General features: G+C 45.2%; 2 protein-coding genes and 1 long non-coding RNA gene across 6 annotated transcripts; 2 read left to right on the top strand and 1 right to left on the bottom strand.

The window, feature by feature from the left end:
* Positions 1 to 22,703: 22,703 nt before the first annotated feature.
* On the top strand, positions 22,704 to 27,355 carry LOC138267940 (transcription factor HES-7.1-like). The gene is made up of 3 exons (XM_069217217.1): positions 22,704 to 22,975; positions 23,226 to 23,321; positions 25,773 to 27,355. Exons 1-3 carry the CDS (start codon positions 22,931 to 22,933, stop codon positions 26,301 to 26,303), a joined length of 672 nt encoding a protein of 223 aa, XP_069073318.1. The 5' UTR covers positions 22,704 to 22,930; the 3' UTR covers positions 26,304 to 27,355.
* A 7,624-nt stretch (positions 27,356 to 34,979) lies between these two features.
* Positions 34,980 to 38,925, bottom strand: LOC138267844 (uncharacterized). Its single transcript, XR_011199878.1, has 2 exons — positions 38,112 to 38,925; positions 34,980 to 35,097 (listed from the first exon to the last, which is right to left on the bottom strand). It is a non-coding gene; the product is annotated as an uncharacterized lncRNA (long non-coding RNA).
* Positions 38,926 to 38,992: 67 nt separating this feature from the next.
* Positions 38,993 to 97,412, top strand: LOC138267843 (transcription factor HES-7.1-like). 4 transcript variants are annotated; one of them, XM_069217065.1, is made up of 5 exons: positions 38,993 to 39,541; positions 59,143 to 59,210; positions 59,353 to 59,381; positions 91,373 to 91,468; positions 95,848 to 97,412. In XM_069217065.1, exons 4-5 carry the CDS (start codon positions 91,385 to 91,387, stop codon positions 96,376 to 96,378), a joined length of 615 nt encoding a protein of 204 aa, XP_069073166.1. In that variant the 5' UTR covers positions 38,993 to 39,541; positions 59,143 to 59,210; positions 59,353 to 59,381; positions 91,373 to 91,384; the 3' UTR covers positions 96,379 to 97,412. The 4 variants fall into 4 exon arrangements, with proteins under 4 accessions (XP_069073166.1, XP_069073165.1, XP_069073167.1 ...); XM_069217064.1 differs by lacking the exon at positions 59,353 to 59,381; XM_069217066.1 differs by lacking the exons at positions 59,143 to 59,210; positions 59,353 to 59,381.
* Positions 97,413 to 111,450: the final 14,038 nt, after the last annotated feature.

The raw sequence follows: 111,450 nt of genomic DNA, 5'->3' as shown, positions 1-111,450 counted from the left end.
CTTCGGAGCTTCTAGTGCAGAGAGGAGGCAGACTACCCCCACAGCATGCACCACCAGGAAAACAGTCGAGAAGGCGGCAGGATCAGCGTTATAGAGTTGCAGTAGTCGTCTTTGCTACTATGTTGCAGGTTTGCAGGCTTCCAGCGCGGTCAGCAGTCGATTCCTTGGCAGAAGGTGAAGAGAGAGATGCAGAGGAACTCGGATGAGCTCTTGCATTCGTTATCTAAAGTTTCCCCAGAAACAGAGACCCTAAATAGCCAGAAAAGAGGGTTTGGCTACCTAGGAGAGAGGATAGGCTAGCAACACCTGAAGGAGCCTATCACAAGGAGTCTCTGACGTCACCTGGTGGCACTGGCCACTCAGAGCAGTCCAGTGTGCCAGCAGCACCTCTGTTTCCAAGATGGCAGAGGTCTGGAGCACACTGGAGGAGCTCTGGACACCTCCCAGGGGAGGTGCAGGTCAGGGGAGTGGTCACTCCCCTTTTCTTTGTCCAGTTTCGCGCCAGAGCAGGGGCTAAGGGGTCCCTGAACCGGTGTAGACTGGCTTATGCAGAATTGGGCACATCTGTGCCCAAGAAAGCATTTCCAGAGGCTGGGGGAGGCTACTCCTCCCCTGCCTTCACACCATTTTCCAAAGGGAAAGGGTGTCACACCCTCTCTCAGAGGAAGTTCTTTGTTCTGCCATCCTGGGCCAGGCCTGGCTGGACCCCAGGAGGGCAGATGCCTGTCTGAGGGGTTGGCAGCAGCATCAGCTGCAGTGAAACCCCAGGAAGGGCAGTTTGGCAGTACCAGGGTCTGTGCTACAGACCACTGGGATCATGGGATTGTGCCAACTATGCCAGGATGGTATAGAGGGGGCAATTCCATGATCATAGACATGTTACATGGCCATATTCGGAGTTACCATTGTGAAGCTACATATAGGTAGTGACCTATATGTAGTGCACGCGTGTAATGGTGTCCCCGCACTCACAAAGTTCAGGGAATTGGCTCTGAACAATGTGGGGGCACCTTGGCTAGTGCCAGGGTGCCCTCACACTAAGTAACTTTGCACCTAACCTTTACCAGGTAAAGGTTAGACATATAGGTGACTTATAAGTTACTTAAGTGCAGTGTAAAATGGCTGTGAAATAACGTGTGCGTTATTTCACTCAGGCTGCAGTGGCAGGCCTGTGTAAGAATTGTCAGAGCTCCCTATGGGTGGCAAAAGAAATGCTGCAGCCCATAGGGATCTCCTGGAACCCCAATACCCTGGGTACCTCAGTACCATATACTAGGGAATTATAAGGGTGTTCCAGTAAGCCAATGTAAATTGGTAAAATTGGTCACTAGCCTGTTAGTGACAATTTGAAAGGAATGAGAGAGCATAACCACTGAGGTTCTGGTTAGCAGAGCCTCAGTGAGACAGTTAGGCACTACACAGGGAACACACACATATAGGCCACAAACTTATGAGCACTGGGGTCCTGACTAGCAGGGTCCCAGTGACACATAACAAACATACTGAAAACATAGGGTTTTCACTATGAGCACTGGGCCCTGGCTACCAGGATCCCAGTGAGACAGTGAAAACACCCTGGCATACACTCACAAACAGGCCAAAAGTGGGGGTAACAAGGCTAGAAAGAGGCTACTTTCTCACACCTGGTGAGACAAAAGTCTTTAGAGAAGGGAATTTCTCTGCTCAATTTGTCTGCCCTGACATTCAATTTCCCTTGAATATAATTTGCTCTCAGCCTCGGTAGGTTGTCCTGTGCCCACAGAAAGATCTGATCGAAGATTCTTGACAATGCTGGAGACCATGTGCCCCTGTTAATTGAGGTAGGACCTGGCCATGCTATCTGTTCATACCAGACTGCTCTTGCCCACCAAAAGGGAGGCAATGGCAAAAGGAGGAGGAAGGACATTTCCTCAGTATGCCAAGCCTTCGCTGTTGTCTTTATCTCTTCATAAGAGTGCCTGAACTACTGTTCAGGCACTGGAAGGAGGTAAATCATTTCAATATTCCTAGGTTTTTCCAAAAGATGTATGATCTAATGCAGGTGAGGAGGTATTTTTATCCAAAATAAGGGTGGGTTCCATCCTGGCGCTTTCAGTTGGCCGGGTGGCAATTAACCCAGAGGATTGCTTACCTGCTGATGTTATGGATTGTAAAATTGACAGTGCTGTCAAGAAGTCTTTTGCTGCCAGTACTGACAGTTACTTTTTTGGGGGTCATTCTGACCCCCGCGGGCGGCGGGAGCCGCCCGCCTGGAGGGAGCCGCCATATGGCTGCTCCGCAGTCGAAAGACCGCGGAGGCCATTCTGGCTTTCCCGCTGGGCTGGCGGGCGACCTCCAGAAGGCCGCCCGCCAGCCCAGCGGGAAACCCCTCCCCACGAGGAAGCCGGCTCCAAATGGAGCCGGCGGAGTGGGTATGTGCGACGGGTGCAGTGGCACCCATCGCGTATTTCAGTGTCTGCAACGCAGACACTGAAATACAAAGTGGGGCCCTCTTACGGGGGCCCCACAACACCCCATACCGCCATCCTGTTCCTGGCGGGCGACCCGCCAGGAACAGGATGGCGGTATGAGGTGTCAGAATCCCCATGGCGGCGCAGCAAGCTGCGCCGCCATGGAGGATCCTGCAGGACAGCGGAAAACCGGCGGGAGACCGCCGGTTTTCCTGTTCTGACCGCGGCTGAACCACCGCGGTCAGAATGTCCTGAGGAGCACCGCCAGCCTGTTGGCGGTGCTCCCGCATCCCCGGCCCCGGCGGTCCTTGACCGCCGGGGTCGGAATGACCCCCTTTGTGTCTCTTTCCACTGCCATCCAGTAGAATGTGGATAGGTCTGACCTTCTGCTTAAGATGGAGCAGGAGGCGAAACTGTTGGCTGATGGTTCTTCAGATATAAATAGGCCCTCAGCGGTGGCTTCTGGGACTTTCATTTTGGCATGATGGTGTTTATGGATGCAGGACTGGAAACCTGATTATGTGGAGAAAGCTTTTCTTCTTAAAATTCCCTTCAAGGGTAAAACGCTTCTTGGACATCAGTTGGATGCTACCATTATGAAGTCTTTTAAAGATAGGAAGCATACTTTTTCCCATAAGGATGCAGCCTCTAAATCCTATAAATCCTGGAACAGGGAATCTCTGGATTTTCTAGAAAGGATTTGAAGGGTTATTCTTCCAGAAGAAGGAGATTTCAGCCTAGGAAGCCCTCCAAAACCCAGGACTCTGGTAAGCAGGCAGGAGCAGGTGAAATCATTCTTTACAAGTCTCTCATTCTGGATGGGGGTTGCACAGTTGGAGTAAGGTTGCTGCAACAATTTTCCAGGATTCGATCAGAGCTCAGTGGGTACTCAGTCTACTCACGAGAGGCTATGTGATTGAGTTTCTCCAAAAACAAAACCTCTAAATTCAGGAACTATCCCTGCGTTTTTTCTCAGTAAAGGATAGGGTAAAGAGAGAAACTTTGTGGTCCAACATTATAGTCCTTTTGAAAAAGAGGGCAATAGTGGTGGTTCCTGCATGGGGCAGTGGCAAGGGAGTATACTCTATTCTGTTTCTGGTGCAGAAGGCAAATAGAGAGTACAGGCTAGTTCTAGACCTAAGATGGGAGAACCAATGGGTGAAAGACCATCCATTTCAAAATGCTCTCCTTGTAGCAAGTTATTTATTTAGAGTCAGAAGACAACTTCCCATCCATTGTTAATCTTCAGGATGCCTATTTTCATGTCCCCAATTGCAGGTGCTAGCAAAGATTTCTGTGGTTTGCAGTAGGGCTGTTGTACTTCCATTTTTGGGTGCTGCCTTTTGGGTTTAAAGTCAGCACAAGGGTCTTTAAAGTCCTGGGTATGCTGGTGGGATTACTGCGTGAAGAGGGCATTTCACTCTTTTTATATCTGGACGCCTCTCTGGTGTTTTTTCCTCCCTGGAAACCACAGTGGCTCATGTCACAAGAGTACTTTTGGTGCTGGAAAATTTTGGGCTTATGGTGAATCAAAAGAATTCTCATCTGATGCTTGATCAACTCCAGACTTTCATTAGGTTTCTAACTAGCATAGGGTTGCTTCGCTGACAGAGAAAAGGATCGAAATGATTCATTCACATTTGTCGGAATTGATAGTGTTGGACAATCCAACAGCAGCAACCTGGATGCAAGTGCAGGGCGATCTTGCAGTGACCATTTTTCTGATGTCTTGGGCCAGGTTTCATCTGACCAGGGTAGTGAGAGACATTCTAGCTCATTAGTCCCTGGTATCTCAGGATATGACCTTAAGTGTCCCTATGACACCTGTCACAAGAGAGGAGCTTACTTGGTGGATGCTGCCACCTCTCATACAGGTTTCTGCCCTCCTGTTGCTTGAGCAGCTCAAGCTCAGGAAGGCAGAACAAAGGATATCCTTTGGGAGAGGGGTGTTACACCCTCTCCCTTTGAAAATAGGTGTTACAGGCTTGTGAGGGGTAGCCTCCCTAAGCCACTGGAAATGCTTTGAAGGGCACATTTGGTGCGCTCCTCGCATAATCCAGTGTACACCGGTTCAGGAACCCCCAGTCCCTGCTCTGGTGCGAAACTGGACAAAGGAAAGGGGAGTGACCACTGCCCTGATCATCACCACCCCAGGGGTGGTGCTCAGAGCTCCTCCAGAGGGTCCCTGGGTTTTGCCACCTTGGATTCACGGTTGGCAGGGAACTATCTGAGTGGCCAGTGCAGGAGGGTGACGTCAGATCCCCCTCCTGATAGGTGTTCACTCAGCTAGGTGATCAATCCCCCTTTCAAGGCAATTTAGGGTCTCTCTCTCTTGGGTGGCTCCTCAGATTCGGTTTGCCTGACTCCAGCAGGATTCTTCTGAACCCTCCACTTTGACTTCTGACTGAAGAAACTTCATCTGGATGCTCCAGGACCCGACAAGCTGCAACAAAGAAGCAAGACGCTGCCTGCAACATTGTATCCACGGCTCCTTCCAGCAACTGCAACATTTCCCCTGTCATGCATCCTCTGAGAACAGCCCATCTTCAGCCTGCACAAGAAAGAATGAGGAATCTACCTTGGAGTGAAGGAGTCACTCCCCTGCATATGCAGGCACCAACTGCAACAACAACTGGCTGCATGGGTCCCCTCTCCTGCTGAGCTGCTGGATCCTGCAACACGGGTGGTGGACTGAAGTGGTCCTGATGGTCCTCTCTTCCAACTGTCCAACTTGGGTGGAGGTAAGCCCTTGCTTGCCCAAGCAGGACAGGTCCCCCATGCACTGTGTCATTTGCAGCTGCCAAGGCTTGTTGACATCTTTTCCAAAGGATCTTCAGGCATCTTGAAGCTCCGGCTCCCAGCATTCCATCCTGCGATGCACAGCTCCTTGAGTGGTTCTCCGGCGGTGTGGGACCCCTTACGTAGTGCTGCATGGGCTGTTTCTTCGACTTCTGTGTCCCCATCCTGTGGGTGCTGCCTGTGCATCTGCAGGCTCTCTGTGTCACTGAGGACCCCCTCTGCCCACCCCTCTTGGGTAGAGTCCACCTGGCCCTTCCTGGTCCCTGGCAGCACCACTTTCCGCCAATCCCGAGTTTTGCATGTGGCAAGGCTTGTTGGTGGAATCCGAAGACGCAAAACTGACTGCAATCCTCCTTTTACCGTAGGACATCACCTCCATCCTCCAGAAACTCTACTCCGTCTTCTTGGGTGCAGTGCTCACTCTCTTTCAGCACAGTAAACTCATCTCTTGCACCTTCAGTCTGGTGGGTAGGGGCTCCTGCCCTTCCTGGACTCTGCTGTGCTTGTTGGAATTGGTCCCCTTCTTCCACAGGTCTTCTTGTCCAGGAATCCACTGTTGGTGTCTTGCAGTCTCTTCTGGGCTTTGCAATATTCTTCTAAGTGGGTGTTCTGGGGAATTTACAGTGATTTACTCCTGCTTTTCTGGTCAATGGCGGGTGTTGTGGTACTTACCTTTGGGCTTTCCTAGTACTCCCAGCTCCACTCTACACATTCCACTTACCTAGGTGGGGGACTGACTCTCACATTAAACTTTTTTAGTATATTGTTTGTGCTCCCCCTAGGTTAATTATTCTCTATTATGATTTTCACAGATTGCACTGTTTTCTAACTGTTTTTTATGACTATTTCTGCATATTAGTGTATATACTTTTTGTAATACTTACCACCTAAGGGAGTATAGCCTCTATAGTATTTTGGTATTTGTGTCACCACAATAAAGTATTTTTATTTTTCTAACACTGAGTATTTAATTTCATGTGTGTAAGTACTGTGTGTGAATACAGTGGTATTGCATGAGCTTTACATGTCTCCTAGATAAGCCTTGGCTGCTCATCCACAGCTACCTCTAGAGAGCCTGGCTTCTAGACACTGACTAAACTATACTAATAAGGGATACCTGGACCTGGTATAAGGTGTATGTACCTTGGGTAGCCACCATACACCTGACCAGCCTCCTACAGAGATCCATCACTATTAGTTGTGAGGAGATAACATCTCAGGACGTACATAGTCAAGAACCAAGTTATTTGATCATTACATAGGAAACAATTTGATTGATACACATTAAATCAAGACATTGAGGGGGTCATTCCGACCCCGGCGGGCGGCGGGCGCCGCCCGCTGGGCGGAGACCGCCAGAAGACCGCACCGCGGTCAAATGACCTCGGCGGTCATTCTGACTTTCCCGCTGGGCGGGCGGGCGACTGCCAAAAGGCCGCCCGCCCAGCGGGAAGGCCCCAGCAACGATGAAGCCGGCTCCGAATGGAGCCGGCGGAGTTGCTGGTGTGCGATGGGTGCAGTGGCACCCGTCGCGATTTTCAGTGTCTGCTAGGCAGACACTGAAAATCATTATGGGGCCCTGTTAGGGGGCCCCTGCACTGCCCATGCCTGTGGCATGGGCAGTGCAGGGGCCCCCAGGGGCCCCACGACACCCGTTTCCGCCATCCTGTTCCTGGCGGTTTTTACCGCCAGGACCAGGATGGCGGGAAGGGGGTCGGAATCCCCATGGCGGTGCTGCGAGCAGCGCCCCCATGGAGGATTCTTTGGGGCAGGGGTAAACCGGCGGGAAACCGCTGGTTGCCCTTTTCTGACCGCGGCTTTACCGCCGCGGTCAGAATTGCCCATGAAGCACCGCCAGCCTGTTGGCGGTGCTTCCGCAGCACTCTGCCCTGGCGGTTTTCAACCGCCAGGGTCAGAATGACCGCCTGAATCACTTAATCAGAATAATTTACAAATGTACAATAATTATATGAGTCATGGTTGCCCACCAGTGAAGCTCCTTCAAAGACATCTAATCTGGGGGCCCTCTTAACCACATCGCAGGGTCTTTACCCATCCTTTTCAGGATAACAAACATACCTACTCCTCCATACCTGGGATACATGGGACAACTGGTGATCTGAACCCTACGGACAACCATGCCTTAGTCAGTCATAAAGAGGGATCCTCCTGGTAGCCTTTGGGTGATGCCAGAAGAGAGTCCACAAATTACTGATTGCCCTGGGCAGACAAATGCATCCTGTCAACATGATATAGAAAATTATTGATTACCCTGGGCAGACAAATGTATCCTGTCAACATGAAAATAGGTCCCTTATCGACAGCCGAAGGAGGACTATTTTAGCATTGAGGTGTCTAGTATGGATGTTCAGATGCCTAGCCAACTCATTAAGGCCTTTCACTGGAGAAACCACCTTCCATACCCTCCTCTGTATGATATGTGACCAATCTATGTTTGTGCCGGGAAATCTCTATGATAGCCCTGAAATCTCAATCATGAGAAGCTCAAATACTCTCTTCCAACACAAGACAAGTCAGATTCTTTTCCCTGACATGTAAGCTTCTGAGTGCAGGTGAATGAAGCCCCCTGAATGCTGTCCTCTGTGCCAGTTGCCAGAAGCCATCGAGTCAATGCCCTCTTGCACCATCCCAGTGCATGTGTATCCCTGCTTCGGCAGCCTACATTTGGTTGTCACCATCACTGAATGTAGCTTTATACAAAGCTTGGTTCCATGGAGCCTGCCTCTCAGCTGACTCCATGTCTCTCTGACTTTCCGTGAGCTGGAGCAACCTTGCCTAACTGAAGGAGTTTTACACGGCCATGTGCCTCATTTTTGGATCAACGCCAGCCATACTAACTCAACCTTCCCTGGCACTGATTCCAATGTTGATGCTCTCCAAGCAGCCAGCGCTCACTGGTGGCGCTGTCCCCAATGTGATCCCTGACATGGAGCCAGAGGTGTGCCGCACCATGCCGCATATGACCACATCAGAAACCTTGCCTCCTAGTTCGGAGCCTGAGCCCCATTCTCTTGGACTAGGCCTCTGTAAGGAATGGCAGGGTTGGACCATGCAGAATACCAGCCTACAGTGAAGACCCAACTATGGACTGGTGTAAGAATCTGGTTGAAGCCAGTGGACTGGATACTTCTCCAGATACTGGTCTGCTTTTTCCCTACTGTGGCTATAGAGGAGAGAGCTTCAAATGCGATGGTGGTGCGAAGGGCGGCTGAGGTCCTTGACTTTCAGTTGCCCTCTGTGGCAGTCAAAACTAACATCTTGACAGAGGTGTTGCAACCTGTAATTTCTGGGTCAGAACCCCTTCACCAATTCAATGATGCCCTTACTGATGTCCTGTTAGGGACTTGGTCCAAACCCAACACAGGAGCTCCTGTGAATAGGACGATCACCAGCAGCCACCGCCACGCTGCAGGAGACCCAAACTTCCTCACCCAACACCCTATCCCGGACAGCTTGGTGGTCCAAGCCTCAATATCGAAAGGCACATTCCCTATGGCCTCTCTGCTCCTCTTCCCCCCCCCCACTAAATAGGAAATCCAAAAGGCTTTAATCTTTGGGGAAGAAGTTGTTTTCTTCTGCCAACCTTGCTTTGCGGTCTGCTAACACTGTATGTCTTTTGTCCCGTTACTTCCGTACTCTGTGAAACACGGTTGCACTAATGCGCCACACGTCCCTAAGGAGGCCCTGAATGACTTTCCCAGGCTGTTGCCGATGGGAGAAATGCGGCAAAGTTCACAATATGATGTGGACTCGACATGGCTGCCTCACTGGGCAGAACAGTTTCATTGATGGTGGCCCTGAGGCACCACACCTGATTGAGGATGTCTGGCATTTTGGAAGATGTCTAAGCTTCCCTTCTGGTACCCGTCGCTTCGGAGACCAGGCATATTCAGCGTTGGAGTGATTTAAGGACTCACCTGCTACATCCAAGTCCTTGAGGGCCTCTCAGCAGCCCTCTGTTGTCCCTTCTCTGTGATGAAGTCGCAGCCTTGGTCAAGGTAGCTCTCGAGAGGGTTCCAGTGCCAGAGGTAGGTTGTGGTTGCTATTCCCACTACTTTCTGGTTCCCAAAAAGTGCAAGGGACTTAGCCTTATTTTAGTTCTCTGAACCCTCACCCTCTTCCTCAAGAATGAGAAGTTCAAAATACTCATGTTGGCTGAGGTTTTGTCTGCCCGGGACCCAGGAGAATGGACGGTGGCATTGGACTTGCAGGACACATATTTTCACATTCTCATCCTGCCTGCCCACAGACGTTACCTGCGGTTTATGGTAAGCCATGAGCACTTTCAGTTCACCATGCTTCCCTTTGGCCTTACCAGAGCTCCTTGGGTGTTCCTCAAGGTGATGGCAGTGGTTGGAGCTTATCTGTGGAAAGCCGGGGTGCTAGTCTTCCCCTATCTCGATGATTGGCTGTTAAAGGCGAGCTGTCCCAGAGTGTCATCACCTACCTCCAGACTACAGTGGACCTTCTGCATTTACTAGGGTTCACTATCAACTGGCCGAAGTCACAACTGTCTCCCACTCAGACGCTCCCTTTCATTAAAGCTGTTCTGGACACAGTGCAGTTTCGGGAACATCCTCCTGAAGGGCAGGTCCAGGATATTCAGGCTTTGATACCAATGTTTCAGCCTCTATCTTGGATTTCAGTGAGGCTGACTCTGAGACTGCTGGGCCTCATGACCTTCTGAACCCTGCTAATGACACATGCCCACTGGCATCTATGGGTTCTGCAGTGGGACCTGAAGTTCTAGTGTGTGCAGCATTGGGGGAATCAGTGAGACTGACTCTGAGGCTGCTGGGCCGCATGACCTCCTGAACCCTGCTAGTGACACATGCCCACTGGCATATGTGGGTTCTGCAGTTGTACCTGAAGTTCTAGTGGGCGCAGCATCTGGGGAATCTCTCCGATATGGTTCAGATCTCAAAGGGAACTGCAAAAGGCATGCAGTGGTGGCTAGAGGACCACGATTGGGTCAGAGGCAGACCTCTCTCTTTTCCCCAACCAGATCTCACAGTAGTGACAGATGCGTCACACCTGGGATGGGGCAGACATCTGGGAGAGGTGATGATCAGAGGACGCTGGTCTCCAGTGGAAGCAGGATTCCACATCAACATGATGGAGCTCTGAGTGATCTGATTGGCATTGAAAGACTTTCTACCCTCCATTAAGAGAAGGCTAGTGCAGGTGTTCACGGACAATACTATCCCCATGTGATACTGCAACAAAGAGAGCAGGGGGGATCGTGGATCCTTTGCCGAGAGGCCCTGTGTATCTAGACTTGGCTGGAACAACAGGGCTTTTTCTGTGGTGGTTCAACAAGTCAGGCTCTCTGATGGGTAGGGCAGATGAACTCAGCTGTCGAGGCCTACCAGATCACGAATGGCATCTTCAACCAGAGGTAGTACAATTTCTCTTTCAGCAGGGGGGAAAGCCTTGGTTATTCTGCTTGCTACTGCCAAGAACGCACAATGTCAACAGTCCAACAACCTAGGCCGGCACAAACAGTCTCCTCCCCCCCCCCTCCTATAGTTGGTTTAGTCACCATTGGGGCCCCTATTCCTGCATCAGCTGCACCCTCTGTGGACAATCATGTGCCTCGCCCAGTGGGGTTGACGTCTATCCCAGGTTCGGCAGTAGGGATGGAAGCTATGCAGGCTGACATACGGTGATCTTTAGCGGTATTGGCAGCACCCACCAAGGAGTTACCCGCTCAGGCATCCCCCACTATTCAGGGGGTGGCACCAGGGGCGGACACAACCTCAGAGCAGGGGCAGGCGGCAATTGCCCTCCCAGGGGCATCTCAAGACCCAACAACCCAAGTCTTTCTGACGGTGTCACAGATGTTAGCCAATATAACTGTGTCAACCTCAACTCCACCCCCCACGACCCCATGGGCTAGTAATTCATTGCAGAATATGGTACAAGAATTTAAGCGCCAGGTCGAGGCATTGGCGACAGCGCGTAATGTTCCTTCGTTACAGGTGACGACCTCAAGCCCCTGTGTCAGCCAGGCACTGGGCTTGCTGTCTCAGAATCCTCCAGTGGAAAAAGAGCATGGTAAGGTTATCGAACAGGGCGTTAGCGCCATAAAAACACAGGTTTTGGCTGAGGGGACAGGATTGGACACATTGCTATCTAGGCCAGGGAAGTTAGCTGCACATGTGGCTTCTGAAATTAAAGAAAAAATATGGAAAGGGGAATTTGTGGATATTTTCAGCCTGGTTAGGGCTAAGAGAAGGGATGTAGAACCAAAAGATAAAGATTCAAAAGCCTCATCATTTAGTGATAAGAAGCCAAAGCTTGAAGAGAATATTACGAATTGGTTATTCGGTTTTAATGTGTTTATGTCAGTCATGCTAGAAAAGAAGCCTGAAATTGGTATGGCTATGATATGCTATGCGAACAAAATACTAAAAGCCCACCATATGTATGGTGGGAACGCTTGGCTAGAATATGACAGGGATTTCAGGTGGGCAAAGGTGGAGGACCCAGCGATCGGGTGGGACCAGACTGAAGTAATGTTTGGTTAGACTGCGTGAATAACAAGTTACCTAGTAAGCAGCCCTTTCGAGCACAATATTCAAATGACAAAAAAGGCTCTTGTTGGGCGTTCAACAGGAAGGTATGTTCCCGCCCCCCAGGGACGTGCAAATTTAGGCACTCCTGTTCATTTTGTGGGCATCCTTCCCACCCCAAATTTAAATGCCTTAAGAAATCAAGGGACAAAGTTAAGGAGGGGAGTAAGCCCAGTGTCTAGTTCCTCCTTGTCTTCTCCCATTCATTTAGATGCTCTTATCCCTTGGTTGAAGGTTTACCCAGTTAAAGCTTCAGCTGAACTGCTGATTAAAGGTTTTTCTCAGGGCTTTAGAATTCCCGCCACCAGTGTCCCCCCTTTAGGTCATTGCAGAAATCTTCTGTCTGCCGTGAGGAACCCCGGTGTAGTTGCTAGAAAAATTGGTAAGGAATGCACACTAGGGAGACTGGCAGGCCCTTTCCCTTCCCCCCCTACAAATGATTTTGTCTGTTCCCCCTTAGGGGTAGTACCCAAAAAAGATCCTGGTCAGTTCAGGTTGATCCATAACCTCTCAGCTCCTCGGGGTGCATCAGTAAATGAGGCTATAGACCCGACCCTCTGTTCAGTTCGCTATGCTACCGTCGACCAGGCTCTGGAGAAGCTGAGGGTTCTGGGGCGCAGTACGCCGCTAGCAAAAACAGATATTGAGGCAGCTTTCTGGCTTCTGGCAGTCCACCCTGAAGATTACCATCTCTTGGGATTCCAATTTAACAGGGACTATTTTTATGATAAGTGTATGCCCATGGGGTGCAGTGTGTCCTGCAGTTATTTCGAGCAGTTTAGTTCTGCCTTACAGTGGATATTCACCAGGCGTACCGGTCATGTAAATGTGATCCATTACTTGGATGATTTTCTAGTCTTGGGACCCCCTCGGTCTAAAAAATGCCTATGGGCCCTGCAGTCCCTAAAAACCATGTTCAGTGAATTTGGGGTCCCAATAGCACAGGATAAAACAGAAGGCCCCTCCACTTGCATCACATTACTGGGCATTGAGATTGACACTGAAGTGGGGGAGTGTCGCCTTCCTCTAGATAAGCTTCAGGCTTTTAAGGGCTCCATCAGAGCTGTCCTGTCCCATAATAAAGTCACCCTTCACCAATTGCAGGTTCTGGTAGGACAATTGAATTTCGCCCTGAGGATCATTCCCATGGACCGACCTTTATCCAGATCCATAGCTAGGTCCATGGCGGGTTTGACCGAGAAACACTACCACACCAGACTGTCTGCTGAAGTAAAGGAAGATTTGAGGGTCTGGGATGCTTTCCTACAAGACTTCAATGGGGCGGTAATCTGGCCTCATCTCCCAGTAGATAGCCCCTCCTTCGGCCTATTCACGGACGCTGCAGGCAGCATGGGGTTTGGGGCTATCGTAGGTTCCGCCTGGTGCAGGGCTGATTGGCCATCAGAATGGGTTAACTTAGGACTCACCAAAAATATTGCATTTTTAGAACTATTTCCCATCATTGTCGCGGTATCTGTCTGGGACGACATATTAAAAGACAAGTCTGTAGTATTTTGGTCAGACAACATGGCAGTCATGGAGTCGATCAATAGACAAAAAGCTAGTTGCAGATGGGTACTTAGATTACTTAAGCATTTGGTGTTACAGTGTTTGAAACTCAACATCACATTCCGAGCAAAACATGTTCCAGGGGTACATAACAATGCGGCTGATGCCTTGTCTCGATCATTAATACAGGATTTTCAGAGGTTCCACCCACAGGCGTCGGAGAGGATGACAGTGTTTCCAACATCACTGTGGAGGATTGGTGTTCCGCACTATCAGCCCTAGTAGTGTCATCATTGGCGACACGCACAAGGGGGGCATACGAAAGGGCCTTCTTGCATTATAGACTGTTTTTGAAATCCTTGAACACCTTAGATTGGTTTTCATCCGAAGCAATCTGTGCCTTTTTGCAACATTTAAAGAGCAATGGTAAACCAGTGTCTTGCGCCAAAGCCAACTTGTCAGCCATTTGTTTTTTCGCCAAGCTAAGGGGACAAGACTCTAAACTCAATGCCTTTGTTATTAAGCAGGCGCTAGTGGGGTGGTCTAGACTGGACGCTCCCAGGTCAGACTCCAGGCGGCCCATAACCCCTCAATTATTAGAAAATTGCTGGGCTCAGTCACCTTAGTTACATCTTCACCTTTTGAGGCTACCTTATTCACAGCTGCCTTTTCAGTGGCTTTTTATGGGGCCTTCCGCATTGGGGAAATGATAGGTACTTCCAAGAACGACCACGCAGGGGTCTCCAGTGGCCCGATGTGATAATCGATAAAAACTCTACCATCATACAGCTGCGTAAGTCCAAAACTGATCAGTTAGGCAAAGGTGCGAGGATTGCGCTCCGGGCAGCGCATCGGTCAATTATCTGTCCTATGGCCAATCTAGCTGCTTACTTAAAGGTGCGCCCTATAGAGAAATCCACTGCGCTATTCATACATGCAAATGGGGACTGTCTGTCGCGCAACCAATTTGCAGAGGTGCTGAAGATTACACTAATGGCAGCGGGCTTAGAACCTCGGGGTTACTCTCCCCATTCATTCAGGATTGGCGCGGCTATCTTGGCAGCAGGGGCAGGCTTGCCCATCTCAGAGGTGAAAGCCATTGGAAGATGGGCATCCAACTGTTACAAACATTATGTTAGGCCAGAACTGGTCTAATCAGTGGTTATCTGTGATGTCTTCAAATTCATTATCATTTCTCACGCATTTTTCCCTTTATTACAGTAGATGGCTCCTCGTGTGGTTTGGGTATTGGGGCATTCATTCGTTCGTCGGGCGGCATACCGGTTGCAGCAGCTCCGTAAACCGAATCCGCGGGCAAGCTTAGACGTGGCCTTCAGGTGGTGCGGGGTTGGCGGCAAAGGAATTAAACAGCTGCAGCAGCTGGTAGATCTGGCTCGTGGATGTGCAGGGCTCCCAGTCCCCGGACCTCATCATCATTCACCTTGGAGGCACCTACCTGGTACACTTAGGACGGAAGGCCCTCAGGGAGGCCATATTTCTAGAAATTACGAAGCTAGCTAAACAATTCCCTAACGCAGCCATCGCCTGGTCCCACATGGTGCCACGGAAAAAATGGGGCCCAGGAATAAAACCAAGGACAATCAATGTGTCAGTTAGGAGACTTAACGTGGAGATGGCAAAACTATGCCCTGGTCCGGGCCGTTTGTGGAACATCCCTCATAGACAATTAAAAGGACCGGAAATGTTTCACAGGGACTTGGTTCACTTGTCTGACGCCGGTACTGACTAATTCATGGCTGATATGTGGTTCTTCGCTAAGTGTTTGTTTTCTGGTGGTGAGGGCGAAGGACATTTGGGGCCCTGGTCCCCCTTGTGGCGGAAGAAGAGAGACTAAAGTAACCGGAAGCAACAGAGGGGACCCTAAGGGTGGGGCCCCGGTATAAAAACAGAGATAGGATCCTGAAGTCCTGGACCAACCTGCGGATGGACACACCAGATTGGTGGTAGGGAGCCCAGTTCACTGGGGTGGTCACGGGGCTCATGCCCTGGGCAGCCCCGGTACACCCATTGGCTGATTGGTGTTTGGAGAGGGGGCGGAACCCTGAGCATGGGGGCAATGAACAGAGGAAGCAGGGGTACCTCCCCCCCTAGCGATACAGGTGACGACCAGTCCCTGTGTGGTCCAAAGGAGGTTCAGGACAGGAAGGGATCCTGTCAAAAATAATTTATGATTACAATTGAAAAAAGTATCTATAACAGTATATATTAATTGTGGAGTTGCAGTGAAATGTTTAATAGAGTAATTTGCATAAGATGATTTTCATAAATTGATTATTGGTATTTGATTTTAATGAAAGTATATATAAAATAAATACTTCTTCCAACGAAATAAATTGTCTTTTCGGTTGGTGTATCACCGGTGTTGGAGTAAGGGCCTGCTGGCGGCTTCCGAGTCCTATTAACTTTGAGTGGATGCTGTGGTGTTTTGAAAAAACAAATGTCCCTTATTATTTCGCTAGCTTGAGGGCCATTTCTGAATGAAATCCATATTAGATTTTTGGGCTTCCCAAAGTGTTATTTTTCATTTTACATGGAGGAAGGCATAGGCGTGACCAGACTGAGACGCCTAGAACTGAGGGGGCCTCCGCCTAGGAGACTTGTGTGGTCTGAGTCTGATCAGCCTGGGAAATGACGGAGTCCTGAAAACCTGTGGTATTGTTAATGTGATTCTGTTCCTCACTAAATACCATGTCGATGGTCCTCCATGCCTTTTCCAATGCCTCTGCTTCCTCTCCCCGGGAACTACGCGACGCGGATGCACTGGCACCTTTGTTAGTGCGCCACTTAAATTGCCATAACATTGAAGCCAAGATATGAAGTAGTGACCTAATGACTTCAGGTTCCTAAGTACCTTCTTCCACTTCACCGAGGGTCCTATTGGAGGAGGCTCCAGTAACATCAAGAGCTGGCAAAGTTTTCCCAGAACAAATAATCATGCCTCCCATGCCCACAAAAAGACTCAATTGTCCAAGTTGATAGCACCGCAGTTGTGACCCCGGGAAGAATTCCTTCCAAGCCACTGCCCCTACTCCCAAAGAGGCATTGGCTCGCGCCACCCCTCAACCTCCTCATCTCCTCTCCTTAGAGGGCCTTCAAAAGTACAGAGGGGCCGGGGCCGAGCTGGAAGGCAAACCACGAGCTCACATTGTGTTTATTGCACGGGAGGTATTGGATTGTCGCTGACCTGAAGTCTCTGTGTTACAACCATGTTAAAAGGAATGCTGTGTGTTGGGTTTAGTGCAAAAAGTATTTTAAAATGTGTGTTACAAATGAAATACGAGCTGCGATTGTGCTATCTCTACCCAAACAAAGAATGTGGTTGCAGGTTGTCATCTAATGGGCCATTGTCTGCTGGGTTTCACTCGTGGTTGCGTGAAAGGCAGGGGTGTGTGTCCTTTCATACGCGATCGGTTTTGTGGCCACCTCGTGTGCTCCAGGTGTTACTGTTGGTTTAATTCAGCTGTCACAGCATCAGCTCTGCTCGTGCTGTGACGTCTGCTGCATGCTTACATCATTAGGTTCTCTGCAGCAGCACGTTCTGTTTATTTTCAATAGCGTGTGTTGTCTCTGATGAGAGTCTTGTGAGTTTCAGTTTGTTTCCTGGTTGTTGAAGCTGATGGCTCGTGTGCAGGCAACATGTTGTATTTTGAATGGCACAACCGGTTTTGAAAATGTAAGTGTGACATCGGTTGGCCAGTTTTCTCCTTGTTACCTGTGCTCATGTCATGCTGGTTGTGAGCTCCTATTTTGAGGCAAATTAAAGAACTTCTTCACAGGAATCCTGCTTGGCCAGCCTCAATTTATTTCTATTTCAAGGCGCTTGCAACATTTGGCGACGAGTTTTCTTAATTTTTTCGGTTTGCCTTAAGTTTATTGGAGCTCACAACTGCATCGTTCCTTGTTCTAAGTATTAATGAACGGAATCGTTTTTTGAGGACACATCGTTGTTTGCTGAGTTGCAGTTGGTTTTGTTCCTGCTGTTGACTTTCAGAACAGCCTGTCGTGTGAAATCCGGGAGTTCTCTGCAACAAACTGAAGTCTGTTTACCTTTCAACATTTCTTGGATGGTTCCTGGTGTTTCCTACTGGATTGCTCTGTTTGCTGTTTTCTCGTGGCTGTGAAGTGACACCTGAATGGAACATTCTTCTTATCAGCCCTTGAACCTTTCTGTGTTGTCCATGCAGTGTTAATTCTTTCACTGACAAGCATCATTGAAGCACAACTCATTTCTGGTCTGTTGGATCTTCAGGAAAGGACTCTTTATTCCAGTGTTAATTACAGCTTCAAGATTCAACACAGTGATGAGCACAGCATCCTGTTGGTAACTGTTTATGTGCTTGCACCATGGTGACAGGCACACCTTTAGCAACTTCAAGTTTTAAAAGACTTCTATATCAGTAGTGTTATATTCAGTGCCATGAAATTTGGTTTGTCTTTAATTTAGTCATTTTAGTTTTACAATGTTTGCAATTTAAAATTATCACAGAGTGGCTATTTGTTGGGTCTTAAAGGGAACGAAAAATAGAATTTCTAGCTAGAATGTCTTATGAATCTGTTTCTAACTTGGCTACTATTGCTCCATTCCTACAATGTCCTGGTAAACCTCATGTTAAATGGCCTATTTGGTTACGTTCATTTGAGAACTATCTAGTTGCTGTAGGTGCTGATGGTTTTCCACCTAAGCGTAAAGCTGCCATTTTATTTAGTCACCTGGGGCAAGAAGGCCAACAATTGTTTGATAATTTACCCAAAGTTATTCCATCTGAAGAAGCGGGTGGTGATTGGAATGAATTTGCAGAAGCTATTGCACGTCTCCAACGTAAATTTTGCGAAGAACCAAGTGTCTTGTTAGAAAGGTTTAATTTTTTGTTTTTTAAAAACAGGCAGCAGATGAGTCTGTGGAGGATTTTATTTCAGTGTTGAGATCTTTAGCTGTCACATGCAATTTTGGGTCTGCATTAGATACGTATTTGCGTGATCAATTTGTTTACAGTTGCTATTCCAAGAAGATTCAAGAGAGATTATTAAGTTGCAGGGATCCTTCATTAAGTGAGGTGCTGATGTTAGCTAAAAGTATTGAACGCTCTATTGTTTCAACTCAGGTAATAACTCAAGAATATACCAAATCATCTTCAGTGCTGGTAAATTCAGTTTATGAAGGAGAGCATGTGGATTATGTTGGTCTCAAGGGAAGGAATGTTAAGCCTTTTGTTAAAAAAACGAATCAATATTGTTTTAGATGTGGTTCTAAATCACATTTGAGCAATTTTGCGCAATGTCCTGCTATAGGTAAACGCTGCACTAACTGCAAAAAGGTAGGACATTTTTACAGTGTTTGTAAAAGCAGTAAAAATGTAAAAGTACATAGCATTGAAGTAACAGAAGACGAGGATTTACTGAGTTTATCTAATATGGTTCTGAACTTAGATACTGGCACTTGTAAAAGTGAAGTAATCAAAGACCCTGTTTGCCAAGTACTTTTAGGCAATATGATTTCTATCAATATGACATGTGATTCGGGGGCACCCATCACAATAATTTCAGACGCTTTGTTTAACTCTCATTGGAAAGGTAAAGTGATATTAAGTAAACCAGATGTACACCCTAAAGCTTATGGGGATCAAGATATTGATCTGTTGGGGTATTTTGAAGAACAAATCACTTGTTTGGGAAACAGTATTTGTACTAAAGTGTATGTGGCTATTAAAGGAAGGAATATTGTAGGTTGGCGGGATTTAGCCAAGTTAGGCCTCATGCTTGTGCCTGGAGCAGATTTGCCTGTGAGGATATGTAACCGGCGGCGTAGAAAGGCCCAGTAGTGTCCGCGTGCGTAGCTCAGAACCTTGCGGCAAAGCTTTAGGACATTTGGGAGCAGGTGCCGGTTTACAAGCACCGATACAGCACCTCCTGAGCCCCTCCCTGCTGTGGGTGTATGCAGCACCAGGGCATTGAGTTAAATAACGTGGCAGCGCGTGACATTGTAAGACCCTGAACACCGACACTCGCCGGGTAGAGTGAAGCATGCCGGGAACAGCACAGCGCAGCTCCGAGCTACCGACCTAGGGACTGGAGGGGGCGGCAAGAGAGGGAGGTTGAGTGGGGGAGGGGAGCGAGAAAGGGACACCAAAAAAAATAAAGAAACGGGATACTATAACAGATGAAGTAAGAGTTAATGAAACAACGAAGAAGCTTGTGAAGAACGATGGAGGTACTTTGGGATCTAGAGTACCTCACTCAGTCCCACTGACTGCTCTGTCACAGCTGAGTTTGGCACACGTGTAACATACAACATTTCAGGGTCCATTCTTAAAGGGCGGGGTACCCGCCTTACCCCAAACAGGCACTTCCTCCCTACCCCCAACAAGAAGAAGTGCGGGCGACACGAGCCGAAAAGTGTGACTTTCTTCGCTCCCACCGTGCAGGTGGAGGTGGGGGAGTAGGGGTGGGTAGTGGAGAGGGGTGCATTACAAAAGACATGACACGTGCAGAAATCAAATGTACCCGCAAAGGTGGGGACCAGTGCTCAACTTTGTAAATAAAAACGTGTCGGTTCTCATCTAAGCTCTCATCTAAAGCACGCGGCTGCTGCAATTAAATATGCGAACAGGGAACACTGAGGCAGCATATTCCTAACGCCATCTTGGGCCTCTTTAATCCATTTACAGCCACTCCCTATCCCTTCAGCTCACTCTTGCATCTTTCTGCTCTCTCCCTTTGTGACGCTTTTCCGTTTTTCTCTTCCTTCGTCTTTCCCTCGTTTTTCTCTTCCTCCGACTTTTGCTCACAGTAAATGCTTTGGACAGAAAAATAAGTGCTGGTCCTCAAAAATAGGTGCCGGTGCCCCGTATCGGAAAACACCAGCTTAAATTAAGCACTGGTTGGGACCCGTACAAGTGTCACGAGCCTGCCCGAAACACCACCACATCAGAAACACATTCCCTTCATTGTATCAACCATGTCCACATTACACATTCCTACCGATTACACACGCCGCTCTCTGTACCTCACTCATACCCTACCTACATGTGTGTCAGGGGTGACCATCTCATCCCCACAGTGCTGACTGTATCACTTTTGCATCTTTTCTTCACACAAATATCCCTCCACTAAAATTGTAATGCTTGAGGTATTGGGGAGCGCCCCCGCCCGCCCGTTACCAACCTTCCTTCAGCACTAGCATTTCCGCCATTAAATGTGTCATGAGTATCATCTGGGAGACCGAACTAACCTACAACATGCAGACCTAGCTGCCTCTACCACGGTCCACGAAGCCATATCTGCGCCACACACATTCCGTGCTTTCAACGTGCCATGGACGCATCATCTGTGAGACCCTCTTCGCATTAAGGCCCATATTTATACTTTTTGACGCTAAACTGCGCTAACGCAGTTTAGCGTCAAAATATTTAGCGCCGTCTAACGCCATTCTGAAGCGCCATGCGGGCGCCGTATTTATGGAATGGCGTTAGCCGGCGCTAGCAGACCGGCGCTGCCTGGTGTGCGTGGAAAAAAACCACGTACACCAGGCAACGCCGGCGTAGGGGGAAAATGGCGTTAGGGCGTCTTAAAATGGGGCAAGTCAGGTTGAGGCAAAAAAATCGCCTCAACCCGATTTGCGCCATTATTTTCGGCGCCCAGACGCCATTTAAATGACTCCTGTCTTAGTAAAGACAGGAGTCATGCCCCCTTGCCCAATGGCCATGCCCAGGGGACTTATGTCCCCTAGGCATGGTCATTGGGCATAGTGGCATGTATGGGGGCACAAATAAGGCCCCCCTATGCCACCAAAAAAAATTAAAAAATATAAAAATGTATACTTACCTGAACTTACCTGAATGTCCCTGGGGTGGGTCCCTCCATCCTTGGGTGTCCTCCTGGGGTGGGCAGGGGTGGCAGGGGGGGTACCTGGGGGCAGGGGAGGGCACCTGTGGGCTCATTTTAAGCCCACAGGCCCCTTAACGCCTACCCTGACCCAGGTGTTAAAAAGTGGCGCAAATGCGGGGTTTTTTTGACCCGCCAACTCCCGGGCGTGATTTTTGCCCGGGAGTATAAATACGACGCATTGGCGTCGCCGTCATTTTTTTAGACGGGAACGCCTTCCTTGCATCTCATTAACGCAAGGAAGGTGTTTACGCAAAAAAGTGACGCTATTTGCCCATACTTTGGCGCTAGACGCGTCTAACGCCAAAGTATAAATATGGCGTTCGTTTTGCGCCGAATTTGCGTCGAAAAAAACGACGCTAATTCGGCGCTAAATGTACATGTCTGCGTTACATGTCTAATTCTGTGCAGCATGGCGGATTATCTACACGCCTCCGACCTCTGAACTCTAAAGAGGCATCTATCCCTCGCTCAATTCTCTGCACCACACAGCTCCTTTGCCGTAAGATATTTTCACCGCCGTGCCACGGGCGCCACTTTCCACCACATAGGCCTATCTGAACTTCACGGGCTTTGCAATACCCCCGTGTAAAGCCTGACTGCGCCACCCCGAACTCTTCACTATGGCGCCCTCGCTCACAGCAAACGACCTGAGAACTACACATGCTTTGCCCAAGACATGATCAGCTCCTCTGCACTACAAAGACCGCTTTGTAGCACACGATGAACCGCTCCACACCAGACAGCGCCGTCAGAATGACATAAAGGCCCGTATTTATACTTTTTTTAGCGCCGCATTTGCGTCGTTTTTTGACGCAAAAACGGCGCAAACTTGCAAAATACCATTGTATTTTGTAGGTTTGCGCCGTTAGCCGTCAAAAAGCGGCGCAAATGCGGCGCTAAAAAAAGTATAAATACGGGCCAAAACGCGCAACCAGACGGCCTTCTCTGCGCAAAGAACCATCAGCAACACGTTGCATTCGGGAGTAAGGCCTTTGCAAAAGTAGGACAATCAATAGCAAATTAAATTTTAATGATGTTTGCTGACTATGATTACTTTTATAAACTCCCTTAGACATAAAATGATTTTTTATCAATCAACAAATGTGGTATATACGTCAGGAACGACTCCCTAACCCGGTTTATTCATGCCTAACCTGATCTAAAAATATTTGTTATATGCACTGAAGTTGCAATACTTTGAAGCGTTCAGTGACACAGAAGCAACACAACAGTGTAAAACCGATTCGCGCTGTTTTACGCATCAGATGTACGTTTCATTAGCAAGGACTGGCTCGTGTTCCTCGTCACCAGGAAGAATATCTGATCCTTCTTCTATTTATTAAAACAATGTGTTTTTATTGGTCGCGTTGTGCCATCCTCCCTTCTGGAGTGGGGTGATCTCTACCTGCGGGCGCATTTGCCTGGGATAAAAGGGTGGGTGGGGGAGGCGCAGCTTCCCTTTGGTGTCCGGCTTTACAGGGGGTGATTGCTGGCACACTCGCGGCGGCATCTCTAAAGGCAGGGAGACAAAGGGCGGGTGTGACAAGGTGTGAACGGCCTGTGCCCTCCTCCCCGGCTCCCATAAAGCCGGCGTCCCCCTGAGACCCTCAGACACATTCACTCTTCCTGCCTCTACGGAACTGCCTCCTGACCTCGCTCCCACGCGCAGCCATGAAGAAGTCATCCCCCGAGAGAGCCTTCAAGGGCATGAGAAAGGTACATGTCCGAGCAGGCTCTAGTCCTGGGGTCTCTCGCCCCAGCTCCCTTGGAGATCCTTAGGGTTCATTGCCTCCAAGTTCCCTGTATCTCGGGCCCTTAGGGAGGGAACGGTCACTGGCACCCGCTGTCGCGGTATATTGTACTGTACTGTACTACCCAGAGCTCAGCAGTCCTGGCATCCCTCGCGCTCTCCGGGTGAACGGTACAGACCTGGTTCTAACTTTCCACTTTTGCGTTTTCTCCGCAGCTCCTGAGGCCCATGGTGGAGAAGAGGCGAAGAGAGAGGATAAACTCGAGCCTGGAGGCTTTGCGGATGCTGCTGCTGGAGAAGGGGCCGAACGAGGTGAGCATTGGCCCCGTGTGCTGTGGACAGTGCACCCTTACCCCCACCCAAGAAGAGTGTCCTGTCCTTATCTACAACCCTCGAGCCCCACTCCCATGCTCGGATGAACTCTCCCTGATGTGCGCTCAGTTATCCATGATCCATGTGCGCACAGATCCAGTGTCTCCGGGCCCTTGGGCTGTGCCAAGAGGGCACCGGCGTCAGGGGTTCGGGATGGTGCCATCAATGATGCAGTGGCACGGGGCCCACGTTAGGGCCCAGGGCAACCGAACCCCGCACTGGCGAGAAGCTCAGGGTCTGGGGGTCCCGTCCGTAAACTGGGCTACAGACGAGGCTTCTCGGGCCCGGGTTTATTCCCTCCCCCCCCCCCAGCCGTCAGGCTGGAGCGGTAGTCAAGAAAAACCTACAATGTTGCGGGGATAGGAACTATGGGAAGGGGCCTATGAGAAGCTGCTGCGCCTGATGACAAACAAGGAAAGAGGCCGGTTATGAACCCCCGACATTGATCGGCGAGGTTAAGCGCGCGCTGCTGAAACGTGATTCGTGTAGAGTTTCAGAGGCACAGTCCCAAGAAAGTGAACCCTAGACCTCCATCTTTCAAAGGTCGCTAGATTGGGCCCCAAAACATTGACTATTAATTACGCCTATTCTTTACAGCGTTTAGAAGCGCATGACAGCTTGTGAGCAGGGAAAGGGTGGGTGCGTGAGGGCGGTGTGTGACACTGGCAGAGTGGAGAGCATGTTGGCAGGAAAAAAGGGAGCGTGTGACACTGGCAGAGAGGGCAGAGATGAGCATGTGAGGGCGGGGTGTGACACTGGCAAAGACCGTGGGTCGGGCGCCACCACTGAGAGCACTGCAGTGGTAGAGGCCCGTGTGGCTCGTGAAGTGGTACACTGGGAAGCATATTTGATAGCGCCCTCAGTGTACTAGCTGCACTGTACAACATGCACAGTGAGGGGCCAGTGGTGAAGGGTGTTGACAGCGTGATGTAGGGCCTGTACAACATCCATTTTAGGCCATCCTCACTCCTCATCCCTATTTATCACCTATCAACCCTGCTTCTCATTCCTACTTCTCATCCATCATCCTTACTTCTTTTCCATTATCCTTTCTTATCATCCCTGCTTCTCATCCATCATCCCTGCTTCTCATTCCTACTTCTCATCCATCATCCTTCTTTTCCATCATTCTTTGTTATCATCTCTACTTCTTATCCCTGCTTCTCATTCCTACTTCTCATCCATCATCGCTGCTTCTCATCCCTACTTCACATCCATCATCCTTACTTCTTTTCCATCATCCTTTCTTATCTCTATTTCTCATCCCTACTTTTCCTCCATCAGCCATACATACACACTTTCAATATTGTTATACACCCCTTCCTGTTGATTGGTTGGCAACAGCCTATCAGAGTTAAGAAGGAGAGTTGCATTCAATTGGTTTAACCACTGAAAAAAACACAGCCTTGTCATTGATCCTGGTGGTTTAGGACAGAGGAGAGAAAATACAGCTGGTGCTGGCTTCCAATCAATCCAAGGCAGTACAGCATTTCATTTTATTTAAGTAAGCGTGTGTCTGTTTACACAGGACTGGATGGAAAGCTTGACAGTTTAGGGTGAATGAATGATGGATGGGAGGCAGGGATGATGGTTAAGAAGCAGGGATGTTTGAAGAGAAGCAAGAATGATAGAAAAGAAGTAGAGATGATGGATGAGAAGTAGAGAAGAATAACGAGAACTGAGGATGTCCTAAAACTGATGCTGTACTCCTGGGCTGCCCAGGATTGTCACTCAATGTTTAGCAAAGTTACAGAAATATTTGCACAGAGTACAAGATACTGCATTAGTTTAAAAACAGGGCGGTGTTGATTAGACTGGCTATTTGTGAGTGCTCCTGTTTTGCTCACACACTCAGTGCTCATCATTTTGGAAGGGGTCCCTTATTTAGATGGACTGTTTAATAAAAACCTTAGCTCGAGTTGTAACCCTGAGTGTGCTCCAGAGGTGACATGATTGAATGATAGTTAGATTATCAAGTTGAGAAATACCTAACATTTGTTGTTTATCATTTTTTTAGAGTGCTCTAATGTTTTTTGTGTGAACATATTCATCTTTAGATTTTTGTAGATTTTGTGTACTTTCCAGTTTTGGTTACAATATCATATTAAGAGTGTTCAAATGCTGGTCAGACTGGCACTTAGAGAGCATTCTAGTAACTGATCACTTCCAGAGAGCTTCACTGCTGGTTAGAATGTCACTCTGAGAACCCTCCAGTACTGGTTAGAATCATTTTGTGAGACCTCCGGTGCTGGTTGATGTGTCACTTTAGCATTACTCACGTGTTCATGTACTCTAAACCTGGTTGTGTTTTTAGGGCAAGTACCAATTTATTTGATCTTCACGGCATCATTTAAAAGTTCTCATCCATGCATTATCTTTCTTGTTTTGCAGAAGCTGAAAAACCCAAAGGTGGAAAAGGCAGACATTTTGGAGACTGCAGTGCAGTTTATCAGAGCTCAAAACCAGAGTCTTGAGGTCCCACCTAGTGAATGGCAGGTCTACCATGCTGGCTACCATGACTGCCTTCAAAGAGCTATATTCTTCTTGAATGCAAACCAAGATGTTGATCCGGAGAGGAAAGCTTCCCTCAGTGGATTCTTTGCTTCATGCCTTAATCGGTTGGCAGCCTCTTCCACGCTTCGCCCACCTGGGGAGAGCCCAAGGAGAGCAGAAGCTCATGGACACATCCCAGAGTATCGCACAGTCCTCTCTGGGACATCATCAGGGAGACATCTGGACTTATTATCACCCACAGAGAACCTGCCTTCTCCTCCAGTCCAGTTGCAGGCCCCATCACAGCTATCTTGTGCACATCATCAAAGCGTCCAAGATGGTGGTCTGACCACCAACAGGACTGTTGGATCTCAAACAAGCAATGGCTTGCCAGCTCTGATCTCTGCAGTGTGGAGGCCCTGGCCTTAGGTGCACGCCATGTCTGCTGAACAACACCAGAGAGGTTATTCTCTCTTGGAATAGATGTCCCTCCGAAGGACGTTCGCATGTGTTCTGTTTTCACACAGGCTTGCAGGCATTTTGTTTAGATAATTTGCCAACTGTGGGTAACAGAAGAAAAGGGCGAAGAGAGCTCTGGAGCTCTAGAGGTCGAATCCCTCTGGATTCTTTTAAGTCTCATGGCTGTGGGAATGGGTGTCTCTGCTGCTTTGTATGAGGGTGCGCCACACATTCCTCCCTCCTGTACTTGTTTCAGACATGAACCGCACAGGCAGTGACAGATTGAACAACCTCTTCCTTTAGATCCCTGAGATATGTAGCAAGTATTGTTGGGCTTAGTAAGTGGTTGGATCAGAAACACTCATAATAATCCCTGTGGTTGCTTGTTCTGATAAGGCCTCACAATATGTTGAACTAAAGGATGGGATCTCCTTTGGAGACAGTAAGACCCATATGCAGAGGAGCTGGTCTGTGGGTTCACACCAGGCTTCATGCCCATGGTCAGTGGCACAGCACCCCTCCCTCACCCACAAGTGGGAAAATAAAGGCACCACCTCATAGCTTAATATTTCCCACCTCAACCAAATTATTGTTATTATGGCCTGTTTTGTGCAATGCTAACTGTTGCGGTGACATTTGAGTTGGTGACTGGAAACCTGGAGTACTTTGAAGTGCCACAACCCCTGCTAAAAATGACCCACAACCTACACTAATAGCTCGGTGGATCGTGCTTTCCAAAACTTTCCAAACGTGCTGCTTTTGATTGTGTCCCATTCAAAAATAATTTGCCCCAAATATTTCAGGAAGTTTCTGATTTTGCACATTCTGTTAAGGTCCACGCCTGGCCTCCTAATCATCCTAAAATGGAAACTGGGAAACGGGGATGGAGAAGGCATAGTGAATGTGACCTCTGTAATGGGAGGTGAATATTGAGAAGGTGATAGACAACACGGAATGTGCCATCACTATGAAAAGGCACATACACAAAGGCATGGAGAGACAAGGCATTCGGCCATGTGACCATCCACTACATCTGATCCATAACATACTATTGCTCGTTGGACCCTTGCAATTACAGTGTTTACATTTCACCAGACCCCATTTAGGTCACTTCTTACTTTGGACATGTGCTGTACTGACTAACAATTGTGGTGTTCTTATTTATTGTTTCTTTTGTATACACTATGTTAAATTGTAAATACAATATTTATGTAATAAAGTAATATACATTTTACCTGTTTGGCATTTTTCTGTGTCCCATAGGCAGGTGTACTTGTTAAATAAAACACAACACATTGGGAGGGCCTAAAAAGTTTAGAATGCATAATGCAAAAATGAGCAAGTGGCACATCAAACAGTAAGGCAACAATTTTCATTTTAATCAACCAGAGTTTTTGCGCAAACATAACTCCCGCACTTGTCGCACTCCAGTACTTTGATATGATATCGCAATGGTGCCAGCGGTGCGCAAAAGACCATACTTGGCTCACTTGACAGTGGATAAAAATTGCCCGCTTTTATTTGACATAACAAATGTGTGTAATTGCCCGTGAAAACCTCAACATTGATTGTACTGTTAAACCCATCACCATTTTGGAAAGATTACAAACATCACATCACACTTAGCGTATAACTCAATACTACAAGACTTCAACTGAGTTCAAATTAGTGTTAAAGAATTTTTTTTGCAGTGACTGATTGGCCTTTTAGTCCTGGCCTCTGTAATGTGTCTTTGCTCCGTTATGGGCGTGGGCAATCCCACGTTTCGTTATTTTGGAGGGGTCTTATTCCATAATGTTGGCTTTACCTTATGACTCTGAGGGGGTAGCCTCTATTATGGAATAGGCCCAAACTCGCTACCTGTCGTGTACCTGTGCCCTGGGCTGCGAGTACCGTGTTCTGCTTACTCCCCTTCTCCGGCCTCCTTACACCCTGCCGTGAGGCATCCCCAGGTGCGTGGCCTTCCATTGCACACCACCTTACTAGGTGTGCTCACTGTCCATTTTTGGTAAAAACCTCCATCACTTTCTGCCACGCTGCCTGAGGGTCTTACGTCTCCAGGCAGCTCCCCCCTCCCCATTTCATCCTTTTTTGTTTTGTGCAGCCGTATTACCTCAATGCTGCTGCCAGGTTTGCCCAGAAAATCGACATTCCTTTGTCTGAAAGGTGCACTCCATCCTGCTCGTATAACTCTGGCCTCCTGGGGTGGATCAAGCCATGGCGAATGCTCTCAAGGCCAATTGCCTTGCAGTGCTTAGTGATTGCAATGTTTAGCTTTCTTCTGGAGTTGTCAACAGCCTTGCCAGAGACGGCCCCACGCCACTTAATCCTAGGGATTATTTCAGACCAAATGATGGTGGATTTGCCACAAAGCCGTGTTATCTCAAGCGGGCTCTTTCTGATTTCACTCATGAGTGCTTTTCTCCCTAGCGTGGCCAGGTTATTTCCCCCCGGGTGTATGATCATGACGTCTGGATGTCTCTGGGCTGTCTCTACTAACCCCTGCACTGTCTGTGACAGCTACACCCATTTCATTCCCAGGATCCCCCACCATGTAATGTTTCTTGCCGATTGTTTTCTGTTCGCCATGCTGCTGTTCCGCTTCCACCAAGCTTGTAGTCTAGAAATGAAGGAGTGCCCCACCACCCTCACGGTCCTGGGGAGGGTACCTGTCAATATAATCACAAACAATAGCCCTTTTATATCAGGTGTGGTCGTATGTAGCTCTTGAATACTTTGGATCACCACCTGCCGACTGCTTTGATGGCGCTTTCTTCCAGACCACAACCTGCTGCTGTTGTGGCTGCCCCTATGTGGAAAGAGTGGGATCCAAATAATGCTGGTGGAAGGCCCTAATGCGCTAATGCTTTGCGCATGACTGCTGAGAATTGGAATCTGCTCAGCGAATCCCCGTCGTTGTGAATAAATAGGGGACCAGGAGCGTGGTTAGGTAATCCCGTAGGCTACAGACCGGGCAGTACTTTGTTTGTCTAATGCATCTGAGCTCAATCCAACTGCCTTTGCCTTGTTGGTCTGTCTTTGATCTTCTCAGAAAAAGGCGCACTTTGCCAGGTTCTTGTCTATAATCACTGGCCTGGAGGCAACAGTTGCCGCCTGTTTTCTTCGCTGCGGCTGCTATCTCGCTTACCCTGAAAGCCCCAAAGAAGGCTGTGGAAAAGGCCACTCTGAATAAACTTAGCTCGCAAGGGTTTTCTGCAATCGTGTTCAGGGCGTCTATTATTTGGGTAAGTTTGTTAAAATCTATGGGGTGTCTGTGTAGCGTGGGTGATGTGCAGAGTACACGAAAACGAAAAGAAAACTTTACATCCAAATTGTAGATTCTTCTTTATTCTAAGGTAAAGATCCACAACAGCAAAAGAAGTCCTGACAAGTCCAGAGCCAGAGTCCAACTGACCTGATTCTGGAATCTCACCAGCACTCCGATGCTATGTGGAATAGAGAACATAGAATATAGAACACAGACAAAGTAAATGTGACACAAACCAAGTAACATATTACATCATTTCCCCCCTTTAAACTAAACAAAACTGACAACAAAATAAAGCTATAATCTTTTCCTAATCAAAACAATGTAACACAAAATCATTAAACTTGGATGGTATTTTAACCACTCTGTTACTACGGGTACACTTCTCATTAGAACAGTCACGTACAATAGCATTGCCTGTAATATTAGGAGAAACATCCTTCTCAAAGGAGATGGGTAATTTGTCAGAATCAGCAGGATCACTTGCTTCACCAGTTTGCACTGTAATTTCCTCACCTCTTGAACAAGAAGATGTACTAGGGTAAGCAGGGCCAACATGATGAAACAGAACTCCTGAACCATCACTGTTTCTTTCCGAGTAAACAGTCTTAAAGATCTGAGCCTGTCTGTCAGTGATGGGAACCACACTATTTCTATTCCACCAACCCTTTCCCTCTAACAAAACAGAGGCTTTGGTCACTTTTAACACTTTAACTGGAAGGGAGTATCTGGATTCTCCTTTGGCAACTCTTTGAGGTTTCTTGATAAGGACCCAATCGTGTACATTCAACTCTGTGACCTTGACATTGTTTCTCTTGTCATAATTATTTTTTTGAATTATTTGTTTCCCTCTGACACGATCTCTCATCACACTCATGGCAAGATCAGACCTATCTGCCTTTTCGCTAATGGAGTTGGCTAACCATGCCGGCACAAGCTTGGACCTTGATTCCCTACCCCTTAGTAGTGTAAAAGGGGAAATACCCGTAGTGGAATGTGGTGTGTTTAGATAAGCCCATATTTTTTCTCTTAAAAAATCTCTAACATTACAATTACTGGCCAAAGCAGTCTGAATACCTTCTTTCAATATTCTATTAGCCCTCTCTACCAATCCATTAGAGGCAGGACTATAAAAAGCAACTTGTAAATGTTGAATACTGAACCTTTCAAGGAAAACTGCCATTTTCCTTGAAGTAAAATGTACTCCATTATCAGAAACAATCACTGATGGAGACCCTTCCAAAACAAATAAATCTGTCAAAAATAGAATTGCAGAATCTGTATCTGTACTATCCACAAAAGAATAATATATCCACTTAGAATGATAATCAATAGTCACAATCATATACTTCATATCTTTAGGTAATAGATCAAAAGGACCAGAGAAATCCAAAGCAATCTTCTCCCATGGTTTGTTTGGTAGAGCAACAGTCTGCAAGGGCTTCACACTGTTTCTCCAATGTTTATCAGACACAAGACACGATGGACATAGATTGATGAATTCTGCGACTTGTTTATCCATATTGGGCCACCAATATTTTTCCTTCAAAATTTTACATGTGGCAGAAATACCCATATGACCCTGATGTGCTACTTCAATTAATCTAGGTCTCAATCCTTTAGGAGGCACACACACAGATCCCCTCATGCAAAAACCATTCTCGCAAGACAATTCCATTTCAAGTTGTTTAAAAGTGCTTAACCCTCCAGAATATGACTTTTTGTTGGGCCAACCATGCTTGATATAATATAGTACTTGAGACAATAAAGTATCATTGACCATGGCCGACTCCCACTCTTTTTGTGAAAAAATACCATCAGAAAAAGAAATTAAATCTAAAACTCCTATCACACATTCTGTGTCTTGATCATCTTCAACCTCTGTGGTGTAAGGCAGTGGTAGTCTGGATAAACAGTCCGCTCTCACATTTCTACCACCATTAATATATTTGACCTCAACATTGTACTCTTGCAATTTAGATAAAAGACGCACCAGTCGGGCAGACGCTTTACCTAGACCATTGCCATTCAATAAAAATACCAAAGGTTTATGGTCCGTGAAAATTTCAAAATGAGTTCCCCAAATATACGTTTTAAACTTTTGAACAGCCCAAACACACGCTAAGGCCTCCCTTTCAATAGTGCTGTAATTACATTCAGCACTAGAAAGACCTCTAGATGCAAACGCAACAGTATGTTCCTGCCCTTCTTGCCACTGTCCAAAAACTGCCACCAAACCCCTTAAGACTGGCATCCACTGTTATGAAAGACTTAGCAGATGGAATGAACGATTTCAAAGTAGGAGTAGATAAAACAACATGTTTGACATGCTCAAAAGCATCATTAGTTTGCCTATCCCAAACAAATTTGCTACCTTTTTTAAGTAGAGAACGGAGAGGTTGTACAATCATTGCAAAGCCATTAACAAACCTAGAATAATACTCGCACAGCCCTAAAAAGGAACGCAATTCATCTTTGTTAGACGGAACCGGAGCTTTTCTCACAGCTTCCAGATTACACATTATGGGCTCAATGCCCTCAGCAGAAATGGAGTGACCAAGATAATCCACACTCCGAACTAAGAAATTACATTTTTCAGTCTTAATAGTTAACCCACACTTTTGAAGAATGGTAAAAACTTTATCTAACACTTGCTCATGTTCCTCCAAGGTTGCTGTATGAATTAAAATATCATCTTGGAAAGCACAAACTTCCTTAAGATGCCCAAACAAAGTATCCATCATTTTCTGAAAAACACTCACCGCAGAGGCAAGCCCAAAAGGTAATCTGAGAAATTTGAAAGCACCAAAGGGTGTAACAAAAGTTGTTAGCTCCTGAGATTCTTTGCTAAGAGGAATCTGGTGATAAGCTGAATGTAAGTCTAGAGTAGAGAAAAATTTTGAATTCCCCACTGTGGTGATCAATTCTTGTATGTGTGGTAGAGGGTGACAATCTACTAAAATATTCTTATTAAGGGATCTTAAATCAACACACAATCGGAGGTCTCCATTTTTTTTCTTTGTAATAACTACTGGAGAAACCCATTCTGATGCATTTGTTGCCGTAATAATCTTGTCCAACACTAATTTGTCAAGCAACAATTTTAGCTGATCTCTAATGGAGAGTGGAACTGGCCTGACTTTGTGAGCAACAGGGATAGCTCCTTTTTTGAGTCTAATAGTGTGCTCAAACCCCTTCACATACCCAACTTTATCGACAAAGATATCAGGAAACTTTTGTGTGTATTGCTCAGGAACAATATTATTAGGAGCCACATGCAAAACAGATTCTCTATCAACAATGTGTGGTCTCTCACCTAATCTAATGGGATTTTCCTGACCTGGGTATAATACAATACCCAAGCGTGCTAAATCCTTCCACCCAACTATGTTCCTGCCTTTGAAAGCGACATAAATTTTAGTAAAAATGGATCTGCCTAGTATCTCCAAAGTAGCATAGAAAAAACCCAAAAGATCAATGTCCTGATCACCAAAAGCTTTTGGAGCAACATCAGCTTCACTTAGTTTTTTAGAGTAAGGCCACAATTGATAATAAGTACTGTCTGCCAATATAGTGATTGGAGCCCCAGAGTCTGCCATAACGACTACTCCTCTAGAGTCTATAGTTGCCTCACACACAGGACCCTTAAACTGAATTTTAGAACACCCCCCTTTACTTTGATTAACCATATCAACAGTGAGAACTAGAGTAGAAACTCTCCCAGAACACTGATCCAGCTCCTCTACCTCTTCAGCATTCACATTGCTGATTCTCATTTTGGATCCAGAATTTGTTTGTCTGCAAACTACCTGGAAATGGCCAAACTTACCACACTTCATGCACCTTTTCCCTGCAGCAGGACAATTTGGATTGTTCCCTAAGTGACTGTTGGAACCACAACGATAACAGGCCTTGCCTGATTGTTTTTGCACCTTCCTCATTTTAATAGATTTCTCCCTTACAAAATTCACTTTGGTTCCCTCCACTAAATGATTGACACTACGCTCACTATGATCGCATAACGCATGCGCAACACTTTGTCCACATACAACTCTAGAAGTGACAATTGACCTTTCAATAGCCTTGGCTAAATCAATAACCTCATCCAAAGAGGGATTGCGACAAGCTAGGAGACACTCTTGAATTTTCTTAGAATAGCAATGAAAAACAAATTGGTCTCTAATATACGTGTCAACCATGTTGCCAAAGTCACATTTAGATGCAAGCACCCGTAAATTAGCCAAATATTCATCTACGGATTCATCTAAAGACTGCTTGCACATAGAAAAGTTGAATCTTTCTAATAAAACATTTGAGTCATCCGAATACTGTTTTTTGATCCTCTCCTTTCCTTCGATGTAAACATCCCAAGTTGCATTGTCTCCTTGCGGCGGTTGAATTACTGGTAAATTGTCAAAAACACGCTGACCCGCTATTCCTAGGTGGTTGAAAAGAAGGGCCAATTTCCTGGATGGTGAATAACTAATAGCATTTATTGCCGATAAATAATTTTCAAAAATTCTCAGCCATTCATTCCATCTTATCTCCGGCTTACCTCCTTTTTGCAAAAAAGGAGGAGGCTGCATGACCATATGATTTGATGCCATGTCAACTCAGTGAAATTTGAGTCCAAGAAATACCCAAAAGAGATTGTCCTGAGTTGTAAAACTAGCAAATATGAGTCCCTAAAATGAAAATATATATATAAATATACATATATATATATATATATATTTTTTTTATTTATAAATCCATAAATTAGAAAACTTGCTTGAAGATGTCAGAATTCACATTTAAACAATGTCTAAACGAAGAGCAATACTGTGCTTCCCAGTTTATTTTTTTTATTTTTCCTTTATAAAACGGTGGCGTTAGCACGTCGTCCTAGCAACTAACGCATGAAACAGGAAGTAGAGCGCTGTTGTAGGACACCATTTCCATCGCTTTCGTTGGTGTAAATGCGTTGCCCCGGCAACTGACGCGCAAAACAAGAGATGCGCGTTGCCCAGCAACAATCAGCGCACTGGACGTACCCACGCATGCGCGCAAGACAGCTGTGCACGCGAGTTTCCACACTCAGCACTGTGCGCTCGAGCGCTTAACGGCACGGGCGCTCCAAAACCTGGAAACAATCTTCACCAGGGCTTACCTGGCTGTAGAAAATCGCAGTAAGAAGGCGTTTTTTTTTTTTTTTTCTTTCCTTTAATCTCTTTAATCTCTGGCAAAACGGCACCATTAAATCTCCGCTTCTGGTCAGGCCGCGCAGTCTCACCTCAAATAGCGGTCGGTGGATCAAAACAATTCACCCCACTCCTGGTACCAAATTGTAGCGTGGGTGATGTGCAGAGTACACAAAAACGAAAAGAACACTTTACATCCAAATTGTAGATTCTTCTTTATTCTAAGGTAAAGATCCACGACAGCAAAAGAAGTCCTGACAAGTCCAGAGCCAGAGTCCAACTGACCTGATTCTGGAATCTCACCAGCACTCCGATGCTATGTGGAATAGAGAACATAGAATATAGAACACAGACAAAGTAAATGTGACACAAACCAAGTAACATATTACAGTCTGCTGTCTGATTTATGTCCCTCTAGCCGCTTCCAGCCCTTCATGGCAGTTTTTATGTAATGCGAAGCTGTGGGGTCTGAGCCTGTTTTTATCTTTAAGAAATGGGCCACGGCAGCTAGGTAGGCTTGAGCCCATGACTTTGTTCTTCCCTGCTGGTAAGCCCATTTGATAAACCGCTCCACGGCTGGCCCAGCTGCTACTGGGTCTCCTAGAGACTGGAGACCAGTTATCTCCAGTACCGTCTTGGCATATTTGGTGTACCTCTTGCATGTCTTTGGGTTGAGGGCATTGTGCACTAGAATTGACAGGTCTGCTCCGCCAGTTCCCAGAGGTCTGCTGGAAAAGGTGTCATCACTGGTCTCGTCTCCGGGGCCAGCTTCCGGAATCTGACCATCTGGGAACATGAGAGAGCATCTGCCCGTGAATTTTTTATGCCCTGTACGTGTCTGGCCCTGATGTCCAGGTTCCCCTTAAGTTGAATGCTGACTAATCGCCTCAGCAGTCTCAGTGTGTCGGGACAGGTTGCAGACCCTTTATTTATGGCCAGCACTACCCCTAAATTGTCTGACCAGATCGTTAGCTTCATATTCCGCAATCTGTTGTTCCATACTGTCAGGGCTACCACAATTGGGAATAATTTTTAGAAAGTGATATTTTTGGTTATCCCCCTCTCGTGCCAATCGTCAGGCCACTTTGCTGCGCACCAGTCCCTGTCCAACAGTGACCCGAAACCGCAGCTCCCTGCGGCGTCAGTGAATAGCGCTATTTCGTTGGCTGAAATCCAGCCCTCTCTCCAGATAAGTAGGCCATTAAATAGTTCTAGAAAAGAATCCCACATGGCTAGGTCACTCTTAATCCCTGCTCCTAGCCTTATGTGGTGGTCTTTTTCGCGCAGACCTGAGGTCAATTTGGATAGGCGCGTAGAAAAAACTCGCCCAGCAGGGATCACCCTGGATGCGAAGTTTAGCTTGCCAACCATCCTTTGTATCTGGGCCAGGGTGGCTTTTTCTTTTCTTGTCAGTGCCCTGATCTCCTCCCTCAATTCTGTCACCTTGTCTGCCGGAATCTTTGAGGTTCCCGCAATGGAATCTATTTCGATGCCCAGGAAAACTAGCGATGTCGATGGTCCGACGGTTTTGTCCATTGCCAGGGGGACACCTATTTCTTCTGCTAGTTTTTGAAATGCCATAAGTAGGTTGGTGCACTCGCCTGTGTCTGGCTTTCCCACGAATAAAAAGTCATCTAGATAATGCATTTTCCCCCCAGCTGGGTGCCTTTTGTGTAATGCCCATTCCAAGAAGGTACTAAATTGTTCGAAATATGCACACGCAATGGAGCAACCCATAGGCATCGCTTTATCGATGTAAACGTCGTTGTTGTGTTGGAAACCTAACAGGTAGAAACTGTCCGGGTGTACCGGCAGGAGGTGGAAGGTTGACTCCACATCGGCTTTCGCCAATAGTGCCCCTCTGCCTATTGCTTTAATCATGTCAACGGCGTCATCAACAGTAGCATAACGTACAAAGCAAGCTTCAGGGGGGATGTTATGATTCACTGATGTACCCTCTGGGAAAGATAAGTGGTGTATAAGCCTGTATTATCCTGCTTCCCTCTTGGGTACCACACCCAGTGGTGAAATAATCAGGTCTTGGGGGAGCGGAAGGGGCAGGGGGCCTTCTACCCGACCCAGCCTCAACTCTTTGTTAATCTTTTGTTGAACTACCTCTGGGTGTTCCGTGGCTGATTTTGGTTCCTGCCATTACCCCCTACAATTTTTCCTCTTATGGGGATGGGAAAACCTTCCTCAAATCCCTTCACTAATAAATGTGCATCCTTCTTGTTGTAGTATTCGTTGGCCAGTTTTCTCATTACGTGTGTGTTTATGGGGGATCTAGCTAATTCGTAGTTCTTCCAGCTAGTCACCCTCACTTGAGCTGGCCTGCTGATATTAATGCTTCTTTTTCTTCTCTTTTTTATCTGATTGCTGTCTGTTTTTCCTGCAACTAGAAGCTGGGTGTTCCCCCCGCATGATGAGCAACAGTGCCTGAACTTGCAGCTATGCCCCCATGTGCATTCATCTGTTTCGTACTTCCAGTAGATAGCCGGCGTCCCTTTATCTCCAAACCCTTTACTACTGATCCAAGGCTTGTGCATGTGAAATGATTTGTGCTTCTCATACTTCCCTTTGGAGTGCGAGTTCCGAAAGGGCTGTTCTGCCCTCCCCGCCCAGGATCTAACCTCCTCGGCTACCATCAGCTGGACACGTCCTCCTCATTCCATTCCATTTCTGGGTGGGCCTGCATTTTTAGCCTGAAGCTTTTATCATATTCTAGCCATGCATCCCCTGGGAATTGGCGGTGAGCCTCATGTATTTTGGATTCGTATAACCAAAGATCAGCTGCGCAACGCGGGAATTTTTCTACTATTACACAGGCCATGATCCTAAATGCGTCTAACCCATTTTTGAAATTCCTTTCTTTCCTTGCTTTTTTCCTTTCACGCCTGTCCTCATCTTTCTTATCGCATACTGTTAGATCTAACCCTTCTAGCTGGATTTCCAGCAATGAAAAAATATCTATAAATTCTTTTCGCCACACCCTTTCTTTAACTGTTAAGGGGATGGCGTTGGCTAGGCCTGCAGCCCTTGTTGTCATGGCGGGGCGACCTAGGGAAGTTCTGGTGTATGCCTCTGGGGGTTGCCCTATTGACTTAACCTGATCGATGTCCCTGCTTGGTATGCCCCAAGCTGGCGTGGGATCCCCTGGGGTTTCCTGGTATCTGCCCTGTGTATGCGCCCCTGAACCTTCCCCCTTGCTGCGGTTCTCCTGGCTCTTCTCTTTCCCCGCGCAATCTGGACCTGACACTGCGCCGCTACTCTATAATAGCAAAGGCGTAATGGATTTAACACATTCTTTGATAATGGCACTGATATGCTCACCATCCATTGACTTGCACGAACTGATGCTCTCTGGTGTCTATAGATCTGGAGGTGGTGCGGTATCTCGCTCAGGGCCCCTTGTCCTCTTCGCTGCCTTCTTCGCTGGTTTCCCCATCTACCTTTGACGTTTATTTGGCTGTCACGTATGATCCATTTCAGACTGTATCTCACCGTTGTCCCCCTTCGTGGGAATTTCATGATCCTGTGTAGGAGGGATCCCCCCTTCAGGGCCTGTGTCTTCCATCTTTTACAAAGCCAGTCTTTACCTCGCTTAAGGGCCTCTGCCCTCATCTGTGTCAGCATTCTCTCTAGGTCATCCTGCTGTGCCACTATGACTACTTCTTCCATATCGTGAATGATTGCTGAGCCAAAAAGTTTCTCCAAAGCGTTTCTCTTTGTGAAATGTGGCCCCGCCTCCTGGATGTAACACGTGTGCCGTGTGTTGCTGGAAGACCACTCCGAGCTAATGCAAGCGTGTGAGAGCACAGCGCTGGTCTTAATGTATGGCAGTCCTGATTTAAGATATTAAATTATAAAAATGCCGGTAACGAAAATGCGGGCTAAAAATTACTCTCAAGCCTTTGCAACTGCGCTTGTCTGAATATACGGCAGTCCTGATTAAGGTATTGAAATATATACAGTGCTGGTAATAAAATGCGTGCTGAAAAAAATTGCCCCCAAGGCATTGCCGGGATCGGTGTAGCGCTCTTAACGTCTGTCGGTAAAGGAAAGTGCAGACTTGCACTTCAGGCGGGGAGTCGCGTTGCCTCTAGGCGGTCCTCCCTCCTGAAATTCTGGCGATGCGGTCGGGCGTGTGCCAACTTCCTGCCAGGAGTTGCATTGCCTCGATAGGCGATCCTCCCTTCCAGGAAGCTTACCTTCTTGTCGTCGTGTCCCTAGGAAAGGGAACTGGTGTGAAGGATCTGGCGGTCGGCGGGAGCTTCCGGACGCGTTGCTCTTTTCCACAGACTGCCGGGAAGCCGCCACAAAGGTGAACAACGATGTAGTACGTTGCCCCTTGGAGTCGCGTCGCCCCTAGGGGCGGTCCTCTTCGGGGAGTGGCGCTGTGCCTGGTACGTGGTCGCATCACTCAAGTGGTGGTCCCACGACCGGCTGGCATGGATTGCGGCTCCGGTCACGTAGCCCCGGGGAGTTGATCTTCTTTCTCAGGAGACTGCCGGGAAGCCGCCACAAAAGGAAAACGCTGGTGCCGAACGTTGCCCCTTGGAGTCGCGTCGCCCTTAGGGGCTGTCCTCTTCGGGGAGTGGTGCTGTGCCGGAAAGGTGGTCACGTCGGCGATCGGATGGCATGGATTGCGGGTCGCTTGGGAACGATCTGCTGCAGCTTGTGGTCATGTCACCCGGCCGGGTGGTCCCACGGGAGCTGGAAATAAAAATTAGAGCACAGCTTGCAGTGAGGACTTGGAGGAGGTAGGATCCGAATCGCGTCTACTTCCTGGCGTCTTTTGCGGTTTGCCTTCAGCGCGTCGTCCTGGGTTCGTTGTCCGTGTGTCCTTGTCCCAGCCCTATCACTCATTGCAGGGTTTGAACGCCTCAAACCCTCCCCATTGGTCCTTGAGGTGGCTCCTTGCACCTTCTTTCCCCGCTTTGTTGTTTATTGGGGGGGGGGAGTTGCCCCCTCTGGGTGAGCGGGAGATTCCCCAAAACCAGTTAAACCAGTCGTCCCTTCTGGGTCCAAGGCGGCCGTTATGGCGCCGGCCCGTAATGCCCCCTGCGGGGGTGGCCTTTGCTCAACTAGTTGGTGCAATCAATGCTAAAATACATGCAATTTTGGATGGCTCTTTTACACTTTTCCCTCAGTACAAGTCTATGGAGCATAAACATGTGACAGAAACTGTTACTTCAATTAAACTAACAAACCGGAAACTGCATCTTCTTAAGCGAGAACACCTTGAAATTATTATTTAAGGCAGATAAACATACTGCTGAATTCACTATTTTCCTAAAGTTATGCTTCTGCACGTAGGAGTTTTTCCCATAGGCAGAGCATGGCTCAGACCAAAGACAGGTTAAGTAGAGCTAAACCTTAGAATCATTCCCCCTTCCATACCTAGGATATCCCATCACCGAGACATTCAAGGCAGTGGCAAAGATAGCAAGCAAGACCCACAGAGAGATGCAGTATCGGGAGAAGGCCTCTTACTTTGGGCAGAGATGGCAATGATGAGAGACTGTAGGGGCAGTGTTGTGATGAAGGAGGAGGCAGAGAAGTTGGACACAGAGGTCCTATCTCACTGGTAAGTGGCAGGATAGAAGCAGAGACGACTCTGACAGTAGATCCTTATCCGGTGCCACGCACAAATCCATCAACTGACCAGGAATCTTTAGAACTGCCACTACCCTCTGATTCAGATGCTCCAACCATGTTTTCCCTTCCAGCAAGTCAATTATTTGCCCTTACCACTTGTGGATTGGTCAAATCCATCTGTTTGTGCAAGCCCTGTCTGAGTGCAGCTGAACACTTGTGCATGAGTCGCTCAGCTGTTATAGGTTGAAACAAGAGATGTACAATAATCTATTGACTCATTACCATCATTTATACCTTCATTTTCATCTATTTATTTTAGGCCCACTAATGTGCTTCTTTTGTTAGATTTTATTAATTTCTCTGGTGCACTTACTATTGCATCTCGGATTCACTGATGTTTTTGCAATGTAAGAGCTAAGGATCTGCTTAAGGTCTTTTGCATCTGCCTAGTTAACTCTGTATATTGTATGTATATGGTATTTCTATTGCACAAAGCTACCCAAAAGGCAGCAGAGCACTGTACCTGGTCAGAGACAAACATAAATTCAATGACTAAGAGGAGAGGAAGCTGGGTTGTGGACAGTTAACACATGGTGACATAGTTTTCATTAAGTAGGTGAGTCTTTATCTCCTTTTTAAATTTATGCAGCCCTGGGGCAGTCCTTTTGGACCTCTGGAGTAGAGAACATGCCACTCTGAGAGATGGGCACTGGATGAGGGTTCTTGGACAAGTGTTCATTTAGGAGGTTTGAAGCAGCTCTTTCTTCTGGGTTCTCTCCTAATCACCTGTGATCTCCGCAGCGCCCCCCCCCCCCAAACCAACCAGTCTTTGGGTATCCTTCATTCTCCATTGATTTTGTTTCCTCTCCCCCTCTCTCGTTCCCTTTCTCCTTCTGGCCACACACACTCTCTCTTTCTCTTCACCTTTCTTCTACATCCTGGCACTCCAACTGTAGCCTCTCTTCTTCTAATGACTTGACTTTGTTTCAGACCCTCATGTTCTGGGGACCCTTTTTGGCTGTCATCTTCAAAGGAGTAATGCCTGCTTGCCTCTCCTGTTCAAAGGTGTGTTTAGTTTCCCTCAACGTATCCTTCCTTTCACCTGTACAGGACATGGAAGGAGGGTTTGTGTTTCCTCTGCATGACTGATGGAGGATGTGGTCGGAAAGTATGCTATGCTTCCTTGTAAGGGGACATGAATCCATCTTGAAATACCTGTGGATTGGTATCAGACAAAAGTGAGACAAAAGGTGAGCCTGCCTGCTCAGGTGTGTTCTTGATTGAGGGAAACCAAGTAAAATTCTAAAACCTCATCTTTAAAGTGAACCAGGCCACAGTAGCTAGATGGTTTGGCGTGACCTCCCTTGGAAGTGCAAAGACAACCCCCTCCTTTCTAGCTTCCCCTTTGCACAGAAATGTCACTGCAGGCAAAGTTGTGTAGTGGCTGGTGGGAATGGATAACTTATTTTGTGGTTTTGTTTCCTGTCCCTGTCAAAGAATATCCAATTCCACTCCTCTTTCTTCTGGATGTCAAAAGGTATGGATGGAACAGTCTGTGGGAAACTCTTCAACATCCCAAACAGAGAACTGCTGTAAAAATCACATTACATCACCGGGCAGGAAAACATTCTGGGAAGAAACCCCATGTCAGGGTGCTAAGAAATCTCATTGGCACTTTTGAAAGGCTCCACACAGCAGCGTGGAAGCAGAAGTTTTCTGTATGCCAGGGCTAGGATCTTTGATTGCTAGACTCCTTTTCAGGACAGGGACAAAACTTGAGGCAATGTTCTGCAAGATCGGTAGAGTGCCTGTAAAGGGAGAAACTCCCTGTTGGATACATTGCTTTACTGGACTGTATCCCCCAGAGCATGCCTTTTGGAGTCACCAGCCTAGTTACTAGATGGGTAAGGACCGTGCATTGGACTTGCACCCTGATTCTGCTATAAGTGAGGCATGGAAAAGTCTTGAAAGAAGAAACCTACTTGCTGCCCAAAAAAAGGAGCTGGAGGTATCCCTGCATAAGAACACTACCTATAAAATGATTCACAGCCAAGTGACATGGAGAAGACAAGCTGTGCAGGAGGGACTATAAACACAATATCGAACACTGTGTGTAGTGCAGGGGAAGGATCCATCTGCCCAGAGTTGTGGTAAGCCCCTTTGCTACAGAGCCCCCAGTAAAATGCCTGGTTGCCACCATGTACCTCATGGTAATCCTGAGCCCTGCTTGGATCACTTTCTGGCCTCAAGGAGTGTAAATTGGTCAGGGAGGGGTGGAAGGCTCTGAGACTGCAAACTACATTTGGAGAAATTACTTACAGAAACTTGACTGCAAATGCTTATATATTTTGCTCCATTGATTTTGTAAAAGAGGGTTGGTGCTGTATGAGCTGCTGTATCTAATGGAGTATTTCGGCAACCACAGCCAGTGGCTCATCGTCCCCCAAAGATCAAAGTCAGATGTTTTGAAAGTAAGCTTGTGTCATGGCACCAGGAAACCTCAGAAACTAACACCTACTACAAGCTCTTTGATACATAGTGGCAGCTAGTAGTACTCCACTGACCAACACTTGAGGCACGCCTCACACAATGTGGCTCCTTTTGCAAAGTCAATGTGCAGTGGAAACCCTTTGTTAAAGCCAATGGATATTGGCTTATTGATTATGAAATCCGTTTGACACAGCCAATAGCTAGATGTAACAAACTGGATCATTAATTGTGGTGGGTGAATAATCACACCCCTTGTCAGGGTAAACCCTTAAAGTCACTAAATTAACCTAAGCTCAACCCCCTGGTAGCAATGGCACACAGCAGGCAGGCTTAATTTAGGGCAATGTGTAAAGTAGTTATACAGTGCCAAAACAGCAATACATTGAAAATACAAAGCAATGACAATCTCAAACTGAATTAGAAATATAAAGTAAAATTTGATAAGCAAAGTGGCAAAAAGCCAATTAGAGGAACTGGAAATATAATTTACAAGTTTTAAAGTGGAAATAGTGCCAAGAAGCACAAAGTGTCAGTGGTAGAAATTATGTGCAGTAGACAGGAACCAAGGCACAATTTGAGGCTGGCTGCATTTAAGCACAGGTTTATCCTGGTCAGAGACTTTATATTCTGATATAGTCCTTTAAGTCCCATTCCACTTGAGGAGTACACTCTGAAACCCCCAGGACCTCAGTGAGAACACGTAGAAACTTACAGGTGTCTGGCAGAGGCCAACAGCAGAGTCCAGTGAAGATCCAGTTGCCACCTGTCAGCTAGGCATTTTTAGGAAAGGCCTTTTTTAACTTGTTGGATCACTGTAGACGGTCAGGTTCAGTCTTATGAATCTTGGAGCCCAATAATTTGTCCTGTGTACGACAGGGAGAAGGCACAGCCATCTAGGGCTCTTCAATAGTCACTGACAGCAGATCAGGTCCTCTTCTGTCCTTCCTCATGTCCAGGACTGTTCTGATGCAGGTGTGTAGAGATGCCATATTTATGTCTGATGTTGGACGTGGCCCTCTCTGTGGGGTCACCTCCAAACATTTTGACTTCACTCCCTTCCTTTCCTGTGCCCATTTGTGTTGTCGTTTAGGACACTGTACACGTTACCACTCTTAACTAGTGCTAAAGTGCTTCTACTGTCTTCCTAAAACACGGTAACGCTGGCCTACTCCTAATTGTCATATTTAATTTACTTATAAGTCCCTAATATATGGTAGTATATGAGCCCAGGGCCTGTAAATTAAATGCTACTAGTGGGCCTGTGGCACTCGTGTCACCCACTAAAGTAGAACTTTGTAACATGTGTCCAGTTTTAAACTGCCAACTCTACCTTGCAAAATAAACTTTTTGCCAGACATAAACCTCCCTTCTTAACACATATGCCACCCCTGTAGATACACCCTAGAAAGGTTATAGAACAATGTGCATTGTATTTAAAGGTTAGGACATGTAGTTTTAGGTTTTACACTTCCTGGTAGTGAAAAACTCCCAAATTAGTTTTTCACTATTGTGAGGTCTACATCTCCCATAGGACATTAAACTTAATAAATTTTTACGTTGGATTGGGAGCAGCTAGAAATGTCATGTTTGGACTAAAATGAGTTGTGATTTAAAATCCTCTTTAATAGTCTATTCAGATTTTGGACTATAATTTTCAACATGCCACTTTTAGAAAGTTGGTTTATTGATGCCTAAACATTCTGAGGCCTTCAAGAAGTTTCCAGCTTCCTCAGTCTGTTAATTGCTCCCCCATCAGGAATGTGTGTCAGGTCCGGGCAGTGAATAATAGGACCTGGATGTAACTGGGAGAGGGTCATCCTGCTAGAATGTGAGGGGTACAGCTGTTCCCATGTCCATTCCAAAGAGCTGCCTTTAGAACACTTAAAAAAGAACTTGACACCCGCATTTTGTCACCTTAGACCTCTTAGAGTCTGGATGGGGAAGAGAGGGGAAGGAAGGAACTTTCCAGAGCCAGATGTGCAGTGGGGTGGACTAGAAATTTCACCCTTGTCAAAGGGTGGCACGTGGTATAAATATTGGGCCTCCTGAGCCACTCATCAGTACTCTCCTGGACCTGTGAACATTACAGAAGAAGGGCTTCCTTTTCCCCAGAGGACCGCCCTGCTGTTTGAGGCCTGCTCTGCTGTCTGAGAAAGAAACTGGATGTTCTCCCTTCATCCCTGCTTAACTAAGTAACTCTAGCAGTCATTTGGCTGACCTCCTGTTATGAGCAAGGGAGAGACAACAAGGTCCAGAAGCCTTCCTGCTACTGCGCTGCCTGGACCTGCAACAGGACCTACCTGAGCCCCGCTGGCTTTTGCTGGAGTGAGTTTCTGATCTCCAATAGATGCCTTCTCGGGTCAGGGACCCTTGGATGGCATCAGCTGCGTTCCACATGTGAAATCCTGAAATTTTGAACTCTGAAAAAGTTACATTTGAAAAGTCTGGTATGCAGTCAGACTAACCTGGTCCCTGTATGTGACCTACACTCCATCACGGTCTGCCTGAACTTGTGACTTTGTCCAGGTCTTGCGTGACTAGATGCCCACAGTTGCTACTTTCTGCTTCTTGGTTCTATTTTTACTTTTAAAAAAAACACAATTTCTTATCTACTGATTGGATTTTTGTTGTTCTGGTCCATTTGACCTATTAACTTTTCCTATAATTTTCTAAATTATGTGGGATTTTTCCTGTGTGGTGTTTTTACTTTATTACTGTTTGTGTGCTACATAAATACTTTACACATTGCCTCTAAATTAAGCCTGTCTGATTTTGTGCCAAGGCACTAGAGGGTTAAGCACATGTTAATTAAGCAACTTTTGTGGTTCACCCTGACAAGGATTGTGGTTGTTGTTTGAGAATGGTTTTCCCCCACCCCCTTCAAAAACCCAATGTCTTACACATGGCATACATCTGTGGATGGGAATGACTATGGGGCAAGCCCTAAACAATACTGTAAAAGTTCCTGTGGCCACTGGACTCACTTTGGGCATTTCCAAGATGGTGAAAGTCTTCAACCATCCTAAACTTGGACTCTGAAGGCTGATGGTGCATGTGGGGACTGTACTATGGTAATCCTAGTGTCCTCCCACATCTAATACTAAAAGTCAGTTCATGCAGCCAATGTATCTACAATATACCCAGAGACAGTGGATACACAAAAATTGTCTTGCCATACTGTTGTCTTCCTTTTAAATGTACACCCAATAGTATATATAACCCAGCAGACATGTCAAGCAAGATTTAACTCCCACCCAGGATTTGGCACTGTAATATCAAAAAGGATGCTCACAACCCCCCTTTATGTTCTGTGAGGTTTGGAGGAGTCACCTCTCCCCATTCAGGTCAGCATATTAATTGCTCCTGGGAGGCATTTTAAACCTTTTTCACATGTATTCAAATACAGATCCCTGACTGGGAGAAGTTTGAGAGCAAATGCAAATTAGCCTCCAAGAATTTCAGACTGGAAAATGGTAACTTTCTAAAAGTTACTCTTTCTTAATATTGATCCCAAATCTGACTTCACCTTTGGATTGATTTTAATAGCTAAATAGATAACTATAATAAATAGTTGTTTAATTATTTTTGTAGGTAATCCCATTCCCATTTATTGGGATGATAATCTGTAGTCTAATTGTTTGCTAGGGACAGCTAGTCCTCCCAAACTGAAAAACTGCTTTTAGTGGCTAGTCAGGAAAGCAATGCCCATTGGGCTAAAATGGCTATAGCCTCCCTACCCCTGTTGTGTGTCTTAACCAAGGCTGCTGCAGCCTCCAGGACACACACAATTGTTCAGTTATTGTGAGCTGGGATGCAGTGGTCATGGTGCATCAATGGCAAACCTCATCTGGAAAGCCAAACCCTATGCAGCTGATTCATCCCACACATGTGCAAGTTCTGTGCACAGTGCACCTCTTGGGCTTGGGTAGCTACCAGGGGGTGATTGCTGTTGCTGATGGGGTGTCCCAAAATGCCCTGTCACCAGTCCTAAGATGGTTCTTAAATGCCATATTCACACACATGTCAAGTTACATTTTCCTTCCCAGGAATGCGAAGAAAATACACAACACCAAATTGAACTTCTACAGAATTGCCAACATTCCCCATGTAACAGGGTGTGTGGACGGGACATGTACCCATATGTCGTCCTGCACATCTGGAATATGTGTTCTACAATAGGAAATATACTGACTCACTCAACACTCAAATTATGCCCACAATGTCGTAACCAATATAGTGGCAAAATACCCAGGGAGCACACATGATGCATACATTTTCAGGCACACTGGGATACACCAACAACTAGAACGTGGGGAGTTTGATGATAGATATTTATTAGGTACTGTGTAACACACACCAATGTCATAAATACACTTCACTGCATAACCATGTAAAGCCATGCTCATATTTGCTGTTTTGTTACACAGGTGACAGTGCATATGCTTTTAGGTCATGGATACTCACCCCATACCTACCACCTGCAAATCAGAATGAGGGCTGCTACAACATTGGACATCATCTATACCGTCTGTCGAAGCCCTTATAACCCCGCTGTATCTGGGCCATGTATAAATTCAAAAATATTGATATACAGAGGGGATAAATACATATATACTTTATATCCAAGTGAAAATATCAATTAATCACTGAACAGAATTACTTATTTTCCTTCTTATTATTTATTAATATTTATCTCTTTATCTCGCTCTCTTTTGAATAAATGTCCTAAAATGTATACACACATCTTAATCACATAGAATATATACAAACATCTACACATATAACTATAAATATCTCAGTACTTAATACATAATAATTAAACTTGTGCCACTTGGCATTCAATATTCTAAAAGTCTTTTGCACTGACAACTTCCAACATTGTTTTTGAAATTATAAACTGCTGAACCTTTGCCAGGCAAGCAGTATTTTAAATGAGATAATGATGTATAATACCGCATTTTCATCATTTTCTTATTCCAAAACTCAGAAAACACTCCTCGAGTACATGGTCGATGTGTTTTGGCATTTCAACTTCTGGCCTCCTCAGGACATTGGAAACAGTGCCTATATATTCAATTTAACAATATATTACTCTTAATTCTTACTTCTCCAATCACATACCCGCCCAGTCATTGCCACCAGGGCCACTGCGCACCCTGTTCACCATTACATTTAGCCACACCTTATCAGTGTTTCTGTCATTAATCATGCCCAAATCTCCGTGGCATGCACGTGAAATCATATCTAGTTATCTATATTCTACTTACTCTCTATTCCAGTAATATACTGTTTTACTCAGTGGTCCCAAACGGTGAATGCATGCATTGCAACCAAACTAAAAGGGATCCATATGTCTAATATCGCCCCTCTTTTTATGTATCTTCTATCCCTTTTATAATCCTTGATTTATTTAGCCAGGCACATGCTTTTTGGCTGACCTTACATTTGTATCCAAATGGGCATATTCACTTTCACAAGATTTTGGACAATCTTGTCAACATTCGCCATTTTCAAACTGTTTCTATATTTGTCTCCTTTCACTGGAAACATCATCAAAGTTTTAAATTTACCTCAGGCTTAGTCTCAAACTCATTATACAGTCGTAACCTATTTATTTACATATCATTTTACTCACGTTTTTCATTCAGTTTTGCGGGAGCGCCATCCCTCCACGTGTGGTATCACTGGCGTGTTTGCACTCGGCCGAACAGCCCAAAGCGACCGTGTTCTCACAGTGCCTGTACGTCGGCTCGTGTGAGCAAACCTTATCCCTTTCGGAAAAAACTGCTCCTCCCTTCCTACCTACTCATAAGACGATTACTATAGTGGCCATCTTGGCATGTCTCCTAGTAAGTAAGACATATAGGGTGAAGCTATTACATCAGATCACTTCCCCTTTTTAACCAAACCCCAGAGTTACCTGCAGAGTTTTTAAAACTGTGTGAGTAGGTATTACTACCACATATCTAAGGCAAGGCTCTAATAAGTTGAAATAATTATTCTACTTTTCTCGCACTGAACAAGTCTGAGGTGGAATTACCAGTATATTATTATAATTGATTCTTAATTAGAGCCCACATTTCATTGAGGTCATTTAAACCTTGTCTAGCCGTGCCATACTTTTCAATATATCTCACCTCCATTCTGGCTAGAATGGAAGTACACTTATTTTGTGTTGTTTCTGCCATGTATAGTATTGACCACCATATATCTTCATCTTTGTGGCCTTTTTCTATGTAATGTTCTACCAAGGGTGCACCTCATACTTTACATCTAATCCTAGACATGTGTTGCAAAATCTGTGCTTTTACTGGTTGTACAGTCTGTCCTATATATATATCAATGCACATGGACATTTAATACAGTAAATAACATTTCTTATGTTACAGTTCGAGAAACGAAACTGTTTATGTATTTTTCCATTAACTTCGATGTTCTTAGTGTTGTCTGTATACTTCCATCCATACAGTTATTACATTTGAAATGACCAATCAACTGAGGTAAATCAAACATTTCTCTAAGGTCTTTCTTTCTCTTGTCAAAGACAGAGAAAGAAGCATGCACCAGTGCATCATGTATATTACGTCCTCTTTTAAATGAAAAGATGGGTTTCTGTATTCCTAATGGGTGCAGCATTTTCCAGTTTCTTTCTATAATGGACTTAATCCTGTTTGCTTTGGGATTATAAATCAAGACACAAGTCAACTGAACTTCCTTTTGCTTTTCTCTTGAAGTTAATAGGCACTCCCTCGGAGTGTACCAAGCTCGCTTGCATGCTTCTTTGACTATTTTCTTAGGATATCCTCTATCTAACAATCTAGACACCGAATTCTCAGCATTTTAAAAATAATCATCCTTATTGGTACAGTTTCTCTGGATCAGTAGAAAGTGACCATAAGGTAGATTTTCCCTTAAATTACGTGGATGATAACTAGAAAAATGCAATAAGGTATTTCTATCTGTAGGTTTCTTATATACATTTACTGCGATCTGACACTCTTTAGACTCAGTCCACAGGTCTAAAAAATGGATCCGTCTTGGATCTGAGGCCATCGTAAATTTTAAATCAATCAGGAGTACGATTGTTGATCCATTCATGGAAGGCTGAAAGTGACTCCACACCGCCTTCCCATATTATAAAGATATTGTCAATATATCTTAGCCATCATTTAACTTGTTTTTGAAAGGGTTATTTCTATCATAGACCCATTTTTTTTCAAAGCAGCCCATCACTAGATTAGCAATTTCTGGGGCAAAGCTACACCCCATGGCTACACCTTTGATTTGTAAATACATATCTTTCCCAAAAGTAAAAAAAATTACTCTTGAGACACAGTCTGTCTAGCAAGGGTCATAATAAATGCTGTGGGTACCTTATGTGGTAGGCCTCTGTTGTCCAAACATGTCCTCATTACTTCCAAAGATTCATCTTGTGAGATATTTGTAAACAGTGCTTCAATGTCTAATGTGACCAGCATCTGTGTCTGTTCATCAAAGGTAGTGCCCTCTAGCGTGTTTATCATATGCATACAATCTCGTACATATGCCAGGGTCGCACACACTATTGGTTTCAAAAAGGTGTCAACATATTGTGCTAAAGGTTCTAAAATTGACCCACCTGCTGAGATTATTGGTCTACCTGGTGGATTGCCTAAATATTTATGCATCTTCGGGAGATTTGGGCATGGTTAACAATGGAAACACTGATAAGGTGTGGGCTAGATGTGATGGTGAAACAGGGTGCGCAGTGGCCCTGGTGGCAATGAATGGGCGGGTATGTGATTGGAGACTTAAGAATAGAGAGTAATATATTATTAAATTAAATATATAGGCACTGTTTCCAATGTCCTGAGGAGGCCAGAAGTTGAAAGGCCGAAACACGTCAACCATGTATTAAAGGTGTCTTTTCTGAATTTTGAAATAAGAAAATGATGAAAATCTGAATATACCGCAAATTTTCATCAGGAATAAAGAGCCTAGGAAGTGCGGTATTATACATCATTATCTCATTTAAAATACTGCTTGCCTGGCAAAGGTTCAGCAGCTTATAATTTCAAAAACTTTGTTGGAAGTTGTCAGTGCAAAAGATTTCTAGAAGATTGAATGCCAACTGGCACATGTTTAATTATTATGTATTAAGTACTGAGATGTTTATAGTTATATGTGTAGATGTTTGTATATATTCTATGTGATTAAGATGTGTGTATACATTTTATGACATTTATTCAAAAAAGAGAGCGAGATAAAGATAGAAAAATATTAATAAATATTAAGAAGGAAAATGAGTAATTCCGTTCAGTGATTAATTGATATTTTCACTTGGATATATACAGTATATATGTATTTATCCCCTCTGTATATCAATATGTTTGAATTTAGAACATTGGACATCGGTGCACCAGAACCGTCATTGAAAGGACCTTTGGCATGCTGAAATCACGTTACAGATGCCTGCACAAAAGTGTAGGTGCACTCCAGTATGCCCCAGAGATACCATGCAAGATTGTGGCTACATGTGCCATCCTACACAAAATTGCAACGAGGCGTGGGCTACATCTCACCATAGATGACAGATTCTGAGGATGAAGAGCAGGAGGCCCCACTAAGACAGCCTGGGGATAGTAGCATCTCAACGGAGGATCTGTGTCCTCTGTGGTTTCAGGTGCATTGGGATCAATGGTTGGTGTGTTGCACTCCTCTGTGGAAATGCTGACTGCCTCCTCTGCTGCCATGGTGGCATCATCACCTCCCTCCACACTGGGGTCATCAGTGGATACCTGAGGGAGACCTGTGGGACACAGGGGATACACTGTCAGTGCCTCTCAGATGTTTGGCTTGTCAAATAAAAAATTCATCAAATTTGGAACTACTGTACTACATTACCCATAATGCACTATACGTGAGCTGAACTTATAGGCATGGAAATATTTGAATGATGCATGCTTTTGTGAACTGTGGTTGTGTGCATAATGCCCTGAAAAGTTTGAAAACGTGAGATGTGTTACTGGAGGTTCCCGGTGCTGAATTGTCCATGTCCCCGATTCCCACAACAGCCTCAGGCTCCAGTGTGGTCTCTACCATACTCTCAATTGGTGTGGGTGGTGGTACGGTGGATGGTCCCCCACCTGTTCCATGTGTCTCCTTCATGTGCTCTGCAACCCTTTCCTTGGTTCTTGACCTGAAGTCATAGCATCTTTTGCGCACTTCCTCGATGGATCGGTGACTGACTCCAATAGCATTGATTTTGCTTTGTATGTTCATCCAGATTTTTTTTCTGTGAGTCAGGTACAGTTGTTGCCTCCTTCCCAAACAGGACCTCATGATGTAGGCAGCACTCCTCAGTGAGGACTTCCAACTCTTTTTCAGAAAATTTCAGCTTTCTCTTCCTCCCTGCTGTGTTTCCCTCCTTTGTTTGGCTAGCCATGGCTGCAGTTGCTCCTCTCAGCTGGGTGTGCCTCTGCTGAGTGTGCTGGCTAGACTCCTTCCACTTCCATGGGGGGCACTTCCTGGCTCTAAGGTCATTACCCAGCACCAGGAAGTGAAATTTCTCTGTTCTTTTGCACCCGTTTGCTAATTGCGACTGAATCGCAATTTGCGGGTCCGATTTGCAAATTGCGTTTTGGTAACACCCCCATTCGCAATTTAGGTAAACGCAGTTTGTGATTACACAAATTGCGATGCGAATCACTAAATTGGTCTTCTATTTTTACGTACATTTGGATTTGCGAGTCGGTAATTGTGATTCGCATCAAATCGCAATTACCAACTCCCAAATATTAGTCTTCGTACATGTGCCCCAAACTCTCTTTGTTATAGACTGTGCAAGGAATGAATGATATGACAACATATGATGCTTGTTTAAAATTAACCATGAATTAATTGAGGATTATAATCTATGTTTTTTCAACAAATGTTTGGAGAATCAGAAAGGAAAATTTAAAAATACATTCAGATTCTATACCAAGGAGACTTTATTCATTAAAAGGCTTGCCAAAGTACGGGATGATCTCCAATAAAAGGCAAATTTCCTCCTGTAGATATATTCAATGTGTAAATTGAATTACATTGCTTGTTGTTACTTTGTGTTCATTTATGTTTATTTTCCTGTGTAGTTGTTCTATATGTGTAGAGCAAAGTATTTTTTAAAGTCAAAGCACTGGATGAATGGTAGTGTTTTCCAGTGTAGTTAGTCTCACTGCAGTACTCCGAGTTTCTCACCCACACCAGTTTCCCAAATAAATTGTGGCGCACTCTGCCTCACTACCTTGAGGGTCGGGTGCAAAAGGGGTATACTTAGTGCTCTGTTTTGGGAGCATTAGTAATGTGGCTGGAGAACTTCAGAGGTAAAAAGCTCCAATTGTCACATTTGGAATCCAATAATCCTGAATTGTCCTCTGGCCTAACGCACCAGGCTCACTCCTTCAGACATGTGGGCATCCCTCAAGTAAGATTCCACTAACGTCTTGAGGATAGGGTGGATCTTAGTGTTAGAACATCCACCATGCAGGTCACCTTTCCAAAAACATCCACTGCTCATACTGTACTTTCCTTTAGCTGAGAAGGTCAGAGACAGTGGTAAAGATAAACAACTCAAGCCATAAGGAGAAACTGTTACCTGGCAACATGTGAAAACATACAGCATCCAACTCACATAGGTAAAGACAAGCAAGCCACAAAAGTATGTGACAGTATGGAAGATGGAACATCCAGAGTACACAACTAGTCCTGAATATCTACAACAAAAATAGCTCCATACCAAAATATTGATGCTAAAATAGCTACTAGAACACAAAAGAGAGTTGTGGGAGTCATACCGCCCCACACATACTCCCAAGACAAATCTACATATCCATATACCACTAGAAGTGAGGGTGAGAATGGATTAGTGTACCCTCAGCTAGTAATACCGGTTAGGCGTGGGTTAGTTCTATGGGGAGGTGTGTGTTAAGTGTCTCTATAGGGGTGGCTGTATCTTACAAAGGGGAGTTCCTTTTACAGACTAGGTGGTCTCACACACATAATAGTGTCATGCTTCATCATTTGACCACCTAGCCCCACCCAGGTAAGATGGTACTACCTGGGCGGACTCAACCTCGTTGTTAAAGGAACGACAGAGGGAGTGCTAAAATAAATATTACTGGCTAATTATCAGGGATCCAGATGGGGGTAAGAATAACATTACCGTACATATCACCGATCTCAATTGATTAAGTATTTTAGTAAAGGTGCATGCAGGTAAGGTTAAAAAATGGGAGTGAGACTCATTTGAGTGCTAATGTCTCAGAGAGCCTAAAAAACAGGGATCAACATGTTTCTGCCCTCTGTATGTGCTGGAAGGTCAGGCGCATTTGTCAGAGTCTAGGATCCCCTGAGCACAGCTGCTATTAAGTGTGCTCGCTAAGTGAAAGAAAAGGAGGTCAAAGGGCCTACCTGAACAGTTGGTTCATACTAGGGTAGGTCTGTAGAGAGAATTAATAAACTGGAGATTACAATAAGTAAGATAAAACAATGTGGCAAACCACAGCACACAACACAGCAAACAAGGTGGTAAAAATAGTGCTGAAATAGAAACATTCTCAATCACATGCAGTGGTTACTTACCCCTGGAAAAAAGGCGATTGGCCTCTGGTCTGGGTAATGCCGAGGGAGGTTTCCCTTGCAGTCACACTCTATGGGGAAAATGAACAATAACAAAGACAAGGAAGATTGCAGAAAAGAAGAAAAAGAGGTACTGGGACAAGCCTAGCGGTGTCTAGTTGATGGCCCAAATAGTATTTCTCGGTAGGGGATGCCTACAGAGCTGAAAGGGGAGGGGAATTAGACCTCCGTCCAGAGAAAACACAAAACAGAACAAGCCAAATTGCAGGCAAAACCTGAGTAATGACTTACCATTCCAAAGGGAATTACTGGTAGATGTACCTACATGCCGGTGCCCAGCCGCTCTGCTGCCGAGCTGAAAGAGTGCCTGGTATTTAAAACAGCTGGTGGGGATGGGGAGCGTCGTAAAGGCTGCGCCGGCAAGGTCCGGCATCAGGGAAACGTATATGTCGCTTCCGGAATTCGTTAGAAGTAGAGAACGGTGTGCCTCAGCGCTGCTTGATAGTGTGTCTCAGGTGAAGAGACATGGTTAGGCGCGCTGAGGTGATGCGCCGCTTCTGACGCGGCGCGTCAGAATATGCTCCCAAAGTCGTTGGGAGGACTGACGAAGTATACATGAGCGCTGCTTACACTCGTGTCTCAGGTATTGAGACACGGTCGGGCGCGCAGAAATGACGCACCGCTGGGGCTGCGGCGTGTCATGGTGCTCCCAGGGATGACGGGATATGTAGTCTCCCTGGGGGCTATAGTGCGGTGCCCTGGCTGTCCGAGTGCATAGAAAAATAAATGCACCCGGACGACCGGAGAGAAGGGCTAACCTGGGCCCGTTAGTAGGAAAATGAAGGGGGGGGGGAAGCAAAGAAGGGAAGAAGAAAGAGGGAAAAAAAGAAGAAGGGAGGGAGGAAAAAGGGAAATAAAAAGCAAACTGCGGGAGGAGAAGGAGATAGTGGATGGTAGCAGAAAGGAGAAGAGTGAGACAGTGGGGGGGTGGGAGGGGGGTGAGGCAGGTGGTATGGGGCAAGGGGGCAGGAGAAAGATGAAGAGAGAAAAGGAAAGGAAAAAAGAAAAAAGAAGAGGAAGAAGAAGAAGAAAGGAGGGGCGGGAGGGACCCATGGAAGAGATAGAAACCCAACAGGAGATATCTGTTACTGAGGGTTACGCTCAAAAGGGCATGATTGTGAGATGGTTCAAATGGAAAAAAGTCTGGATAAAAAATATATATAATATATAAGTTCTATATATTCAGACAATAGTATGGTAAGGGAGTTAGCCCAGGGTGGACCACTGGATGTTGTCATTGAGTCCCTTCGTGTCGGTATGAAGTCTCCATACCCATCTTTGCTCGTAGAGTAGTAACTTTTGTTTTAAATTTGTTACTGTGGGTTTGAGTTGATCTATGCCCACTCATTCCATATGGTTGGGATGGTGGTTTTTGGTGACATAGTGCTCTGTCAGTCTTGTGGCATCTCTTTTGCAGCGAATGGTGCTCCTATGTTCACAGATGCATGTGCCTACTCTTCTGGTTGTCATACCAATATACCTCAGACCGCATGGGCATGTTATCATATAGATAACGTTCTTGCTGTTGCAGTTGGTAATCTGCCTTAGTTCCCAGGGTGTTTGTAGGCCCAGGTCCACTGCAAGGGTCTTCTTGGTGAACAAGCAAACACTGCAATTACCACAAGGGAAATGTCCTCTGGGAGGGGGTAAATCCCATAGGGTTCCTTGTCTGTTTCTAACAGGACTGTCCCGTGGTTGTGTGTGGGCAATCATGTCCCGGATACTCTTAGCCTTTTTAAAGGCATTCATGGGCAATTGGAAGGGTAGTCGTCCTGAGGTGAGAATTTTCCAGTCCTCAATTATCATCTTTTTAATAGTGTTAGACGCAGGATTGAATGTAGTTACGCAGATTAAAGTATCTTCCTTATTGGTTCTGGTGGTGGGTTGTAATATTGTCTCTCTGTTGCTAAAGCAAGCACGTTTTTCAGCTCTCCTCAAGAGGTAAGCAAGGTATCCTCTTGCTTGTAGTTTGTCAGTGAGCTTTTGGCCATGTTTCTTGAAGTCTGTAAGCTCTGTACAATTATGTCGCAGACATAGGAACTGTCCTACTGGTAGGTTCTCTCTGAGGGAACGTGGGTGGAAACTGCGAAATTGCAGCAGGTTATTCCTGTCAGTTGGTTTATAATATCCTTCGGTTTTGAGGAGACCATTCTTTTTGGTTATGAGAAGGTCGAGAAATGCAATGGCCGGGTCCCCCATGGTGGATGTGAATCTTAAGAAAGGATTCAAGGCATTTAGCCATGTGACAAAGGTGGTGGCTTCCTCCTTCGTGCCTTTCCAGATGAGGAAAATATAATCGATATATCGTTTCCATATTTTGATGTTGCCAAAGAAATGGTTGTCTTCTGTAAGCACCATTTCTTTCTCAAAGTGGTCCATATAAAAGCAGGCCAGACTTGGTGCAAAGGTGCTTCCCATTGAGGTGCCCTGAATGTGTAGATAAAAGTTTTTTTCAAATTAAAAAAAGTTTCTGGTCAATGCTAAGTGAGCGAGGTCTAAGACAAATTCTTGTGGAGTAATGAAATCCCAGTCACTGTTATTCAGCAAATTGCTGATCACTTCTAGAGTTGCTTCCTGGGGAATGTTAGTGTACAGTGACTTCACATCAAGGGTCATCAGTTGTTCCTGGTCTTTGTCAAACTCAAGATTGCTTAATAGTAACATGACGTCTTTAGTGTCTTTGAGATAGGTTGGGATTCGTCTCACAAATGGTTGAAGAACCTATCCCTGACACTATCGGTCTCCCTGGAGGAGGGTGCTTGTTCTTGTGAATCTTTGGCAGGATATAGAAGTAGGGTGTTTGGGGATTGGTTTGGTTGAGGAAGGCTGCTTCATGTTTGGTTATCCAGCCGTTGTCTAGGCCCTTCCTTATTAGAAAGGTTATTTCTTCATTTATGTCTATCGTAGGGTCTTTGGACAGTTTCCTGTAATGATGATTATTACCTAGTAGGCGTAAACATTCTTCCTTGTACATGACCATAGGCATTATTACTATAGCGCCTCCCTTATCAGCTGGTTTCACTTCTGACCACCCCCCACTTCCAGTGGTATATGGCTAAAATAGGGACTATTATCCAGCCGTTGTCTAGGCCCTTCCTTATTAGAAAGGTTATTTCTTCATTTATGTCTATCGTAGGGTCTTTGGACAGTTTCCTGTAATGATGATTATTACCTAGTAGGCGTAAACATTCTTCCTTGTACATGACCATAGGCATTATTACTATAGCGCCTCCCTTATCAGCTGGTTTCACAATAATCGAGGGGTCACTGCTTAGGTCATTAAGGGTTTCTTGTTCCTGAGTGCTGATGTTGTGAAAAACCTCACTCTGATTTGTTGGAAGATTATCGATTTTCCTGCTCACCGATTTCTCGAAGGCCAATACTTCGGGTGGCATTTGTTGGCATGAGGGGGTGAACTTTGATTTTGGAAGCAACCCTGTATTCCTTTCCTGCCCGACGTTGGGTTCGGGATGATGGAGGAAGAAGGTTTTTTAGTCTTATCCTACGGAAAAACTCGGCCAACTCAATTCTTAGTTTGAAAATATCTAGCTTGGGTGTGGGGACAAAACCCAAGCCCTTCTCTAATGCTTGGAGTTCAGTGTCCGTCAGTATTTTAGAGCTCAAGTTGACGACAGTAGTAGATCTCTTAGTTATGTTTTGCTTGTGCTGGGGGCCTCGTTGTCTGTTTGCACCTCTCTTAGATTCCAGCTCACTCCCTTTTTCCTTCCCCTTCCTCGTCCAGGGCCTCTCCCAAAAAAAGGAACATTCGGGTAGGCCCAGGTGGCCGGCGGTTGAGGATAGATCGGGGGTTGGAATTGGTTGGGTGGCCCATAGGGAGAGGGCCAGACCTAAGGTGGCAAGTTGTGTAGGGGGGCCTGCATAAGGGGAAGGCCAGTTATTCCTCGGATTACCCCTTCGGCCATGCCTTGGGCGTGAAGACTGTGTGCAATCATTATCGGATTCTGAGCTAGAATAGCCCCCGGAGGACGTGTCAGAGAGTAAAGGCGACTGAGCTACGTAGTCCTCCTTAAAATAGGGGTGTACTTTTTCCAATGAGAACCTCTCTAAGTCTTTCTGAAATTTCGTGATTTTGCGTTGGGTGAGGTAGTCTTTGAATTCATTGATTGTCTTATTTGTCTCGTCTAATTTCTTTTTGAAAGCAGCAGTTGTCAGACCGGTTTTCAAATTGCTTTCAGCTGCCTTAATCTGTATCATCAATGCCTCTGATAGCCTGGAGGCTGTTTTGATGATCAGCCAATCCCGTGTGCACTTCCAGGCTATCAGTGACCAGTCCTTCCTGAACTCCTTATCATCAATGAAGATGCGTGGTTCAGTAGTTACGATTAATCCATTAGGTGCTGCATTATTTCGTCGGTACTCTGTTAAAACGGCCCTTTGCAGTATGGTCTTAATTTGTGTCCTTTTGAGTTCAATAAGTGTGTCCCAGTCGCCCAGTTGGGCTATTCTCTTTGTTAGTGAAGAGTCCCCTAGTAATGAGGGCGCTGAGAGAATGGCCTGAAGCTCTTCCTCGCTGTAAGCTGGGCTTGTCCCAGTACCTCTTTTTCTGCTTTTCTGCAATTATCCTTGTCTTTATTATTGTTCATTCTCCCCCTAGAGTGTGACTACAAGGGATACCTCCCCCGGCATTACACAGACCAGAGGCTAATCACCTTTTTTCCTGGGGTAAGTCACCACTGCATGTGATTGAGAGTGTTTCTATTTCAGCACTGTTTTCACTACCTTGTTTGCTGTGTTGTGTGCTGTGGTTTGACACATTGTTTTATCTTACTTATTGTAATCTCCAGTTTATTAATTCTCTCTATAGACCTACCCTAGCATGAACCAACCGTTCAGGTAAGCCCTTTGACCTCCTTTTCTTTTACTTAGCGAGCACACTTCATAGCAGCTGTGCTCAGGGGATCCTAGACTCTGATGAATGCGCCTGACCTTCCATCACATACAGAGGGCAGAAACATGTTGGTCCCTGTTTTTTAGACTCTCTGAGACATTAGCACTTAAATGAGTCTTACTCCCATTTTTTAACCTTACCTGCATGCACCTTTACTAAAATACTTAATCAATTGAGATCGGTGATATGTACGGTAATTTTATTCTTACCCCCATCTGGATCCTTGATAATTAGCCAGTAAGATTTATTTTAGCACTCCCTCTGTCGTTCCTTTAACAACGTGGTTGAGTCCGCCCAGGTAGTACCATCTTACCTGGGTGGGGGTAGGTGGTCAAATGATGAAGCATGACGCTATTATGTGTGAGACCACCTAGTCCATAAAAGGAACTCCCCTTTGTAAGATACAGCCACCCTTATAGAGACACTTAACACACACCTCCCCATAGAACTAACCCACGCCTAACCGGTACTACTAGCTGAGGGTAAACTAATCCAGTCTCACCCTCACTTCTGACCACCCCACACTTCCAGTGGTATATGGCTAAAATAGGGACTACAGTACTACCGACTCCCTATGCATCAGAAAAACATGTACTGATTAAAATATCTAAATTAAAAAATATAGTACTTTTAATATAAACATGACACTTAACCAAACAAAAATATCTACTTCAAAACTATACTATGCCAAAACATCGTTAATATCATGTAATATAATATATATATATATATATATATATATATATATATGCACATACACACATATATATATATATATATATATATACACACACACACATATACACACATATGTGTATATATATATATATATATATATATACATATATACACATATATATGTTGAAAAACCCACAGTTAAAGAGTGAGTTATGGTTCTGAGTCAAATGAGGAACTAAAGAAACTACATATGCCATAACTAGCATTACCCACCAAGTTGTTCTCTATATAGTGCTTTTCTTTGTTTCTGTATCCTTAGCACACTGGTGCTCTCAGCATGTTATTTGAAGTAGGGTCTACCATGTGGTGTGTGTTTTGGTAACCATTGAAGTAGGTTCTCCTATGTGGTGTGTGTTTTGGTAACCATAACTAGTGTATTTCAGTATTTTGTGGAAATAATTAGGCTTCCAACCTGAGGGTCCTTATCATACAGATGGGGCCTGACGTGGATTGGGGTGCTCCACATCTCATGGTGACTGCTAGGGGTGTGATTTACAATTGTGACATGAGCCAAAAGTGTTGTCTAGAGCTGTCAAATCCAGTTCCCATCCTGACTAGGGGGCACCAATGGGTTTTCTTACCTGGTGTCCTGTAGCGGTTCCCTGGACTTTATTTATGGGTTGCCATGGTGCTTGCCCCTTGTGACCCCTGGCACCGCCTTTGTGACCCCTGGCCTCAGATGTGGCAAAACAGAACCAGGAACACAGGGGTAGATCATCCTTATGGGCTTTGGTTGGTGTTCCACTTTCATTTTTTACAGTCAGTTGTCTTATTTCACTAATATTGAGTATTGTCATATTCAAGATTAGTGTAATAAAAAATTGAGTTAAATTTGCTGGAATATGACACTATTTGGTGGATGCGATAAGTAAAAAAAATGCTTTCAACCTCTTAACTGCTGAGCCCTTGTTTGGCTTACTATGGTAGTTTGTGCTTAGGCCTCTGAAATTTATTTGTCTAAGTTATTTACATCACGTTTGCAGACTTTTTTCCAATAGCCTGGGAATTCTAAAGGTACTCAGGGTTTGTGGATTCCCCTGGAGGGGGAGAAAATAGCTAGAATGTAGCTAAAGTTTGAGATTTTGGGAAAAATAGGAACAATGTGCCCTAGATAAAAGTTTCTGTTTTTTTTTCTTCTTAACAATGGCATCAACTAATAGTTTTCTGTGCTAAAGTCACCATCTTCCCAGCTTTCAGGAACATGCAGAGCTGAATAAAAGAGGTAGACCATTTTTCCTATTTTTTTGTGCTTTCATCTTACTTCCAGTTTGTGGTGGCAACCAGTCCGAAACCCATGGGCAATCCAGGAATTCCCATTTCTGAAAAGTAGGCAGCGTTCCAACTTCAGCAAGGTGTCATATGTGTTGATCCTTCATGTTTTCCCAAAGACATTGTTGAAATAAAGAAATATTGAAAATGAGTAGGACAAAACAGCCATTTGTGACAATGTTTTCATCTGTAACTTGTTGTTACAATGGCATATTTACAAAAGCAAAGTACTATTACATTCCCTAGATCATTTTGGTTGTGGGGATATATAGGATTTGTAGGTTCTGCAAGAACCTGAGGTACCCAGAGCCAACAATTAAGCTGCACCTTATTAAAGTTCTTCAATGTGCACTGAGTATAGACTAATTCATATGGTGAAATATGTAGTGTGAAAAATGGGTATCAAGGAAATTATAAATATATTACTGAAAAGTGCAAAGATATGGAGTTTAGGAGCCGTGGTTATATGTACATTTCTGAATTTGTGGATTCCTGTGCGAGCATATGATTTAGAGGATCTTTTTCAAAATATCTTGTCTCTTACACACTGGCTTACATTTGGAAGATACAAATGCAGTGAAGTCCAATTGGTAATAAAAATATACTACTAATATCTGCTCCCACATGTCCTCTGATAAAATGGTACCTCACTTGTGTGGGTAGGTCTAGTGCCTGAGATAGGAAACGGCCTAAACTGCAACATGGACACAACACATTTTTCCAAAGGAAATGTGACCCTTTCTTGCAAAGTGGATTTTAGATTTTGGGCTCTAGCTCAGCCAGCACCCAGGGAAACCTAGCAAAACTGTACATTTATAAAAACTAGACAACTAAGGGAATCCATGATCTGGGTGACTTGTGTGGCTCTCACCAGGCTCTCAACAAATGGTTTAAAACAAAATCCATTGAATCCCTCAAACGTTGATAAAAAAAACACATTTACCTCACATTTCTGTGGTGGACACGTCTGATATCTGTGAGGCGTCACAAACCTCCTTCTGTCCAGCATTTCCTGACGTTTTCTGTAAAAATAGTATCTCATTTGTGTGGGTAGACATAGTTCCAGCAACAGAAAACTGCCCAAAATGCAACATGGATCCATCACATTATTCCACTCAAAAACAGACCAGTTTTTTTGCAAAATGGGTAGCTGTCGATTTTGGGTCCTAAATCAGGCAGCATCTAGAGAAAGCTAGAAAGCCTGCACATTTTTAGACAGCTGTGGGAATCCAAGGTGGAGTGATTTCCTCACATCTCTTTCATGGCTAGTTCTGGAAACTGCTGGAAGCCACAAACTTACTTCCCCTCAGCATTCCCCTAAGTTTACAGATAATAATGGTACTTCACTTGTGTGGGTGGTCTAAGAGACCTTGACATGAAAGGCTCTAAAGTGCTATGTGGAGAGATCAGTAATAGGGTTAGCTGCAGGATTTTAGGCAGTGCTCGGCTGCCACCCATGGAAAATTTCCAACCACAGACATTTTTGATAGCTAGACAACCAGGGCATTCGAGGTTGGTGTGCATTGTTTGAATCTCATGAGGATTTCTTGCACACAATTCCCTCCATACCTCAGACACTGCCTGAAATCACAGATGGTGTGTTTGTGCTTGCGGGTGAGAAAGTATGTGTGAGTGAAAGTGTGTGTATGTGTATGCATGTGTGTGTGAGTAAAAGTAAAGGTCAAACGGCATGTGATGTCATTTCCACTACCCCTGGCATTTTGATGAATAGACATCCTTGCCCTGGAATTCTCAGCGCAAGTAATAGGTCCCTGGAGAGTCCTTATGTTTCTGCCCTTGGCTGCCTGCAGTCTTGGCTCCCTTCACGCCTCATCTTGCTGCATATTGCCTGCTGAATCCTTGGGTGGCAGTGGGAGCCACAGATCCTGAGAAGCTGAAATTTGACCGCAGGTCTGAGCTTCACCATCTCTGAGGACCCAGTTTGTGTTTCCTAGTGCGCCTGAGGTAGAGGTGAAGAGTGGTCAGCTAGGGGCAAGCCACTCATGTATTTTTTTGTCTGCACCAATCAGGAGCAATGGCAGAGGCTTGGAAAAATATTTTCCCAGGCCTTAGCTGTGGTACTACTGACAATTTAAATGGTGCATTAACTTAAAAATAAGAAGGGTTCTGTTGAATCTGAGTCAGATATCTGGGCCTTTAACCCATTTGTGGTTTTATCATTGATGCCATCCTGCTTGCTGGCCTTAGAGCCTTTTTCCAATTTAGTTATGAACATGTAGCATTGTGCAACAAGCTCATTGCTTCTAATGTATGTAATTTTATCAAATACTCTTCATTGTTGCTTTGGGGTACTGTTTGGTTACTAAGTCACTGTACTGGCCATAATTACACATCTATTTAATTTTACTCCTAGCATAGGACGGGTGCATCAGCAGGACATTGATATGAAACTTATGTGTTGTTTGGCCTCAACAGTTGAGTAACTAACCCTACTGCGGCCTGCTCACAAAGGGGAGGATCATCAGGGGGGTTGATACTAAACCCCCCATATACACACATGCACCCACACACATTCACAGACACACCCACCCTGACACTCACTCACTCACATTCACAACACCCTTACACTCCTGTGCACACACACACGCAACAACCCCCCCAAATCCATACCAACACTCACACCACACACACAACACTCCCCTTTCCGGTCATCTTACCTGGTCGTCGAGGTGGTCATCCGGGAGGGAACGGGTTCTGGCACTTGCACCGCTGCCAACTCCCACCAACACAACACTGCCATGCTGTTTTTCTAATTGAAATATGGTGGGCAGTGTTTTGTTGGCGTGGCGGTGTCAGCAGTGCCACCGCCACTAGACCGCCTACCGCCAGTACGACTGCAGGTGGTTTTCTGCCTGGAAAATGGCAGAAACCCACCAGCAGTTGTAATATGCCAGTCTGAGGACCACCAGCACTGATGGTCTAGTGGCGGCTTTGGCGGTCTTGGAAAAAGACCACCAAAGTCATAATGAGGGCCTGTGTCTTTGACCAACATATACATACATGACAGTATGGATCTGATTAATCAGATTGAAGACCATTACTCCTCACAAGATCCCCTCACTGGGATAATATAGAGACATTCTATGCACATATTTCACATCTAGAAGGACTTGACATAATCTCCAACCTGTAGGATAATAGACCTAGCCCACACAGTGTACCTCCTTCCTAAAGGCTCCTTTAGAAAAATCCCTTACTAAGACATTTTTTAATTCCAAGACACCTCCTATCAACAGAGTAAAAGTGTCTCATTGGGAGCATGTTTCACTCTTAACTTTGCCATTCTATATATAGATCATGTTGAAAATTCAGATAATCTTACATCAGAATAATCCATTCTACAAGTATATCAGATTATGGCAACAATATATAGAAAATGATTGGATCATCTGAAGGGGCACAAACACTGAATTGACTGATTTCATGACCTGTCTGAATGCTAGTTATGCCCATTAAAACTTTATACATACTTTCATTAATGGATGTCTATTGTTCCTTGACTTTACCATATGTGCTGAGGAAGGCAAACTTGGAATGGATCTTTACAGAAATCTGACTGAACGGAATACCCTGCTATCTTACCAAAGTTTCCATCCCTGTTGTCTTAAGGACAAATTACCATATGACCAGTTTCTTAGGTAAAGAAGGAACTGTAAATCGAAAAAAGAGAGGCATCATTGATAGAGATTACCCCAAGCATCTGGTATCATGTGCCTTTAAATGAGCCTCGTACTGTTACAGAGAGGCACTACTTACTCCAAAACCTCAGGATGCTTCTGAACGTATGGCCTGTGTCACTACATTCTGTCCAGCATCTAATAAGATCATAAAGATAATAAAAAGGCATTGGCACATATTAACCACATGTGGTCTTGCTAAGGAACCTCCTTTCTTCTCTTTTCAGACAGGAAGAAATCTGCGTGACCACTTGCTTATGGCCTTGTCTCAGACACCCAAACTATTGACTATGGCAGGTATACTAGGCTTATCTCCTTCCGTAGGACAGTATAAGTGTTGCAGCTGTCCTGTCTGTGATGAAACAGTAGACACCAAAACATACACATATGTAAAAGGATACATACTTTAAAGGGCTTCACAAATTGTAATTCAACTAATGTGGTGTATGCAATAAAATGCCCATGCAATCACATTTATCTAGGGCAAGCCACACAAAAAATCAAGGACAGGATAATTCAACATAATAGTTGAATCAGACGTTGTGTGATGAATGCTTCTCTAATAGCACATTTTACAGAAAAGTCATACAGAGAATTATCATTCACATGGCAAGTGATTGATCATGTTAAATTACCCCAGAGGAGGAAACATACAAACATGCTTAATAGATGTGGATCTAAATGGATCATGCAATGTTCAGCAAACAACATAGTGTTAAATACCCTTAATAAAGGACATTCACTCTTCTAAACAGATACATACGTTTGCTCACCTCTACTCTGTCCTCTACTGTTACTATATATAAAAAAGGTAGTCAGTCTGCATTGGCTTTGTTTGCAGTCCCTGAGTTTGAATAATATTGCACGGTTTGTTTTGAAAAACCTTGAAGTTGTGTTTATTTGTTTTGTGTGCATTCCACTTTTGGAGCTTCTTGCATTTTGTAATCTTTGATGTAATTAATTTTGGGATTTATATATATTGATGTTTATTATTTATGAATTTTACAAACCTGGACTGTTTTTAATCATGAACTTTATTTCTGTAAAATATTGCTATGACTAAAGTACACACATCTGTTCTTTTGGCCCACTTAACTAAATTATATGGGTATTTCATATTTTTTGTTTTAAGTTATTTGTAAAAAATGTTTTGCCATAACTACCTTCTTCTTGCTCTATACTCACTAAAGTTATTTTATTTTTTGTGCTTTTAACACAATTGCTTTGGTAAATAATTTCCCCTGCCTCCACTCAAAGCTAGCTGCTCTTTCTCCTATTGCTTATATTTCTGCATTCCCTAAAAGACAGTACTTGTTGAGAGATTCACCCGCCTGCGGTCGTCTCAAACTGGGAATAATGATGCCGGCAGAGATGCTTGCTCCTATTTCCCATGCCGGTGGGGGATTAATTCCCTCTCCTACCACATACTTTTTCACATGGCATTGGCATACCACCCCACGTCCATGAGGTCCCTGGAACACGCTAACAATGCCTGTACATTTGGAGCCCAACTGCTACCAGAAATGTAGTAAGTTCTTCTGCCTCAATTTGATTTTATAAATTATTTTATGAGGACATATTCTTAATTCACAGATGTTTGAATTTTTCAGCTCCACAATCTATTTATTTTATTATTATTTTTTTTTTCAGCTACCATCCTTACAATAATAAAAATACAATTTACATATAAATGATTCAATAAAACAATTGACAAATATAAAAAAGAAACAATACCCACAGGGATAAAGTAAACAACAAGCAGCAGCACAACACTGCAGAGCTGGCAAAACAATTACCAAATTCTTAGCGATCCACCTCGTAAAATTCATTTATAAATACAGTACCATCATCTAGGCACTACAACAGCGCATTAAATGCCAAATACTAGGGCCGATGCCCATTGTGCAAAAAGTGCTTTAGAAAGAGATACAGGTAAAAAGTGCTTATGCATATAAGTATTAGCACCAGCAGCTAGTCCCCTAATACTCCGGGGCCTCCAAAGCCCCCTCAAAAAAGGGCAATGGCTAATTCCATCATACACACTGAAAAGCTGGGGACTTGCAAGGTTTTTACAGTTCAGTCAAACTCAGCTTAGCTGGTAATTCTCTCAATTGGGGTCATGCCTCCCATATATAGGATGCTACAGAACTATGTGAACTGATGTTACCAGCCCTAACACAAAGTGCCAATGTGGCCTCAGCACAATTTGCCCAACAAGACTTGAAAAGGGGCTGAAGCCACCAATGCCGAGCCAGATCTAAATTGTTACAAGACAGAGTGAAGTGGGCTATATTATCTATTTCGCCAAGGCTACAATCACCCAGCCGCTAACCTACTGGTGCGAGCTAAATAGACCCTTAGTAGTAGTATACCAGCCTACATTTTATATACAAGGAACACTTCAATTCAGGGTATATCAGGTCCAGGTAATCTGTGGAAACAGGACCATAGGCACTATTGAAATAATAGCTTGTAATCTATTCAGGCCTAAGCTCCTGGTGTACCCTCATCTTTTTAAATTCATGATACCGGTCACTGATCTGGTCCACAGTGTCCTGCCTGACTTTACTAGGTTTTCCCATAGGGCCTCCAACTGAAGTTCTCCCAGAACCTTTTTAACATGGACCCCTCTCGAATACCCCCAGGGCCGCCACTCAAGGTGGCCTCTTTTAGAGTTTTCAGATAGTCTGCTGCCCTAGGGTTACGTACTAACCTTACCCAATAGAGCCCTGGCCGTAGGGCTGCTATTTCTGTTATAGATACAAGAATGAGCTCTGCAAAAACAGCCTTCAGGGGGGTTCCTAGCCCCGACCTCAGTAAAGATCTTAAAAAAATATTCTCTGCCACTTGTACCACACTGATATTCGCATACCCCCAGAGCTCTGCCCCATAGAGTGCTGCAACCACTGCCTTTCGGGCATATATTTGCAAGATGGTACTTATACTTCTAGCTCCAGTCTTGTGCCTAAAATTCAATACCGCCCCAGCATCTTGCTTCAAAACTATAGTTGCATTCCATACTTTTCTGCTTCAGTTTAAATTATCCGCAAACAGTATGCCCAAATAGACAAAGAGCTTTATAGTAGCAATAGGTGCACCATTAATCAATAATTTTCACCTAAAGCAGGGTGAGGGCCACAAAACCATAATCATTGTCTTGCTACAAATAATGATCAACAATTTTTCCTCACAGTATTGTAAAAATCGACTAAGCAACCTGTGCATTGCATTTTCTGTGCGTGCCCTAAGCACTGTGACATCTGCAAATGATAATATTGAGACCCTCCTCCGCCTATTTTGGGAACATCTAACTGCTCTTCTAGAAGATCATTTAAAAGGAGACTGAAGAGTACTGGTGCCAGTACACAGCATTGCGGGACACCCTGTTGGACCTAAAAGAGGTCACTACACTCTCCACCAGGGCCATATCTCACTCTGGCTGTATTGCCCAAGTGCAGGGCCGCTATAGCTTTAACCAGGGCAGCACCGACCCCCAGATCCAACAATGACCTTCATAATTTGCCCCTATTGACTGAATCGAAGGTTGCTTCCAGGTCTATAAAGACCAAGTACAGTGAGAACTTCCTAATCATTGTGAATTTATCTGCAATCATATAGAGGCAAATGGCTTGGTTGATAGTTTCTATATGGGCCGGAAAACCAGCTTGCACTTCAGTCATAACATCCTGGGCATCTACCCACCCCTGTAAGCGGTTGACTAAGACTTTCCTTAAGACCTTCCCAGCTCCATCAAGGAGGGAGATCGGACAGTAATTAGCAGGACAGCCTCGAATACCCTTCTTGAAGATGGGGACGATGATGGCGGAGCGCCAGGACACAGGTACAGCATTCCCCGCAAAGGCTGATTAAACCCTTTAGTGAGGAGGCTAGTCCAATAGTAGGGCTCCTCCCAGTAAAGATCCACAGGCACCAGATCATGACCAGGTGCCTTGTGGTTCTTCATAGCACCCAGTGATCTGGTCACTTCAGGTGTCAGTATTTCAATCACATCGGACAGGAGGGTGGAGAGTCTTGCATCAACATTGGATCTAAAGATCCAGCAAGAGTGGTGCTATATAGGATGCTGAAATGATGGACCAAAGCTAGCAGACCTATAAAGGTTTCTACAAGATTTACTGTCCCCTTCACCGCCCTTGTCATCAACTCCCAGAACCTTTTTGCAGCATTCTCAACTGCGGCCTGACTCAATCCTACCCATAGTGTCTTCTGGAACAACAGTTTCTTAGCGGCTAACAGGCATTTGTAGTCCCTTCTAGAGTCTCTGAATTTTTCTACACTTACGTGGCTACAATGACACTGCACTAGAGCATAGGAAACAACCCATTTCATCCTTGCACACTCCTCATCATACCAACCTTTCATCCCAGCCGCTACCCTCTATTAATACATGCTGCTTTGGACACTACAGGTCTCTGGACCTCAGAGCCATCAGCTCACTTACCATCCTATCACATGGGGCTAAGATCAAGGCGCTATCACCAGTCAGAGCATCTGTAATGGGTGCTCCATACTTGGCCACTATAAGTTCGAGCTGCGCAAGTTGTAACAAACGCTTCTCATCATTCCATGTTATTCTTCTTCTAAAGTTGGACAGTACAATCTCACATCTGTGATTCCCCTCAGTCTGCTTTATCACATATTCCCCACAGCACACACTAAAGGCCAATGGATTGTGATAATTCTCCACTCTGTTGATCATAGACATATCATGGACAAACTCCCAGGCCTTTGCATTAACAATTATATAATCAATTACTGATGAGCTTCTTCCATTATCGGAAGTTGCCTTAGCAGCCCCATCTGACAGGGTGCGACCATTAACAAAACGGACCAGACAATTTATTAAAAGATTGGCGAATGCCTCAGCCTTTCATGTGGATTTAAAGCAACAGATCACTGCTTAGGAATCCCTAAGTCAGCTAACTTCCATCAGGGTTTCACTATTACTAAGTTAAAAAACAATTTTCAAAGAATATACAGGGAATAATGTATTCCCCCACAACTTTTTTTGCTGCATTTTCCTTCTTCTTGCAACCCACTGGGCCTGTAGCATTGCTTGCATTTCCCCCTCCCATGCTCCTGTACGACAGCCCTTAGATTTCTGGATGCTTTACCTGGGGCTTTGCCTGGCAACCTGGAGGTTCTCGCAGAGTATAATCAAGAAACATAAGAGAGCTTTCGTTCAAGTAATCTCCTTTCCCTTTTAGGCTGCCATCTCCCTGACAACCGCTTGGCATTATTCGCTCTCTGTTGGAACGACCATGGGGCAAGAGTTCTAACTCCTTCCTTAGGACGAGGCCATAGGTTTGCTCACTTCCTTTGTGGTGTCCATTGGACTTTGTTGACTTTTAGGTGTAACCCATAACCGTGTATGGGTTTGCTCACACTTGGGCATTGGGGCTGGAGATACAGGGAGAATGGTTTCAGCATTTCTGCTGACTCCCATTTCATTAAGTCTCTCAAGGCTTCCACTAGTAGCCCCCTCAATGACCTCAACTGCTGCACCCCTATTCTGATGGATCATGCCAGTTTTTTTAAATGTAACGCCGGTGGGCTCTGCCCCAATATCAACAATGGCAGACCCCTGTGCTGTTACTTGCTCCTTTTTTCCGCTGGCTCAGTAGTCTGTTGCAGGAGGGGCACCTTACCCACCTTCTGGTAAAAGCTGGTTATTAGCCCTGCGGGGTTGGACGTCACCTTCCTCTCTATGCCCCCATCACAGCTGCAATTGCTGGCACCCCTCATGATAGCAAGGGGAGGAAAAGAGGGAGAAGAAGGCCCTGGGGGCTTGCGTCCATATAAGGCACCAGCCACCCCTACCATAACCCTAGTCTCTTTCCGCCCAAGTCCTTTTGCTTTGGGGTGCACCATGATCAGCCTGTTAAACACTCTCAATGAGCACCTCAGGACCACCTGTTTTGCACTATTACTTTGTCTGCACTTCAAGGACATACTGCTGTGTTGTCATATGCAATGAACATGGCAGTTGATAACCAGCGAATCTGAGTGTCAAACACTGCATGTGGGCTGGTGTCACTAGCGCCGTTTGATCGCCCACAAACAGACGCAAGTGCAAACTAGTGCTATCTAACAAACCACCGGCGACGTGAGCAGCAAAAAGCGGGGGAACAGCACAAGCATGCAGTGACACCCAGCCACAAACTCAACCTCTATCTTATTCCAATCTTCAGGCCTTAATTTCAGGTTGCACGTCCTCTAGACCACTAAGCACACTCCAATAATTGCTTTGTTCATTATATCAATATAGTACCATGCTGTGCAGTGAACACTGGAATTGCCGCAGGTTACTACAATATCCGCTGTACGAATTAGAGTGGTGGGGAAGCACACAGAGTGGAGCCAGCCGCACCAGGACCTTCCCAACCGCCTCCGTGCACTACAGCTCTACCCTTTTGACCCTGGATAGAACACCAGAGGCACGCTCACCATCAGGACACAGTCAGTGACACAGTGTTCTTAAAGTGTAAAAGGCCAGTTAGTTAGGACAGGATAGCCTTGTACACAATAACATTATACAACTAAACATTAACCAAGTGCAAAACCCCCATACCCCTTTGAAAACCTCTCCCCAGTCCTCTTTTCACTCATCCCCTCCATTAGCCTCCGTTCATCCATCTTCCACTTCAGTTGACCCACATATCCCCCTTTTCCTTTCATCCCCTGCCTGCTAAGGGCATCCCTCACGCTATCATCCTTCACCTGTTTTCTTTCTCCCCCTTAGAAGGGTGGCAGAGCCCACATCTGACTCTCCACCCTCCCCCATCTACTGCTACACACCTCCTATCAGCAAACCTGCCCTAACTGGCATCCACCCAACTCAGCACTGAATAACCGTGTCAAAACCTCCCCACACCTATATGTAATGTAGGGCGGGCGGCCAAACCTTCCAACCGTGCGAATGGCTAGCGTGGAAGAGGCCGGTCCCCACACCCCTCACACCTATATACCCCTCCCATATCCCACTCCCATGAACCCTACATTCAATCCTGCCCTTCCTCCGGCACTTCCCTCCTGAACGCTCCTGTGGAGAGACTAGACTACGTCTGCTCTCACGGGGCCCTTCATCAGGACACAGACAGTGACACAGTGTTCTTAAAGTGTAAAAGGCCATTTATTTAGGACAGGATTGCTTCGTATACAATACAATAACATTATACAACTAAACTTTAACCAACTTAAAAAAAAAAAAACACTCCAGTTTTGCTGCCCCACCAGTGAACCCGCTGCAACATTGCATGCTTATGCTCTGTCTCTGAGCCACATCTTCTCTCCCCACAAATCTTCCAACTTTAATCGTAGCTCCATGATGTAATACGCATTTCCCAGCTCAGAGAGGTGCATACCATCCAACCCGAACAGCCCCGCCTCTTCTTCCTTAATGTCCTCGTGTTTCAACACTTTGATACTGTGCACCCAGAAGAAAACCCTCATGGCTCTATTTAGCTTCCTCCGATCGCTCTCCATATCACCATGTTTCAATGCCCCTCTCCACCTCCTCCGAGGTACAAACTCGGTCCATACTATGCAAATACCATGGTTCTTTTGGCAAAGCAACTCCAGATCTCATTGCATATGTTGCAGTAGGGTGAGCCCCGAAAGCTTCACCAAGTCATTTTTCCCCAAGTGCAAGAACAGCATATCCAGGCAATCTCAATTGGGCATCATTGATGTTAGAAAAGGAAGCAAATTGCCCCACCTCATTCCGCTCTTCCCCACCACAAAACTTCATGCTGTCCACTCGACAATCCCAATGAGCTCAGACACCCAAAATGCTCCAAAAAAACATTCACACCATGCACAACCAAAACAAAGCCAGTTTGCGGGGTCAGCACAACAAACCGGCAACACACGCAACAGCTCTAACAACAACTCAAACGTAATGGGTTCCCTCGCTGCCTTGCCCCTATCCGCCCTCACTCTACCCCACCCCTTCAACATCCTACCCAAGATATCATCTTTCGCCAGGTCGCAACCGAAAAACTATTTCCTATAAAAAGAAACGCCGGCCAGCTTCCCCCCCAATTGTTGCAAGTGATAAACCGTTTTGAGTCAAGAACAAAACAAATCGCAAAGTGCAAGACTGCAGCCTATCCATGCTCTGTACCCAAACATCCCCCTTCCAACATTCAAAGCTCTGAAATTCCAACCATGCTAGTCGATAATTCCTCCGAGTTGAGTCTTCTAAAGACATCTCCACCAGCCCAATGACCATCACGACCCCCCGTTCCCAAATGTCCACTGGGACCATTGTCTTGAGTCACTCCGCTCCTGCCCCAAGCTGCAAAACCGATGCCACTGTGAATGAGACAGGGAATCTGCAATGGTATTGGTCACCTCAGGAATGTGTTTCGCCTTGAATATAACATTTAATGATAAACATCTAAGCATAAAACATCTCAACAAACCAACACCCTCAGGTCCTCGGCTCTCTGTCTGTTCACCAGTTCCCTTACTGTCATGTTGTCCACGTGAAAAACTCCTGACCTGTTGGTGAGCTTGTCACACCAGACAGTCAAAGCTACTAACAGAGAGAAGAATTCCAAAAAGGCGATACTCCTGCCTTGAGTCAGCCAACAAGCTGGCCACTGCTCCGCGCACCACCTGCCATCCCAAAAAAGACTGAATCCCGAAGCCCCGGCTGCATCCGAGAAGATTTGCACCTGCCAGATTGTGTCCTCCTCCCGAAAGTTCATGGAAACCCCACTGAAACTTGCCAAGAAGGTCTCCCATACTCTGATATTTTCCCGAAGCCCTACCAACACTTGAATCCTATGATGAGGAAGGGAGGCACCTGACATAGCAGGCCCAGGCGCCTAGAGAATGTCCTACTCCCTCGTGCCACTCTGCATTCAAAGTTGAGAAAACCTGAAAGCTGCTGAGCCGTGCGCAAATCAATTTTGTGCAAACCCCTCACTTGTCTCAAAAATTCCAAAATCTCTGTCATTTTACCTGCCGGAAATCATGCCACCAAAGCCTCCATGTCCAATTCAATCCCCAGAAATGTCAGAATACAACTAGGGCCTTTGGTCTTCTCAGGAGCCAAGGGAACCCCTATCTCTCTGGCCAGTCCTTCAAAACCACCCAATGCCCTGGTACAAGACTGGGACCCAGCACATCCAATAAAAAGGAAGTCATCTAGGTAATGTGTCACCTCTCTATGCCCGTACACTTTTACAAAAACCCACTGCAGAAACGTACTGAAGGCCTCAAAAAGTGCACATGAAATTGCACAGCCCATAGGGAGAACCCTGTCCGCATATATTGCCTCATCCAACTGCATCCCTAGTTGTGAAAAATCATCAGGATGAATGGGCAAAAGCCGAAAGGCTGCCTTAATGTCACATTTAGCCAGCTCCACCCCTCTAGCACCCCCCAAATGAGCTGAATGGCATCGTAAACTGAAGCGTACACCACCCTTGTGTCGTCCTGTGCGATGAAATCATTCACCGACGCCCCCTTCGGCCATGACAAATGGTGGATAAGGCGAAACTCACCTTTACTTTTCTTAGGCACCACGCCAAGCGGGAAAATCATCAATGTGTCCAGAGGCCAGTCAAAGAATGGACCTGCAATTCTACCTTCTGCAACCTCTTTCGCCAATTTTTCTGTTACCACCTGTGACAGTGTTTAAGCAGACCGCAAATTGTCTGCCCACCTCCTCTGCCTTGGCCCTTGATAACCTATCCGAAAACCTTATTTGAAACCCCATTCTAAGTTGCATGCTATGTCCCTGTCCGGGTACATACGCAACCAAGGCAGCAAAAATTCAAGCTTAATTGGTATAGGTGCCCTTTGGCGCAGGAGTGCCCTTCATCCCCCTACCCCTGGCTGACCTCCACTGTTCTGCTGGACTTGTGAGAGAAAAACACTGCATGACCGGGTGTTGTCCCCCGTATTAGGAACACTCGTGCTTGAATTTACAGGGATGGTGCGAGCAGAAACCCTTGTTAAAGTTCCAGCATGCTCCAAACGTGGACAATTGTGGTGGCTGTAAAGAGCCTGCCCCCCGTTGGGTGGGACGCGTCTGAATGGGCTTGTACACCACCGGCATGCCACTGGCGGTATGTGTGGATGCAGCGGAATGTGAGGAAGCCATTCACTGCACCCCAGTTCTGAGTCAACATCCCCCCCAGGGTTTATCGGGATTCACGCTGACCCGTGCTCTGAATTCTTCATCATAGTTCAACCATGTGAAGCCCCCAAAATGCATTTGTGCCTTCCATGTAATGTCCATGTATTTTAAAAACGCAATGGCCCTGTCACAATAGATACTGGCATATATCAAAATGCGGTCGTCCAGTTATCCAACGTAATCGGCACCCTGGGCCTGCGAGCTAGCTCCGATTCCTCCGCTTAGAGCCCTCCTTAGCCTGATTGTCCCTTTGGAGCAATTTGAACACATCTACGTATTTGTGTCGCCAAATCCTGGACTTGTCGTCTTTTCCGACATGTGAGAACCCAAAGGCATCGCAAGACCCAAATAAGGGAGCTGCTTCCTAAACCCCTCTCCGCCCTTGTCCTCACCATCCCTTCCATCACACTTCAAGGTGTCCGCCATGTCTCCCACTGGAGCCTTATCCTGTACTGCTTGTGCAACGTCCCCCACCTGGGCAGCACTAACTCCAGGTATGTCATGAATAGAATGATCTCCCACGCCTATTGACTTGTGTGTAGTTGTCATAACATTCTTTGGACCATTTCTCCACACATACCACCATTCTCACTTACCTTGTATCTGTGGTGCTTTCCCTTTAGCCGCCGTCCGGGCTGGGTGAACCCGTTCTTCCCCGCCTATGACCGTCTTCGCCTTTCTTTTGACTGCTTGCTCCTGTAATACAAAATTCAAAGAGGGTGTTGCGCCGCACTTGCGTCCGTCCCCCCTCCTGCCTTCGCTTCTCACCTCGCTTTTGCGTATCTCCCCTTCTTCCCATTCGTCCGACTCATTCTCGTAATCCAGATCTACCTCCACCTTATCGTACATCTCGAAATTCGTCGTCCACCCCTTTCCCAGCCAACGTCTTGTTCCCCTGATCATGTGTGTGTCCCTCATGGTGTCTGCCATACTTGTGCACAGTGCATTCCCGTGGTGTAGAAAAGGCCGCTGAAGACCCCTCTAGCTCTTCAGACCAACGTCCTGGAGCCATGTTGCACCCCGTTGGCGCCGCCTTCCTTCTACCAGTCCCTTCCACTGACATTGACTCTTCGCGCCACTTATGGCCATATGTGCCACTTGTGTCCGTTGCACTGCTGGACCCCTCAGCAGCACAAGCCTCTTAACTGACCTCCCACGGGACCCACAGCCAAGTGCCCAACCCAGACTTAGGGTCCCTATGACCACCCGCTTCCTCCTTGACTGCCTTCCTTTTGGGGCGACGTTCCTTTTCTAGCACCTCCTCCCTGCCCTTGCATAACTGGGCCCATCTTTCTTCCATCTCCTGGACCACCCACCTCTATTCCCTGATCCTTGCCTTGATGTCCACTGTGGACCAGTCTTGTGCCACCGGCTGCCCAGTTGCCCTGCCAGCTGTTGCCTCCCTGCATAGGCCTCTAGGGGCCCGCCACATCCTTTGCTGCTCCTCGCCAGCCTCCTCTACTCCTGAAAACTGTCGTCATGCCCCCGCTCGCCTGCCCGCCTGCACTCTTGGCTCTCTGCTTGCTGGGGGCCCCTTTGCCCTCCCCCCTCTCCTGGGCCCCACCTTTCCAGCCAGTACCACTGGAGGGTACCAGTTTCCACCAGACCTGCCACACTGGCCTCAGGGACAATCTCTATGCTGGGCCATCCAAAGCCCTGGGTCCTGCTCCAGGCCCTTCCATCTTGTTGCCCTGCAACTGGGCTTGTAATAGGGGCCCCGCCCCCCCACAGAGGGCGCCGCACCAGAGGGGCCCACCACCTTGTTAGGCAAACCCAGCCTCTGTGGGGCTAAAATTGGGACGGGGTAGAAGATGCGCTGCGTCCCCTCCCCCAACTGACTTTCTTCGTTTTGCCCTTTCAGGTGAAACACACGCAGCCACTGTGGCGGACACGCGTGCCGTGTGTGTGTCATTTCGACCCAGGCCTGGGCAAGAACACCAGGCCTGAAGAGGTCGGAACGTCCGGCTTCTCTAAGCAGGCGAAGCGCAGCCCGGATAAGCAGCAGCGTCATGGCTCTGAGCCATGGCGCTGCAAGTAAAGCCACAACCAACACAATTCCTGCACCGCAAACCCTACCTGCCCCCAGGGGACTGGCCAAACCTTCCAACTGCGCGAACGGCTAGCACGGAAGAGACCGGTCCCCAAACCCCTTACACCTATATACCCCTCCCATATCCCACTCCCACGTACCTTGCATCCAATCCTGCTACTTTCACCATACAGTCACCTTTTACGGGTTCACTTATTTTCCTTTAATTTGTTGCAGGCCCCACCCATCTTCCCATCAGATGGTGTAGGTAATTCTTTAACTTACATAGACCTCATCCAAGTCTGTCCTATATTGATTTTTTATATTCACACTAGCACCTTATTTAATACCCAGGATCTACTGTTTGCTCTGCTAATTCATTACAGTCCTGATAATGACCCTTCAAATTACCTCTGGGTCAAAATGCTGCAAACACTCAAGGGCATAAAGACATCACACTAAGGAGTTGGTCCACCAGGTGCTTATCAGAAATATAAAAAATTACTGTCTGTCTGGATGAGAAATGTAATCATTTGTTGGTGGAGTCCTGTTACTGGACAGCTATACTATCTGTTACCCATTTTAAGATCAGCTTTTATGTTTTGCTTATTTGGGGACTTATTTGCATTGTGTGATCACTCTTTCACAGAGCTCCACTATTATCTTTTGTTGATCCTTGTTGTACAATGAACTATTTTTTTAATCTATTGACATCTCTTTATAAAGGACTTACATACTGGATACATGTCTTTAGTGACATTCATTTGCCTATGATTGGATTGATTGACAATCTTTAAATTACCAAATGTTTTCATGCTGCGAGTTGAGAACTAGGGGGAACTTGTTTTTTTATTACCGTATACCCTATCCGCTCTAGGTATATGGGTTGCTTCTGGACCGGGGGCAATTCCAACTCTCAGCTGGCCTCCAAGACAGGTGTGGGACCGATCTGACCGGTTCTGGGCAGCGGGCTATGGTTGGCACTGTATTTTGAAATTTTCACAAGCATTCCGCGAGGCATTGACATTGGTTGGCGGGCACATGATTAGGGTGCCTGGGGCAGGTGGCAGGGGCTACTGGGCAGGTTTGAAAGGGACTCTAATTCCCATTTACCTTTACCTGCTTTTTGCCTGACTGCCCCTGACGACCGCTGATGTGCCTGCATCCTGGACCTGCCTCCCTTGTGGACCCACATGAAGAATTTGGAGGTCCAGTTGGAAGGAGTACAATAAGGCATTCAGATTAAAGAAAGTCACAAACTCTTCCATGTGTTGGGATCAGACTGATGTGAATGCTTGATTGTGTTGTATGATCCTAAAGAAACCTGAGGCCAATAGCCAGTTCCCCTTTTAGGTGTCAGCAGACAGCGGGGACCGCAAAGGGGCATGTTGGGCATTCAACAAAAAGGCATGTACCAGACCTCAGGGGGCCTGCAAATTCAAGCACAATTGCTCCTTTTGCGGTACTGAAGGACACCCAGAGTTCAGATATTTCAAGAAGTCAAAGGAAAAGGGTTGGCAGAAGTTAGGGTCACTCTTCTTTGGTTATTAGTGACCAATCTCCTGTGTCTCTCTTGGTCTTGAATCCTTGGCTCAATTTGTATCCATGGCATGAAGTTTCACAACTGTTGTATGAGGATTTCTGCTATGGTTTCAGAATTCCATACCAGGTGTGTGGGGTCCAGAGATCTGTAACAACCGGCAGTCCTTATGTATTGCACAAGGGGTGGCTAAATGAAAACTCCTGAAGGAACAGAGTTTGAACAGGACTGCTTGGCCATTTGACAGCCCTCCACTTGATCGTTTTGTCTGCTCCCCTGTAGAACTGGTTCCCATTAAAGACCCTGATGAATTTAGGTTGATACACAATTTCTCGGCCCCTCGTGGAGCATCTGTAAATGATGCAATTGACCCAGCACTCTGCTCTGCGAAGTATGCATCCCTTGATCGTGCCCTGTCATTGTTAAGGCAGCTGGGCCCAGGAGCCCTCATTGCAAAGGCAGATGTAGAGTCAGCCTTCCGTCTTTTACCAGTTCATCCTGATGACTACTATTTGTTGGGTTTCTAGTTCCAGGGGAGGTTCTATTATGACAGATGCATGCCCACAGAGTGCTCAGTTTATAGTGCATACTTTGAGTAGCTTAGTACCTTTTTGGAATGTGGTCTTTACATGAATATCTGGGTCGACTTCTGTCATTCATTGCCTAGATGAATTCTTGTTTCTGGATCCTGGCAACTCTGACAGGTGTGCTAGGTCTTTGGCTACATTCAAGTCCCTAATGACTAAATTCAGGATACCCCTATCTCAGGAGAAGATGACAGGGCCAGTCACATCCTTGGTGTTCCTGGCAATATAAATTGATTCAGTAAAAGGAGAATGTAGACTACCTCTGGACAAGGTCCATGCTTTCCGAACATACCTGGAAACATGTCTCCGGGACCAAAAAAGTCACTCTGCGCCACTTACGGGTGTTAGTGTGACAACTTAGTTTTGCCTTGTGGATCATTCCAATGGGTCGTCCTTTCTCCAGCTCTATTGCTTAAGCCATGTCTGGTTTAGAAGAAAAGCACCATAGAACATGCTTGCCTGCTGAGGTAAAACAGGGTTTAAGGATTTGGCTGGTGTTTCTTCAAGACTTCAATGGGGCAGTGGTATGGCCAGCAGCTTTACGGTCCAATCCAGAAATAGGTTTATTTACCATCTCAGCAGACAGCATTGGCTTTGGGGCCATTTTAGGCACCAGGTGGTGTGTTTGTGTGTTCAAGCCTGGCCCCAGCCTTGGTGATCTTCAGGGCTGATCAAGAACATCACCTTCTTAGAGCTATTTCCCATAGTGGTAGCATTACACATATGGGTAGACCAATTTCGCAATCAATACGTTATTTTTTGGTCCGACAACATGGCGGAGGTTCAGTTTATTAATTTCCAACATGCCAAATGCAGAAGAGTATTGAGATTGTTAAAGGAACTGGTACTGATCTGTTTAAGAAATAACATTCTGTTCAAAACTAAACATGTACCAGGTATTTTTAATAATGCAGCTGATGCCTTGTCTCGTTTCAAGCTACAGGAGTTTTGGCGCTTCTACCCAGAGGCAAAGTTGGAACCCACATATTTTCTGGGACAGCTGTGGAATCTTGGAGCTCTCCCTTTGCAGATCTAGTGGCAGCCAGCCTTGCATCAAAAACGAGAAGGCCATACAAGAAGGTGTTTCATAGTTACATATCACCCACCTCTGGCAATCTCCAAGTGCAGTCATTCTCGTTGAATTGGGTCGTGGGGAACAGCTACTCTTGGGTAGGTCAGGTGACTTCCACGAGTGCCTAGTGACTGTGGTTCGCAGGTACTTACAAATTCGTCCTGCCATAGCCTCCATCTACTTATTGGTTCATGCATCACGGGTGCCCCTCACGAGATATCAGTTCTCTCAGGTATTGCGCAAGGCCTTGCTGGCGGCTGGCATTCAGGGAAAATTTTGTTCCCACTCCTTCAGGATAGTGGCAGCGACATCAGCAGTGGAGGCAGGGCTCAATACTGAAACAGTCAAGGGGATTCGGAGGTAGACGTCAGATTGGTATAAGTGCTATGTGCATCTCCATATAATATAGGAATATTTTGGAGGACTCAGGGGATGACATACGTAACAGGATCTTTTTTTATCTCCTCTCAGTTTTCCATAGAGCAAATGGCTCCAGACAGTGTTTGGGCCCTTGGTCATTCCTTTCTGCAACTGGCAAGGCCATTCTTCAACCAGTACATCGGACTGGTGGTGAAAGTTGGTCTTCAGTTTCTTTGGATCGGAAAAGGAGGTCTGCGTCTTGATGGTCTTCATCAACTCATGGAGAGGGGTTTGCGATGGCGCCTACCGCCACCAGCGCTCATCATCCTTTCCTTGGGAGGCAATGACTTGGCAACAATGGACAGAAGAGCCTTGTTTAAGCACTTGATGGCGGATATTTCTTGGTTAGCAAAAAGGTGACCAGGAGCTGTCATAGCTTGGTCACACATCATACATATGCCTATATGGAGGTCAGGGCGTTCAGCTATGGGCCTTAACAAGTCCGTAGGGCAGCTGAATAGCCAAATGGAGCAACTACTCAACACAGCATTGCTAAAGGCCATTACTCATGGGTGCCTTCGGGGGGAGGCAATGTTTCAAAAGGATGGGGTCCACCTGTTGGACAGTGGTTGTGAACTGTTTGTTGAAAATTTGGTGGCGTTTGCAATGCAGGGTCTCTCTCAACGCTGAGTATATCAAGTCTTGGTGGGAGGCCTGGCTGGTCGGGGAACCACCCAGGCATGTGGGAGGGAAGGAATCATGTTTGGACACAAAGCAGGTGGACAACCTTGGCATCAAGAATAGAAGTGCAGACGAATTCAAGAAGGAATTGGAAGCCTTTTGGCTTAAACCAGGGCTGGGGGTGCTGTGGGGTGTAGAGAAGGGATCAGAATGCCCACTACTGTGAATGTCCATAGTTTCCCACAGTACTCCATTACATGGCCCTTGGGATGTGGGGGGATGGAGACTGCACCAGGGAACCAAGGTATGGCTCGGTTGACCAGGACCATCTCCCATCGGGTGCTGGGGGGGTCCCTTCTTAGGGTTGGCTCTAGCATGGTTGTGATTTTGGGGGACAGTTCTCATGCTGTCCCCCTCTTTCTTGAAGGGGCAGGTGAGTTTCCCCTTGTGAAGTGCAAATTGTTTTTGGGGTGAACACAGCCCCTGAGTCAATTATAATAGTCAATGCATAGGTGACTGGGGGGTGGTCCGCCATGACTCCTTTAAGAACTGTTGTTAGGAGAAACCATGTATTAATTGCTCCAAAATTTATTTGATGTATATATTGTAAATAGGATGCAAGAATACTGTGAAAATGTTTTTAATGCTGTGTTTATGAAGTTGTAATAAATATGGCCCGATAATTGTTATATTCTCTAACACAGGAATGTTGCCAGCTTGTTTTTGTCTCCTGGGGGAAGGGAGCCTAACCCCGCGAGGGAGGTGGGATTGGAAGCCTTGAGTGAGTAATTTGGTGATTTTGGATAGGTCTTGGTATGGCCCCCGATCTGTGGGGTGATAATAACAAACCCAGGGCAAGCATCTATAACCCATGCCACCCCTTAAGAGGTTTGTGATACTGGACCTAAACCAGTGAATCCATGAGAGGCGACACAAAGGTTGGTAAAGCTTAGCCCGGGTTGTGGCACTTAGCCATGAAGCTTGGCTTGGGTTCACTATACCTTTTTGGGATCTGCAGAGCCCTCCACCATCTAAAAAGATGGCCGGGGTAGATACTGCGGACCACAACCACCAATTTAGCTGTAGGAGATCCACCAAAAGGGAACCACAGATCCTGCAACACCTTTTAGTTTTTTTTTATTTAGTCCTTGGAGGGACCTTTAGGAGTCCCCCATTACAGTCGAGGGGACATTGTGTGCCTTCTCTGCCCCCTCATATGATCTTTTAGTGTTTTCCATGACGTGGGGAGTATGGCCCTGCATCTTGAAGTGACCCTTATAAGGGTACATTTCTTTTTGCGGCATCCAAACATATCACTCGGATCCACAGTTCCTGTGTTGGGGCGATTGGAGAAAAGGCTTTATCATCCAATTGGATTGCTTTTTTTAAAAAAACATTCTGGCCTTGCTGATGATCCACGAATCCCAAACAGCAGAGATATACAAATGTGTTAACCATTTAAAGCCTGTTCATCTACTTTTTTAAATGCTTATCTCTCAGACCTTCTGAACAGATTTACACCAAACCAACAAAAACATACTTTCTGAGTAAAACTTTACCTTCATCCCACGTTTTGGGTAAATCTGTTCAGCGGTGTAGAGTGTAGGCCAGTACAAATAATTTTCCTATGAAGAATAAAATGGGAAAATACATATTTTTTCCAATGCCCCCCATAAACATTTTTTTGCTTCACACGGATCTGCAAATTTTGCTAAACCAGACCTTTAGCCAAGAGATTGTCAAGTTTTGTGCGCACCCATCGTTGGGGCTTGGGGTCAAGGAAAAATCCAAAAAACATGCCTTTGAATGGAAAGAATGACTGAACCATAACTACACAGTAGCTATCGCCAGGCCAGAGTCTGTGTGTGTATAAATATAAATATGAATTGATCTTATTAAAAATGTGGCTTTTTTTGACAATATATAAAGCATTTTTAAAAATGTGAAATTAGTTTCAGTCCAAAAATAAAAGAAAATATTTTTTTCATTATGGTATTAAATTCTATCAATTGTTTTAATAAGTTGTAGAGTATATTAGGGAATCGGGTGGGTAGTATTTAAAAGACGTGTTTTTAAGTATTATTTTAAAATATTGTTGAATATATTATTGATATGTTTTAATTGAATAAATTAGAAAAATGTGTATAACATTAGAAAACACTGGGATGTATCAATTTTCATTTTTTCAAATATAGGCATTTGATTTTATTTTCTGCACCGATATTATTATAAAAAAATATGTAATCTCAATATTTATAATCTAAATATATTTGTACTCCAGATATTTTGCTTAGCTATTATGGAGTTGAAATGCTGGAGCCATCCCTAGCAGCGGCGCCTGGTCGCAATCTGAACACGATGCCCGTGGTTTACCAATGATCTTAAAAATTGGCAGAAGAAAGATCTTCAACAAGAATGGAAATGGAGGCTAGACCCTAATCCTACGGAAAAGGCAAAGCTTAGAGCTATCCTTAGTCTTTATAAAAATGCAATTAACATTGCTAAAACCGAATATTATTCATGTAAAATTAAGGAAGCTATTAACACACCAAGAGAACGTTTTAGAGTAGTACGCTCTCCCACAATTTCTGATATGCCCACAGATATTGAGAATTCTCAAGATTTTTGCAATAAGGTGGCGACTTTCTTTGAAAATAATATTTTGCATATTCAGGCGAACATTCCACAATCCGTAGAAACATGTGATTTATATGACTCCTGGAACAGTCTCGTAAAGGATGATAGCCCTAAACTGACGAATTTCCAGCCACTATGTTTAGAGAGGATCAATAAGCTTATGACAACTATTCAATCTGGCTCCCCTAGTGACCCTTGTCCACCTCGTATTCTACAGCTTGTCCCTGATCCAGCTTCTACAGCTCTCGCTCCCATATTTCAGGAGGTCCTGACTTCGGGTGTGTTTCCTTCCTTATGGAAGGTAGCGACAGGGATTCCCTTGAAAAAGAAATTAGATGGTAAATCTAATGAGTTTAAGAATCTGCGGCCTATTGCTTTGCTGCCTTTCCAATCTAAGATCTTCAGAAACATATTAATGAAGAAATGGCTACGTTTTTCCAAGACTCAGGTAGTCTAGACCCTACTCAACATGGTTTCAGAAAGAACCAGAGTACAGAATCTGCCCTCATAACTACTTTGGATACTATCCGAAAATTAGTTGATGAGGGAGCTGGTAATATTTTAGTGCTTTTAGACTTGTCAGCAGCTTTTGATACCATCTCTCCCCAAATGATGATGCATCGCCTGCATCAGACAGGAGCCAGAGGCACAGCTCTATGCATATTGAACTCTTTTTTAGAAGACAGGTCCACCATAGTAACTTGTGGAGATTTTAAGGCACCGCATATCAGTTACCATGCGGTGTACCTCCGGGTTCCTCGCTTAGTCCCACCCTTTTTAATTTGTACAATGCTCCACTGGCCAGATTGATTTGCTCTTTTGGCTTCTTGGCCACATCTTAAGTGGATGATACTCAATTAATCATTCCTGTACATAAGAATTGAGAAGAAACCACTGACTGATTTCATCAATGTATGCGTGAGGTTAATAGATGGATGGGCCTGAACTGGCTCAAAATGAACGACAATAAAACTGAAATTCTTCTCTTTGGTTCTAGTAGAAATTTATGGAGCTCTCGATGGTGGCCATCTGTGTGTGACCTACCTGTCACTATTAGCTCTACTAAGAATTTAGGGGTCATTTTTTACACTGCTGTATCCTTTAAGCCACAAATTAATTATACTACTAGAACTTGTTTCTGGATATTGAAAACACTGAAAAAAATATTTCCCTACTTACAAGAGAAGCTTAGAATTATGGTGTCTCTTGCCTTGGTTATCTCCAAAATAGATTACTGTAACGCTTTATTGCTTAATATTGACAAGTTTTCACTTAGTAAACTTCAACTTATCCAGAATACTGCTGCTTGTCTAATACTTAATCTTCTTCATACAGCTTCGGCCAGTGCTAGTTTGAGGCAATTACACTGGTTACCTGTGAAGAAACTAATTGTTTTTAAGACAGTATGTTTAACACATAAAGCTTTATATAACAGTAGCCCTGAACATCTGACATCAGGGCTTCACTGGTACACCGCGAGCCGTCAGCTTAGATCTGCAGGCTCCTACTTGGTTCATGTGCCACAGACCCGTAGGGCTAGATGGGGTGACAAGGCTTTTATGGTGGCTGCGGCTAAACACTGGAATCTGCTTCCTCTCCTGATGAGGAAAGAACACAATTTCATAGCCTTCAGAAAGAAGCTAAAATCTTGGCTTTTCCCACAGTATCTGTGGCTAAGTTCCTCTGTTTTCTATTTTTCTTGGTTCTCTCACTCCTGTTACTTAGCGCTTCGATGCCTTGGCCGGAATGCACTTTATAAGTATGAAATACATACATACATAAACATGGCAGTGTGTGTCAGAGTTAATCGTGTGAAACCTGGAGCAGGTGCGGTGCTTAATTTGTGCTTGTTCTTTCCGGTGCTGAGCCCCAGCACTCATTTTTGAGGGCCGAGGCTTATTCTGCCTCAAGCATTTGCTGCGAGCAAAAGACAAATATGGGAAAGATGGAGGTAGGGAAAAACGAAAAAATTTCACAAAGGGAGAAAGTAGAAAGCTGCTAGAGTGAGCAGATGGGCAGGGAGTGGCTGTAAATGGATTGAAGAGGGCCGAGATGGCTTCAGGATTACGCTGCCTTGGTATTCTGTGCTCGCACCTTTAATTGCAACAGTCACGTGTTTAAGAGGAGGGCTTTGGGCACCTGAACGTTTTTATTTACAAATTAAGCACTGAGCAGGTGTGTATAATATACAGTAGTTTCTGACAGTAAAAGGAACTCGGAGCCGAGACACAACACTCGAGAACATATGGCAGCAGGTGACAGAACAAAACAGCCAAAGTCCAGCAAGAATGCTGAAAACACTCGGAATCAAGTGGCATTACAAGACGACCACAGCCAAGCGATAAAGCTGCAAAATTAATGTGCGCAGACGTGTAAAATGTCCTTGAGGCAACGCGATACGGCTGTAAAATACCTGGCAGTAAGTGACAAAGCACCCAGAGAGCAGTGACTCGCATGGCAGCCTCGAACAACATACCCCACCCCAAACCCTTAGCAAAGCTGCAGTATTGTCGGCAGCTTTTGAAAGTACCTATCACCCGAGACGAAGCTGCAAATGACGCGAGACTACGTGAAGAAATGAGACGCCTTAAAACCACACTGGGCTGTGCACAGGGACTAATTTGCAGAAAAGTGACCATTTAGGCTACCGGAGCCTGGGATAAGGCGATAAACCCAAGGCAGCGTTTAGCAGTATAGAGTATAAGGCATTAAAGGCAGAGTTTAATCTGCAGATTATTCACAACTCGTAACAATATAAACCTAGAAAGCAACGAGTCACCCTGGCCTTGCCTCACGGCCTGTCCAATGCGAATGTGTGATGTATCCTTGCGCCGCCCGCCATCACCAGAAATGAGGTGGTGAGGATGGCGGGGGTGGGGAAAATGAGATAGTGAGGTAGGAAGAGGGTAAGAGTAACAAAAGGCCGATATAAAAAAGAATAACGGTGTGGATGGAGATGCGGGGGTACAAAAGAGCAAGGCGAGAATTCAAATGAAAAAGGCACTAAAAATGTTTTTTTTTTCTTGAGAGAGATTTGTTCTTTTCTGTATTAAAGTGTTTTGCTGCGCCCTACCCACAGTACCCCCGGCAGGAAGAAGTGTTGGCGACACGAGCCGAAATGGTGCGACTTTTCCCGCTCACTTGGCAGGTGCCTGGCTGGGGGGCGGGGGTGTATTGCAGTAAAGAGGAAACATTCAGAGATCAAAGGCATGCGCCAGGGTACGGACGTGAGAAAGTGGCACAAGTCTGGTGGGACACGCCCATCTCGTTCCGTGCATTACTCGTGTCATGGGAACCATGTGGGAATCCCCCGCACGGATGCTACCACACAGACTTCTCTCCATTGCAGACATTCCCTGCATTTAAAGAGTCATGGGTGAAGCATGGAGGAGACCCCCACCCACCACCACACATTCTACTCTGCACCACACACACTCCATGAATTCAATTTATTGTAAATTAAGCCAGAGGGAGCACCCCTACACCTAAAACGATGGCCGGTGTGCCCTGTACTTGTCTGGGTTCTGAGGACTCTTGCCGCCATGGAAGGAGTCGGGAATACAGAACCCAAAAGGGGACCACGGATTTTTGTTTTAAATACTCTTTGGTGGTAGGAGTGTTAAGGGGCCCTCGATATAGACAAGGGACCATGGCGTGGTACTCTGCTTGCTCCGAGGGGGTCCCTACCTCTCTCGAATTCATGTACTAGATGAGGCCGCCAGGAGCTGCTGGGGGACCCACCACCCGCACCACAGCCCTACATACACCACAGACCGTCTCTGCACCAAACCGGGCTATTTTCACTGTAGGAGAGATGGCGGCAGCTCCCGGCAGCATATATCTGATAACAATACTCGGAAATTGTAGATGGACAGATCGTGAATTAAATAGTTTATATTTACAATGAAAAATATGAAAAAAATAGAAATTAAGTTCCACATTCATTTTTTACTGCATATAGCTATCTTCCACGTGTGCATATAGGGTTTCCCGCTTTGAATCTGAACGAATTGCCCCTGCCTCGTTCTGGTACAGCTCTGCTCCCCGCAGCATCCTACAATATCGCCCCAGTGGCTGGCGCACGGATGCCAGAACAGGAACAAGTTCTGTAGTAATTCCAAGAAAAAGATACTGACCGTAAAAATGTTGACAATTCAGATACTGTGAAGGTCAAGGAAAAAATCAAAGCAGAAAATAAAGTGTGATCTTAAGCAGAGAAGAACCGCAGACACCTGCACAGTATTAGAATATGTGGAGTGGGTGGGAAACAAAAGATTCCGCCCAAGGCAAGAAAGACAGTTCGGCACTATCGTGAACTATGTTATTGGGTCTCTTTCCCCAAACAGGGATATCGTAAGGATTTTTGGGGGCCCCTGTTCGGAACAGCTTTGAATTAATGACCTAATTTCACCTCTTTCGTGCCCTCTTTGGCCGGGCCGCTCACGGTGCACAAGCAGACTGGCCCAGATTCTAAATGCGTTTCCATCTAATATTCAGAGATAGTGATGTGTGTTTTTAACAACGCAGCAGCTCATTAACATTACTGTAAATAATCTCTGGGACCGGCAGCCATTTCTTACGTGCCAGGTCCTGTCTAAGGAGAACTTTTCTACCAATGTTACACGGTGAATGAATGGGGGTTTTATAAAGCGCACTTCCACTCCCAAAGGAGCATCGTAGCGCTAAACGGAATATTCATATGGCTACAAGACTGTGTGGAATTTGCTAGCTGGAGTTCACAAAATCACTTAGTAGCAGAGATCATCCGAAATTCCGAAGATCAAGGTTTTCAATTATCTTCTGAACATGGTGTTGAACATGGTTGTAATAGACTCCCACACATCACTCCTATTGAAGTAAAATTAAAGGAAAACGGTATTTAAAACAATATATGTTTAAGAATCAACCCTGGCCACCAGTGTGCGGAAAACAGAGTCGACCTATCATGGGGCCCCTGAAAGGCTGGGGCCCTGGGCTAGAGCCCAATTTGCCCATCCCTTAAAACGTCTCTGACTCCAAGAATAAAGGTCAGTGCTTTTTAGGATAATTCACTGAGCTATTGAAAACGTGCGGAGTTATGCATAGTGTTGCTTTGGCAAAATGCACATTCTACCCACTTTCACACGTCTTGTGTGTAGGGAGCACACCTGACTGGATACGAACAGGGTGGGTGCACCCCACTGCCCCATGAGCTAACAAATAAAAATCTTTCACCGCTACTAAAAATGGAACAAATTAATGTCCTTTTCAGTTTGCTGCGCGAGTATCAGGGAATCGAGGAAACACAAATGTCTACAAACAAGGCCAAAACATGTCAAACTCATCTCACATTTTTGTATTTTTGTCGCATGTTAATAATAAATGGAGAAAGAACGCAGAATTGCACATCCCCAAATTTACATTTATCCCAGCACGCGGAGGAATGGTGTCTATGCGTCTCACGATACCAAGAGGTTTATTGCAGAAACTTTGCAGGGATCCAAAAACAAGAAAATATAATTGACACCGTTTAGACTGCAAAATCTTTTTGTCCAATTTTAAGTATCATAAATGGTATAAAATCATTTGATTATTATAAAGGCACCCTTTACGGATTACAAATGGCTTTGCAGCGTTTTTATTGTAAATTCACATAGCTTTATAATCATTAAATATAATATACGTGTAAGCAATGGCTGCACACTCCATTACGTCCCTGGGTGTCGGACTATGTCTTGCACGTGGTCCGGCGTTAGATTTCTAGGATTTATTTTCAATTGCGCAATCATTAAAATAGCGATAAAAAGAATTTCCCTTCTTCATTTGTACCATATCAAAGATTATTTCATAATCCTGTCTCTTTCTTCGCATCCCAAGGGAGATGTGGTTATTTCTCCTTCACTTAAATTAATATCGTTTTCGCTGGTCCAAGCATTGTAACTCTTTTCCCTTAACCCTAAAGCTTTACAGATTTGAGTAAAAGTTAATCTTAACATGAAGTCGGGTTTGCCTGGGATAAAAGGGTGGGTGGGGGAGGGGCAGCTTCCCTTTGGTGTCCGGCTTTACAGGGGGTGATTGCTGGCACACTCGCGGCGGCATCTCTAAAGGCAGGGAGACAAAGGGCGGGTTGGACAAGGTGTGAACGGCCTGTGCCCTCCTCCCCGGCTCCCATAAAGCCGGCGTCCCCCTGAGACCCTCAGACACATTCACTCTTCCTGCCTCTACGGAACTGCTTCCTGACCTCGCTCCCACGCGCAGCCATGAAGAAGTCATCCCCCGAGAGAGCCTTCAAGGGCATGAGAAAGGTACATGTCCGAGCAGCCCCCTGATCCACTGATGTATCGCACTCCTGGGATGCACAAACTCCGGCTTCCCGGTATCCGGTATTTAGATATGGGGATGCCGGGACCCCGGCGCACTATGGGTTTACAGACCCTGCTTCCATCGCGCCCTGTGGGTTCACAGAGCACTCTATGGGTACACAGATCCTGCTCCCCTCGCGCTCTTTGGATTCAGACTCCTGCTCCCCTCGCGCTCTTTGGATTTAGACTCCTGCTTCCCTCGCGCTCTTTGGGTTCACAGACTCCAGCGTCCCTCGCGCTATTTGAATTGACTGCCCCTGCTTCACAGGTCTCGTGCTCTATGATTCCTCAGGTCCTGGCTCTCCTGGTGCCTCGCGCTCTTTGGGTTCATGGCCCCAGGCTCACTTGGCGTCTTGTGCGCTCTGCACGCGCAGACCCCTGCTCCCCTCGCGCTTACTAGGTGCGCTGAACCCGGGCACACTTGAGCTTCTTCGATTATCAGGCTCCATCTGTCTTGGTCTCTCGTGCTCTTTGGGTGCACAGATTTAAGGTCCGTTTGCGCTTTTCAGGTTATCGGGCCCCATCTCCCCTGGTGTCTCATGATATATAAACGCAAAATCCCAACTCCCTCGTGCCCAGACCCTGGTCCCCTCGTGCTCTCTGGATGTCATAAATCTCGACCACCTCGCGCTCTTCGGGTGCACAGATCCTGGGTCTCATTGCGTGTTTTAGATTATCAGGCCGCATTTCCCTACATGACCCAGGTCCCTTCACGCTCTCTGGATACACAGACCCCTGCTTCTCTGTAGCTCTTAGGGTGCACAGTTTCGCCCTGGTTCTAACTTCCCATTCTCTGCGTTTGCCCCACAGCTCCTGAAGCCCATGGTGGAGAAAAGGCGACGAGAACGGATAAACTCCAGTCTGGAGAGTCTGCGTGTGCTTCTGCTAGAGAAACGACCGAACGAGGTAAGCACAGGCCTCGTGAGCAGTGTATGATGCACCCGCAACCGAGTCACAGAGAGCGCGCGCGTAGTGCGCAGTTATCCAGGATCCCTGCGCGCGTGGCTCTAGCGGCCTCTGGATACTTCCGCTGCCCCAACAGCGTATAGGATGGCAGGAGAAGGCAGTCTGCAGATCTGCGATCCGTGCCTTTGATGCATGCATGCATGCAGTAAACCATGTGTAAAGTTCTGCAACACATAGTTGTCCTGTGACGCTGTGATCAAAATGGTGTCCAACGGCCTGAAAGATGTGTGTGTGTGTCCGTTCAGCAGAGAGAATGCCTGCCCACAGCCATAATGACAAAGTGCATCGGGAACCAGCAGTGCTTAGGTGTACACGAGTAACCCAATGGTCACTACTGGGTAGGAAAGGATGGACAGTTACACCCCTTGGTACCGGTGTCACTGTAGCTGCTGCACTTTAGATAGTAGCACCCTCCCGTGTGTGTTTGCAGATCTCGCGCTGTTCTTGCAACGGATGTACCCGTTCTCGAAATGTTGCATTGTTGCTGTCTATGCAAACCTTCTGAGACACTTACATTATCTTAAAAGTACTGGACTTAAAAATAATGAATTAGTTGACTTTATGCAGATCATGGCTTGACTGATTTGTTTCTTTCAGTGTCACCCTAAGAATCATGATAGGTTGAGTGAAAGTTGAGGAGACATTGCTACTCCTGATTGACAGTTTTCGTTCAGGGACCTTTGCCACCCAATCCAAGTATATCATCCTTTGCATTTCTGAAAATCATTGTCTGAAACATGTGGAGCAGGGTGGCAGAAGTCACTGGCGCTGGTAGCAGGAAGCAGTGCCTCTGCGAACTCTTATATTTATTCACAGCCTGTGCCTTTAATTGTGTTTAAATATGCCTTGGTCCTCTAAATTAAGTGCCACTGGGGCCCATCAGCAACTACCAGCTCATTATTAGGTTCAGACCATGAGAGGGATGCTCTGTGCCTGACACCAGTGGGAGGGGCTGGTTGTTAACTGGCAACATGGCTCAGCGAATTAAGTGCTCGCTGTTGACTTTAAGGGCCTCTTCACAAACTTCATCTTGTAGTACGCTTAGAAGTAGGATAGCAGTACCATAAACTACTACAAAATGCTATTCACAAACCTGCAAGTGTAAATCCCCCTCCATCTCTCCTATCTTTCCTATGGGGAGATCCTCATATATGTAAGTTTACTACTTGGTAATAAATGTGGGAGCGACCAGGGGAGTGGCTGGAAAAAAGGGACATTCATACTACTAAATGTGAACGGTTTCAGCAGGGGTAAGGAGGGGCTTAAGGAGGGATTTAACTAGGGACTCTCACCCACCCACAAGAGAGTCAGCCCATTGCTATTCATAAATGCCATTTCTTACCTACTGCATCCCAAAAGGGACACAAAATAGTAGTAAATTACTCTGTGTTCCAGCTAGAGTAAGCCCTGCACCACACATAGTCAACCACTGGTACTGCAGCACTCTCCCATATAAAATAATGGCAGTAGGTACTTAAAATAGAACCCCATTAGAAATAATGTTAAACATTATTTTACATTACTTAAAATAGTTAAAAATATAAATAAATATAATGTAATCTTAATTCTAAAAATGAGACCTCTCTATTATTTAATCTTAAAATATTTCAACAGCCTTTTATGAATTTATACATTAATCTAACATTTTTTAAAATTAAATCATAGTTACATTATTTTCTATTTAATTCCAAATATCACTTTTTATAATTATTAATACATACTAAAATGTATTTTTACTTTAGGTAGGAATTCGTTTTTTAATTTGAGCTGCAAAGAATCATTTTCATTTAAAGTAATATATTTAAATTAATTAAATATTTAACGCCGAATCAAGTTGATATTGCTACAGCATTTTTTTTATTCTGTTCTACATATAAAATAATATATTAAGTGAATTATTATTAATATTTAACATAAAAATATTTTACTACTTTCTTCAAGTTAAATACATTTTTACATTTTCCCTATAATTTACCATAGAGAGACTCCATAGTTGGGGTCAAGATGTTAATATGGTAAAGTATGAGGAAAAGTAAAAACGCTTATTAAACTTTATAATGTTAGTAAAATATTGTTATGTTAAATATTATTAAACAATAATGTATATATTTATTATAAACGTAGCACAAACAACAATGCATAGTGCCATTACATTTGAATTGATTTTTTAATAAATGTAAATATTTTAAATTAAGTTAGCATTATTTCTCAGAAATTTAAATTAGTATTAATTTACCTTCATAAATTTGACTGCATTCATTTTCAGTGGGTGGAGACACGCAAGTCTACAGTTTTGAGTATATTTGCTACTTTTGGCAAGTCATAAAGTCTGAGTGTAAAGTTACTCAAAAATGTAAAAGTAAATTTCACATCTAAATTACTCACAAGTGTAAGTTACCTTTGTGAATATCCCCAACAATGTGATGTACAGGTCGCTCATAAGGTCCAAGCCGACTGGGCTAAATTAGCTGTTAATTCTTCAGAGGTCAACAAATTGCACCTATTATTTTGAGAATGGCCAAACTTCTGCACTAAATGGAAAGCAAATATAAGTTTAGTTTGATATTGAAAGATGTTCTCTGCATGAGGTTATGTGAAGCGATGAGCATGAGGGAATTGTCCAGAGTTGAGGTGCTTCCATGATACTTAGATTATAACATTGAGAGAGATTCCACTGTTAACATTGCCACTTTTCAGAGAGTTCCAGTGCTGCAAAAGACTGCACATAGTTCTCCAGTGCTGCATAGACTTGGGGGCATATTTATGAGTTAGTTTGCTTCAGGTATGCACCACCCAGCGTGGTACATGCGCAACACACACTTTACATGGGATTTATGAAGACACATAAGGCCACTTTGGGTGGTCATGAATGGCTCCATAAATCTGGAGTAAGTTAATGCAGAGTAAATCGCTGCATTGCCTTACTCTGCCCTAGGAAGTCATTTCAATGGCATTGCATGGATGTTCCCACGCAACTCCAATGGGTTTTGATGCATTCGCAGATTTACCAGAAGACCTGGGAATGCTCCAAAAAGATACACCTTCTCAGGGGTGGCGTAACAAGGAGAAATACCTTTATTTCTCCTATGTGTGCTGCATTCTGCAGCACACAGAAAAAAAACGAATATGCCTCTCAGGATTGTTTTTGTGTAGGAAGGTGTCCTTTTCTGCACAAAAACAGTCCTGCATACAATGCAGGCACCCTTGCACCACGGTGTAAGGGTGCCTGCGCTGGTGCTAGGCAGCCCATTGTGCATCAGCGCTGAGGAAAGGACAGGAATGTGCTGTATTACCTTAAATATAGCACATTCATGCCCTTTCCCTGTGATGCAGTGCAGTGCAGCGCAGCAAGATGTCTTGCTGCACTGCACTGTCACACTCTCAAAAAAGACCCCTGAAAATCTGAGGGCTAGATTGCCTCACTGGGACTACTTATGGTCTGGTAGATTAATATTTGGGGGTGGAGGTTACAGTGCCGGTTAGCATTGTCTCACGGAGAGCTCCAGTGCACAAGTGTTTTTTTAAAGTGCTCTTTTGCTGGTTTTACCATTTACTTGATATATTTTTTCCATAGTTCATGATGAATTATTTGTAACATAAGGGGTGCCAGAGGGTTTACACTGTGATGTAATATAAAACAGGTAGTAATAACTTCCATGCACGTCTGTACTAGGAAGCATAGCATCTGGTTGATGAGTGGATACAGCTGTACCATGGATTAACATAATAAGCAGCAAGGAGGAGAGGCCTTTGTGTTCTCAAGGGTAGGTGTGAACATGTGAAATACAGAGAAGCAATAGACATGAGAAGACTTAGTAAGAATAACATACAAAGAAGGGTACAGAACAAGTTGGAGTGCAATATGTGTTCAGATTAGTGTTAAAGAGCTGGAGTGGAGGAAGAGAGCATGCCACATTTTAAGAGCACTGCAGAAGAAACATTGCTTCAAAATGATATTTTTCATAAAGTGTGGAGGTAAGAGGTGTGGTGAAGGTTGACTTGTTAGGAATATTTCTGCTTGAGATCTATGATTTCCTAGGGCTTTTTCTTTGCTCATTTTTTTAGGGTGTGTCAGCGAGAGTGGTGTAGGATTATAATATATGTCGGGAATGTTGTTTTGAGCATTAGATGATGTTCCACATTGGTGACTTCAAAAACCTAATAGATTCACTTTGAGAGCACTCCAGTATGGGATGGAATATCACATTGAGTGCTTGCCATTCTTCAATGACACTAACCCACGTTGTGTGTTTATTAGAATAATGTGGGCTGTTCGATTCCAAGGTTGTAATCTGAGCATTATATTTCTTGTTTTACAGAAGTTAAAAAACCCGAAGGTGGAAAAGGCGGACATTTTAGAAACTGCAGTGCAGTTTATCAAAGCTCAGAACCAGAGTCTTGAACCCCCACCTGACGAATGGCAGAACTACCAAGCTGGCTACCATGATTGCTTTCAAAGAGCGGTCTTCTTCGTGAATGAAAACCAAGACCTTGCCCCAGATAGAAAAACTTTCCTCGGTGGATACTTCGCTTCATGGCTCAATCAGCTGCCAACCTCCTCCTTACTCTACCCACCTGGGGTTAGCCCACTGAGAGCTGCAGTTAATGGACACCTTCCGGAGACTGGCACAGTCCTCTCTGGGGCATCTTCAGGGAGACATCTGGACTTGATTTCACCCATCGGCCCCCTGCATCCCGAACCAAGGAGGTTTGCAGAGCTCCAGGCCCCGTCTCAGCCTTCTTATTCCCAACAACAAAGTCTCTACGATGGCAGCCTGGACACCAGCAGGACAGACACAAACAATGGCTTGCCAGCTCTGATCTCTTCGGTGTGGAGGCCCTGGCCTTAGATGTGAGATACTTCTGGTGAGCACCACCAGAAATGATTGTTCCCTGGCATGGACATCCACAAGAAGGAAGGTTGCCTTTTGTTCAAGTGCTCATTGCCTTGTTTGGATAACTTGTCAAATGTGGGTAGAGAAGGTGTGGGAAACGGAAATCTGCTTTATAGCTCTAGGGATGGAAACATTCTATTTGCTTTAAGGGCTTATGGTTCTGTGAATGGACTGCACAGCTGTTTGGAACAAGAGTTCACCACGTTCCTCTCTATTTACGTGATTCAAGTATGAACCACATTTACAGTGGCAGCTCCTACGGCCTCTCCCTTTAGGGCTCCTCAGTATTTGACATGTGTTGGGGGTCTCAGTAAGTGGTTGATGCAGAAAATTTTAAACTTTGAGGGACAGTGAGACCTGCAGACAGATGTGCTAGCTTTGTGGGTTCACACCAGAGTTCATATTTGGTTATGCGGCACAGCACCAGGCTTCAGTCTGATACAGGTGTACAGGTACAAATTCAGAGGAAGTGTTTGCCCAACATCACCTTAAAGCCGTAGCTAGCAGATCTACCAAATCCGTGTTCTTCTTGCCTAAGGCTAAGAACTTTGGAAGGTTATTTATTCCATGGAGTAGCAGGCACCAAATCACAAGTCCCAAAATCCTACATTCATGAGTAATGGCCCGGTGTTTTCCTGTTCTTGACTTATATTGTGTTTTTTGAATGGGAATAATATATTTTTTTTTTAAAGAAGGGGCTACACTATACAGTACTTTAAATCTTCCCAGGGAAGAAGCGTATGTCGAATGACCAAAGCTCGCTGCTTTTGCTGTAGCTCTTGGCATCCTGATGGGCGCAGATGGAATGAACGTTGGCAGAGGAGCAAAAAAGAGGACATTAGACCTCTCAAATATACCCATTTGAGTCATGTCCTTCTTCGTTTATTTTTTAAATTAACAGATATTATTTTCTTATTTATTATTTGTATTATTGCACAATCTGTTATAATGTAAATGTGATATTTTTGTAATAAAAGAATACAAATATGTGTGCGCATTCTGTGGTGCTTCTCTGTGTGTAGCAAACTCATACACAAAGCTGTGCTCTACATGTGAAGTGTAAGGTTTGTATAAAGTAAGGGGCCCATGTAAAGTCTTTATAGCACCTGGAATCACTCCACTGTTTTACAAATATGTATGGTCTATATGGATCAAGTATAATGTTTCTATAACAAGGGAAACCCTTCCCTCTGCTAATTGGCTGATAACTATGCAGATATAGTTGGACTTAAAAAAAAAAAGAAACGAGTGCCTGTGTCCACGCCAAAGCCTCAACCATCAAATTCCAATAACTGGGGGTAATACCACTAAGGCACACCACAAAAATGAGATGCAAAGCCTCCACATCAGTAAAAGGACCCACCACACAAGCAGTATATCCCTATTCCCACATCAAACACATTTTGAACAGCCGGTAATCTCCATCTCTCAAGAACTAAAAGCAAAACTCTCACATCACACAACAATGAAGGCTCCACCCTCAACATCATCACCACTAGGAAAATGGCTCCAAATCACTACAACTAGGAACACAATACCATTCCCAAAGCAACTTAATCACTAGTAAAGCACTCAGCCTGTTCACCATGAGCACATCATCACACACTTATCAATAGAACTACAATCAGCAAACAACAAAGGCAGCCCTTGGAGTGTGCATCCCCTCAACACATCTAAAGAAACAGAATTGAGGCACCTCACTAGAACTAGGATTGATCATCTATCTCTGAAAGCATAACTCACACATTACTAGGCTGAGGAGCAAGCCCCAAATAACTAACTACAAATGACAGAAGCACAACCCCAACTCAGCAAAAGCAAGCACAAACCCTATGTCGCAAAACAATGACAAACATCACAAATCTATATCTCTTCAATCACAAACTTGCACCCACAAACACTATGAGAGTTAGAAGCATTCCCCCACTCCCACCAACAACAACCAGTAACTGATATCACTCTCAAATTACCGGCAAGCCACTTTCCACATCACAAGTAATTAGACTAATGTGACAATATATGATCCACAAGCAAATTAGCATCCCTACCTCACAACAAATAAGTGTAATTCCTCCCCAAACCACAATAACTAGAAGTAAGTCCTTCACCTTCCCAAACAACAAACCTTCCAACCAGCATATGACTAGAACTGAAACAGCACCCCATCTCGTATTTCAATAGTCAGTCCCTGAAGATGTTGGTCTTAAGCTACTTTCTTATTTGCACAATAGTTGGGACAGTTTTGATGTAGATAGGAATGTTCCAGATTCTGCGAACATGGACGGAAAATTCTTCACTGCATAGCTGCATATGGCTCAGCTTCCAACAAAATGAAAGGCATAATTGGCGGAACCCCTGATAGAGATTTTCCTTGTCCAATATACAGCTGCTCAAGCGTAGGTAGGGCTCAGATTAGGTTTGCACAGAAGAAGGCACTAGGACATAGAATGTGCTGAACATAGCATAATAAACCAGAAAACTCTTAAGGAGATTCTCGGAGGAAAACTGTACGAGCAGACAACTCAATTGGGGTATTTTCCATAAAGTGAGGGTAAGTAAACAGGGGAGGTGATGAACAGCAATACACCTTTCCTTGGCAGGCAGCCCTTGCTGTCCTCTGCAGGGCTCTAGTAATTGGGGGTCCCAGTTCTAGATTTCTCACACTATTTAATCTAGAAATGATTTTTGGTTGAGAAATAACTTTCCAGAAAACTTTCCGATGCTACTAGGAATTCTGTCTGTTTTTCAATTGATTTTGCTGCTTTCTTGGGAATTAGACTGTTCTAAATACTATTTTTAAGGAATATTATAACAATTTATTTTTCATCAGTGTGAAAAATAAGTACATCAGAAACAAAAATGATAAAAACAAAATCAGAATGAGTAAAATAAATGAATAGCCTAAACCTTTCTAAAGATAACACACTATGAACACAATAAAAATGACTGTAACAACAAATATTAAATAGTGTCAACAAATAATATAAATAGTATTAAACAGTAAGGAAACCTACATTCACAAAATTAAATATTGTTCAAGTTTACAATTTGTATAATAAAACATACTACAGAAAATAATAAATAAGACGCATAATACTTTTATATATGAAAACAGATACATCTCACTCAACATTTAAAAAAGTGAAAGAAATACTATGATTCTGTAGCAGAAGTCGTTGACCAGACATTCAACATTAAAAATAGAAATCCATAAAAAAAATGAAAGGTATCTAAAAAATATACAAATATTTTGAAAAGCAATTATGATGAATCAGTACCCACCCACCCACACTGCAGCTTGGGGACCATGAGTCCCAGGAGACACTATCCTGCTAATGGAGGGGCCTGAGAGGAGGAGGGCCCGGACCTTTTCGGTGCTATAATGTGCGAAAATCAAACCCGCTGCGCGGGATGCCCGCCTTGCAACTTGCTGGGCCACAGGTACCAGGAAACACTGTCCTGCTCAAAGGAGGGGCCTAAGAGGAGATTGGCTCTAACGCGCTCAGTGCTACAAAGCGCTGACACCAAACCTGCTGCATAGGACACGTGCAGGCTGTCCCCGGGAAAAGCCCAGGCTAACGGTGGGCCCATCCACGCCCATCATAGCCTGGAAGATGCTTGTCTGGGCTGCCCCCCTTGGCTCCTCATTTTAGGAAGGTGATGTCTTACTGAGTGCTCATTTTTCTTCTTTTTACGGTTCCTATTCTCTTAACTGACTGCCAGACTAAGACCCTATTTATTGTGTTCTGCTTAAATGGATGCTCTATTATTAAATATTGACTATTTTATTCTCTCTTTTTCTTTTCTTTCTACAACTAATTGATCTGTGGTGTCAGAATCATGTGCATTTTGTTGCAATCATTTTCTGTACACAATCTCATTTGTCAATAAAATTGAGCTGGTGTTTGAGTTTTACAAACAGGTGTAAACTAATTCTATTAATACCCCCCTGATGAGGCGGCATGATTTAAAAAAATGTCTGTACTAACAGAATCTTACACAGCCCACATGGGGAAACGGATGTCTGCTCAAAAGTTATCCGAATCAGGGAATGCAAAAAAGTTACCAAGACGCTCAGCTGAAAATTGAGTGCTTGACAAAATAGATGTCTTTTAAGAGACGTCAAGGACCTTTTGTCCACCAAGAAAAAGGGTCAAATAGATAACGAGGATTGGACTTAACCAACAAAGCATCCCGGTTGAAGAAATAGCTTGTACAAACACTGTAGACCAAACTGCTATAACCCCAACTACGTACTTACTCAATATAGTCTTCGGCCCGTACAAGCAAGGAGTACTGATAGTACTGCTCTTACTATTGTTAATGTGGAATATGCGAATAGGTTTGAATTCTTGGGGAGTGCTGATAATGATAGACCTGCTTGCACTTGGACACCCGTTAGTCAAAATAATATTTCCGTTACAGAACATTCAAACGATGACACCAAATTAAAGATAAACTCATTAAAACAGGAGATAATTGGTTTAAAAGAATGCATCACCAGGCTCTCTAAAATCCTAAATTATGAAATGGATATTTTGACTACTTTACTTTCTAATTTCATCCCCAAACTTCACCAACCTATGGGGAAAGCAAAAGCCTCATGCTCCCCCTCTAACCAACACACTGAATAATGCTGCATTGCCTGTTCCAATATACTGGGCCATCTCCAATAGCAAGGGTTCAGCATATTACACCTTTTCTGGGCTGGGAGCACCTCGCTGGGGAGGGGGGATTTGATGCAAGGCCAATAGGCTCACAATAAGGTGGGACCAAATTGATGTAATCACATGGCTGCGATACATAAACTGACCGCATGGGGGTTGGGAGTCAGCCCTTTCGGGCAGGAACAGGAGCAACCTCAGGTGTGGCGGGGGTGAGTACAGTAAAAAAGGAGGTCTGCTGGGATTTTAAATGGCGTGCATGTGCCCGGCGCCCTGGGACCTGTCGTTTCAAGCACTACTGTTCTTTCTGCGGTCAGGCCTCCATTCCGAAATTCAAGTGCTTGAAAAACTCATGCGACAAAGGTAGCAAGAAGCAGGATTGAAAGTTAGTTTCTGGCAAGGCTTCCTCCCCAGTTAATCTTTTAGCTATGGTTCTTTGGCTCAAAAACGACACCATTTATCTACACCAACGATGCTGCTGCACATATATTGTTCAAGGGCTTTAGCGACGGTTTTAGGATCCCAGCTCAAGGCTATGTAGCCTCACCCCATTCTGGAATCCAGCTGTCTTTGCGATCCAACCCAAAGGTGGTTAAGGCAAAGATCCTCAAGAATCTGAATTTGGGTTGTGTAGCGGGCCCCTTTGACATGATCCCCATGCTGGGTTTTGTCTTTTCTGCTCTAGGGGTAGCTGCGAAGAAAGATCCAAGGGAGTTCAGATTAATCCATAACCTGTTGGCATCAAAAGGCCAGTCTGTGTACAAACCTATCAATGGGGCACTGTGGTCAGTTAGGTATGCGTCCCTGAATCAGGCAATTCAGATGCTGCAGTAGCTAGGGCTTGGGGCTCTGATGGTAAAATGTGATATTGAATCCACCTTTAGGCTGCTTCCTGTCCACCCAGGTGATTTCCATCTCCTGGGTTTTCAGGTTGATGGAGCTTTCTACTTTGATTAGTGTCTTGCTCCAATTTTGAGAAATTCAGCATATTTCTGGAGTGGGTCTTTGAACACAAATCACAACACCAATGGGTGCTTCACTACCTGGATGATTTTCTATGTCTTAGTGCCCCCCGGCTCAGAACAGTGTGCAAAAGGTTTGGGAGTCTTTCAAAGGATTAAGGTCGACTTTGGGGTCCCACTAGCACAGGGCAAGACAGTAGGTCTTTCCACCACGACTAAGTTCCTAGGTATCAAAATGGATTCTGTGGTGGGGTTTTCTCGCAGGCCTTACGGGTATGCCTGAGGGCGAGGAAAGTCATGTTTCATCAGTTGCAATGCCTTGTGCAACAACTCAATTTCACTCTCCGATCATCCTCATGGGGCTCCCTTTCTCATCTGTCCATTGCTCAAGCCATGTCAGGGTTGAAGGTAAAGCATCCCCATGCCAGGCTCTCCAGCAAGGTCAAGCAGGATATGAGGATTTGGGAGTCATTCCTGCATGACTTTAATGGGACGGTGGTGTGGCTGAGTCCGCCCAGGTCCAATGAGGAGCTAGGTCTCTTTACAGATGCAGCAGGCAGTGAAGGTTTTGATGCCATATTTGGTAGAGCTTGGTGCGTACAGCTATGGCCCAATGGGCTCAGTCTGGTCTAGTTGCTAAAATTGGTTTTCTGGAACTATTCCCAATTGTCATGGCCTTGTCAGTCTGGCCTGAGCGATTCCGCAAACAGTCTGTGATTTTCTATTTAGACAATATGGCGGTGGTGGAGTGCATAAATCAACAGCTGCCAGGTACAAAATAATCCTGAGACTGTTGAAAGAAATCGTACTGCTGTGTCTGCATTTGAATGTAATGTTTACAGTGAAATGTGAGCCTAGTGTCTTGAATAATGCCGCTAATGCCCTGTCCCTTTTTAAGATGCAGGTTTTCAGGTTCCACCATCTGGAAACATAGGAATTCCCAACACCCTTCCTGGAGCATCTGTTGCGGATTGGTACCCAAGATTACCAGACCTCATGGCAGCCAGTTTAGTGCCATAGACCAGGAGGGCTTATGTGGGGGCTTTCACTGCCTATTCTGACTTGCTTGTGCATGCAGGGCTGTTTAGTTGGTCTAATGCATCGTCAAATATGGCATTTTTGGAGGCTCTGAGGGAGGAGGGGAGGTTGGTCGCACAAACGGGGGGCACCTGATGGGACAATAAAATGTTTTTCTTGGTTAAGAGGGATCTCAAGGGTTGGCAGCGGCTCCAGGGGGTCAGACCAGACCCTAGATGCCACATTGATGCAGCAAAGCTGGGGTCTATCTTGGGGACTGTAGAGGGATATATGTACCTCTCCTGGGGAAACCACCTTATTTAGGGTGGCTTTTACCTTGGCTTTCTATGGGGCCTTCAGACTTAGTGAGTTGGTGGCCATGAACAAGAGAGATGTTGCAGAGGGATTACAGCTGGCAGACATTTATTGGTTGGAGAGGGTGAGGCCATTCCTCGTTCTAAGATGGATCAAGAGGGGAAGGGTGACTATGTACTTTTCTGAAGGGCTCTGGGTAACGGGTGCTGTCCTGTCCATAATTTGAAGGTCTTCTTAGCGCAGCACCCCCATGGGTTAGGGGGCTCCGTGTTGGTACATGCAGATGGCACGCCACTAACCAGGTACCAGTTTTTGCAAATACTCAAGCGTGCTCTGTCTGCGGTGGGTTTAGGATTGGGGCTGTCAGGGCGGTGGTGGCAATGGGGCTTTCAGGTTCAGAGGTTAGGAAGTTTGACAGGTGGTCCTCTGATTGCTACAAGAGGTATGTGAGAGTGCATATGCTGTGTGTCGTACACCTTTGTCCTGTTCTGTTTTCTCCTTTAGGTGGCCGTTACAGTGGGTTGGAGGTCTAGAGGGTTCTGGTGCATGCAGGAGCTGTGGGGGTCATGGATGTTTGGATCATCTGTGTAGAAAAGTGCCCTAGTTGGCATGGTTACCCCCCACTTTTTGCTTGATATTGATGCCAACTTTGACTGAGAGTGTGTTGGGATCCTGCTAACCAGGACCCAGCACCAGTGTTCTTCCCCAAAATCTGTACCTTTGTTTACACAATTGACACACCACTGCCCTCACAGTTAAGTGTTTTGTAAAAAGGTACCCATGGTACCAAGGGCCCTGTGCCCAGAGAAGGTCCCCAAGGGCTGCAGCATGTATTATGCCACCCTGGGGGACCCCTCAGCAAGCACATTCACACTGCCTTTGCAGCATTGTGTGCTGGTGGATAGAAAAAGGCAAAGTCGACATGGCACCCCTCTCAGAGTGCCATGCTCACAAACCACTGCCTGTGGCATAGGTAAGTCAGCCCTCTAGCAGGCTTTACAACCCTAAGGCGGGGTGCACTATACCACAGGTTAGGGCATAGCTGCATGAGCCATATTCCCCTACAGTGTCTAAGTACATTCTTAGACATCGTAAGTGCAGTTTAGCCATATTGAGTAAACGGTCTAGGAGTTTGTTATTGTGAACGCCACAGCTCCATGATGGCTTCACCGAATACTGGGAAGTTTGGTATCAAACTTCTCAGCACAATAAACTCACACTGATACCAGTGTGGGATTTATTGACAAATGCACTCAGAGTGCATTTTAGAGATGCCCCTGTATGTTAGCCAAACTGCTAGTGCAGGACTGATTAGTCTGTGCCATCCTGTCACTTTCAGACAAGTTTCTGACCACAAGGGGTGAGAGCTTTTGTGCTCTCAGTGGCCAGAAACAAAGCCTTCCCTGGGTGGAGGTAAGTCACACCTCCCCCCTACAGGAACTGTAACACCTGACGGTGAGCCTCCAAGGATCATGCCCCTTGTTACAGTGACACAGGGCACTCCAGCTAGTGGAGTTGCCCACCACGGACAAAGTCCCACTTTTGGTGGCAAGTCTGGTAGGAAAATTAGGGAAAGCAGGGAGGAGCGACCACCTCCACTGGGACCACCCCTAGGGTGTCCAGAGCTGAGGTGACTCCTTCCTTGCAAAATTCTCCATCTTAGTTTGGAGGACAGGGGCCAATAGGCTTAGGTCTGTGTACCCCTCCCAAAGGGAGTGGACACAAGTAGGGTGTAGCTGCACTCAGGGAAAGTAGCCATTGACTTCTGCCCTCCGACCCCTGTAATGCCCCTAAATCCAGGATTTAAGGGCTCCCCTGAACCCAGTTCATTAGATTCCTGGTGACCTCACAAGAAGAAAGAAGAGAGACAAAGGACTGCTGAGCTAAAACCCCAGCAGAGAAGAAGGAAGCCAAAAAATGACTTGGCCCCAACCCTACCGGTCTGTTTCCTGTTTCAAAAGCCCTGCAAAAGAAAGTGAGATGTCCTGCGGGTCCTGCGACCTCTGCCAAGCTTCAAGAGGACTACCTGCTCCACAGAGGACCAAGATCTACCATGGACAGCGGCCTGTACAGAGAGAAAACTCCACCTAAGGACTCCAGAGCCTACCCAGAACCAAGACTCCTGACCACTCTCCACCCGACACCCATGGCCCATGTCCAGGTTGCCCAGCTGACTAGAGAGGACCCCCAGGCAATTCTGAGCAAGTGCCGACCTCGGGTTGACCTCTCCTGTCCTCCACGATGACGCATGCAGTGTGAATCCAGAGGACTCACCCTGAATGTGACATCACCCTGGCTTTGGGGAACTCGACCTCCAGTGCAGCAACATTCAGCAGGCTGCCCTCCTACTTGTCCAGCCAGTGTTTTTCCGGAACCAACACTGGACACAGCCTGCAGCATCTAAGTGACCCCTGGGGTCCCCTCATAGTAAAGCATTGGGAGCCCAATGCTGTGTTTTCACACTGCACACAGCCACCTCTGTGCCACTTAGGGTGTGTCTTTGGTGCTAACCTATGGCCCACCCAATGCTCCTCTAAACCCCCAAGGTCTGCCATCCGAAGACACAGGTACTTACCTGCAAGCAGGCCTGATTCTGAGTGCCCCCAGTCTCCATAGGAGCCCAAGTTAAATTTGCCTCAGCTTTTACCTCTGCACCCGGCCGGCCCCGTGTTGCTGGTGTTGAGTGTTTGGGGTTAACTTGAATCCCAACCTGTGGACTTCCTAACCCCTGGAGACTGGAACTGTAAGTCTTGTACTTACCTGTAAAACGTACTAACTTTTCTTCCCCCCAGGAACTGTTTCCAAAAATTGCACTGTCAACTTTTAAAACAGATTATTGCCATGTATTCAAAAATGGTACAAATTACTGATTCTAATCAAAGTGGTAACCACACTACCACAAAAGAAAACATTAGTTTTACCCACTTTAGCCACTGTTAAGCCTCTGGGGAACCCCTGTACTCTGTGCACACAATATCTCATTTTGATATAGTATATACAGAGCCAGCTTCATACAAACGGCCACTCTTATGTGTGACAAGCAGGTGATCTTTATGAAAGGAGTGCCTTTGCTTCACGTGCATTACAGGCTGGATACCGCTTGTCTTGTCTACGGTTATGGTGGGCTCTGCCTCACACAGCTGAGGCTGGTGTTGGATTCAATGCTTCCACAAGGGTGCACACATCCAGGCACAATCATGTTGCATCTAGGAGGTAATGACTTGGTTCCCTGGGTCGGCAGTAGCTTTTTGAGTTAGTAGTCTCAGAAGTTAGTTGGTTGGCCAAGAAATTTCCCCAGGTAATGCTCACCTGACAAAGATCGTCCCCCAATTTCAGTGGAGGGGTGGCCTTACAGTCAAGGCCGTCAATGACTCAGTGAAGAGAATAAATAACAAGGTCGCCAAGCTGTTCAGACCGCCTACGTTGGCTGTCATTCCACATGGGTACATTTAGGGGTAATGCTTCTTCCTTCAAGACTGAGTGCAACTTTCCCGGGCTGGTAATGATATGTTGTTGGAAAAATTCCTGGCCTGGTTAGTCCATCGCCCTCGGTAAGGGAGCGACTGCTGGTGGGGGAGGTCAGATAGTTGATCTAGTATGCCAGCCTGTGGTGGGGTGAGATCATGATTGGGTGACAATTAGGTACCTTTTTTCTTACCTGAGCAGGATTTCAAGGTAATGGGACCCTCCTGGGTGCTGGCTGGGAATTGAAGATGGCATCCAGGGGAGTGGAGAGTTGCAAGCGGTCACCTAGGGCCAACCATCTGTGCAGGCGCAAAGGTCTTGAAGCTAGCACTGGCCCTTCGGGGGTGGAGTCCGAGGGTGATGGGGGTGCCTTAGTTAGGTATCCTGGCATGCAGTCAGGCCCCCTGCACAAGAGAGTATACCCAGGAGGATTTGTGAAGGGGGTAGGATGCTCTCCTATGGAGAGCCTACCCCAGGTCCTCCTAGCCGTGGGGAGGAACAGGGCCCCAGGCGAGGTGTCAACTTAGGAACCAGTCATGATCTCATCTGGAGTCACAGATTTTGGATACGCAGCAACTGATTTTAGTTCATGATAGGAAATCGGTTGTATTAGCGCACTCTGTTAAGACTAGGCATCTGAAAAAAATTAAAGTATCCTGTAAATATGATGGTGGTTATTGCATACATTTTTTGTTGATTGATGACTGATTAAAATGTGTTATAAATAAAACACTGCTGGGGGTTTAACCCCCAAAAAATATTTTATATTTTATTTTATTGTCTAAAGGTGATGTGGTGTCATGTGGGAGGGCGGTTCTGGGGGGGATTTGGCGTGAGGCATTGGCGGTACCTTGCCATATGAGCTGATGTCCTCTAATACATGCTAGTAAACAGTCTGACAGGGCTCTCCCGGAACTGCTCACTCATAGAGCCTTAGGTTTGTGTCTCTGGGTCATCCCTGGGGTGAACCGAAACATTCTTTTTTATCTACTGGGCACCAATACACATCCAAGCAGACCCTATCCTATTACTCCTCTTGATATGTGTACATCTGCCAACAAACCCTTAGGCTTAAACCCTAGGTCTCATAGGGACAATGCCAAGCAGAGTAACATATACATGATCAATGTGCCTAAACTCTCTGATGACTCTCTAATGGTGTTAGAAAAGTCACAGCACTCTCTAACTAATAAATGTGCCCATTGGCTTGATTTTTTTTTTATTGTAGATCAATCATAAGAGGGGACATTTTAGGCATATACTGCCGTACTGATAATTGGTTAGTTTACGATTGTATAGGCATATCGCTTGTAAGCTATGAACTAGTAGATGGGCTTATTGCATTGGAACATAGATTCAGGCTAAGCAATAGGTGAACTATAAGATTGAAGACAAATCCCCGCAGCCCATGCTAGAACCTAGGAGTCTTAATCCAAATATGCTATATCCTAGGCCACGCTCAGCTTCAGCCATTGTTGTTCATTCCCCAACCTTTCAGATGTTGACTGACTACCTTGCAAGTCAAATGAGGTAATAGGAATAAACCCCAAAGAAGCAGCTGTTCTGCCTTGCAACGTTTATCCCAAACGTACTGGGAGGGTAACTGTGGATGAAAGAGGAAAGGATTATTTTTCTTTAAGTGATTTACCATCAGCAGAGAAAGATATTACCCATCCTCGAAATTCCATTGAATTCATATCAGGCTCAAGTACCCTTGTAGATTATATTATTCAACTACTTTCCTGTAATGTAGCAGGGATAAAAGCTAAATTATGTGATCCAGAATGGGGTTCATCCATTGATCTAAGCCATATTTTACTACTCCAGAAGACATGGACGACAGAACATCTGTTTAGGATGGGCTAACTCTACTTCTCGACTAATGCAGTTCCATCAAAGGCAGGAAGAACTTCTGGGGGTCTGACAAATATGGTTAAAAATTGGTTTATTTAGTAGGGTCAAGATAACACCGACTGAATGTGAAGATTTACTGGGTATTGTTATATCTCTTGTTAGCCCTACAAAATTTAGACAAATTGTAATTATTAACATTTACATACGTTCTTCCCCGGACATTGTGCAGTCTGATATTACTGATTTGTTGCTGCGACATTGATTATATTTTTCTAAACATCAAACCTTGGCCTTAAGTGATAGATATGGAGGTGGTGTCAAGAGCAGATAGTGATCACGATGCTTTTACCACACAACTTTATCACAGCCTTTTCACAAACCTACACTTGACGTCCAATATTTCAACAAATTACATTATTGTTACTAAAAACCATAGGAATGTCAAGTGAGCTGTGACTGTAAAAACCGATTCAACTGTGAGTCATATTTACCGAACATTTGTGGAAATGATTGACCCCTAAGAAGATATTGAAAAACATTTTTTTTTTCCTTAGCCTTCATTGTGAATTATCGGACCACCTCAAGCAATATCTCACTAAGGAAGGTCGGAGGGGACAATCATGTGGTAGACACCTTGACTGCTACACTGGTGAGTGTAGATTAGCAAAAAAGGCTCTGCTGAGAGTAGTTAAGTCCAGTGATAGAAGGAAGATAGCAGAGGCAAATGAATGCTACAGGACTACTTCAAGTAAGTGCAGAAAAAAAAGGGAGGAAGCCCAGTTGGAAGAAATGTCAGAAGCACTTCAAAACAAGAACACTAAGGCATTTTGGAAAATGTTTGCCAATGAGATCAGGTCTATAGATCTTCACCCTGATCCGGCTGAGCTGCCAGAAATTTGGGTGACACCTATAAATTGTATGGGGAGAGGGACCCCAATAAAATACTCTTTGATGAACTGCCTAGAGGAGATCAGATAGACCCTTAAGTTAATGAGAATGGTGGAAAGCCTCTGGAATTCGGATTGAATGAGACAGAACAACCCTTATGCCAAATGAAGTGGGAGAAAGCCCGAGGCCCAGATGGTGTTCCAGGGCATCTGTGTTTGTCCCAACCCTTAATTTGGGTCCTCTATTTAAATGCTCTCAGCAATGATATCACAAGAGGTGAAGATATTTCCCCCTCTTGGAGAGGAGAAACTATTGTTCCTATCCACAAGAACGGGAGGAAGGATGGCCCAGCCATCTGTAGGCCAATCAGTCTTATAGAGAACAGCTAAACAAAATTCTGTAGGTCCTTCATAGACTCCTGACATGAACAGTAGATCATCATATCCTTTCAGATTTTCAAGCGCGGTTTAGAGGCAAGGTCAGTATGGTGGATCAGGTGTTCCTCTTCAAGACAATATGTTGGCTTGAAGCGGGATCATTTATATGTGGCCTTCATGGATATGAGGGCTGCTTTTGACCTTGTCAGTAGGCAACAACTTTGGAGGGTTTTAGGGAACTATAGAATTCTGGATGACCTCTTAAGGTTTTTACTAAATTTGCATTTGGGAACAGATGGTGATTTTATCCCCAGAATCCTGATTAAGCAAGGAGTTAGGCAGGATTGCATTCTGGCCCCAGTGCTGTTTAGTCTTTACATCAATGGTGTGGTAGAGTGGCTGGTTAACTGTAGTCATGATGCCCTGAAATCGGTGGGAATCAGCACTTCGGTAGTGATCTTAGCGGATGATATGCTGTTGCTTTCCAGGACCCCCATGGGTCCTATGGTTCTCTTGTACTTGTCTGCCTCCTTTTGTACATCTAGGGGCCTTGAGATAAAGCCTGCAAGATCTAGATATATGGCAATTAAGCCCCATAGGTCTTTTAGAGGTAAGGAGTTGGTGAAGGGTGTACCCATAGAACAAGTAAAAAGCTTTGACTACCTGGGTGTTAAATTAGTGGACAACTCCTCTTAGGCACTGCAGACAGATAAAAGTAGAGCCATATTGCAACATAGGGTGGCGGCTGTTGTAAGTAAATTTAAAACCACCTCTAGTAGAACAATTTCCCCAGTCCTGGAAGTCTACAGGGCAACAGCAATTTCTAGGGCAACCTATGGAGCAGAGATATGGGGCAGCACAGACACCTTCTTTGGGTCTAGCAGTAAACAAATTCATCAGATCAATGTTTAATTTACCTATGATACTCCCTTGATACCCATTTGTTTTGAGCTAGCTTTGATTTATTGGGGCTCCTAAAAATATTAAAATATTGGATATGACTCTGGACAACAATGGAATTGGCCTCATACCATGAGGCTCTGATTGAACTTATAGAGCTAGACAAAAGTGTACTTATTCCTTGGCTTAGCACATGCAAACATCTTTGTTTCGTTTCGTTAAACTTTATTTCGGCAAATATTGCCATAAAAGTCAAGACAAGAGATAAATACAACATACATATATACATTTCACAATTAAATATAAGATACAATACATACAATTGGCAAAAGATATATGGGTGTCTCCATGATTAAGCAGTACCGCATATAAAAATATAAATAACAGTTTATAAATTAATTAAAAGCCAGAACTGAAAAATTAATTAACTTGGATCGAAGAAACAGTGCATCATATACCTTTACAGGGAAGGGAAAGAGTGGGCCACCTAACAAAATATTACAGCTTGTGACCGAGTCGTTTTCTGATAAGGTACACATTAAATAAAAATCTACTCGTGCCAAACACCACTAATTGTGAAGTATT

This window comes from Pleurodeles waltl, chromosome 12 (assembly GCF_031143425.1).
Source record: "Pleurodeles waltl isolate 20211129_DDA chromosome 12, aPleWal1.hap1.20221129, whole genome shotgun sequence".
In the NCBI taxonomy this organism is placed as follows: Eukaryota; Metazoa; Chordata; class Amphibia; order Caudata; family Salamandridae; genus Pleurodeles; species Pleurodeles waltl.
Note: the sequence above shows the minus strand (reverse complement) of the source record. Positions and strands in the feature narration are given on the sequence as shown.

Excerpts from the sequence above, each read along its gene's own strand:
- LOC138267940 (XM_069217217.1), top strand. The coding sequence starts at position 22,931 with ATGAAGAAGTCATCCCCCGAGAGAGCCTTCAAGGGCATGAGAAAG. Across the intron at positions 22,976-23,225 it reads CCTTCAAGGGCATGAGAAAG|CTCCTGAGGCCCATGGTGGA; the intron begins GTACATGTCCGA and ends TTTTCTCCGCAG. Across the intron at positions 23,322-25,772 it reads TGGAGAAGGGGCCGAACGAG|AAGCTGAAAAACCCAAAGGT; the intron begins GTGAGCATTGGC and ends CTTGTTTTGCAG.
- LOC138267843 (XM_069217063.1), top strand. The coding sequence starts at position 90,461 with ATGAAGAAGTCATCCCCCGAGAGAGCCTTCAAGGGCATGAGAAAG. Across the intron at positions 90,506-91,372 it reads CCTTCAAGGGCATGAGAAAG|CTCCTGAAGCCCATGGTGGA; the intron begins GTACATGTCCGA and ends TTTGCCCCACAG. Across the intron at positions 91,469-95,847 it reads TAGAGAAACGACCGAACGAG|AAGTTAAAAAACCCGAAGGT; the intron begins GTAAGCACAGGC and ends CTTGTTTTACAG.